The 135,741-nt window shown below is 49.2% G+C and overlaps 41 protein-coding genes across 41 annotated transcripts; 20 read left to right on the forward strand and 21 right to left on the reverse strand.

Moving 5' to 3' along the window:
- Positions 1-2,979: 2,979 nt before the first annotated feature.
- Positions 2,980-3,345, forward strand: TGAM01_v208859 (hypothetical protein; the record flags this gene model as incomplete). Its single annotated transcript, XM_018806994.1, has 1 exon — positions 2,980-3,345. The coding sequence occupies one exon, from the start codon at positions 2,980-2,982 to the stop codon at positions 3,343-3,345; it is 366 nt and encodes a 121-aa protein (XP_018659884.1).
- A 244-nt stretch (positions 3,346-3,589) lies between these two features.
- On the reverse strand, positions 3,590-5,910 carry TGAM01_v208860 (hypothetical protein; the record flags this gene model as incomplete). Its single annotated transcript, XM_018806993.1, has 3 exons — positions 3,590-5,104; positions 5,156-5,603; positions 5,882-5,910. 3 exons carry the CDS (start codon positions 5,908-5,910, stop codon positions 3,590-3,592), a joined length of 1,992 nt encoding a protein of 663 aa, XP_018659883.1.
- Positions 5,911-6,882: 972 nt separating this feature from the next.
- On the forward strand, positions 6,883-9,924 carry TGAM01_v208861 (hypothetical protein; the record flags this gene model as incomplete). The annotated part of the gene is made up of 5 exons (XM_018806992.1): positions 6,883-8,158; positions 8,542-8,928; positions 8,979-9,090; positions 9,476-9,856; positions 9,909-9,924. 5 exons carry the CDS (start codon positions 6,883-6,885, stop codon positions 9,922-9,924), a joined length of 2,172 nt encoding a protein of 723 aa, XP_018659882.1.
- Positions 9,925-12,116: 2,192 nt separating this feature from the next.
- On the forward strand, positions 12,117-13,392 carry TGAM01_v208862 (NADPH2:quinone reductase; the record flags this gene model as incomplete). The annotated part of the gene is made up of 2 exons (XM_018806991.2): positions 12,117-13,067; positions 13,138-13,392. The coding sequence occupies 2 exons, from the start codon at positions 12,117-12,119 to the stop codon at positions 13,390-13,392; spliced, it is 1,206 nt and encodes a 401-aa protein (XP_018659881.2).
- A 284-nt stretch (positions 13,393-13,676) lies between these two features.
- On the reverse strand, positions 13,677-15,188 carry TGAM01_v208863 (UDP-glucose 4-epimerase; the record flags this gene model as incomplete). The annotated part of the gene is made up of 4 exons (XM_024550427.1): positions 13,677-14,074; positions 14,150-14,600; positions 14,695-14,956; positions 15,160-15,188. 4 exons carry the CDS (start codon positions 15,186-15,188, stop codon positions 13,677-13,679), a joined length of 1,140 nt encoding a protein of 379 aa, XP_024404808.1.
- Positions 15,189-17,336: 2,148 nt separating this feature from the next.
- On the forward strand, positions 17,337-20,494 carry TGAM01_v208864 (hypothetical protein; the record flags this gene model as incomplete). The annotated part of the gene is made up of 2 exons (XM_018806989.2): positions 17,337-17,748; positions 17,811-20,494. 2 exons carry the CDS (start codon positions 17,337-17,339, stop codon positions 20,492-20,494), a joined length of 3,096 nt encoding a protein of 1,031 aa, XP_018659879.2.
- A 713-nt stretch (positions 20,495-21,207) lies between these two features.
- TGAM01_v208865 (ATP-dependent RNA helicase DBP4) lies at positions 21,208-23,704 on the reverse strand (the record flags this gene model as incomplete). The annotated part of the gene is made up of 2 exons (XM_018806988.1): positions 21,208-23,511; positions 23,579-23,704. 2 exons carry the CDS (start codon positions 23,702-23,704, stop codon positions 21,208-21,210), a joined length of 2,430 nt encoding a protein of 809 aa, XP_018659878.1.
- Positions 23,705-24,658: 954 nt separating this feature from the next.
- Positions 24,659-29,652, reverse strand: TGAM01_v208866 (hypothetical protein; the record flags this gene model as incomplete). Its single annotated transcript, XM_024550428.1, has 4 exons — positions 24,659-26,893; positions 26,941-28,537; positions 28,594-28,618; positions 28,668-29,652. 4 exons carry the CDS (start codon positions 29,650-29,652, stop codon positions 24,659-24,661), a joined length of 4,842 nt encoding a protein of 1,613 aa, XP_024404809.1.
- Positions 29,653-30,955: 1,303 nt separating this feature from the next.
- TGAM01_v208867 (glutathione S-transferase) lies at positions 30,956-31,989 on the forward strand (the record flags this gene model as incomplete). The annotated part of the gene is made up of 5 exons (XM_018806987.1): positions 30,956-31,168; positions 31,246-31,470; positions 31,534-31,591; positions 31,650-31,817; positions 31,886-31,989. The coding sequence occupies 5 exons, from the start codon at positions 30,956-30,958 to the stop codon at positions 31,987-31,989; spliced, it is 768 nt and encodes a 255-aa protein (XP_018659877.1).
- A 1,811-nt stretch (positions 31,990-33,800) lies between these two features.
- TGAM01_v208868 (hypothetical protein) lies at positions 33,801-34,766 on the forward strand (the record flags this gene model as incomplete). Its single annotated transcript, XM_018806986.1, has 1 exon — positions 33,801-34,766. One exon carries the CDS (start codon positions 33,801-33,803, stop codon positions 34,764-34,766), a length of 966 nt encoding a protein of 321 aa, XP_018659876.1.
- A 196-nt stretch (positions 34,767-34,962) lies between these two features.
- Positions 34,963-37,449, reverse strand: TGAM01_v208869 (hypothetical protein; the record flags this gene model as incomplete). Its single annotated transcript, XM_018806985.1, has 1 exon — positions 34,963-37,449. The coding sequence occupies one exon, from the start codon at positions 37,447-37,449 to the stop codon at positions 34,963-34,965; it is 2,487 nt and encodes an 828-aa protein (XP_018659875.1).
- A 682-nt stretch (positions 37,450-38,131) lies between these two features.
- On the forward strand, positions 38,132-39,454 carry TGAM01_v208870 (hypothetical protein; the record flags this gene model as incomplete). Its single annotated transcript, XM_018806984.2, has 1 exon — positions 38,132-39,454. The coding sequence occupies one exon, from the start codon at positions 38,132-38,134 to the stop codon at positions 39,452-39,454; it is 1,323 nt and encodes a 440-aa protein (XP_018659874.1).
- Positions 39,455-41,260: 1,806 nt separating this feature from the next.
- On the forward strand, positions 41,261-42,316 carry TGAM01_v208871 (hypothetical protein; the record flags this gene model as incomplete). Its single annotated transcript, XM_018806983.1, has 1 exon — positions 41,261-42,316. One exon carries the CDS (start codon positions 41,261-41,263, stop codon positions 42,314-42,316), a length of 1,056 nt encoding a protein of 351 aa, XP_018659873.1.
- A 263-nt stretch (positions 42,317-42,579) lies between these two features.
- On the reverse strand, positions 42,580-42,936 carry TGAM01_v208872 (hypothetical protein; the record flags this gene model as incomplete). Its single annotated transcript, XM_018806982.1, has 2 exons — positions 42,580-42,761; positions 42,822-42,936. The coding sequence occupies 2 exons, from the start codon at positions 42,934-42,936 to the stop codon at positions 42,580-42,582; spliced, it is 297 nt and encodes a 98-aa protein (XP_018659872.1).
- Positions 42,937-44,175: 1,239 nt separating this feature from the next.
- TGAM01_v208873 (hypothetical protein) lies at positions 44,176-45,460 on the reverse strand (the record flags this gene model as incomplete). The annotated part of the gene is made up of 2 exons (XM_018806981.1): positions 44,176-45,043; positions 45,111-45,460. The coding sequence occupies 2 exons, from the start codon at positions 45,458-45,460 to the stop codon at positions 44,176-44,178; spliced, it is 1,218 nt and encodes a 405-aa protein (XP_018659871.1).
- Positions 45,461-45,870: 410 nt separating this feature from the next.
- TGAM01_v208874 (glucose N-acetyltransferase) lies at positions 45,871-47,102 on the reverse strand (the record flags this gene model as incomplete). Its single annotated transcript, XM_018806980.1, has 3 exons — positions 45,871-46,617; positions 46,672-46,752; positions 46,809-47,102. 3 exons carry the CDS (start codon positions 47,100-47,102, stop codon positions 45,871-45,873), a joined length of 1,122 nt encoding a protein of 373 aa, XP_018659870.1.
- A 2,036-nt stretch (positions 47,103-49,138) lies between these two features.
- On the forward strand, positions 49,139-51,280 carry TGAM01_v208875 (hypothetical protein; the record flags this gene model as incomplete). The annotated part of the gene is made up of 1 exon (XM_018806979.1): positions 49,139-51,280. The coding sequence occupies one exon, from the start codon at positions 49,139-49,141 to the stop codon at positions 51,278-51,280; it is 2,142 nt and encodes a 713-aa protein (XP_018659869.1).
- A 422-nt stretch (positions 51,281-51,702) lies between these two features.
- TGAM01_v208876 (methyltransferase domain-containing protein) lies at positions 51,703-53,281 on the reverse strand (the record flags this gene model as incomplete). Its single annotated transcript, XM_018806978.2, has 5 exons — positions 51,703-51,910; positions 51,977-52,222; positions 52,292-52,493; positions 52,599-52,985; positions 53,176-53,281. 5 exons carry the CDS (start codon positions 53,279-53,281, stop codon positions 51,703-51,705), a joined length of 1,149 nt encoding a protein of 382 aa, XP_018659868.2.
- Positions 53,282-55,040: 1,759 nt separating this feature from the next.
- On the forward strand, positions 55,041-55,445 carry TGAM01_v208877 (hypothetical protein; the record flags this gene model as incomplete). Its single annotated transcript, XM_024550429.1, has 1 exon — positions 55,041-55,445. One exon carries the CDS (start codon positions 55,041-55,043, stop codon positions 55,443-55,445), a length of 405 nt encoding a protein of 134 aa, XP_024404810.1.
- A 3,830-nt stretch (positions 55,446-59,275) lies between these two features.
- On the forward strand, positions 59,276-61,061 carry TGAM01_v208878 (hypothetical protein; the record flags this gene model as incomplete). Its single annotated transcript, XM_018806977.1, has 4 exons — positions 59,276-59,755; positions 59,807-60,057; positions 60,110-60,193; positions 60,251-61,061. 4 exons carry the CDS (start codon positions 59,276-59,278, stop codon positions 61,059-61,061), a joined length of 1,626 nt encoding a protein of 541 aa, XP_018659867.1.
- Positions 61,062-62,253: 1,192 nt separating this feature from the next.
- TGAM01_v208879 (hypothetical protein) lies at positions 62,254-63,274 on the reverse strand (the record flags this gene model as incomplete). The annotated part of the gene is made up of 2 exons (XM_024550430.1): positions 62,254-62,903; positions 62,968-63,274. The coding sequence occupies 2 exons, from the start codon at positions 63,272-63,274 to the stop codon at positions 62,254-62,256; spliced, it is 957 nt and encodes a 318-aa protein (XP_024404811.1).
- A 337-nt stretch (positions 63,275-63,611) lies between these two features.
- TGAM01_v208880 (hypothetical protein) lies at positions 63,612-64,587 on the reverse strand (the record flags this gene model as incomplete). Its single annotated transcript, XM_024550431.1, has 3 exons — positions 63,612-64,164; positions 64,245-64,313; positions 64,394-64,587. 3 exons carry the CDS (start codon positions 64,585-64,587, stop codon positions 63,612-63,614), a joined length of 816 nt encoding a protein of 271 aa, XP_024404812.1.
- Positions 64,588-67,786: 3,199 nt separating this feature from the next.
- Positions 67,787-71,399, reverse strand: TGAM01_v208881 (hypothetical protein; the record flags this gene model as incomplete). Its single annotated transcript, XM_018806975.1, has 7 exons — positions 67,787-69,592; positions 69,691-69,784; positions 69,903-70,187; positions 70,262-70,365; positions 70,451-70,533; positions 70,618-70,752; positions 70,853-71,399. The coding sequence occupies 7 exons, from the start codon at positions 71,397-71,399 to the stop codon at positions 67,787-67,789; spliced, it is 3,054 nt and encodes a 1,017-aa protein (XP_018659865.1).
- Positions 71,400-74,868: 3,469 nt separating this feature from the next.
- Positions 74,869-76,374, forward strand: TGAM01_v208882 (enoyl-CoA hydratase; the record flags this gene model as incomplete). The annotated part of the gene is made up of 6 exons (XM_018806974.1): positions 74,869-75,076; positions 75,229-75,359; positions 75,423-75,452; positions 75,637-75,756; positions 75,995-76,172; positions 76,268-76,374. The coding sequence occupies 6 exons, from the start codon at positions 74,869-74,871 to the stop codon at positions 76,372-76,374; spliced, it is 774 nt and encodes a 257-aa protein (XP_018659864.1).
- A 3,982-nt stretch (positions 76,375-80,356) lies between these two features.
- On the forward strand, positions 80,357-81,024 carry TGAM01_v208883 (hypothetical protein; the record flags this gene model as incomplete). The annotated part of the gene is made up of 3 exons (XM_018806973.1): positions 80,357-80,429; positions 80,492-80,878; positions 80,945-81,024. The coding sequence occupies 3 exons, from the start codon at positions 80,357-80,359 to the stop codon at positions 81,022-81,024; spliced, it is 540 nt and encodes a 179-aa protein (XP_018659863.1).
- Positions 81,025-81,271: 247 nt separating this feature from the next.
- On the reverse strand, positions 81,272-82,190 carry TGAM01_v208884 (hypothetical protein; the record flags this gene model as incomplete). Its single annotated transcript, XM_018806972.1, has 2 exons — positions 81,272-82,010; positions 82,072-82,190. 2 exons carry the CDS (start codon positions 82,188-82,190, stop codon positions 81,272-81,274), a joined length of 858 nt encoding a protein of 285 aa, XP_018659862.1.
- Positions 82,191-82,687: 497 nt separating this feature from the next.
- TGAM01_v208885 (hypothetical protein) lies at positions 82,688-83,750 on the reverse strand (the record flags this gene model as incomplete). The annotated part of the gene is made up of 3 exons (XM_018806971.1): positions 82,688-83,148; positions 83,226-83,313; positions 83,379-83,750. The coding sequence occupies 3 exons, from the start codon at positions 83,748-83,750 to the stop codon at positions 82,688-82,690; spliced, it is 921 nt and encodes a 306-aa protein (XP_018659861.1).
- Positions 83,751-86,333: 2,583 nt separating this feature from the next.
- On the reverse strand, positions 86,334-90,705 carry TGAM01_v208886 (hypothetical protein; the record flags this gene model as incomplete). The annotated part of the gene is made up of 3 exons (XM_024550432.1): positions 86,334-87,041; positions 87,101-90,261; positions 90,336-90,705. 3 exons carry the CDS (start codon positions 90,703-90,705, stop codon positions 86,334-86,336), a joined length of 4,239 nt encoding a protein of 1,412 aa, XP_024404813.1.
- Positions 90,706-91,614: 909 nt separating this feature from the next.
- TGAM01_v208888 (hypothetical protein) lies at positions 91,615-93,018 on the forward strand (the record flags this gene model as incomplete). Its single annotated transcript, XM_018806969.1, has 1 exon — positions 91,615-93,018. The coding sequence occupies one exon, from the start codon at positions 91,615-91,617 to the stop codon at positions 93,016-93,018; it is 1,404 nt and encodes a 467-aa protein (XP_018659859.1).
- A 417-nt stretch (positions 93,019-93,435) lies between these two features.
- Positions 93,436-94,511, reverse strand: TGAM01_v208887 (3-ketoacyl-CoA reductase; the record flags this gene model as incomplete). Its single annotated transcript, XM_018806968.1, has 2 exons — positions 93,436-94,296; positions 94,368-94,511. 2 exons carry the CDS (start codon positions 94,509-94,511, stop codon positions 93,436-93,438), a joined length of 1,005 nt encoding a protein of 334 aa, XP_018659858.1.
- A 644-nt stretch (positions 94,512-95,155) lies between these two features.
- Positions 95,156-95,753, forward strand: TGAM01_v208890 (hypothetical protein; the record flags this gene model as incomplete). Its single annotated transcript, XM_018806967.1, has 2 exons — positions 95,156-95,218; positions 95,304-95,753. 2 exons carry the CDS (start codon positions 95,156-95,158, stop codon positions 95,751-95,753), a joined length of 513 nt encoding a protein of 170 aa, XP_018659857.1.
- A 164-nt stretch (positions 95,754-95,917) lies between these two features.
- On the reverse strand, positions 95,918-97,272 carry TGAM01_v208889 (galactose-1-phosphate uridylyltransferase; the record flags this gene model as incomplete). Its single annotated transcript, XM_018806966.1, has 4 exons — positions 95,918-96,777; positions 96,846-96,981; positions 97,043-97,094; positions 97,172-97,272. The coding sequence occupies 4 exons, from the start codon at positions 97,270-97,272 to the stop codon at positions 95,918-95,920; spliced, it is 1,149 nt and encodes a 382-aa protein (XP_018659856.1).
- Positions 97,273-98,412: 1,140 nt separating this feature from the next.
- Positions 98,413-100,068, forward strand: TGAM01_v208891 (transcriptional adapter 2-alpha; the record flags this gene model as incomplete). Its single annotated transcript, XM_018806965.2, has 2 exons — positions 98,413-98,505; positions 98,596-100,068. The coding sequence occupies 2 exons, from the start codon at positions 98,413-98,415 to the stop codon at positions 100,066-100,068; spliced, it is 1,566 nt and encodes a 521-aa protein (XP_018659855.2).
- A 3,495-nt stretch (positions 100,069-103,563) lies between these two features.
- TGAM01_v208892 (hydrolase-HD superfamily protein) lies at positions 103,564-104,522 on the forward strand (the record flags this gene model as incomplete). The annotated part of the gene is made up of 3 exons (XM_018806964.1): positions 103,564-103,618; positions 103,680-103,857; positions 103,940-104,522. 3 exons carry the CDS (start codon positions 103,564-103,566, stop codon positions 104,520-104,522), a joined length of 816 nt encoding a protein of 271 aa, XP_018659854.1.
- A 1,772-nt stretch (positions 104,523-106,294) lies between these two features.
- On the forward strand, positions 106,295-107,857 carry TGAM01_v208893 (hypothetical protein; the record flags this gene model as incomplete). Its single annotated transcript, XM_018806963.1, has 1 exon — positions 106,295-107,857. The coding sequence occupies one exon, from the start codon at positions 106,295-106,297 to the stop codon at positions 107,855-107,857; it is 1,563 nt and encodes a 520-aa protein (XP_018659853.1).
- Positions 107,858-110,040: 2,183 nt separating this feature from the next.
- On the forward strand, positions 110,041-110,323 carry TGAM01_v208894 (hypothetical protein; the record flags this gene model as incomplete). Its single annotated transcript, XM_024550433.1, has 2 exons — positions 110,041-110,046; positions 110,111-110,323. The coding sequence occupies 2 exons, from the start codon at positions 110,041-110,043 to the stop codon at positions 110,321-110,323; spliced, it is 219 nt and encodes a 72-aa protein (XP_024404814.1).
- A 383-nt stretch (positions 110,324-110,706) lies between these two features.
- TGAM01_v208895 (hypothetical protein) lies at positions 110,707-113,118 on the reverse strand (the record flags this gene model as incomplete). Its single annotated transcript, XM_018806962.2, has 4 exons — positions 110,707-111,435; positions 111,499-112,620; positions 112,689-112,943; positions 113,002-113,118. The coding sequence occupies 4 exons, from the start codon at positions 113,116-113,118 to the stop codon at positions 110,707-110,709; spliced, it is 2,223 nt and encodes a 740-aa protein (XP_018659852.2).
- Positions 113,119-115,440: 2,322 nt separating this feature from the next.
- TGAM01_v208896 (MFS transporter, PHS family, inorganic phosphate transporter) lies at positions 115,441-118,028 on the reverse strand (the record flags this gene model as incomplete). The annotated part of the gene is made up of 6 exons (XM_018806961.1): positions 115,441-116,553; positions 116,634-117,135; positions 117,194-117,243; positions 117,321-117,453; positions 117,527-117,758; positions 117,842-118,028. The coding sequence occupies 6 exons, from the start codon at positions 118,026-118,028 to the stop codon at positions 115,441-115,443; spliced, it is 2,217 nt and encodes a 738-aa protein (XP_018659851.1).
- Positions 118,029-120,171: 2,143 nt separating this feature from the next.
- On the reverse strand, positions 120,172-120,560 carry TGAM01_v208897 (hypothetical protein; the record flags this gene model as incomplete). The annotated part of the gene is made up of 2 exons (XM_018806960.1): positions 120,172-120,451; positions 120,496-120,560. The coding sequence occupies 2 exons, from the start codon at positions 120,558-120,560 to the stop codon at positions 120,172-120,174; spliced, it is 345 nt and encodes a 114-aa protein (XP_018659850.1).
- A 1,105-nt stretch (positions 120,561-121,665) lies between these two features.
- TGAM01_v208898 (homoserine O-acetyltransferase) lies at positions 121,666-123,388 on the reverse strand (the record flags this gene model as incomplete). Its single annotated transcript, XM_018806959.1, has 3 exons — positions 121,666-122,710; positions 122,783-123,191; positions 123,343-123,388. The coding sequence occupies 3 exons, from the start codon at positions 123,386-123,388 to the stop codon at positions 121,666-121,668; spliced, it is 1,500 nt and encodes a 499-aa protein (XP_018659849.1).
- A 903-nt stretch (positions 123,389-124,291) lies between these two features.
- On the forward strand, positions 124,292-131,854 carry TGAM01_v208899 (hypothetical protein; the record flags this gene model as incomplete). The annotated part of the gene is made up of 3 exons (XM_018806958.1): positions 124,292-129,124; positions 129,185-129,270; positions 129,340-131,854. The coding sequence occupies 3 exons, from the start codon at positions 124,292-124,294 to the stop codon at positions 131,852-131,854; spliced, it is 7,434 nt and encodes a 2,477-aa protein (XP_018659848.1).
- Between the last annotated feature and the right edge of the window lie 3,887 nt (positions 131,855-135,741).

The raw sequence follows: 135,741 nt of genomic DNA on the forward strand, positions 1-135,741 counted from the left end.
TAGCATCAGTAGCATCAGTAGCATCAGTAGCATCAGTAGCATCAGTAGCATCAGTAGCATCAGTAGCATCAGTAGCATCAGTAGCATCAGTAGCATCAGTAGCATCAGTAGCATCAGTAGCATCAGTTGCAGCAATAAAAACAGCAGTAGTAGCAGTTACAGCAATAGCAGCAATAATAACAGCAATAGCATAGATAGTAGTAGACGTTATAGCTCCGAAATCGGATAATAGAATTGGGTACCAGATTACTTTCTATAAATTTATGTAACGAGATCATAGGACGCTCATGATGTTTCATCTTCAACTGTTGAAACAAGTCCTGCGATAAAAAGGGCGGGGTCGTTTCCTTCGGGATCGATCTAAGGCTTATCTAGCCAAATGCCTCTCTGATCTACTCTATAAAGATTGCTCAATGAGACGAGCTGTGACGAAAATCCCACCACATCTATGAGCTGCAGTAGCACAAATATAAGTATAAAGCCAGAGATCGGCAAAAGTGGCAGGCTTCATCTTTCATATTATATGCGGACCCCGGACTCATCATATTGTTTAGATCAATTGACTCAGCAGCCGAAGGACACTCACTATTGCACACGGCCCTGAATTAGATCATATCTGGAAGCCGATATCACTTGAATCAATCGAGAATGGTACTCCTATAGTAGCTGGCGACATCAATGTACAACAGATCATGGAAGCGATTGACAATATAAGCCCAATGTTAGACCATATTGGCCTGGACTGTTCTGAATCCCAAGAACTTGAGAAGCCCCACGAGTCTCTCGAGCCTCACAAAGGCCCCATATTGACTATGATAAGGGAGCCAGAAGAGCCAGTTTCTAAAGCTTGTAATCTCTTGCCAATTGATTAAGTTTAACTTTCTGTATTTACACTCTTATTTAGACATTTTACTGGAATTTTGAAGGCTTATATTTGAGCTCGTAGTATTGTCCTTGTGATGATAGCCGGTACCGAAAATATTCCCCGTGTTAGGATTAAAATTTTCTGAGAAATTGGTAGTAAGCATGAATCATCGCTGTATAACATCTCTGCTAACTCATCTATATTACATTCCTTGTTCGTCATGGGCTCCCATGGAGCGAACTCTCATGGCCTTGCTCCAGCACAGAGCCAATTCTCATTTACACATTTTCATCCTTAGCTCCCAGCATTTCAGACTGTTGAGTTCTTAAAATGGCACAGATCCAGTGGTCTTCGTGTACTATATCTCAAGGGACGCAATGATAGCGAAGTCGCTAAGGTTGCAGAACAGACATTCTTCCACTGGGTTCTTGACCGAAAAGCTAAAGGCCTAGATGATTGCAAGTTGCTTTTTTCTTTCGTCTTTTCTTCTCGCGACCCCTTGAGCTGTTCAATGAAGGGTATGCTTACCACGCTATGACTTTCACATTTTACCCGTCAAGAGAATAGTAGGAGCTGGACAGGTCATGAGCTCATGATCGATCAGAATATCCTACACCATGTATGAACGGGAGTGGATCTTTTCAAACTGTTCACAGCTCGCTACATTAGATTGATGGGCCATAATATACTTATCTTAGTCCAAGATCTTCATGAATGTGATACGAAGAGTCAAAAAGAATTTTGGGCATTGCTCAAAGGCTTCACAGCTAAATCTGAAACATCGATTAAAATCGTGGTGACGGGAAAGCAACCTGCTGATCTTTTTTACAAGCTGCGTCAGTGTAAAGATACCTCTGTCGATATATGCAAGGTTGCCGCAAGGAATGGAACTATCGGAGAAGACCTAGATAGTTTAATTGCAAGCGGCTATCAATGCAAGCAACACAGCCGTTGGATCCGGGCCAAACTGGAAGAGCTTAAGGAAATGGGTGTAAAAAAGCTACATGCAATTCTGAGGCGAATATTGGACCTCACTGGCTGGCCTCAGGATTCGTCGGAGGAGCTTTTCACCATTTCTCCTCTCGCCTCGACTCAATTACGATTTCATCTACTAAAGGTGATATTTTGCGCAGACACTTACGAAGTATCCCCGACCAACAAGTCCTTCGATGGATATGGTGTTGGTATTATTATTGCACAGCGGCCGCTGAGTTACGAAGAGCTTGCAATGGCGCTCTGTTATCGCAACTATCAAAAAAGCGGTACATTCCATACCCCATGTCAAATGGAACTACGGGAAGCCTCACGCCAAATTTGCAGTTGTTTTCGCGGTCTCAAAGAGTTTTGCAGCGGCCCAGTTCATATTCGAAAGAGTGTACGACACTGCCTTGAAAAGAACTCAAAGATACATTTTTGGAGAGGCGGCACCCCCTTACAATATTTTGAAGTTTTTACTCAGTTATTTGGCTGCACCCGAAACTCGGAAACGGCTAGATCTCATATGCGACGAATATGAATCTCGACGTGAGCCTTACGGTTGTATCACGCCCCCGCTGATTATAGATGGTCACGATATCTTATTTTACGCATTTCAGCCTCTTCCATTCCACTTGTCAGAGAATTCCTTTTTCTTGAATGAAATAAGAGATGGATCAAAAGCCACCGGCCAGGGACTAGCGTCATGGTCCAGAGCGTACTAGGCCATGAGCAATCCGTTCTCGCGCCCAGAGTTCGGAACGCTCAAGTCTCCTTATGACACATTATTGAATTTAGGAGTCACCACCATCAGAGAGGGCAAGGAAGACGTGGCGTTGTCGCTTGCCAAGAATTTGATATCTTTGTCCAAAAAATACGGCAATTATGACGTTTCTAGTGGCTGTTGAAAGATCGCCTGCCCTCCATCATTTCTATGGCGAGCAACCTGGCTCAATATGGATCGCTTAGTGTCTTTACTTCTGAATGCGGTATGGATTCGAGTCCTGCAACTGGTGCTTTCCCAACGCTTGTTTCTCCGTTACGTGTGGCTAATCGTCTCTGTTATACTACTATCATGAACATCGTTTCCGCCGTGAAGCAAGACGCGGTCATGAAGGCCATACGGTTCAAAGGCTAAAATGTTGTCTGTTACAGCTGCGTGTGGTAACGTTTGCGCCGCCAAGTCTTTGGTAGGCAAAGATAAGTCGCTCTTGGACGAGAGAGTTTCAGCAGCAACGCCACTCGTTGTCGCATATAGCAATGTCAATCATGGCATGGTCGAGTTCCTCCTGGAACTTGGAGCAGATCCAATCTCTGGAGCAGAACCTACAACTCGTGGTTTGTGGGCTCCTCTCGCTATTGCAGCGACCTTCAAACATCGCAAGGCGATGGAGATTCTACTTGAACACAAGGCATCCGTGGATAGTCAAGGGTTGAAGGCAGGTACTACTCCTCTACTTTACGCTGTCGAGGAAATGAGTTTATCTCATACGTTCACTTCTTAATAATGGCAAGAGGAAAGTTGTCTCTTGACATTGTCAATCTGTTTCTTTCGCAGCCAGATATCCTTATAGACGAGAGGGGAAATCCCCTTGAGTACATGCATGATGGAATAGGCATTCTGCCTTCTTGAATCAATCTCTCGTAAAATTTAGTCATAATCAGGCCATAGAAGGGTTTTAGACCTTCTGGCGCTTTGTTTTGTATGAGGATTACATTCCGCTGAACCGTGACTTGCTGCATACCATTTTAAACAAGCCATAACTCCTCGCAATCCTGCCGTCTGAACTGCTCACCTTGCATCACACCGTCCATATAGCAATCGCCAATATATTCCCAAAAGCCAGAACCCTCGGCTCTCCGCAATATAAGCGGCACTCTGCAGCCCGCGACGACGAATATGTAATCTCCCTTCCGACACAATGGCGGGCCCAAGCCTATCTCTCCTTTGGCAGTACGGAACATGCGGCGTCCAAGGAGTAGAGTATTGAGAAGTGTCCATGTCCTCCAGTATGAGCCTATCGCATCCTGCGAGCTTGGAGAATCTGTCAGCCCCATTGTTTTCCAGCTCACCATCAGCATACGTAATGGAGACAACACGCTGAACGCCGGCAGATGGAGAAAGCGTTGCCGTAGTCTACACCACACGTCTAAATCGTGTCGCCTTGCCGCACAAATGCCACATGCGTCGTCGGCATGAACTAGAAGCTCTACAGTGAGAGCATTCCGCAGGATATCTACACTATCAGCTGGCTTCGCAGTGGTATCGGTCTCACACATCTTCATCCATTCGTTCAAGGCTGCGTGAAGCCTCTGGGGCACAAACAGGGCAGCCAGCCAGCCCTGTCCCCGAACATTCTCATAGATTGGTCCTGTGCGCGTTACCTGCGCAATCGGGTAGCCGAAGAGCCGTAGTCTCAGACCGTCTGGCGAGAGCACGGGCTTTTGCGCTTCCCCTGGTGAGTCGGATTCAGCAGCCGCTTTAAAGGTACTGCGAATCTGTTGATCATGCTCGTTGATATTCTGACTGGAAGAGACGTTTGAATTTATCAAGTCTGACACTGACATGGACTTTTGGCCCAGCGCCCAATCAGGGACCCACGATGGCAAGTTCGGCAAGGTCTGCTTCGAAGACTTCCGGCTCAGCCGCAAGAGCGTCATGTCTTGGTAGTTCTCGTAGTCGAATAGCAGGAGCTCAAAAGCTGTAGCAAGGAACACGTCCTGGGTAGACTTTGAGTAATCTGGATGCACATGCTGAGCAGCTGTATAATGATTGTTTGCAAGGCCTACCAAAGCGAAGACCTTGTCACGGGCATCAGTGGCATCAAATCGTTGGGCAAAGGACAGGAGCTCCAGTATATCTGGTGAGTCACCGGCTTGTATCTTGGTCCGTATATGATTGAGATCATAGGCCTGGTAAAGCCCGGCCAATAACACCAATGGGTCTGATATCTCTATTGCAAATTGCAGGACCTTGTCGAGGACCTCCCAGGGGAACCATTCCGTGCTGCACACCAACAGCGGGTTGAATGATACAGTCAGTTCCTGAATTATCCAGGTCCTCGTAAACCAACCTGTTCCCAGCAGAGACCGGAGGTCAGAACATCGATCATCAGCCAAGGAAGGCATTCCGTATCTGCTTGTGTCTTCATCCGACAGTTCGGCAAATGTGCGACGATCTCCTGCTTCCACGTACTTTAGCTGAGCGGCTGCCATGTCCGACAGAAGTGAGAAAGCCTTTGCCGTAGACTGATCCGAGCCGAGCTATATGTAAGTGCTTTGCGCTTTTTGGTAGAGCTGCCTCATGAGAAGTACTTGAGCCGCACGTTCGGCCAAATTAGATTGATCGATGCACATGGCATCGGCCCAGAGGTAGGTTAGAACTGATACCCTAAATGCAGAGGTGGACTGCTGCACCAGATGTTTCAGCGCATCGTAGAGATTGCCGAGAACGGATAATGCTTGATTCCCATCGCCACAAGGCACACTGACACTTGACTTGAGGCGAGGGTTGTACCAGACGTATGAGAGAGTTGCGAAGGGCGGTGCTTTGTTGATATCGAAGGTGCTCAGCTTGCACTTAAGAACATCACGTTGTCCAAGTCGGGGAAGCTGAGCAATCTGATTTCGGTGGCGCTGCTGAGAGGCGCAGTAGAATAGTCGAATATCTCGTGGGCGGCGGCTTCCTGTGTAGATGAATCCTCCGTCTTCCGCAACGACCGTACGATCTGTTGTATTCCAAATCGGGTCATTGCCGTAGATGCTGCCAGTTGAAATGAGATGCTGCTCTTGAGGCTAAGGGAGCAGGCGCTGAACGCATAGCAACATAGCAAGACGGATAAATGCTTTATTGAGGAGTTCGCCAAAATATCTACCCACCGTTGATCCTTCTCCCCTTTATATGACGGTCGCTTGGCCTCTTTAGAGGTTACCTGGCCTGGTTTTCGGCACTAGGACGGTGCAGCTGGTCATCGATTCAGCTCTCAATCTGGCTAACCTTCAATTGTCAACCACTGTGCCAACCCGACGATTGAACTTTACGAGGGATGCCTATGGAAAACGGCGGGCATAGCGATTGTAAAGATGCAAGGTAGGCCCGCTGCAAATTGGATATGTACGAAGTCAAGGTCGAAAACTGTATCGTAACACACAACGAAGAGCGTTGGCCCCTATCTCAACGGCTGCGATTTGATTGAAGTGAGAAAATTTTAGAGTAGTATTCTTTATTCTTACTTATTCTAAGACCACCCACAAAGATGTGTAGATAGGACGCCCAACTGTTAGCATAGGATTGCTCTACTGTTGTGGGCTATTATAGGAAGCGCTGAATGCTAGAGCCACGATGTTATGTTACACTCTACTGAAAACCTTTGGCGGTTTTGGAAAAAGCCAGTGCACGGGCCACTTAGTGCGGTCCACAGGTCACTACGGTTCAAATAGGAAATTCTCAACGGCGGCTTGGGCGGCTCTGCGGCGCCCCAACTTTCCTCGCTCCAACTCATGTTTCCTCGAGTCAGTCCTAGACCCCACTTTCAATTTAAATCACCAATGAGACGGACTTTTGAGGAACACTTCAAGTTTTTTGAACGTTGTCGAGCCCGGCTCTGTTAGGTCAGACTGAGCCGCCGCAAACCTGGGTGGCTTTGAGGCTGAATAAGTGATAGGTTGGAGCGTCAATCTGACGTTTTGTGAATATTGACGTTAGGAGAGTATTTGCGTGTTCAAAACAGACTTTCTAATCAGTGGGTGCCTACGCTTAGGGAAACGTCACCTTGTTAATGTCTTCCGATTTGGAAAATTGCGGTGTCGCGTTATGCTACAATAAGAATTAACCTTCAGTGGCCGATCAAATAGAGCTAGTATTCGTTCCAGTCCACGGTCCCTAATCTCATGGCCACATTCCGTCGACGATAGCTTACATACATGTACGTTTATAAAGAATCGTTACGCGCTCTTGCTGCTCTATTCTATAACTTTGTTGCCAATTTATAAATCCATTTTCAACCTAGTAATACATACATCCCGCACTGTTGTCCAATATAATGACTGTTTATTCCTTGGGGCTTCTGCTGGCCTCTTTGGCTGCCCTTGTTCAAGCGCAACGGCCCAATCGTCCGAACGACCTCAACATCACTCAGGCTCAAGGTAATGCGTACGGTTGTTCCTCTAAGGCCTGCCTAGAGAACCTACAAACATTCGAGGCTTTGGACCGTCCGATCTTTGGGGATGTTCCATTTAACTATGACTTCTACGCCACCGCAGATAACTTTACTAAATCTAAACCTGGAGACCTGTTGAAGCTTCAGCAGCAGAATTCCACTCTGTATGATATAACCCCTGGCAGCTCGTTATGGTTCATCCAATATACATCTGTCGGTGTTGGTGGACAGCCAGTCCCATCCACTGGATTTATCCTTCTTCCCTATTTGAGTGAGGCATCCAACAAAACACCGCTTATTTCATATGCGCATGGTACTATCGGAACTGTCACTGCTTGCGCCGCGTCGTCTTCTTATAACGGGTACGATTACGACAGCTGGAAGCTTCTCCCACCCCACGGATTCGCCGTGGTTGCTACAGACTTCGCGGGCTTGGGCAACAACTACACCACACACAAGTACGGAAACCCAGTCATTAACTCAGAAGACGTATATTTCGCTGTTGTTGCCGCCCGCAAAGCTTTCCCAAACGTCTTCACCACTAAATGGGCTTCTCTCGGTCATTCTCAAGGGGCTGGAGCCATATGGGGTCTCGAGGAGAATCCCCGTGTTGCTTCTAACCAGAGTGGCGAATACATGGGGGGAGTTGCCGTAGCTCCTAGTGCGAGACTGAATGATCTCCTGACCGCCGTTCCTCTTTCTGAGGGATATGGATTCGGCCCCCTGATTGTGAACGTCTTCCAGTCCCTGAATTTCTCCATACAGCCACCCGTCTTAACCCCGGAGGCCATGAAGCGTTACCCGCTGATGAATGCGCTTGGGCTCTGCGACAATTCATATGCGGGCCTCAACTTTGACCTCCCGAACCATGGCATATTGAAGCCTACTCCTGAGCAGAATAAGACGATTCATGAAGCTTACACCAAATTCCAAGACCAGTATGGCGCCGCGACCGGGAGAAAAGGATACAAGGATTTCCTTGTTGTACAGTCCCATGACGATGAGATTGTGAATTATACTGCTACGATTAAAGCATACGATTTCGCCTGCAAAAAAGGCAACATCGTTCACCTGAGCGTGTATCACAACCTCACTCATGACGAGTCAATGGCCGCTTCGGCGTCTGAGTGGCTCAAATGGCTTAGTGATAGAATTTCAGGTGTGCCACTTGCCAATGCAAACAAATGCACCATACAACAGAAGACGCCCTTATACGTCCCTTCGCGTTCTGGGTTTGGGCTGGCGTGATTATGGAAAATGCAAGGCCTCAGTTCCAGCCTTATTAAACGCTCTTATATCACTATCGATCCTGGGCTTATCCTTTCTTTCCTTGTTCTTCTGCAGCCATCCATTTTTCGGGAAAAAAAAAACCCAACCGGCTTTAATTTTCGCGTGCGTCCAAGGCTCACTGGTTGTTTCCTTGTCACGGACCTGGTGGTTGTAAATAAGAAATGCTAGGGACTAGTATAAAAACTCTAAGGGGCCAGTATTTTAAAACCTCCCTGTATACAGTGCACTTGGTGTAAGAAAAAAGGACAGCAGGCGGAGAGGCTATCTTGTCCAGCTCTCGTCTAGCCAAAGATCTCTTACAACTTGCTCTGAAGAGCCGCAAGACATTCATTGTTATTGACGGCATTGACGAGTGCCCACGAGATGATCGGCGTGAGATATGCACATTCTTTCGCAACGTAGTTGACTCCCTTCCCAGGAATACTATGGATGAGATACGCTGCCTTTTTGTCAGTCAAGATGATGGAATCGCTCGCAAGGATTTATCCATGCTTTCTACTATCAAGATCACCGCCGACTGCAATCGACAAGAACTCGCGGCCTTTGCCAAGATCTGGCAGATCAGAATTGAAGAGAAATTCGGCACGTTTAGCGAGCAGGAGCTAGACATCGCGGCTGTAGTCACAGCTAGATCTCAAGGTAATAAAGTCTATGACCGATACAGTATCTAGTTGTTAAACTGCAGATAGGAATGTTCATTTTTGCCAAATGCGTGCTCGAAGAGCTGTTTCAACAACCCTCCCGAGAGGCGTTGTTAGAAGAGTGGAAGGCTGATAGTTTTCCTAGCGAGCTAGACGATGTGTGAGTCAAAGCATCAGTCTTAACACTAGCATTATCCGACGAGATTGGTGATTGATGACTGCCACAGATATCGGCGCATCACTCGACGTATATTACAGAGCGGGCCGGAAGCAAACCGGCGTATTTCGAAAAAATTGATGTCTTGGATATCCTGTTCGAAGAGACCTCTCTATTGGCATGAAATCCAGGGTGCCATATCTGTGGATTTGGAAAACCAGAAGTTGAATGAAGATAAACGGCTCATAAATGACTCAAAGGGCTTTTGTGCTTCCATGATTGAAGTGCACACCGATTATGTGGTCGAGTTGGTACATCCAACCGCCAAAAAGTGAGAATGGTCCGAAAACTCTGTGCCTCCTTTGACTAACCATACTGGTCTCATCAGCTTTCTCATTCGCGAAGAGATTATTGATACCGGCGAAGCCAACCGAGAGCTCTTTGCACTCAGCATCGCATATCTTTGCTTCCCCGAGATTAACCCCAAGACAAACGCTTCCGAAATAGAGGCGGCATTGGTCACGGGCGTATTTGCATTCTACGAGTATGCGGTGGCAACTTGGACACTTCACCTCCTTGACTGGCTTCCGACGGCCAAGAAGGATCAAATTCTGGATCTAGGCGAAGACATTGAGGCTTTCATTGACCTACATACGACAGACATGCCTAGCGTTCAAGTGATATCGAAGCCAATGCAAGACAAGCTGAAGGCTCTGCAGATTCTCGAGGCGTACAGCTCTCTCGCCCAGGCCATTGTCTGGCAACGCAAGTGTCTAACTATAGACAGCAAGGAATTGCCTCTAGTGCTTGATTTTCCACAGGTCACCGCGAATATAAGAGCAGCTACTGAGCGGACGGTCAATTCCAACTGTGATGTAGAGACGCAGCGGAAAATTGAGTTGTACTATGGAACGAAGCATTTCAAGTGCTCTCGATTATACTGCCAATATTTTTACCAGGGATTTCAAACTCGTGAAGAAAGGAACAAGCATTGTGACCGGCATGACCGCGCATTCGTCTGCACATTTGAGGGCTGTCCTATAGCAATATTCGGGTGTGTATCCAAATCGGACCTTGCAAAGCACCTGCTGCGGTTTCACGGCATTCGGGATGGTAAAGACAAGTTCCCGAATCCTCCAGAACCAAAGCCAGAGGCAAACTCCGCGTCTTTGAAGGGCTACCAATGCAATCTCTGTCCAAAGAGATTCACCAGATCATACAATCTTCGTTCACATCTAAGGTCTCATACCGATGAGAGACCCTTCGTCTGTACCGTTTGTAAGAAATCTTTTGCTAGACAAAACGACCGAAAGAGACACGAAAGCCTCCATGACGGTGAGAAGAAATTCGTGTGCAAGGGAGATTTAAAAGCGGGAGGGCAGTGGGGTTGTGGCAGGAGTTTCTCACGGGCCGACGCGCTCGATGGCCATTTCGAGAGTGAAGTTGGACGCATATGCATCAAGCCGCTACGGGACGAGGAGGAGACCGGGCGGCAGGCGGCTTCGAATGAGCGGGCAACAGCGCACATCGCGGTATCTCATCCTGGGTATATGGAAAAATCCGATATAGGCGCCAGCGCAATCAGCAGCGATATGGCGTCAACAGATTCAGCGATAATGATCGCATGGACCCGCTGCTACATATAGCACAGCACCCGCGCTTCGATAAGAATGATATTGTACGGAAATGATATTGTAACTTTTGACAATCCTGACGCGCATTGTTGCTAGAGAGACATACTGATTGAGTATATTAAAAGAAACTGTAGGGCGAGTGATGCAGTCTCTTGCGATATTCTCGTGCGTTGGAGGTCCCCGAGATGCAAATGCTGCCGTGAATAGGTGAGGCTTTGGCTTGTAATAAGTTCATCTATTAATATAAACCTACTATATGGTCGATGAAAGCTCGCTTGCGAGTTCTCTGATGGGCTTCATAGCAAGGTCCTATAAAACCTCAAAATTTGCCATCTATAGATTGTTTTGTTCAACATACTGTCCAGGATAAAACAAAAGCTACTACTGTGAAAAAATCTTCAATCACATCGGTATTGCTGCTCCAGTCTTCTATGGCTTCTATGCTAATCACGCTTCATCAAAGTCTCCTCTATGGAGTTTATACATGATAATTTGTTACGCATGATTGCTTAATGGTTAGCTATGACAGGCAAACCAGTTGAGATCTTATCTTAGGTATTATCCATAGTGAAGGCTTTAAGAATTTGGAGCATTGATAATTTTACGCTTGACCCTTGGATGAGTTCGCAAAGCGGTATCGGCCATGATGGTTCCACGGCCGCTCTATGTCATGATCAATTGGAAAGCCGTAGCTCAAGCTAGTGAGTTTTGACATCTCCGCAAAGCACGCACCCGACTCAAAGTCTACATCGTTGTCTATTACTGCAAGCTATAGTTGATGCCCGAATATAGACAGTGAAGTGAAGCCACAAAAGTACATGTATGCACATATAGGTAGGTACACACGGGAATATATGCGTCGGCATTAGAGGCGACGAGCGCCATAATGAGCCCAATTTTATAACTTTTTGGTTGACTCTGACTACAGTATCTCTGAACCTGTCCACTATTTTGATTCATAAATGAGATGTGTTGGTACTAGTTACTCGGGTACTAGTACCTAGCTATGTGCATCACAACATGAAGACAGCTGATACTAACTAAGGATGAAACAGTAAAAACCTTGATAGCCGTGAACCTTGCACCAAATTCTGCAGTGCGCATCCCTATGTAGTTGTGCGTGTACATTAACTCTCGTTTCACCCTATTTGATATGATATTGAGGGCCAATGCACCCGTCAGCACTTTGAGGCAAAGGTGCTGTGCACCACTAAATGATCTCCAGTCACTAATACAGTGGACTCTTGCGCCCTGCATGTCAACTTACAAGCGTTGCAAGTAACATGGGCTCTCAAGCTATTATTAATAATACGCGGGGACTCCCTCCGCATTTCTAAATCAACCCGATATCTCCGAAAATAAATTGAATTATCAATCAAGAGCATCAATTTCCAAATGTCGAGATCAATTGCCATTGCGTCTCGTTCGCTCCAGAGACTTACTGCAAGGCCAATTGCGAGACAAGCAGCCTCTCGCCAGTTTCTCGGCGCTGCCCCTCATCGTCGACTTCATCTGCCCCTCTATCGCCCCTCCCCCTCATTATCTCTATCGCTGTCTCACTCAACTCCATCATCGTCATCAACAAGATCATTTTCCACCACCAAAATGGCTCCCGTCCCCGCAACCATGAAGGCCGTCCAAATCTCCAAGATTGGCGGCCCCGAGGTCCTCGAGTACACCGAGATCCCCGTGCCGGCCCTCGGCGCAGGCCAGGTGCTCGTCCGGAACCGCTTCGCCGGCATCAACTACATCGACACCTACTTCCGCTCCGGCCTGTACCCCGCGCCGTCGATGCCCCTGGTCATGGGCCGTGAGGCTTCAGGTGAAGTCGTCGCCGCGCACGCCTCTGTCTCGGGCTTCGCTCCAGGTACCCGCGTGGCGTACATGGCCGGCGCTCCCTCGGCCGCTTATGCAGAGTTCACGGCTGTGGACGCCGCAAAGGTGATTGCCATTCCCGACCAGCTGTCCAGCGAGGAGGCCGCGGCGATCTTCCTGCAGGGCTTGACGGCGTGGACGTTCATCCGCGAGGCGGGCGAGGTCAAGGCTGGCCAGTGGACGCTGGTGCATGCTGCGGCGGGTGGCGTGGGCACGCTGCTGGTGCAGATGCTGAAGAGCGTCGGGGCCAAGATCATTGCGACGGCGAGCACGGATGAGAAGCTGGCGCTGGCGAAGGGTTACGGCGCGGATTATCTGGTGAACTCGAATGACGACATTGTGAGCAAGGTCAAGGAGATTACGGGCGGGCATGGCGTTGATGCCATCTTTGACGGCGTTGGCAAGGCGACGTTTGATGCTGATTTGCAGATGATTGCCCTCAAGGGACATCTCATCTCATTCGGCAATGCAGTAAGTGATGGCCCTGTTCATATGAAACAAAGAAAATGAAAGAAAGAAACCAATGCTAATGAATATGCAGTCTGGAGCCGTTCCCCCCGTCAACATCCTGCAGCTCGGTCCCAAAAACGTCAAGCTGATGAGACCCATTGTCAACGGCTACGTCTCTGAAAGAGCAGACCTTGAAAAGTACACTTCCGAGCTCTTTGACCTTGTCATCTCCAAAAAGGTCGAGGTCAAGATCCACAACATCTACTCGCTCAAAGACGCTGCCCAGGCGCACATTGACCTCGAGAGCAGAGGAACAACCGGCAAGCTGCTACTTAAGATTGAGTAGTTTTGTAAAATTATTATCACGATTTAGAATAAATTAAAAATCACCAATGACCCATTGTGCCTGCTGATTGAGTAATGTCTTCATAATTAATTTTCTTGTTCTTTTATTCTATCGTGAAACAAGGGGGGAATTCTTTGTTCAAATCCAATTTTGTAAATAACGCTCATCTTGGCGACATTCCAAATCGATTACGTATGTCTATTTTTAGCTTTTCATCCAACTCTTCTTTTTCCTTTCTTTGTTTCGCTATAAGATTTCTTTTAATTTCTGATTCATATTCTTCTTCACGCCTTCTTGACAGCAGCCAACAACTCCGCGGGGGGCTCCTGTCGGTATCCCTGGGGGTTGTTGCTAACCCACCGCCAGAGGTCCTCACAGGCCTTCTCCATGGTGAGCTCAGTCTTCCAGTTCAGCTCGGTGTTGGCTAGAGTAGGGTTGGCAGTCAGATCCAAGACATCGCCGGCTCTGCGGGCAACGACTTCGTATTTTAAATCGCGACCAACGACGGCGCTAAATGCCTTGATGATCTCGAAGACGGTGCTGCCACGACCGGAACCCAGATTCCATGCCTTGACACCGGGCTGGTTGGCGCGAAGGTAGTTGAGAGCGACCAAGTGGCCTCGGGCAAGATCGACAACGTGAATGTAGTCTCGGATGGCGGTTCCGTCGCGAGAGGGGTAGTCTATAAAGAACGTATTAGTTTCGATATCGCGCAATGCGCTTCATAAGCGCAGTTCAAGGGAATGCCATCACTCACCCTCTCCATAGACCAGGAGCTTCTCGCGCTGGCCTGTGGCAACCTGTCCCAGCAGGGGAAGCAGGTTGAAAGGAATGCCCTGAGGATCCTCGCCCATGATGCCGCTGGGGTGGGCACCGCAGGGGTTGAAGTAGCGCAGCAGAGCGCCGTTCCACTGCTGGAAAGGCTTGCCCTCCTTCTCTAGGTTGTTGCGCTGAGCGTTGATGTAGTCGGAGATGACGTCCTCAATCATGGACTTGGTGCGGCCGTAGGTGTTGGTCGGGCCAATAGGGCAGTGCTCGGGGATGGGGATCATGTTGGGGAATCGAGTGGCATCGCCGTAGACGGTGGCGGAGGAGGAGAAGACGATGTTGGTGACATTGTTGCGGGACATGGACTGGAGGAGGGCAATGCTGCCGCCAACATTGACGCGGTAGTACTCGAGAGGGATCACGGAAGATTCTCCGACGGCCTGGAACACGGTTGAATCATGTTAACTTCTTGTTCTCTTTCTTTTTCTTCATTTTCGCGTCCATCTGCTATCGCTTGCTTGTCGCATCGCAAACCGAAAAGGAGTGCGGGGCGAAACTTGCCTTCAATGCGGCAAAGTGGATGACACTGTCGATGGCGGGGTGCTTGGCAAACACCTCGTCCAGGGCCTTCTCGTCGGTGATGTCAATTTGGTAGAAGTCGGGACGGCGGCCGGCCAGCAGCTCGATGCGGTCGAGGGCGACCTTGGAGGAGTTGTAGAGGCTGTCGACAATGACGACATCGTAGCCAGCGTCCAGCAGGGCCAGAGTCGTGAAGGAGCCGATGTAGCCCGTTCCACTGCGAATATCTGTCAGTCAACGAGCCAAATGGTGACGATCGCATCGCATCGCATTGTTTCGCATCGTATCGCGTCGCGTCGCAAATATTATGCCGACACAGCGCGCACAGCAGCGCAACAAATTTGGTAATAAGCGCGCAACCAAAAAGAAGCGGGATGGAGGGGAAGCCGCGAGATGCGAGATGGAAGAGAGGGGTCGTACCCGGTGACGAGGACAGTTCCGACAGGCATTGTGGTTGTGGTTGAAGAGCTCGAGAAGTAGCGTCTAGAGAGTTTGAGGTGAGGAGTCGCGGGATTGGTGAACACAGAGCCGGTTCGAGGTAAGAGGGGGGAGCGCAATTTATTGCTGCGAGACGACGATGGAGTTGCAGCTTGTGATGGCGCTTGTGCTATGCGGATGGGGTGGGATGCGGATACGGCTGATATTAGCGGTTTTGATAGGCGCGGATCGACAGCGCGCTGGCGCTGGTAGCGGCGCTGGGGGCAGTGCCTGTAGTAGTCGCTATAGCGGTGCAGCCGCTGGGGCGCTGGCTGGAGCCGGTGACGATCTTGAGCTCCGACCACCGCAAATCCCAAACGTGGCGGCGGCGACGGCGACAACGGCAGAGACAGGGATGTGGATGGACGTGAAGACAGAGATGCAAATGCAGAAAATGAGATGCTGCTGCTCGTTATGGAGAGCCTCACTTGGCTGCCGATCCAGCTGAACCCTCTGTTCTGAGTGCGGATCTGAGCCCGCAACGACATGTTTCAGAAGGCTCGATTCATGCTCGTAACACCCGTGGACAACTGGACGATACTACTAGGTAGTCAATTGAGCAAAGCATGGAGGCGACTTAGTGAACGGCATTGCAGACGGATGGATGTTACGGGGATCACGGAGGAACCCACATTTTCGTTTCAGTTTCAATCTGCTCGTGCTGCCACGATTTCTAGCGGGGAGTTATTATTCGACGAACACGCCAGAAGGAAAAGCCAAATGGGGCATCATTATTCATTGTCACAGTCTAACACACGTTGCAACCCGTTATCACGAGCTAGTCGTATAAGCTCAAATTACTGTTACAACCTCTAAATATTGAACACTACTGTAATCTGATGCTGCCCTGTCAAAGCCCTTGCTGCATCACGATTGTGCCCCGTTCTACTTGTAAGCATTTGCGATGACGCATTTGCTTGGATGTCAAGCTTTAATTTCATGCCAAAAAAAAAAAAAAGCATTGCCCCTTGATTCTATTCTGCAATGTTTCAATAACTATCTCATAAAATAGGAGATGCGAAGCTTGCATTTGCTGCAGATCATTTGCGTTGTTGATGCTCGTCTGTAAGATGAGACGCACATCATCATATCTGACATGCCCCTGTCCGCCTTGTTTTCTTGATAGACTCGATTCTGACAATGCGCAAAGTTGGCAAGATCCGCGCTGGCGGAACACGCTTATGCTTGTATCATTTAGACCGATATATCGTCTCATCTATGTGAAACTTGATTTTGTAATCTCACGAGATTCATATCCGTCGATGGCTATAAGCCACTATTTCCTGTTGTGCTTCCTTGCTCTTTGATCAAGCCCACCGCAGCTGCAGGGCAATGCGCCGAAAGACCCTCGCCGAGGCGCCGTGCACTAACTGTCGGGGACCGCTGGCCACTGCAAGTGCATTTCCATCAATCATAGAAGGAAATATTAGGACAGTACCATATATTCAGGAAAACAAAAATTCCTGCACCATGTTAAAAACGCTGAACACTGGCAGTACTTCATGACAGACCATCTCCGGACGCGCACGTGACCGTGATGAATCGTGCCTGATGTTTCGCCCAAAATGCGCCGCTTAAGCCTCGGCGCGTCACGCTACCTGCGCGCCTCAGTGAAGTTGTCCGCGCAAAGCACTAAGGCTCAAAGGCATCTCATTGGGAAAAGGGAAGACAACAAAAGCAGCTCTGCATTTCCGAAAACGAATCTCTCACGGCCTCAATCCCGATTTGCTCAAAGGTTCTCATTGTTCGGCGTAGATACAATCAAGCGAGCGGCTTTACATCGCCCTACCGCCGGCTCAGGTGCCATGCGTCGTGCCCAAAGTCAATAAAGATGCTCTTTGTTGATCGCAGCTCTCGCCCAGTAAGGATTCATCTTGGCAAGGACACAAAGAATCCGGGGCCCAGCCACCAACGAACTCGGATTTTGAGCTGCAGACAAATTTAGATCACGGCCGCCTTTGTTCTGTCAATCCCAAATCTAGACTCGCTGCTATTTGAAGATATCAGTCCTCAAGCATTCCCATCTTCGATACCCACCAAATTCCATATCTTTTTCAACACAACGACTGCTCCCTCATCTCTTTATACGCCGCTGCTTAAGAAGCTTTCACTTTGCTATCATGACGAATGGAGGAGGCCGAGGAGGGAGACTACGGTCGAGGGATCGCGGACATGCTGAGCGAGGGCCTACGCGGACGGAAGTCGAAGATTTTAAAAAACCTAATCTTCCTACTTTGAAGGGTGCGCCCAGTGCAAGACGCCAATATGCGTATGGCGCCGCGACTGAACCTTCTGCCCCTCGACGCCTCAGCAGTGACGGCATGCCACTGAGCCTCGAGGAAGCGATGAACGATGTTCTTCAGAGACAAGAACTTCAGGAGGCCGAGGAAGAGAGAGAGCTGCGGCGACTTCACTCCAATTCACAAACGGCTCATCGATATGATCTCACAAGGGAACCTACTTCAAGCGACCATGATTCAGAATTGGGCTCAGACGATGAGACGAATCAACAGCCGCATTCATCAAAGTTGGGTATGTGTTTCGTTTGAAGGGTCTGCTTTAGTGGTGAATTTGACAACTAATTAGTCTTTTAGCGAGAACAGATGCCACTGCAAAACTGGCCTTCGACAGATCGTTCCACCAAGATGAAGATGGAGAGGTAACCGAAGGAGACGATGAGGACGGAGAACTCACTCCCACCGAAAGCGACGACTCTGACTTGCGCAGCTTCGACGCTGAAGGCGATTATTTTGGTAACGCCTCATTAAGACTTTCACCGATGCCGCAACTAAAACCAGCCCACCAACCTGTTCCGCTAAATAGAAAGGCAAATCACCGCCGGCCACTGGTTTCGTCTCTGGGGACAACACAAGACCAGTATGATCGGACCACCCCAGATCGAGTCAATCCGACTCCAAACAGAGCTTGGAGCGCTGTCAAGAGCCTTTTAGGGGGAAGGATTCTTGGGCCTGTCAGTCCTCCCGAGTCTGACTCTCAATTAAGCCAGACGGCTGGCACGAGTAGACCAACCGAACAGAATCAAGCGAGGACACGCGTTCAGAAACCACCCGCCACTACAAATGGAGCAAGTCAATCGCAGGACAAAGATCAACGGGCGGTTCTTACTCGAAGAAATGTCGGCAGCTCTGCTCCTTTTCCTCCAACCATCGCTGCCAGGCAACCTCGCTCTCGCTTTGCATCGGATCACAGCGAATTGGATGATGCCGTGCAGAATAACATCCGAGAGGCGGAAAGTTACGCTCTGCATATGCGTCAAGGCACCTTGCGACGAATCCTCGCGTCTCTATTTCCCTGGGGCTTTAGGCTACAATTTCCACCCAGAGACACACAATACAGAGACGGAGACAATGATTCTACCACATCCTCCGATATTGGCTCTGACTTTGATTCAGAAGTCGATTCCGCAGCCACCGACGATTCCATAAACTGGCAGCAGCTGTTTAATCCACTCACATATTTACGGGCCATCTACTGGGTGTTCAGCTCCATGATAGACAGCATCACCAGCTTTGTCTCTGAATTTTCCTCTGGCTTTTTCTCAGAGACTGTCCGGCGGCGGCTCTCGGTTATTGGCGAGGCGATAGTATACACCGTCAGTGGCTTTTCCATCCTTATGCTGGCCGTTGTCCTATCCAGCATTGCCATTGCCAATTTACCAAGCTTGGATGAGCTACCTGTTATTTCTGTTCCATCAGTGTCAATACCAACGCCACCTGGCTTTGGAGACCTTGCTTCTCGAATTGGAAACTTCATTCCGTCCATTTCCTGGCCTTCACGAAGCGCGTGGGATGAGTTTCCAGAACTGGATGACCTGCGAGGTGACAAGTATGCTGAATTTGAGGGTCTAATCAACCAGGTATTACGAGATCTCCGCCTGATGAAGGGTGCTGGGAAGCTTCACGAGTCATCAATCGAGAAGCTAAACACAGTCGTCCCCAAGATGGTACACATGACGCTCAAGGACGGAAAACCAGTCATTACACAAGAGTTTTGGCATGCCATGCGAGATTTGATTGAGAAAGACGGCAGCTTCCCGATGCTAAACAAGAAGGGCAATAATTACGAACCATCAACGGAGAAGCAATGGAAGGACATTGCCGCGTGGGTGGCAGGACGTCCTGAAATCGCCTCCAAAATCACTGAAGGGAACGACGCGATTGCCAAAAAGCTACCGCACATGTGGGAAGCATGGGCAGGTGATAATCAGCGCAGAGTTGAGCAAACACTCCGTCCCATCCTTGACAAGATGAAAATCACCGGATCTCTCTCGGATAAAGATCTTGATAAGCGCCTTGATCAGATAATCAAGAAGCATGTTGAGAGCACCAAAAGCGATAGCACTGTCGTCACTCGCGAATATTTCCTGCAGTACTTGAAGAACGAGTTTGCTGCTCACTGGTCTGAGATGAAGGCCGAAATCAACGAGCTGCAACCCAGACTAGAACAGCAGATACGTGACTCTCTCGAGCTGGCCAAGAAGGATGATTCTTCGAGCCTAACGCGCACAGAAGTTACCAAACTTGTTGACAGATCAATACGTAACGCTATTGCTGATCTCAACCTGGAGGCTATGGCCAAGGGCCAGATTCGTGCGCACTGGGATACCGATCTAAAGAACCAAGTCAACTACTTTGGAGTCGGCGCAGGAGCTATTGTGGACGTCAAACAGACATCTACAACATTCAAGCCAGACGCGAAATATCTCAACGACAAGGGTCTCAAGGGTGCCCAACCATATCCACCTATAGAAGCTCTGCTCCCTTGGCATGACGACGGTGATTGCTGGTGTGCTGCGCGCGAGGTCAACAAGCGCGGTAACCCACATGGTGCTAAGCTGAGCGTCCTCATGGGTCATTCCATCATCCCTCAGCACCTTGTGATTGAACACATCTTGCCCGGCGCGACGACGAACCCCGGAGCCCGACCTCGCCAAATCGAAGTATACATTAAGATTGAGGACAGAGCTGTGCGAGAGCGCCTCCTGGACTTTGCGGCGGCACATTACCCCGAAGATCAATTCGACTGGAACTATACGCCGGCTGATTTGCCTTTTCAGTTTGTGAAAGTCTCGCAATTTGTATACGAGGGCGCAGAGTTGCATGATGGCGTCCATGTCCATCGCCTCAGCAGCGAACTCGTCGCTCTTAACGCGGAGACGGACCAAGTGATTGTTCGGGCCGTGAGCAATTACGGTGCTCCGAATCACACGTGTTTCTACCGCATTCGTCTCTACGGGTACAAAGAAGATGATATATAATAGTAGAAAAGGGTGAGGGAAGGAAAAAGGGGAATACAACAAAAACAATGCATTCGGCGGCGTCATAGGAGCGGCTTTTATTTTGATCTCTTCTTGAATTTTGTTCTCTTTTTCCCTTTTATTAGTGGGTAAGCATCTTATGTGCTCTCTTTTTTTTTGCTTTGTGGTAGCCAGGCGCACGCAGAATAGGGTCGGAATTACAAATAGGCAGATGAGAGAGAGATGCATTAGTATTATATAGGAAGAATACCCCATATAGAGAAATGCCTTTTTCGACTCTTGTATGGATGAGCATGTGGCTTATTCTTAGGTATTTGAATGAAACAATAGAGATTTATATTCAGTTCTGGGGCTACTCGTCAGTATGCTGTCGGTGTTATTACTGATGTTTTGCATGTGCTACACTGTTCTTACAATTCTCTATTCCAGTGAGGAAGACTCTGGGAGGGTAGCTTAGGTTCTTGATTCCGTGACAATTTGTTCTTGTCGTGGGTCTAGATATACAACGTAACAGAGTGTTGAGAGTACCAGTGTGTGAAAGGTGGGTTGAAAATGATGAATATGTCACTATTGCGAACTCATCTTTCCTTTGTGATGAAAATTGCCAATGTGTTTACATCTAAAAATGACATTATGCTCTGAATTACATCCCCTCCATATAACCACCAATATCAACAACCACATCAAGCAAGGGTATAACACAAAGCTCCCTTTTAAGAATCCAACAAGCCCGCAGCCAAAGCCTCCAAATCCTCTAGAGTCTCAGGCTCTTGATCCACCTCAAAGACCTTCTTCCTCTTTCCACTCTTCTTCTTCTTGGCATCCTCGTCTTCAGAGTCATCTTGGAACCATTTCTTGGCCTTCTTCTTTGGCGGCTCGGCGTCAGAAGCACCATCATCGCTGCGATCCTCGCCAGCCATGGGCAGAGAACGCAGCAGCGCCAGCGGATCTTCTCCGTCCTCAGGACCTTCCAGTCTCGGGTCAACTCCTCCCGCCATCTCCATCGCCTCTCTTTCTTTCTTCTTGTACTTCTTCTCCCGCTTCTTCTGTTTCGCGAGCAGCTTATCGTCCACATCGGCTTCCTTGACACGAACCGTTTCGCTCTCGACGAATTTCTGTCGCTGTTCGTCCGCGGGGCCCTGTTGCTTGAAGTCATCTTCATCTTGGAGCTCGTAGACTTCGTGCGCGTTGCCATCCTCGTCAAAGACCAGTTTAGAGGAGTTGCCTCGGAATTTAGCCATCTTCTTCTTGGATTGGAGAGCCTTCTCGCGACGTTTTGAGTCGACAACGTAGAGGTCGTCGCCGCCTAGCTGTATGACCTTGGCGCCACTCACAGGTGCTTTCCCGGAGACTGCATCAAGATCATCGTCATTTAATCGCCTCTTTACAGCCAAGAAATCGTCGTCGTCATCGTCATCGTCTCCACTCTCTTCAGCCGCTTTGCCTCCATCCAACACAAGTTTAGAGTAATGGCTCGACAAAACGTCCTGATTGGTTCGCTCAAACATCTTGTCGTACTTCGTCCGCACTTCTTGCTTCTTCTTGTCCTTCTTCTTCTTATCATACGCTCCATCCAGATCCATGTCAGACTCTGAATCGCTCGACATGCCTTGGCGGGGCGCGTTCTTTATCCTCTTGATATCTTCACCCTTCTGGAATTTGATTTGTGGTGTTCCGGGCAGACCTAAGCTCGCAGCATAGGCATCCCAATCATGGGCATCAAACTTGAACACCTCTTTGTCCTTTTGCAGATGAATTGATCGGGTATAACTGATAAAGGCCTTCTGGCCGAGGTATTTCAAATCGGGATTCTTGAAACACATATCTTGTAAATTATTCCTGATGGTCTTCTTCTTCTTGTCCTTGACGTGTACTTTCTGTATAGGGATTTTCCTCTGCTCCAGCTTCTTAATCATTCCCTCCTCTTCGCTAGGGTCGAGGAAGAGAACAGCACGGCCATTGCTCTCATATCTGGCCGTCCGTCCGACTCGGTGGATGTATGTATCGGTGTCTTCGGGGCAGTCTGCTTGGATGACCCAATCGACAGCCGGGAAATCGATGCCTCGCGCAACCACGTCAGTTGCAAACAGACATGACGTCTTTGCAGCTGTGAATCTGTTTGTAATTTCCAATCGTGCGATTTGCTTTTGGCGACCGTGGAGATGGAGAAGCGGGATACCAGGTTGAAGATGACGCAAACTTTCGTAGACGAAGCGGACCTGTTTACCGGAGCTAAGGAAAACGATGATTTTGCTCTTGACATTTGCCTTGATAAATCCATACAAAGTATCGATTTTCTCGGGGAGGGGCGTGACGATGTAGTGTTGTTGAAGAGTGGAGGGAGTGGCTGTTGTTGCATCTTGATGCACAGAGACGTATTCGGGGTCTTTGAGGCTGAGTCGGGCAAGATCTGAGACTTTCTTGCTCTGTGTGGCACTGAACATGAGGGTCTGGCGAGATTTGGGCAAATGCTCAACCAGCGCATCGACCGCAGATTGAAACCCTAGGTCCATGATGCGATCCGCCTCGTCCAGCACCAGAATCTGCAGGTTGTTTGCATCGAAGCCAGCCGTTTGGTCCAGGTGCTGCAGCATTCGTCCTGGCGTACAAACAAGGATGTTCATTCGGACTAATCGCTCAGCTTCTTCCTTCAAACTCTTTCCACCAATAACAAGACCAGCGGAGAAGGCGTGATGTCGACCGATCTTTCGCAGGACTTCGAAAATCTGAACTGCCAGCTCGCGAGTCGGGGAGAGGATGAGCGCACCGAGGCCGTCGAATTCTGTCCATTGCGCACGATAGAGCTTCTCCAGCACTGGGACCAAGAAAGCCAACGTCTTGCCGCTACCTGTCTTTGCTGCGCCGAGGATATCTTTTCCTTTCAAACCCAACGGGATCGCTTGTTCTTGGATATCGGTCATATTCGTGAAATGCGATGAATGCAGGCCGGATGCTGTTGCGGGCGAGATTGCTGAGGATAGGTCGGCGAAAGTCTTTATCTTGCCAGACTTCGGGTCCTGTACATAGTCAAAGTCAGCGACAGAGAAAGGCATACCAAATTTTGCTTGCGCTTCTGCAACCCACCAGCTCTTGGATGGCCTTCTCAATCTTCTGTAGGTCTTCATGATCGCGCTTCCTCTTTTGCCTTTTGATCTCTGTTTTGTTGGGCTTGTGTTTCGGCGGCTGCCGCACAGCAGCTCGTGAAGGCATTGTGACGATAAAAGCAAATGCTATGGCGAATTAAGAATTTTCATCAACGTCGAGATCCAAAGCGCTGCCACTGGAACCTCGCCATGCTTACATAGAGAGATGGCGGAAACTTTTTTGTCGGGTCGGTTTATCTTATCGCTATCGATAAGGATACCAGGAGCTATTACAGGGTAGGCTAGGTATGTAGCGCTCTAAGCGCGCTACGCCTTCACAAGTGACGTTGGATTTTCAAAGTAGGTACAAATAGAATGCAAATAAAGGCAATGCAATTCTCCTGATTCAAATAACAAAAGGCTTGCATAATTGTAGTCTACGTCATTGAAGCAGCGTAAGCGGCATAACGATGATTACGGAGCGAAAAGAATGCACTTTTCTACAACACTACGCATCTAACACTGGGCTAAAGAAGCTTTTCATGTCTGAGAATTAAAATAGGACAATGGAAGTTAGTGTTAGGAAATAAGAGGGAGGGAGGGAGGGGTCAAAAATCACACTGATTAAACGTTCTATTCTTTCCTCCTCTTCCACTTTCTCTATGCCTGTGTTCATGCAGACATCCGCGGCTCTATAGCTGAGTCCAGATGTAAAAACGGCAGCTCCTTTATACAGCTGCCGCTTATTAGAGAAAGAGAGAAGTAACATCATACGCAGCGACGAAACCAAGACGGAGAAAAGCTGACCAAAGCTGAAATCAATACTTTACGCTTTCTTTGATGTACTATCACCAGAAAGTTTACACTTACAGGAGCTGCTCTTGTTGCGATCTAATTTGGTAGCGTATAATACGGATCCTTTTAAAACAGCTGGTGCTATTAAGATGACTGCTGTTGCTACCTATTCAATGCTCTTTTGCTTTGGTGATCTAATGATATCACAGATTACAGTAACCTCTTTCTCGTCTTGTGTATAATGATTTCGATGTTCTGGCGTCAAATTGCAGTAATAATCATCAATTCATACGAGTCTCTGGCGTTTAAGCTTGGGTTCTTCGGCTGAAAGATTGGCGGCAGGACTTAATACGTCAAGCTCCTTTATATCAAAGCGGATCAGAAGCACTCTCCCCGACCGGCATCCTAATATAATTATTGATCCGCGGACAGCTGCTTTCCCTCCACGGCATTCAGTTGGAAGCCACAAGATCCTCTTTTGGCGCCAACTAATCCAAGTCAAGCCTTCATCGATGGAGAGATCTGTTATTGCAGATGAGCCTGCCATAGAAGGTGGATCAGATGCTGTAGTACTAGGCTGGAGATTCAAGGGCACAGTTCCAGCATCTGTGGCAATGGATGTGTCGTCGGCGTTGAAGCATAGCTTTCCGTCACGCCATGGTACTTGGATCACTTGTATGCACTCGCCCGTGTCGACGCTCCGGATCCAGACTTTACCAGCAGGCAAAGCCAATGCCACTAACTTAGAGCTATGTGAAAATGCCACCGATTCGATGCCAGAGTCATGCTCTTTGACAAGAATGCACTGGCCTGTTTTAGTGCACCAGATCCGGACTGATTTATCGTATGAGCCCGATGCCACGAGCGCGGAGTCATGTGAGAACGTCACAGAACGGACCATATGGCTATGGCCTTGCAGTATAGTGCAATCGCCTGTATCTGTACTCCAGATCCGGACTGTTGTATCCTGCGAGGCTGATGCTATAAGCTTTGAATCATGCGAGAATACCACAGAAAACACAGTATTACTATGGCCTTTTAGAACCCTGCACTCGCCTGTTTCAGTGCACCAGACCCTGATTGTATAATCGTGCGAGAATGATAATACAAGCTTCGAATCATGCGAGAACTCCACAGAAGTGACATGATCGCTATGGCCTTTCAGAATCCTATAATTGCCTGTATCAGTGCACCAGATCCGGACTGTATGATCCTCTGAGCCCGATGCCCCTAGCTTAGCATCAGGCGACAATGCCACTGACCGGACTCTATCGCTATGGCCAACAGGAACTCTGCAATCGCCCGAACTGGAGTCCCAAATCCTGACTGTGCCGTCGGCGGAGGATGATGCCACAAGCTTAGAGTTGTGAGAAAACATGACTGACGCGACCCAACGGTTATGGCCTTCTAGAGTTTGCTTACACTCGCCTGTACAAGTGCTCCAGATCTGGACTTTATACCCACTTGAGGCTATTGTGACTAGCTTGGAGTCATGTGAAAATGCTATTGACTCGACCCATTCGTCAAAACCCTCCAGGGCTTTGCCTTCGCCTGTGTTGATATTCCAAATCCGGGCTCCGGCACCTCTGTCTCCAGAAAAGGCCACTAGTTTGGAGTCATTTGAGAACTCCATGAACTTGATATGGCTACCATGACCCTTTATGATATGCTTGCACTCATCTGTATCAGTGCTCCGGATCTGGACTGTGTCATCTTCACAGGCTAATGCCACCAGGCTAAAGTTTGGAGACAGCGCTACTGGCAAGGGGGGATTGCCTTGCCCCCTCTGAACCAGCTTGTCTTCTCCAGTGCGGGTGCTCCAGATCCGAACCGTTGAATCATATGAAGTTGTTGCCACTAGCTCAGAGTTGTGCGAGAACATTACAGAGTTAAATGAGTTGCTATGACCTTCCAAGATTTGCTTGCATTCGCCTGTTTCGGTGCTCCAGATCCGAACTGTTGAATCATATGAAGTTGTTGCCACTAGCTCAGAGTTGTGTGAGAAGATCACGTTGATGACTGGTTTGCTATGACCCTCCAAGATTTGCTTGCATTCGCCCGTTTCGGTGCTCCAGATCCGAGCTGTGTTATCAGTTGAGGCTGCTGCTACTAGCTCGGAGTTGTGGGAGAAGGCTGACTTGCCTGGCCTTCTATCGCCAACTAAGATGTGCCTGCACTCTCCTGTTTCGGTGCTCCAGATGCGGACTGTTTCATCCTGTGAAGCTGATACCACAAGTTTAGAGTCATGAGAGAAGACAACTGAGCCGACTCGGTTGCTATGGCCCTCTAGTATCAACAGACATGGATCCCAGTTGTCTCCTACCATTGGCCTGAGGGAAATCCATTCTGGTATCGTATCAGCATATTGCATTCTGACGTGGCTTTTTCCAGGTGTATAAAGCAATGCAGAGGAATATATCTGCAACGGTGCTTCATTGATAACGGCAAAGTTCAAGCGCAGGAAACGTATTGCATCCGTGATAAAATCGGCCAGGGGTTGATTCAGGTGCTCCTCTGCTCTCTATATAGCGTTAGTAGGCTCTTAGCTACCTCGAAAGCGTTGCTTACCTGCACACAGTCTTGTAATTTTGTGAGTAAAGGAACACCCTCCGTAAACCTTCCAACGAGGGTTATTAGTTCGATCCAATGCAGAAAATGTTGCCGCAGAAAGCTATGAATCTCCTCAGTAGTATCTGACTCAAGGCTCTCTGCTGCTACATGCTGTATCCAGTAAAGACAAGCATACTCAAGTTCTATCGGAACATTCAATCTGACTTGTTCAATTTTGATATCGGATCGACGTGAGCCTGGATGCTGTAGGCCGCATATATCTTCTCGTAGATGAAGCCTCATAATACGTAGGCAATGCCTTGCTAGATTCTGGTGCACCAGCCTTTCATCTATCCAAAAGTACTTCTCTTTCATAATTTGAGGATTGATGAGATAATCTCGAAACGATAGATGCAGTAGTCGTATAGGGCGTTCGGGATCCGTTGGAATATCCAAGACCGAGTGGAGCAATCTCAGTCTAGCAGACACGGCCCCCTCGGAAATTCCAAGGAGTCCAGACAGTGAGACCGTAGATAAAGGCTGAAAAAGTGTCACAATAGTGCCTACAACTAGGCGGAAACTTTCGACGACTTTTCTACGCCTGTCGATTTCATGCTCTTGCAAGCTAGCGAATTGCTGCTTCAACGCTGGATAATAAGTCATGTGCAGCTGAGAGGCGCCATCGCCGTTTTCTTGGCTGAGAACTTCGTCCAGCAGACCCTGTGGATTGCCCAGTCTATAGTCACCGATCAGTCGGCAAATAGTTGATGCGAAGATGAACAACGGGATGGCCATTGTAACAAGCTTCTGCATAGCTGCTTCACCGGGCCAGTTTTCAGGCAATTTTCGTTCTTCTTGATACTGATCAGCTTCTTTTTTAATCAGGTTCAGTTTGTGTCGGAGAAAGACTGTGATGTCATGTTCAATCGTCGGCGCAGGAATTTCATGGAGAACTAAGTCTTCGTAGGTCCCTTGGATGTTATTGAACCCAAGGCGGATAGGAAGTTCTGGTCGGCTGGTTATGAAGACTCGAAGTCGGGAGCTTAGACTCTGCGCGGCTGAGAAGAGTCGGATGAGCAGCGCCACATCACTGTCTAGCTCACACTCATCCAAGGCATCAATGACAAAGACAAGTGACGATTGGGTCTGGGGAATTTTCAAGAGTGGCTCAACGACGAGTCTCTTGAATTGTTCTTGTACTTGTTTATCAACAATGGTTGAGTCGACGTCGATCGCAGCCTTAATATGCACGTCGAGCCCTGGAACGTTTCTAGCCAACTGACGAGCAAGCGTCGATACAAAATTCTTGAGGTTTGTTCGATCATACTCTCCTCTCTTGAAGAAGAAGGTAGCGCCGAGGCCCTTTGACCTGGCTTGTGCTTCAGCCAAAGTACGAGCTATGGTTGATTTGCCCGTCCCTGCCATACCGTTCAGCCAAAATATTGGCTTGGAGCTTGGTTCAGCAATCCATGCAGATAACTTCTCAAGTAATTCGACCCTAGTGTTGGGTAGACATGGCTCGTTTCGTTCCTCTGCTCGAGAGTCAAACGAAGCCCCTTGAGCAATCGAAAGTTGGTTAAGAGATGTTGTTGTACCAAAGGAAGTCATAGCATTCCTTACAAGACATCATTAGCTAATTTCATTTCTCAATTGTCATGGGCTTATACCTACTTGATCGTCTGTGTATCCTCGTGCACTACTTAACTTTAGTTCTCAGTCGTCCTATGATGGCGAATAAAACCAACCCATATTCAGCTTATCTATAGCCCTCTGCTCTTCTTCGACCTTGCCAGGAGCAACTCGGAGCAATAGATCCTTTGCGTAGGCGGCTGCTGCCATGGCTGCAAAGCCCTGCCACTCCTTGTTCTTGTGAGAATCCGAGTAGTCGCATATGCCACGGATCACAATACATGGGAAATGGTTCATCAGGCCGGCTGCTTCCATTTCGAAACAGAGGACTCCCTTTTCTGCCGCCAATTTGTCTCGAGTAATTGCATCTTTCATCACCTGATTTGCGCTGGCAATCAATCCATAGTGAATAGCAGGATAATCATCTTCCTCGTCGCGTTCGTCTCGGGTTACTAGGCGAGAAGGATCATCTCCGCATCCTTCGTTGCAGTTGTCCACCGACGACAGGTGCTCAAAGTCAGATCGATAAAGCACGTCGGTAGCTGGCAATGGACGCGAATACTTCTTGCGCCTTTTTATCCTCTTTAGCGCTGATTCAATGCTGGCTTCGAGATTATGGCCATTCATTTCATATTGGGCTTCGAGCACACCAACTGCAGTCCGTAACACCGTCGGCGATTGGTTGAGGAAGCCAGTTTCTTGGAAAACCTGGCTCTGTATGGTCTTGCCAAAATCATATTGAAATACGCCGCCTTTGTCGCCACTGCGGCTGCTAACCACGACATCGCCTAGGCGTATATCGTGCTTTGGACTTGGCGCACCGCCTCCGATGCCGACCATCAATCCGATACGCACATTGGGGAAGCTGCGTAGCATATCCCGCGCAACGATAGCCGCAGAGGCCGTGCCGTATTCTCCATGGGGCAAAAGAGCAATAACGACGTTGTGGGACCCGATTTTGCCCCGGACATAGGTGTTGTTGTCGTTTGTGGCAGCTGACTGAGCATCGTCGTGTTCTTCGTCAAGGAAGGATTGCGCAGCCACAAGCTCGGTAGTGATGGCACAGATCCAGCCGACGGTATAAATTTGACAGTCTGGCATGATTGCGAAGCCTAGACAAGAAAAAAATGATGCTTAGAATATCGACCAAGACATGGTTGCAACAGGGTTCGAGGGAAGAAGGGGAGAAGCGGCAGTAGGAACCAGCAGACGATATGCAAGGGATATTTTGCGCCCAACAATGATTCTGGAGCCTGATATAAGATGGGTAGATGTATGTACCGCATACAGTCAATTTACAGTCTCCAGATGATTCGTTACAAGGATGCTGGATGCGCTGGCACTGCATGATGGGTTCACACCGTGCAGGGGGCTGTGTGGCTGCTATTCATTTCTGAAGTGGCTAGGTACATAGATAATATTGCTGAGAGCGATTATAGTACTTAAATTACTTATATACCCTTGACTATATTAAACCTCTAGATCCGGACTAACTTATTATATAAGCCCGATGCCACAAGCGCAGTCATATTTTTGAATATACCTGCACTCATCTATATCAGTGCTCTAGATCTAGACTATATTATCTAGAGGCTAGTGCTACTAGACTAAAGTTTAGAGACAGCGTTATTAATTAGGGCAGATTGCCTTGCCCCTTTAGAACCAGCTTCTCTTCTCCAGTGCGGATGTTCTAGATCTGGACTGTTCTATATAAGGTTATTGCCACTAGCTTAGGGTTGTGTGAGAATATTACGGAGTTGAACCCTTTAAGACTTGCTTGCATTCGCCCGTTTTGGTGCTCTGAAACAGAAGAATGCAGGCAGATCTTAGATGATTATAATAATTTAGTCAAGTTAGTGATCCTCTCACACAACCCTGAGCTCGGATCTGGAGGCTTATTTAATTTATACTACACTGGCTTATTGCTGTACACTATGCATAAAGGTATTATATAAAATATTGGATATAAAACGCAGAGTTATCTAATAATCTAATGATTTATATTTATAACTCAATTAGATAAGAAATAGCTTATTCCAGTTATAGTGTAAAAATTTATAGCAGTAAAAACAAAGTGGTATCTTCACACTTTTGGCCACCAACTGTAGCTCCCGGCAAGTGCGCTTAGGATAGAGTCACTGAGTCACAATAGTTGACCAATTTCCCTGTAATATTGAAATAAGCTAAATCGTCAAATTACTAATTCTTTCATCATTACGTATTTACTTAGTAATAGAGAGATCCGTTGGAGCTAGCTGGTTGTATTTGTCGGCAGGGCGAGGCGGACGATTTCGGACTAACATTGGAATTCTTGGCCGCTCGTCACCGTGCATGGCCTGCGCCACTTACAAGCTTAAAATCACGACTCAATCTCTAGTTTCAAACGTCTCAGCTCTGTAACGCAATGCAATCTCTTTTAAAACGTACACTTATCTACCATTCATTACAACTGAAGCCTCGCGAATTTACCTTCGGTACAAGAACACTTTACACTGCACAGCGACAAGTCTCATCTATGAACATGGGTCTCAAGACTGATTTCACGCTTTACACCGCATTAACACCAAATGGTATCAAGGTTCCAATCTTGCTTGAAGAGCTTGGACTCGAATACAAGGTTTGAAAGACCACGCACCTCATATCAAGTGGACGCGGGATATCAAGTTGCTGACATATACATTTTCCGCTTATCAGTTGTACCATGTGAAGCTCAGAGAGAATGAGCAGAAACTGCCCTGGTTTCTGGACATTAATCCCAATGGCCGGATCCCCGCCTTGACCGATACGTGGCCGAGCGGGAAAGAGCAACGTATTTTTGAAAGTGGTGCAATCCTTGAGTACATTGTTGAGCGCTACGATACGAACAACAAATTCTCGTACCCAAAGGACTCCCCTGAGTATTGGGAGGTAAAGAGTTGGGTACGTTCACAAAAATTTCGGGACTCTATGCCTTTAACTTCAACAATTAACAGAACTGTTTAGCTCTCTTGGCAAATAGGCGGTTTAGGCCCTATGCAAGGACAGCTAGAGCATTTTAGGAGTGGGTAGATTGAATATATGATTCCTTCTCCGGGCAGATGCTGACTAGAGATCCACAGGATATGCCGCCGAGAAAATAGAGTACGGTATTAGCCGCTATGACAATGAAACTCACCGCCTGTATAACACTATGGAAACTCACCTGGCTAAGTCCCCTCATGGACTGCTTGTCGGTGACCGCATTACCATAGCCGATATAGCCTGCCTAGGCTGGGTCGCTAATCACGGTAAGACTTTCTTGTCCATATTATATAAGTTATTATGTGTAACTAATTGCAGATGCAATTGCCTCTAGAACTAGATGGTGTGTCTCTCGACAAGTACCCTTATCTAGAAAAATGGCTGAAGAAGCTTTTGGCGCGCCCAAGCTACGAAAAAGCCCAAAAGATGCTATCATAGGCCGCGTGCTAGTGTCAGAAACGGCACCGAAGCACTTTGTTTAGTAGAAGTCAATGTTTGTCGCAGGACAAAACTTTGAGCGAATGCAGTCTCGCTGGTTACCTAGTCTAGCAGATGATATTACGGGAAAATGCGTCACATGTCTCTCATGTAATGTATTAAAACCCCTTTATCGAGATTTTCAATGAGTTGTACCAAAAAATGTAGAAGGGCTTCATATCTCTGTAATGAGTTTGAGCCATCTTCAACTTTGCCCCAGGCAATGATAACATGGTTTTTCATCGCCTTGTTGCCCCCTCTACGATACACGCACGCTCGCAGTATTTTACTTCTCTCATTATAGTTTTTTTTGCAATTATGACTTGCATTACAGAGAAAAACTGGAATGAAAGCTTGTGCATATGTTTATGGCTTAACATGTATTGTACTTCCCATTTTCGATATTTGTTTTCCTGTTGGTAGCCACAACCTCGCAATTCTTGGTCAAAAGTTAAGAATTATTGTGTTGTCTGCGTTGAACTCAGATGAAGAGAACTTTTGTTAACGACCTTAGCTTTTAGCCGGTTTCACGCGGCTTGGATTCAACTGTGAGGTCAACACTAATCATTGGTCACCTAAAGTAGAGAAAATGGGTAGATAGTGCAAGTGGATAAGCTGAAGAAGATAAATCTCCTTGGAGGTGTAAATTGATTAGTCTACGACAGTTTTTGAAGAGGCCTCCAGCAGGCCCATTGTCCCAATTATAAAGAGGGGGCGATTACCACAGATTCAACGAGTAGATCATATTGTGATTGGTTGGATGAAAATCATCAGCATCTATATATATCACTGAAACTCGAGATATTTCTAAAAGAGTAATAGAATATGTGCTATTTTAGAAACTGTCCGGTTTGCAGAACAGTGAAAATAGTGCCGGTATTACAGTCCGCCCTTATTAATGCATCCAAGATCGCGCTTCATAGCTTTCAGTCCCGCAGGATAATACTAAACAACACCATTGATATCTAGATATTGAGCGTTTGAAGTATGTTGATTGATGACGAATACTATCAGTTTCGCGGAAAGCTTGTTAGTGAGACACCTGCATTGATATAAGCCACAGCTATCATCACAAATACATCACGTCTTTTGATTCCCCTAAACAACAAGTACAAGAGGCAAGTCTTTCCGCTTGATTACTACTACAAGCGCTAGGAAGCGTTCTAGAAACTCTGGAACTCGTATTAGCCGAAGGAAAATTCTCTTAATTCCCCGATGACTTTCGTATCCCGATTTTCGTGACCTGATTCATGTACGGCCGGCGGACAAAGTTTATGACAGCTGATAAAGTCACCATGATAAGCGCTAAAGGCTTTGCCGAAGGACCCTTATTGTCACATTATCCGGCCGAACCAATCTGATGTCTTTGAACATGCACTTCCCCGTTATAACAGACTATGCTTTCAGGCACCGTTGTCGGGAAGACCATTATCGGGGGCTCTCTTCTCCATTTTCGGAGACGCCATTGTTGACGCACTGTTCTCATTGCGGGACTGCACGTATCTGGCTTGAACTTATTAGTGGATACTCGGCTTGCTCGTACTTCGTATTCACAACCGGGAACGGTCGACAACATGGACCATCGTGGGGTCAACGTTACAGCAAAGATAGATACGTAGTATAATGAGCTATCTCAATTTCGCATATAAATTCTAATGTTCTGGACAACTTTCATCACCCTTTTTGTGCCCTAAAATCCCCAGTAACACTTTGATTGAATCAGACATCTTTTAGCAGTCAGCACCGCCTTTCATATACTATCACTGGTCATAATGCGCTTCTATTACTTGGCTCTCTCAGCCCTGGCTGGACAGGCGCTCGCTGCCCCTTCACCAGCAGCCGATAACCATCCATTGCCGCAAAATTGGCTGTACAGTCCTCAAATTGACGACGTGGCCTTGAACCTGTTGGATCGACCCGATATCGTTGGAGTTCAAGCTCAGTATACTTGGAAGTCTCTTGAGCCAACTCAAGGTCACTATAATTTTTCCAGAATTAGGTGCGATTACAAAAATGTACTCGCCAAAGGCAAGAAGCTCTGGGTTCAGGTTCAGGACAGAAGCTTTGATGTCTCTAATGATCCTGTCCCTAAATACTTGCATACACCGTACTACAACAATGGAAGTGCACCTTCTTGTGATGGAGATTCCTGCGATGGCAACTTCAATATCACTGGCTATGTAGCGCAGCAATGGAATGCACGAGTTCGCTCTCGCTACCAGGCACTCTTAAAGGAGTTGGCTCTGAATTTTGATGGTAAAATTACTGGACTCAACCTACCAGAGACGTCCATCGCTGTGGACGTAACTGCGAACAACTACACCGACGAGGGCTACTTCCTGGGTGAACTGGAGAACGCCGGCTACGCAGCCAGTGTTTTCAAGAAGAGCTATGCTGTGCAGTATGTCAACTTCTGGCCTGATGGATGGAACAACACGAACAACCGTTTCACCGACTCCTTCAACTATTACGCAAAGCATGGCGTCGGTGTTGGCGGACCAGACTTGATCCCGAACAAGCCAGGGCAAATGGCAAACTCATACGTGTATATTCCGGAGTATCACAACAAGGTACCGATTAGTGTTATAGCTGTTCAGCAGCCTGACGTGCTGAATGAGACCAATGCGGCTACCGGAAAGCCGTTTACGAAGCAGGAATTTGTTGATTTCGCGGTTAACGATCTCAAAGTTGATATCATCTTTTGGACAACAATTGTACCTTGGCTGCAAGGCAACTAATGTATAGGAGATTGTAGCAGTTGGCTATTTCTTCCACTAGATCGAGTATATTTGTCTATATGAACTGGCAAATATATCTTGATAGATAATATCTTTCTTTCATAGACGCAAAATGGTCGCATCGAAGACTCTTCCATAGACTATATATCTTAATTGACGTGTAATGCAAGCTGCCTTCCTGACTTTCACTCTCTCTTCACGCAACGCACCAATTAACAGCTGTGGATGGCGTCGGCGAAGATGATTCGAGCGTGTTGAAAAAGCCTGCTTTGATCAGCCACCTCTTACCAGGTTTTGGAATTCTCGTCCTGGGCGCCTGAAGCAAGATACCCGACTTCTTTCCATAGTCTTCCTGCAGTACAACCGCATAAAATACCATTGTATCCCCAGCCAACTCCCGAAGCGAAGCATGTAAGTCATTGTGGGCCGTTTTATTTTGCACAATTGTCAACCTTTCGCGTCCTTCCATGGTGGCGACAAAGGATTTGATTGGGGGCTTGTTGGCGGAATTGCTTGAGCAGGAGACTATGCCTGCAGATCGTATTCTCACGCTCCCATTTTCGTTAATGTGCCAGCTAGCAACTGCTTCATGGTCCTTCTTCTGTATTGTTGGCACTGTCACAGCATTCATCACGGATGTATACCATCCGTGGGTTTCGGAAAAAGGCATCATGCTTCCAATATGAACATCTGGAAACCCCCAGAGCCCTTCGTGTGTCTTAACTCTGTAAGAGTTTACGGATTTGACTGCCGTGTAGAACACAGCTCCGTATTTGCGTGCGGCTTCCCTGACAAACTCAATGGGAAATGTATCCAAAACAAGGTTCTCTTCCTTGCCGCCCGTACCAAGTTTGCCGCCCTCAGGGTCTGTCTTGTACCAGTCCAAAACACCAAGAGCATTCATGATTGCAACGGCTCGAGAACGTTTGCAAGTGCGCGTGTTCGATGTGACCATGATATCCATCGGCGTTAAATGTTCCAGCAGCCACTCCAATTTTGTCATCTTTCCCAAGAGAAAAAGCTTTGACACGCACTCAGGAACGATATCAAAAGGTGGATCGGAAGGAAACTCTGCCATTTTGCTCCTGTTCGGAGCCCTGAGGAGAGAGAGAATGGCCATCAAAGTTGAAAGACTTATTGGAGTGCCAGTGTTATCCAACAGCAGTTCCATGCTTCTCGTGCAAAGTTGTAAGTCAGGGCACAAGGCAGCTTCTTGAAGGGTCCATAAAGACGAGAACCAAGTCGAAGGCTCGTCACTTGCCTTCATCAGTTCCAAATGCTTGTCCGCCGCCGTGGCAATACTAGACTTCAAGCGCTTATCACTGACTGCGAGCTCTGGGTCAGTGGCTGATGTGCGCAAATACTTCATACCCAAGTAATCTATGGCAGCCTTCGTTCCATCCCAGGTCTCTACATCGTTGAGCCAAGCGATACACTTCTTTGCTCGATGAAATATGGCTGTTTGATTGGCAACTTCCGCTCGATGCTCGGGCGAATCGTCCTGCGGTAGGCAAAAAAGATCAAGCCAGATGAAGTCGTGGTTCAATTTGAGGAGCATGTTGGGTAGATCTTGGATATCATACAAAGTGTTCTCGAGGACTTTCCAAGGTACTCCTGGGATACTGATATGAGAAGGCGGCTTGACAGTCCATCGGCCCCAAGTGTGGCTGATGCAGACATACTCAGGATGATGCTGATCAACTCGGATCGTCTTTTTGGCCTTTACGTCCCAGAGGTATCTTGGGTCGGGCGAATTCTGATCAACCAGTTTCCAAATTTCTCTTGCTATGCCATCTTTCGCAGGTTCGTTAAAATATTCGTTCTCACGCCAGAGCTGTTTGTCTCTCGCGTATCGTGGGTATACAGGAAAGGAGCCAGAGTGGCTTGGTTCCAACTTTTCCTGCAAAGCAAAATACGCAAAACGCATTGATATGGCCTCTTTAGTAGCCTTCTTCCGAGAGCTCATCAGACCAGCCAGGAAACTGTGTGGGTTGAATGGCTCCCATTCCATGGGGTGGAACTCCCTCATAAACAGCTCGAGACACAACTTATGATACAGCGAGTTATACTTCCAAGTGTATGGAAAGCTCGTACTTGTCGGCGGTGACGTGGAAGTTATGGAAAATAGCTCATCAAGCGAGTTTTTGAAAGAAGCCATGTCTCCAGTGCTGCAGTATCGAGAATGCCACCAGTCGTCCAGCAAAAAGTAAGAGGCACGTTGTGCATCGGAAAGATACAGGCGAAAACTTTTATCATCTGAGTTGTATTTCTCGCGAAACAGCCTCCAGCTCGATATGGCCGTCTTCCAGCCTTGGAGCCTATTGATCGTCGGTGCCTCGCCATACTGTTCCATACTAAAAGCGAATAAATAGCTGATCAAGGAATTTTTGCTTCTCGAGTCGATCGAATCATCCGAACTAGTCTCGCGCCTCTCTGTTTGAGCGCTGTCTCTGTATTCATCAAGCTCATTTTGCCATTCCAGCCTCTCAATGCCACAGTCTTTGCGAGCCTTCTCTAGTTTGTCGTATTTGGCCCATTCGCTGTTCCAGACTTGATCGTAGTCGGGGGAGAACTGAAATTCAGCGCTCAAAGCCATGGAAAAGCCTGAACCTTTAAGAAATTCGATCGTCTTTCTAAGCTCAGCTTCAACCGCCATCGGATCTGTGAAATCTAGCGACTCCATGTTTTCGGCAACAAGCTTGGGTTCGCAAAGAGTTGGTTGAAAGTGTCAGTACGTATCAATGTGTTGGGATATAGCTGTTAATTCTTGAAGTATCCGACAGCGACAATATGGCTTGCGACTCGTAACCGTCTCTTATCTTATACATAACAAGCCTAGATGATATGAGGGTTTCATACCCTATCGTCCCAGGAGATACGAGGCGACCCCATGTCTCGTAGGATCTTGTGCAGGCGTGCTAGTACAGTTTGATGCTTAATATAGACATCTGCCAGTTAAACAGACGGTCAGGGCTTGTATTACCTGTAATGGTGTGAGCTAAATGCTTCGAGGATTTCAGGTAAACAGGCCACTTTAGCAAACGAGCGAATCACTGGCTGGCTGCCTGAAACTGTATACCACATGGATCCCCGCCTTTGGACAATATGCAGGGTTACGGGGTATTTGCAGCACCAGACCCGTCAGCAGGTTTTCGAAGGATCAAGAATGCAGCCTTACGTCTCCGCCGCTTTCTGCGTGAGGCGGCGAATGACTAAAACTAGCAATCGCTTCAAACTTCTAGCCACGGAGATTCTGGTATCAATAACACTTTCTGTGGTATTGTAAAAAAATTTCCAACTGGGTGTCGTAAGAGGAGTGAACGATACGCAGCCGCAGATCCAACTCAGCGCACGACAGGGATAAAATGTCCGGCGATAACAATGTTTTAGGCGGCTTCAACGCTGTTTTGGGCTATCTCGGCGGTGAGGCTGCCACAAAAACCATCTTCGAGCGCCTATTATGGCCTCAGCGCTATCTGTCAAGCCCCCAACCAGAGAGCCTCATCAAGCTCGCAGCGCTCTATTCCATGGGTGGACCACTGAGTGCCACAGCCCTTGAGGTTATCGACAGCGCCTACAAGAATGGCATTCTGGCGGGCCGTCAACAGGGTCATATGCTGGGCTCGGCATTCTATCCCGATATTGGATGGACGATACAATTACACGCGTCAAACAATGAGCCTAGCCGAAGCTCACAGGCCAGAAGCTGCATTTGGGTGCGCGCGTTACTCAACCTACAGCTCCCAGATGTATCTTCTGTGCGCACATCGAGTGGCTCTCTAACTTGCGCTGCAGAGGAAGGCAAAGTTGGGGAGAAGAAAACCCCAGTGCGAGCAAGAATTGCAGTGACACACCTCGTTCTGACAAAGGCCATGGTTGAAGACTTGTCTAACCACAGTATGCCATTCGTTCAAGAGCATACAGGCAATGTGTCTCTCTACGGCTTCATAACCAGCATCATAAGCGAGATAAGCGGCATCGGAATTGCGATTGGACTTGGCGTTGTGAAACGAACATCGTGGGCCGTCTTATTCCTGATACCATTCGCCCTGCGCATCCTCGCCGTCGTTTTTGCAGTTCATCGAGAGCCGCTCGACAACCTCTCAAGCTCAGATGAAGGAGAGCAGCATCGAAACTGGGAAATCGATTGCCCTCCCATTGAGGGCCGGTTGATGATGATCACTGGGCCTCCAAGCGTAGTGAACCAATTCTTTCGGCATTATGGCCACCCAGTGCGAAATCGGATCCGCGAAGTTATCCAGATCGCAATTGTAGTTGCATTCGGCCTCTATTTCCCCGTCGCGCTGCTATGCTCGGTCTTGTGGATGCCCCTGCTCATCCAATACGTCTGGACTATTTGGGAGGTGTGTCTCGTTCTTGCTATGCATATCGATAGATACACTATCAAAGGCCCAATGAGCGCAACGACAGAGACGCACATTGCAAGAGAGTTTGCTTGGCGTCAAGAGGCAGAGATTGAGCCGCGTTGCTGGAAGTCGACGATTTTGTTTGGGCAAACCCGCGAGATGGGTGCTGGAGTAGTCAAGGCGCAGTTGACCACAAGAATAGTGGATAGCTATGGCGAGGGCAAAGAGGAGATGAAACGACTTGTTACTCGGCAACAGATGCATGAGTCAACCCAGATTATGCAAGACAAGACGAGAGTTGCCATCACTCTCGATGTATGAATTCTCAAGTTTAGTCGGTAAGAAGCTTCCGTATAAGCGTCTGTTGAGTGTTAGACTTTGCAGTGATATAGATGATTTAGTTGACTTAAAAGCGAAGAGCATAATTGTAGTTTTAATTGAACATAGAAGAGCTATACTGGTAACAATATGATCAACTTAAAGACATATAATAACACTTCATTATAACCTTGGGCATTGAGACTAACTAAGCAGCTAGCGTGAACTTACTCCTAGGTATAGATGATTGTATAAAGTTCTTGGCCGCATACGGTCAAATAACCAAGCCCTCTAGATATAGTTACATATAGTGTTTCCATATTCAGCTTTATACGATAGAGACTCCGTGTTGTCTTCTTTATGCATAGGTGAACCACCAGCTATAAAATGCAACGATAATGCCAAACAGCGACGTTGGGGGAGAAGCTGATGGAGCCTTCTTATAATTGAATTCGTTCGGTGGTCTCCAACAAAGACGCTAAGGCGAGTTGGTGGAGTGGTCTAACACGTGCGACTCAAGATAATATCTTGATCCTTAAACAGGATTTCGCATCTCGCAAGAGGCGTGGGTTCGAATCCCACACTCGTCAGTCTATGTTATTTTTTGTCTTTTTCTCAGATACTTTCTTTTTTTTTCTTCTCCATCATATATCTGTCGCTACTAATAAGGGCTGTCTTTGCGCGTGGCCCATGCGATCAAAATGGCATTCATTTTCTCCAGATGCACTTCAATTACAGACGCCACGCGCAGGGTAAACAAAATGGATGCAACTTAGAATCAAGAAGCAGCCCAGAACTTGCTAGTGAGGATGTCACTGGGAGCCTAGGGAGCATGGAAACACTTAATGTTATTCAGTAAAAGCTCGACGATTTATGCCTACATGGGCAGAAGCAATAGGTGCTTGGAGGATGCGTAGGAGATGATGCAGCGATGCCCTCGGAGAGGAATCTTTTCATGATGACGAGACCATTCGCTCAATTTCAAGCTTTGGAACATTCAATGCACAATCAAAGTCGTTTTGCCCATGTATTTGTATACAATGTTTGTTCATTTGCCAACTTGAGCCTTTCTGCTGTCGGAGTTAAATGCAGATATCCAGCAGGATCATTCGGACTTTAACTTATAGAAACGGGTTAACGCCTCGTCTATGAACAAAGACGTTACATCGCTGCGCTTATGCCCATTGAGCCAACGCTGAACGCAGGCCTGGCTCACTGCATAGCTATGTGCATGCATCATTATATACCTGATTTACCACGTACATGACTGAACAGTTGATCTACAAGTTAAAAGCGGAAGAGGAATTCGCATTGCTTACAAGTGCAGCTACCAACATGCTGCATACTTCTCTGGTGTCATGCAGCATATAGTCATGTTCCAATGGAAAACAGGAAACATACCTATGCAGAAGACGCTTGGACCAATAGTATTACACCTTTTCTCACAGGGCAAGGCAGCTCCGATGAGGCGCATATCGAAAGCCGAAAGCTATCGCCGCCGGAGACGCGAGCGCATTAACAGAAATAAACCCACAGCGATCGGCACCCCTTTCCTTTAATACTGTTCTTTCAAAAAGCCCCCTGGCGAATCCTGACAAATTTTGGGTAGTTGATTAGTAGTAATAGTAGTTGCAAGTATTTTGACCCCAACCTCCACGAACGGACTTGGGGTAGATTGAATATACCCCAACAACGGGGGTATTGAAGAATTATAAATTATGTGAGACTCTATTGGTATCTAAACCAGCGAAAGTAGCAATAATCATAAATCCTCTCTCCTGAAACTCTTTTACTTTTGTCACTGTCACCATGGCCATACGATTCGCGGTCTCTTTACTCGCTCTCTGTGGCACTTCCATAGCTACAGCGCCATCTCTTGACTCGGTCCGCACTCTCTATGAGTTCCCTAAAAACTCGTATATTGAGAATATAGGTGTGCGAAGCAATGGCCAGATTCTCATGACGGATCTAAGCAAATCGGAGCTTTTTCTCTTTGATCCTTCAGTGGCCGGACCAAACACACCTATCCTCCTCCATGATTTTGATGAATCTCTTGGGTTGGCGGGCATTGCAGAGTACCAGCCTGATGTATTTGCTGTCATCTCCGGCAATTACTCATTCACAAGCACAGTTCAAGTCGTCGGCACTTGGAAGGTTTGGAGCGTTGATCTGCGAGGTGTTAAAATTACCACTGAAAATGGCCAAGCAAAACTCTCCGCGCCGCCTGTGGTGAAGAAGATTGCACACGTCAAACCGGCTCATTTTCTCAACGGCTTGACAGTGCTATCCGAACGCGACCAAACACTTCTTATAAGCGATGTCAATGGAGGCCTTATCTGGAGTCTGGACATCAAGACTGGAAATTACGAGGTCGCTATTAACAATACTTTCACTGCGCTTTACTCGTCGCCTCCATTTTCAGCCTCTGGTGTCGATGGTGTCCATGTCCGCGGCGATTTCGCTTACTTTACAAATTTTGGAAATGGTACTTTTAACAAGGTGCTTATCAACGAGAATGGAACGCCCGCAGGACCCGTCACCACAATTGCAAATACCAAGGGGCCACTGGACCAATATGATGATTTTACCTTTGATTGCGACGGCAATGCATTTGTGGTCACAGGAGGTGGAAACACCATTGAGATGATTTCGGCTGACGGCAAAACTCAAGTTTATATCGCTGGTAACCTTAATTCTACTGCCATTGCAGAGCCAACGTCTTGTGCGTTTGGCAGAGGCCCACATGACAAGCATGTCCTCTATGTTGTCACTGCTGGTGGGATGGAAACCCCGGTGAATGGAAATACCGTCATTGGTGGACAGCTCGTTGCAGTCAAAACGAATTCTAAGGGGTCTGCCTGCTGAGCCGGGCAGCGTCTCGTTTGATGAGCGTAGATAAGATACAGAGATATAGATAGATGCATACACAGTTGGATAACTTGCAGAATAGTTTGTTTGCGATTGGCTTCAGTTAGTTAAAATGAAAAGAGAAGCTGTTAACAAACTTTGATCTGATTGCTCATGCCACAATAAAGTAACTAAAACCTAGAAATAGTTTTGTAGTTGAACGGGTGGCTGCGGTTAAGTACAGAGCCGCCAAGAGAGAGCCTTTAATAAACAAAGCTTTATCAATAGCAGTAGTCGTTGTGGTTCGCACCGCCATCGACACATCGGTTGCCACAAAATTGAAGGTATTCAATCTCCCCGTTAGGACCCCCAGAGCAAAAGAACAGGGACCTTTCAATATGGTCACCGTTTGTTGACTGGTGCGCGGCTCTAAGTGCCTCACGAATCTGTTCATCATAATTTCCTATTCATTCTTTAGTAAAGAATATTTAGCTTAAGAGTTATCACCTTTGTAGTTACACACCAATACGTAGGAGAGTAGCTCCGCAATATTTGAGGTTGACCTTGCAGTTATTCGCAGCAGCGAAAGAAGAAAGGCCGGCGAGAATCGCAAGAGGGAGAATCGTAAGTCGCACCATGGTGAATAACTTGATGAATCTTGTAAAAAAAAAAGTAGAAAATTGGAGTTGGAATATCAGTGAAGGAAGAATGGACTGGATTTGTGCTGATGATTTCTTTCATTTTCCTGGGAGATTGGCTGCTTTATATATTTCAATTCCACAGGCATCGACCCAGACATGTTTCGGCCTGATGGTTGTAACACATGCATTACATAAAAGGGGGAAACGAAATGTCTAATCCTAATGATTCTCAAAATTTTGGTAATGTGAATCTTTCCAACCGATCGAGACTCCGGTCATCCAGTCAGCCATCAAGTCATCGCTTCATTTAACCCCACATGTCTCAGCCAATATAGATCCCACCTTGAGTTTCGGAGATGCAGCCGTCAGTAGAAGGATTCATAGGATCTTCGGCCATTCCATCCGTCGATCCACCGGAAGATCGGCTTATGCTTATTTCAAAGGCTTTTTCATGGACCCAAAAAAAAAAAAAAAAGGAATAAAGAAGGAAAAAAAGAAAAGTAAAAGATCGCCTATTGTGAGTGGTGACTTGCTACTTGGCAACTCAACGCCAGCTTTACAGATTGGGGATATAGACTCACGATGTTCGATATTTCATAATTGCCAAATTTGTGGCTATCTTTTCTTTTTTCTGTTTCTTTTCTTTTTTGGGTTGGACCTCAAGGTATGTTTTACAGACAAGACTAATGCGAGGTCAGCCAGACACAGTCTGATGTCTTGAATCCTGGTGGCTGAAACGGCTCCTTACATGAAAGTGCCGACAACATACAGGAGTCAAGACGAACATACAGAACCTTTTGTCTTACCGCTACAGGTGGCCATTGATGATTCGGCAGTGCTACTTGAAATCATGGGTACTCTGTAATAGCAGCGAGACGTGGGATGATTGTAGTGGTACTAGTGCAACACGCACGGGTGCTTGTGAGACATCACAACGCAGTATCCGCCTCCTCATTTGATCTTCTTGCATATCGTTCATCTTATTGGTGATGATTGGATCCAAACCTCGTGCCGATCATGTCACAAAGGGATAACAAGACGTAATACGTATTCACATAAAGGCAGTTGATTACATTTGCGTCTCTCGCTAGTCGTGAGCTACACACATTGACTAGAATAGATGGATATTATGACAGGGCGATGGATAGAAGAAAAATACATTGTGTGACTATGATCCACTAATTGACCTTGACCTACTGCCTACATCTTTCATCGGAAAGATTGCGCGTTTCTTCATCATGGCAGAAGAGGCATGCCCATTCGCGCCCTTCTCAGATTAACTCGTCTTTTCTGGAATACCGTCAACGGAAATCGTGCATCACGGCCCGAATAGACTGGCTTCAACTGTTCGCAGACGTGCCATATGCGTCGACGATTGGCAATGCTCATAAATGGACCGCGCATCCAATGTCGTGGGGTCGACTCTTGGTCCACCCACCGGACGAGAGACTTGAAGTCTGCATTCTGGAAAGAGGTTTGCGACTCGTCATCGAGTAATGACAGTAGCTCATAGCTCCAGGGCATATGAATTGAGAGATACTGTCCCCAGAACGGCTTGTCTCCCAACAAAGCATCGACGGTCGGTGATGCCAAGGCCAGTTGGTATAGAGATTGGGGACCCAACATGTTGCATGTCTTGAGCAACAACTCCAGCGGGAGTTTCTGAAAACTATCTGCACTGATGCGACGCACGCGATCAGAAGGACTCACCACTTGAGTACTCCTCATCCATCGCTCTCGTATCAATGCAGTAGTTTTCTCCAGTGAAATCGTTGGATGAACGACGAGAAATTCTGTCCCCGGTTCATATGCCCACCACTGTTCATTATGTGGGCCAGGGTCGCCGTAATCGAGACTTTCTAGGCGACTACAACACACACCGCTGGCATGCAACATAGTGTTATAGAGATTCAATTTGTTCAAGCCAGCGATTCCAGCTTTGCCCTCGAGAACCGTGCCGAGAATCTCATAACAGGGCCAGTGGAACGGAAAGCTACCGTCATAGAGGACTATCTCAGCCTCTGGGTCCCAGTTGGGGTCGTCGCCGTCATCGACGCTGGCCTGGGTGTTATCGTGGAATTCGCCGACGCCTGAAACACAGGCACTGCAAAGGTCAGCCTTTCTTGGAGATTCAGAGATTAAGATGGGTAGACATTTGCGCTTCTACTTACACCCTTTCTCCTGTGTCTAGATTCTCATTGGTCATTAAGATGTGAAGATCTCTCACCCAGGCAACCTCTCTTGAGGTTACAACATCGCAGTCGTATGAGCCATCTTCCCTCGCATCCTCCTGTGTCATCGTTCCAAGGGGTGCTTCACCAGCCGCCTCATCATCGCTTGTCTCGGCTGTTGTATCTTCATTGCCGTCTTCCGTAGAGTGATTTGCTTGCGCTGAGCTGGACGACTGCGATTGGCTAAGACCGTGACGGCGAAGGAATCGCTCGCTGCGTGGCTTTTGCGCCACAGTCAATCTATCAAACGGTCCACCACATATGGCACAATAGCTATCCCAAGAGCCCATGGCGTCTGTATAGCTCTGTTATTGGCAAAACGGGATGTGAAGGTTCACGTTCATTCACCTTGCCGAATTCACGCAGGAAAGGTATGATTAATTTGTCGCCGGCTGCTTACATTAGCGGCCTGAAACGGCTTAAGCGACGACAAGTAAGGTACATAGGTAATCAATAAATCCACGACTCTAAAAATAGACAATGCCTTTTTGGGCTAAACTTTGAGAATCTATTCAACTGTTATTGGTGACTACACACCATGTTTTAATAAAAGAACTTGAAAGTACTGAAGAGAATTCAATTAGTTTTAACATTAATATGTACTTAACTGTCATCGATATACAAGAGGACATGCAATTATATCTAATTAGCCCTGTGGCTAGAACCCATGCTCTGCTTAATCTTATTCGACCGTAAGCATTTATACGCCGAGAATCTGACAGTATGCTGCTTTATCGCGGTCGTAGTCTGAATATACTCCGGTCCATACCACCCGGTCGGCACATCGCGGTAGACCCGGCATGCCTTTGTCGTTGTCCAGACATTCAGGCAACGCTGCCTCCCATTGCGCCTCGGAGTGGGACTTCCATGGCTTTGGTAAGGGCCAGTCACTAAAGTGCACGAGAAAGGCCATCTTTAGTTCATTAATCGGATTCCATTCTTCATCTTCATCAGGGGCGAGGTATTTGCGATGCTCTTTTGCTCGGAACTCGCCTGTTAGCAGAGCTATGCGTCGATGGGGAAGTATCATGGCAGAGTCTTTGAACAGCTCATTCATTACTTCCATATCGAACTCGCCACTCCGCGTAGCCTCGCCAACAATTTTCTCGTACAGGTGAGTATTAGGCTCGATTAGCATGAGGTGCGATCCTAGGATCTGCGTTACAGTTCCGTTATGCCTTTCTGTAAGCCAATACGCGCGCGGTAAGGCGACAGGCGAATCAGGGGCAAGAAAGAGAGAGTCCATATTGTTGAGAACGAGAGAGTCTGAATCAAATGCCAGGACTCTGGTATAATCAGTTAAAGCAAAGGCGTGGAATTTAGTGAGGCTATCGCGCCAAGTCGAGTCTCCCTTTTCTGTAGAGAGGACATTAAAGGGACGAAGAACGATATCGGGATGGCTGGATCGAAGGCTTCGAATAGCCTTGGCTTCTCGACTTTTTGCTTTCTAAATGATGACTAGTTAGCAGCCAAGTTTAACTCTTCACCATAGATACCCTACCTCATCATCCCAAGTTTGCGGATAGATAAGGACCATGTCATGCTGGATACCGTACCCCTTCAGGCGATTGAAGTTGATAACCTATGACCCAATTTTTAGTTCTTGGCATTGCAATTTACGCTGACGCAGGTACACACGGTATTGCATAGATAGTCTAAATTAGTAGCGTATTGTGCGTAGGCAAATCGTGAGGCCTTCTGCTCCGTTGTCAAATCCGTTGTCGAAGGTAATGGAGAGTCTGTGGCCGGTACAACGGATACAGGCGATTTTATACCCGGAGAGTCACTGTGGAAGGTCGAGTTACTGAAAGCATTTAGAAAGCTGGTAGGGAAAGCACCACGCTTTTCCCAGAAAACTTCGTATGTTGTAATAACAATAAGAATAATAACGGCGTACGTAACAAGCGCAACTCTTCGCAAGGAGACTAACATAGTCGTAGCATGTAGTATACCGATCGTTTAACAAAGATAGTTGTAATAAAGAACGCAGACAATTCTTTTCAAGAGGAAAACATCGTCAACAGAATAATAGAGTCACTTACTCCGTGACTAGTTGTCATATTCGGAAGCACGAGGCTGCTCAGCTCTATGCCCAGTCTATTTTTAGCTTACAATCTCTTCATGGTGATGACGCGTACAACACGCTCTTTATGACAGGAATTGGTAATAGAAGGGGATACGCTGCATTGGCGCTAATTGATACGAGGCTTCAAAAAATGCTCCAGCCAATGCCAGCATGTCTTCAGAATCTTTGTCCCCTCTTTCAAAGGAGTGAAGTTTTCAAAAGGGGCACCTCTGGTGATGATCTGACGCAACGTTTTCGGCCAAATATGACCCAAAGTTGATGGGTATTGGGAGATTTTGCACTCAACATGTTTTGTTGTTTGCTCTATTCTCTACTGGTAGACTATCATTTAATTTTGTTTGCTATGATCTATTCTTTGTTACACAGGTTAGCTGAGAATTTTCAAAGTTGTTCTTCTATGTTAATCCTCGCCACTACCCATAATTTACTCTCAATACAGCTTGTCAGTTATACAAAGAACTTGCATCTCCTCTCATGATTATTAGACACGCATGTCATTCATACACTACCTTTCCTTGCAATTGGATGCTATTAGACCTTGCATATGAGGCTGTGATGTTTCAGATGGATATAGTCACGGATTTTATCATGGGACGCAGGCCCAGCCCGCTGTGAGAATATTTTCCATGCCCGCAACAAGCAGGGCGCATATTGTTGCGGACTCCCACCAATTGGAAGCTGAATTCAATGAACGGACCAATAGGTCATGCCTTCATTGGCCCCATCAGCTAAAGCAGCAGAGAATTTGCGTACGTATACACCTAGACCTAAAAGGATTCGATCCGAAATCTCCTGCCCGCAAAGCTTGGCCGCGGGAGAATTTAGCATACTGCCTAAGCAGGGATGCATTACGTAGCCCTTGGCATTGATTCTGGGGCTCTTGGGGGTTATGTGCAGGGGCTGTCTAGAATGCTACAACAGACATGCCATGTTGGGTAGAAAAGCTTTGTTTCTATTTTGCAAGGCTCAACTTACACCTAGTTGTTGGGTTTTTGCCTCGTTTGACGCTGTTTCTGTGTGTCTTGCACTTGGCTTTTTCTTGCAACAAGGGGGATATGGAGATGGGGTCTGTTTGAGTTTCAGCATCTAAGAAGCAGTAGAACATACTATCATTGGCTGACAAAGCCAAATACGGGGGAAAGTTTATTTCATTTCTATTGTTATGTTTATTTTAAAGAGGCTGAAAAGACAAAACAGTCTTCCATTGGCATCGAGTCTACGCGACGTTGGTGGGGCGCCGTAGAAACTCGCCTAAACGTGTAAGTCGTTTAGCGCACATACAAGTAGTTCGGCCGCCCATATAAGGCCGCGCGCGTACTCCTTTCAAAGAGGAGGTCCGAAGTCCATAGTTTGGGTTTCTGCTTTCGGAGCAGTTCCGAATTTTTTCTGAAGTGCGTTTTGTTTCTGCGTTGGTGGTGCTGAGCATAGAGAACGAGTTGATCTTGAGCCCCTGACAGTTGTTGACTGAAACAGCCCGCTACTCAGACGTCTAAGAATTGCATCTCGCTGAATACAGAAATGAAAAATATTAGACGCTCTCATTAAAGATCTATCAATTAATATTATATAGCTATCACAAGCGAAAACAACTTTGAATCTATACATCTTTAGGTACTCTACCAATTGAGTTGATTTGTTTGCTTCTTCTTTGAAGAAAATGTGCCCTGCCCAATGACTGTTTAGCATTGGTGGCCATGCCCCATTTTTCTTTGGTAAAGCCAAATTGGGTTAACGCGACTTGATTGGTCTAAATGCGATAAGCTGATAACCATATCCCTGCCAAAAAGTTTCAATTCAAGAAAAAGTTGCGATAGGCATCACCAGTACTTCAACTGCGATTCAGAGAAGTAATCATCTTATACACAGCGCCAACACCGCCAATATGGACAAGCGAAAAGACAAAAAGAAAAATGGAGGCGCAGCTCCTCAGGCGAAAATCGCTGACGAGCGATTCGCCAGCTTCCAGACTGATCCTCGATTCCGGCTGCCGTCGAGAAAGCACATGAAGACGACCGTCGACAAGCGATTTGCGGGCATGCTCAAGGACAATGACTTCACGGCCACTGCGCGAGTAGATAAATACGGACGAAAAATCAAATCCGACGCCAAGAAGAAGGCCCTGCAGAGACTTTATCAGCTGGATGACGATGAGGAGAAGGAGAAGGAAGGCAGCTCTGACGAAGAAGAAGCTGACAAGTCAAAGAAAGACGACGAAGACAACGAAGATGATAGCGAAGAGGACGAGGAAGAGGATATTGAAGTTGAAGATGATGACGTTGTGCAAAGAGAGCTGCAAGCTGCGGGGAGACCTCGCAGATATGATCCTGCTCGAGAGGGAGGTTTTTCATCTTCTGAAGAGGACTCAGACTCCGATGAAGAGTCCGATGAAGAGCTGGATCTTGCTACTGGTGGCGATATGCAGCGATTAGAACGAGAGGAAGTCGAAACCGGCGATGTCACGAACCGGATAGCCATTGTCAACCTCGACTGGGACCACGTCAAATCAACCGATCTGATGGCTTTGTTCACCAGCTTCATTCCCGCCAACGAGAGCGGCAAAGTTCTAAACGTATCAATATACCCAAGTGAATTTGGAAAGGAGCGCATGCAAAGAGAAGAGCTCGAGGGACCGGCCAGGGAAATCTTCAAGAAGGGGAAGAAAAAGGAAGAAGTAGAGGACGAAAGTGCGTCTGACAGCGAGGCCGAAGAGGCTGCAATCAAGAAGCAGCTGCTCCAAGAGGGTGACGATCAAGATTTCGATAGTGATGCTTTGAGAGCATATCAGCTTGACAGGTTACGATACTACTATGCTGTCATGACTTGCTCAAGTAAAAGCGCTGCACAAGCCATCTACGAGGCAACCGATGGAACCGAGTATCAGTCTTCTTCCAACTTCATCGACCTACGATTTGTTCCAGACGATGTCACATTTGACGATGAACCCAGAGATCAATGCGACAAGGTCCCCGAGTCGTATAAGCCCATTGAGTTTGTCACCAATGCGCTGCAAAGCTCAAAGGTAAAGCTCACTTGGGACACGCGACCCGAGGACATGAACCGCAAAGAATCCATCAAGAGAGCGTTCAAAGGGAGCCGAGCCGAGATTGACGAGCAAGATTTGAAAGCTTATCTCGCTGGAGACAGCGATAGCGAGGAGGATGAAGATGATGCCGATGGTATCACCGAGCCCGCTGATGGTGAGCCCAAGTTGACCAAAAAGGAGCTGGCTCGACAAAAGATGCGCGAAGCTCTCGGTCTTGCATCTGAGCCAGAGTCCAAAAAGTCCAATGATGGCCCCGTCGGCGGGATGGAAGTTACCTTCACGCCAGCTCTATCAGGTGAGAAGACTAAAAAGGATGAGAAAGAAGAAACAACAATCGAAAAGTACGCCCGCAAAGAGCGAGAGAGGAAAGAGAAGAAGCGACAAGCCGCCAAGGCCAAGCGCGAGGCTCTTGATGAGGATGATGAGGACGACGATGATGGTGGCGTCCAAATTGCTCAGGGCGACGACGAGGATGACGATGAAGATCTTGGCTTCAACGACCCCTTCTTCACCACCGACGACCCCGCGCCTGCATCCAAGACCTCTATTCGCAAGGAAGAGCGCTTGAAGAAGCGCAAGGCTCGTGAAGCTGCCGAAGCGCGCGACGCCGAAGAAAAGGCCCATCTCACCAAGGTCATGGCTGAAGACGCACAGGAAAACCAGGTGGATCATCTCGATCACTTCGACATGAATGAGATTGTGAAGGCGGAGAAGCAGAAGGGCAAGAAGAAGAAGTATCAGAAGAAGACCAAGGTGGAGGTGGGACTGCAGGAAGACTTCAAGATGGACGTCAAGGACGATCGTTTCAAGGCTGTGTTTGACAGCCATGAGTTTGCTATTGATCCTTCGAACCCCAAGTTCAAGGCTACTGAGGGGATGAAGAAGCTGCTGGAGGAGGGTAGGAAGAAGAGGAAGATGGCTGTTGGCGGAGAGGAGGAGGATAGACCAAGTGGGAAGAAGAATAAGAAGGGACGACGGTAAAGCGCTTTGCGGTTACATGTATATGGGAGCCATATTCTCATGAAAATAGAGTAGGGGGGAACTGCCGTCTGTTTCAAGATGGCGTCCCACTAATTTTTGCATTAAGTCATGTCGTATAGCTATGTCTGTATCAAATATAGGTTGGCAAGAAAAAAGAACATTACCAAGCCCCAAAGCTTTCCGCGGCATGATTATTTTACTATATAGTCTAACATTACCCATAAACGCTCTCCCAATACTAACCTTCCCTACACAAGCTCATTCCAAAGGGCCAATCTAAACGATACCCAAACAAAACATCACTCTCTCATATGAATTCGCTTCTCTATAATTTCTATGGGTATCCCTATGCTTGTGTATCCGCAGTGACGCTGTCAATCTAATCGCACCATGATATCGTATTCAATCGAGCCGAGTCGGCATCACGCATTAAGAGGTTTTTGACCGCTCCAAAAATGCATCTTGCCGTACGCGTGGACTTTGGGATCTCGCATAGCCTGGCGACACTGCATGAAGAAGATTTCCATTTCGTCCTTTTCCCATCCGAGCATGGGGAAATGGATGGCGCCGACGGCGGGGAAGAATTCCTCGCAGGCGATGCGGTAGTACATGCCAACTAGGCGCATGACCCTAGAAGAGAGTAATTCGTTAGGCCAAGCTAATATACAGAATGCAGTAAACAGGTTGTAAACTCACTTGTCTTTTGGCCATGTGCCGTATGGCAGCTTGATATAGTTGTGCTGGATATTAACAAAGCCTGCCTCTTCCAAGTACTGCCCTCCAAAAACAGCTGCATGAGCATTCGTGCCAAACTTTGCGAATCCCTCAAGCAGAATCTCGGTAAATCGCTTCAGCGGCCAGTCATCCGGAACTGTATTATCGTCGGAATGAACATCTCCGTCTACGTCTTGTAGCTCGACCCAACCGCCGGGCTTCATATGGCTAAAATACATATAATCAGCATTATTTCACAGCAAATCTCTTTTTATCATAAAAGAGCAAACTACTTACTCGTATGCTTGTTTGAGAAGATCAACTGGTGATTTCATAACGGGTATCATGTTGCGTAGGTGAACGAAGTCCCAGTTATCGCCATTGAGCCACTCGGCCTCCACATCGTCGATGATGAATGTGACGTTCGCAGGGACCCATTGGGGCTGGATGGGACTCAGATCGATTCCTAGGATTTCGGCGCCTCGAAACTTGTCCCCCACTGTCATCTGGAGTCACTATTTGTTTTTAATGCATCATGCTGTTGCTCCAATCCGTGGCGACATAGTCAAGAGCAGACAGCGATACATGTTTCAGTAAAACTTACTGTCCATTGCCCATAAGCCCGTCCCAGTGCCCAAGTCGATAATCTTCTGGATATGATCCCCGATTGGAGCATAATACAGCTTGCCGTCTGTCGCCTCCAACATCATCGTATGCAGCATATCCTCCCGATTCTGCTCGGTATCATCATTCGGGATCGGATATCTGCCATGTCGATAGCGATGGTATCGTCGACCATTCACAAAACTATGCTGCAGGATGCTGGAATTCAGCGAAGTGGAATCTGAAACGTTGCTGAGTGATTCGGCATCGAATTCACTGGGCGAGAACTCGCCATCCTCGTCGCTGCCACCAGGCTCGATGACGGCATCCCCATGTAAGAGGCCCAGATTCTCAGCCGTCAGCTCCTCGTCCAGGTGTCTCTGATCGTCTAACAGGCCTTTTTGTCAATCACTCAGTCACCCCAACCACAGTACGAATACGATGGGCGAGGAATCCCCCGCAGAAGGTTTCACAGCGTCAAATAGGAACAGACGACGCATAAACGCCGAGCCGGCGCACTCATCCAGCCGATGACTTCAAAACAAGCGGCTACGCTATAAAAAAAGAGACTCTCTCACCTAAGTGTCCCGGCGGACTTGATTTGTGAACGGGGCTTGACCTGGGAGCAGCCCCGGCCTCAGAGTCGCTTCGGCTGGATCTCTTGCTCCCTGTCGGACTGCCCATGGCCGCTCTAGCAACAGTGGCGTCGTAGAATCGTTTAATGTGCGCCCGCAGCGCAGCCAGAATGATGGAGAGCGAGGACTCCAGAGCGACGCCAATCACGCGATCTGCGAAAGTGACAGGTAAGTAGCGGGGCCTGGGGAATTTGACAGCGGCGATCGCGAAATTGGCTGTGGGAAAAAGCACAGGCCCTTTCAAGATCGATGTTAGCCAGATAGATTCACAGTGCCAACGGAGGCTCGTTTGCGGACGCCGGATATGGCCGCCGGGTCCAAGAAGCCGAAGTCGGTTCCCGGTGATGGCAACGAAAACGAAGCTGCTGATGGAGTCTCGAGTTGGTGGCTTGAGGGCCACAAGAGGGAGTGATGGATGTATGAAAGGGAAAAAGAAGAGAGGAGGAGGAGGGCCTGGTCCTCCCAGAGCTGAGACCAGGGCTACAGCCTTTGCCCAGGGCTTTGGACCATCTTATTGGGCTTGAGCTGGCCAACCCTGCATATCCCATGCGTATTGCATGCATATGAGGTGGTATGGCGGGCGCCAGCTCATTGATTGCTACGCTGCTGCGTGCACTATACAGTACACAAAGTGCGGAGATGGATCAGATAGGTTCAACTCACAATGGCCTGCCTACGACGGGCTCCTCCGGGGAATGCCAGATTGCATTTGAGCGGATTGCAGCTAGAGTGAGAATCAATCAATCAATGAATCGCAGCTTACTCGGGATTGCTTTTCCGAATCTGACGCATGCAACCAACAGGATATGCCACGGCTCCTAGCGTCCCGAAGGGGTGGTGTTTGCATCTCGCTTATTATAGGTACTCAGTTTGTATGCTGCTAGTAGGAAGTATTGGCAAGCAGACCGGGCTCTGGAAAGGGGATATTCCCTTGCGTATCTATACTATAATGAATACTCTATGGCCCTATCTATATTAGTTCATTTGTTACTCGAAGATGTTGGCAATGATGCGCAACGTTGTGGTGTAATTGACACACCCATATAACTCGCAGTACATGTTTACAGTAGAAAGCGGCAAATGCAGCAATTTGCAGTGGATGAAGGCAATCGGATTCATAAGCGAAATTAGATTTCGGATAGACTATTCCATCCATGTACATGATTTGGACTATTCGAGCCGTCATAGTCGCCGTGCTTATTTTATACTTACCCCATGTTTTCAATATAGCGCCAACTTCCCAGCTACCCTGGATGGCATGCTACCAGCATAATTTTTGACATCTGATCGAAGGTAGATAATTCCTAATAGCAAGTTGATGAGTGCCGCACGGTAGGCTTAGTTTTATCTTCGACGTGTAAAATAGGAACGCTGGGCGCATCTTTGATGTCTATCACTACGATGGGAGTATAATCCAAGGTTCAAGTAGTGAAGTGAAAGATGCGGAGTAGCGCGCTTCTCCGCAATATGCTTACCGAGAACATTTATTCGGCTTTGTCAAGGACCAATAATCCCTTCTTTTCTTCTTCTCTCGTTCTTCTCTTTCTCTACGTTTTTCGCTGTTATCCCAATCAGCTTCACATTGGAATGCTGACCATCAATCCACTTCGCCACCAACTAGACTGGCCATGAACAATATCAATTAAACATCAATTGAAGCCTGAACCTGACTGTGAGAAAAGCTTTCCACTAGAACCCCAACTATTTTCCAAAATCTGACTTGGTTGGCCCACCTCTTTTTCGTTAGCATCAATCCATTACCTACTACGTCAAAATCTGCCGCAAACACCTCATTGTGAACAGTGAGCATGGCTGATGTTGGCCAGGAGGCATTCCAACAACATCTTCTACTCCACCTCGGATTTTCGATTTGCACGCTCGAACAGGTTCTTGGGTTATCCCAGCGGTATAGCCGAGACAGTCCACCCTTGTGTAGCCTTGGATTTACCGGCTTGTTGGACGACGTTGGTCTCGAAAGCTTCTCGTGCCTAAGATTGCATTCTTTGGATGAAGTTGATTGGCAAGCAGCAGTCGAGATCATTGTATCTTTCTTTTCCTTTTCTTCTGCTGGTCAAGGGCACCGCATTGCAAGCGCAGCCTATACCTCTCAGCAGTATATTACACCGCTGAGCGGTATTTGCAAACGCAAGCATATTGGATATGTGCGGCGTTTATTTGTCTGTAAGTACCATCTGTATATATGTATTCTATAAGTATTTATATCGGCCAATGGTGGAGAATTGAAGTGCCACTAGTTACGGGTTGAGCTCTCATGATGGAATATGCTGGCTCCGTACACGCCCAAGGAAGGCAAAGTATACCAAAGCGCTCAAGTGATACTCGGGATCGGGTAGTACAAGCTCCTCAGCTTCATACATGTCACTGTATCCCTACGATATTCGGACGCAATTGTCAGGAGCTTGTGACGACCATGCGTTGGCAGTAATGCAATTAACGAGCTTCTGGTTAGGCATGGCGCTAATTTATCACTGGCCTATTCCGCGTTGTCACACAAGACATTCTACAAGTCAGGTCTGCTAGAACGAGTGTGAAGTACAAGTAGTTCCATATATCCGACTTGCTCCCTTACATATTGTCCCGTGTCATTCAGTGACGATGCCCTATCAATGAGCTTTCGAGAGCAGCTGAAACTGAGACGGATGGCATCCAAGTCATAGGCCTAGGAAGCTGCATTCAAGTTGATAAATGATGTATCCTAAAAGCCAGCACATATGACGGCGTTATTGGCTCCCTTTAAACAGCATGCATGCACACCGGCTGTGCCTCTTTGCACGGGCATGGAGCGCACTTTGCTTTTGTCTGTAGCGCAAATTGACGCAGCTCCTTTTGGAAGAGCCTCCAAGCACGATTCCCGATACGATTGAGCATCTGTGCGCTGTGTTGGTGCTAGTATTGAATGAAGGTGGATATTGTTAGGCTTCCATTAAGCTGTTAGTGAATATTTGCAGATGGAGGTTTAAATGAGAACATCCAGCATCATTGAGGTCTGGTAGCACAGACTAACCGCGAATTCTGCCATGTTGTTGTTGCCAGGGGCGCTATCCGCGTGCATACGGCTGAGATCTCTGCCGTGGCCCCCAACATGACTTATCGTGAAGTGGCTGTCGTTGCCACCAAGCAGCAGCAGCGTCCAAGCGTCACGATTAATTTTTTGAGGTTGCGTGGAAGACGGTCTCAGTTGGCAAGCCACGTAGCCTATTGATCGCACCAACTTGCCCTCTCGTTGTTGGTAGAAGCACTTGGTTGCACAGCAAAACGGTTTTGTAAAAGGGGGTATGACCATGGGAAACAAAATGTTCATTTCAGTATACAGTCGTCACCGTGCAACTATGAACTGTAACCTTGGCTACTGCGAGCACTACTAGTAGAGCCTTGAGTTGTCATTGAATGGCGAAGCTGTAAAGAGCTGCTGAGAACCTCTGACACCATCGGCATCCCGACGGAAAATTACATCTACGGGTAGTATCTATCGCAAATCGATGCCGAGACAGATTATTCCCCGCCAACAGTTTAATGGCTTGTATCCGCAAAGTTCATGCCAACTGCTAATATCTACTAAGCCTCGACAAGGCCTATGCGGCAACCACAGCCACCCGATGATCAAGGGTCACGACCTCGGCTCGGATACTGCTTGAATGAGATGAAAATGGAGCCAGCAACGCCTCCACAACAGTTCCCCACCAGCGTTCAGCAGCTTCTGGTCGGCCGGCCCACCATGCCAATCGCCGCCGTCATGTCCAAATCACGGGGGCATTGATTAGGCGTTGCGGGCGACGCCCTGCTTGGATTACCATCGCAGACGCCAAAAACATGACAAGCTCATTAAGAAGATAATGAGCAAAAAGGTGACAGACCCAGTTTGCTCATCTGAGAGACCCTGGGGGAGGAGCAAATGATTGGGCATCCACTTGTGGTTGAGCATCACCGGCGAATGCAGGGCGGTACAGGGTCCCATCAGAAGTAGGGAGATGAGTGAGCACAAAGTAGAGAGGAGCACAACGTAAACAAAACACGCGGTGTTCTCCGTGTTCAGTTTAAAAAAACAACAGAAGAGAAGAGACACACTTGGATGTCTCCAAACGGGAAGGAAATTGAGTCAGAGTGAGTGATACAGTCTATCAGCCACCCATTATGTATATGTTTGCCAACGAACAAACAGCTTGGCAAACCAAAGAAGAACAAGATGTCATATAATTTAACTTGTATTAGAGAGAAGAGTAAAAGCCTAGCTTCATCCGCTAAACGCCGCCGCGATCAGGGGCACCAGACGCCATTCATCGCTGCAATACCAGGATAAAATCGGATGAACACAGGCAAGCATGCTAATACGAGTGAGGCTGAAGAGGCCCTGTCCTTTATCCTGGACGTGATCCCAGAAAAGTGATCGATCTCATTTATTACCATCATCTATTGCCTCTGATCAAATGACCGTGATCAACCTTGTCGCCCTGCTGGCTACATAGATGCCATGCAGCCAGGCTTGATGCCCAGCCCATCTAAAAGCGATGATACCATGATGAACCAGCATCACCACTTCATGCGGCATAGCTCCAGCGTGCTCGAGCTGGACAACCGACAAGGGTTCTTAGCAGACACACGGCCCGCTCTGTCGCACCGCCGCCATCGCATTTGCTTGGCTGCTCACAGCTTTCCGCCCCTGCGCTAAGATGGAGATCCCTGCTTAGTGGCGTCTTCTAGCAGGCCAGGCACAGCAGTTGAGTTAGTCTCTTTTACGCTGGGCCTGGGATCTGAGTTCCGCCGGGCTTTCAGCTTTCATCTACGTTGCTGGAGCACGCTACAAGAGTGGGTTGTCCAAGCCGTCGTGACGATCAAATCTTAAATTGCCAACTTGAAGGCCGTAGTGCAAACTCGAGTGCCATCTACGTAGTGATTCTCAACTGGACGGATAGGATGGTTTCCGTGCGAGCTAGCGTACTGTTTGCCTTGTAAACGTCTAAACGTCCTTTGACAAGCGAGGGCGTGGCAGCGTGACACAGAGGGCCACCCTTGTATGTCTCACAGTTCCCACAACCGGTGGCTGATCGATATCTTGCCCTCGTTGAGACTCGACCAGCAAAGTCAAACCAGCGAGGAACCGTAACAACCGATTCATGAGTTTTGACCAAACAGAAGGAAATCACCAATGGTGTTCCTAACGATCGTCGTTGGCAATGCTGTTTCTTCATAGACACGCATTGTACCTCGCGCAAAGGTCACCAAAAGATCACAACAACACTCTCAAACGCAGGGAGCAACTCTACAACTGTGCGGTCTCCGAGACCTCCCTCGAATAGTAGTGCTGCCCTAGACCTTGCGATAGACCCTATCCACCACCCTTGCAAAGGGAAACCCGCTTTAACTCGGCAGCCCATGGAAGTAAAAGAGAAAAAAAGAGGCGTTCACAACGGCATATGGCCTTTTTTTCACTATACCTCTTGGTGTGTCCTGGGGGAAGATGGATCCTAGCCCAACTTGGCTCCTTTTTTTTCTTCCCAGCAATTCTTAGCCGCTATACCCCATCCTCATCGTGATCGGCATGAAAAAAGCAACATACAGGACGGGCGTTTGTTAGACGCCACTTTAGTTCAGAAAAGGTCCTATTCCCACCCACACGTGTCGGAGCTTTTCTTGCCCAGGAACACACACAAGGAGAGACAAGGAGTTCTGTATCTCGATACGGGTCCTTTTTTTCCCTTTCGTTTCTTTTCCCTATTTATGACTTACCTCCTCTCCACCTGCCACGAGGTTTTCATGTTGCCTCCCTTCACATTGGCAGCCCTCGTCGGTTTATCGAGTACATAAATCCCCCGTTGGCTTTCCTTGTCACACAGGTCTGTTTTGTTGGACAGCCGTTCGCTCCTTTTACTCTAAGCATCTATTATTCTTTCTCAGCGGATTCTTTTTTTTTTTTTTTACCAATATTTCTCATTGTCCCATTACTACTCGTCAATCTTTTCTTGTCTCATATACCTCTGATTCATGTTTCTCTCCTTGTCAATATAACGAAGAAAACTTCATAGCAATGGGTTCAGAGTTTGGTATTACGAAAGATACCAAGCCCGAGCTTCGGCTCGGCGCTGTGGGCATCTTCTGGATAGTCTTTGCCGTCACTTGGACCGTCATCCTCTTCAGTGGCATGGGCTTCCTCTGGGTTCGACGTGAGATGCCCATTCTGAGGATCAGAGGTTTGCCGCTATCCTTTGCAGCAATAACCCTGATGCATGCCTACTGGCTTGCCGTTCAACTTGGCTACTGGTATGGCGCGTTGATGCCTGAAGTCGCCGAGTTTTGGATCATGGGCCTCTGGTTCCCCTTTGGCATTGCTCTATTTCACGCCGCCAACAGCAGATTCCTTTACGTCGCCGATGCTCAGAAAAGGTTCATTCAGAAGACTCAAACTCCGGTAGTACCGGTTGCCCGTGGAAACCTTCTGGGCCGATGGAAGCAGCTGGACTATAACCGACGAACACTCATCCTGGTAGCAACCGGCATGGCTCTTCATGTAAGCAGATCTACTTCAATTCTCAGAACAATTGACTAACCAGGCATACAGACCATCCTCACCATCTTCATGTTTCTCATCTCCCGCAAATTCCACGACTCCTTCGGCATCGCTGGAACTGAAGTCACCGGCAACAACATGGAGCGAAAGGCAGAGCAGGGCCGTGGCTGGGAGTGGTGGCCCTCTATCTTTTGGCAAATGTTCTGGGCTTGGGTCTTTGCTCCTTACATCCTCTTTCGTGCGCGTAAACTCCGCGACACGCAAGGATGGAGGTTCCAAACAATTGCCTGCTGTATCTCCAAGTATGTTGATCTTGACAAGCAATGCTACGCCAATTACTAACATCCTTGACAGTCTTCACTCTGCTCCCATGTGGCTGATAGCTTTGTATGTTCCTGCAATGGAGCCTGTCAACAACTACTTCATTCCTCCGCAATGGTAAGCCGAAGTTCTTCAAGATTCATGCGTTAACACGTACCTAACTTGATTCAATAGGATCGCCGTCTCCATTATGCTGCTCGAGATTTTCACCGTCTTTGTACCCGTCATTGAAGTTGTGAAGCAACAGGGCCTGACTCAAGAAACCCTCAACTCCATCGCCCGCTGGGAGTCACGAAAGAAGGGATTCAGCGGCGCCGACAAATCCATCAACTCAGACTCAACAAGGACTTCATGGCGAATGGGCGGAGCAGCCTCTGTTCTCACCACCAGCAGCTCCAGCGGAAGCATCTTAACCATGGAGGCCCTCGAGCACACTCTGGCCAAGAATCCTGAGCCGCTGCAGCAATTCTCAGCGCTTCGAGACTTTTCGGGAGAGAACATTGCTTTCCTCACAAGCGTCAAGGAATGGAAGACCACCTACTTCCCAGCAAGCAAATCATCATCAGAAAAGGACGAGGGTCTTGTCAAGGAGCTGCCCCGCGAGTGCTTCGAAAGCGCGCTCAAGATCTACGTCGAGTTCATCAGCGCAACCCACGCCGAGTTCCAGATCAACCTCTCTTCCACAGACTTCAAGAGCCTTCAAACCGTGTTTGAACACGCCGCACGAGTCATCTGCGGCAGCGAGCGCTGCAACAGCACCGATCCCTGCACTCCTTTCGATGACACTCCCCATCGCGTTGATTCTGAGAGCACCCTCAACATTGTCCGTTACTGGGGCGAAGTCCCGGACGAGTTCAGCGAAAACGTGTTTGACGATGCCGAGCTTAGCATCAAGTACCTGGTTCTGACAAACACATGGCCCAAGTTCATCAAGGAGAGGCGGTCCTTTGACATGGCCAGCACTATTGAGGCCGGCAGCAACTAAGCACGCAAGCACATACCTCGGACACAAAATTTCAATATTCAGTCTAGGACTATATATCGCATCTTCTAAAGCGAAAATAATTATTTTATTGTGGGACAAGCATACAGGTTAGGAAATGGTTGTTCTTTCACTCTTCCCTTCTTTTTCTTCTTCGTTTTAATACGCAAGAAGACTACTTTTTATCTTATTACTTTTTCAATCCTATCATCAGACGTGGGCGCTGCGAGTGTGAATTTATTATTATGTGGTTATGACCGGGGGTCGGTTTTGAGCGTTTGAGACAATGCTATGAATACCTCTAGCAAATGATATCCGCTTCTCAGAGCAAAAATAAAACGAAATTAATTGATACCTTCCTCACCGCTATTCATCATTGTGACGACGACGACTTTAGCTGATTGTTTCTATCCTGGAAGTCCCGGAAATACTTCTTTCAAGGGTACCTTGTTACTTCCCAGGGCACAAGCAACTCACTATTTCGCTTGACCATGTGGAGTGGAGAAGAGGATCCGCAGCACGAAACGCGCTCAATTGACCGTCTCGTCTAGGTTGGGCTGAATCTCCTTTTGCGGAAGGAGATTGGCAAAGTCCATGCCTTTCGTGGCTGATGTGATTTTGTGAATATCGATTCGCCGATCGATGAAGATTTCGATATGTGATGAGTGATTCTGTCGCCACGATCGCGAGATAGGGGTCGATCGCCGATTTGCAAAGATGACAAGATTTGTTTTGTAGAATGTTGGGGTTATGTCGGGCAATAAAAAGCACATGCTTCAAGTCATCGAGTCATCATTCAAGGAGCGAAAAACGTTGTTCTTAACAGAATAGACACTTCTAATAAGGTATACACGTGTGCGCGAATCAGAATACTAATAATGGACACTCCTTTGTTTGGATCGGTAAATACTTACTATAACAGCGATTTTATTTATGAAGACAATTACTTTATTCATACGTTTATAATGATTCGACATGAGCCGCAAATATAGTGCATTGAAGGACTGTACTCAACTCCAGGTTCCCAGGTTCAGTACCCAGTAGAGTGTGACAATTGTCCATTTACATGAATGTCAAGACCTAGTATTAGACTTAGATGAATCGTAGTCTATGGGCCTTTTACAAAATATGTCCAGGTATCTGTATAATAACAACAACCACCTATCTCCCTCATCTCGTAGTGCCTCTAAAACAATTAAGTCTCGGTCATAGGTACTGCCGCGAAATTTGTATTAAAAGTCGTCATAAATTCCGGCCAAAGCGCATCCTCAAACTCATACTCCTGCCAAAACACAGCATCCGAATCCTGGAGCAAATCGCCCGCAGGCTGTTGTTGCACCTCAGACATTGACGGCTGCTGCTCCAAGGGTATTCGCGATAGATACCACTGTCGTATCCACCGAAGCTTGAAACTCAGCCTGCAAAACTGGGCATCGCCTCCGTCTAATAGGCGTCGCCTGCGCCCAGCTTCTTTGGCCCAGGTGTCTGCTTCTTCAAACCGCTCGCTGAGACGCTTCGTCACGTCCGCAAAATCGAGCTTTCTGCGCGCCATTATGGGTTGCCAGTCTATAGATGGATCCAAGAGGAGCAGGCGAGAGCTGGTTACAATAGCAAAGGCTAGTAGTCCTGTAACTGAGGCAGGCAGACCGGGTAACTCGTTGGGGTGAATTGCGAAAAGGGCATCGAAGAAGTCGACACCGGCGAGCAGGCATTTCCAAATGGTATCAAAGCGTTGTAATGGCTCTGGATGCACAGAGCCCATTTCAACAGTAACAGGAGATTGCGTGGGGATGGCTGGTTCGGCGAGGCGCATTAGAGTAACATGATAATACGCCTTGAATAAGTCTTTTATGATAGCTAGTCAGCAACAGACATCAAAACATGACTTCAGATATTAAATCAGACTCACGTCTATTCTTAACACTTTCAGGTTGCATGCAGAAGAATTCGTAAAGCTCTCGGCGAACGTTGTTGATGACCATGTCCAAAGGCGACAAGTAGGCACTGGATCCAGTATCAACCACATCAAATCCAGGCAGCATGCTATAGGCACGATCCGCAACGCGCTGCATCCTGACCAGTGCCACCAGAAACATATCCGAGTCTAAAGGAGACTCAGCTATTGACTCGCAGCATTGTGAAAGATAGTTATTCCAAGGAAAGGTAGTTCCCCGTTTGAACAAAGCGGAGATGCTGTAACTTGTTAGTATAAACATCAGCCAGCAAAGAAGAGTAGAAATGGGCACAACGAAGTTCCATACAGTGACGTAGCATGGTAAAGTCCCAAAACAGCCCGTTTCTCATTGGCTGTATGGCATTTAACTTTGGGTGCATATTTGTCGAGTGTCGCCCAGGCTTCTCCTAATAGAGATTTGGGATGCAATCTGGTAGTCTCCGGTGACTTGTCTAGCTTCAGGTCCATAGCCAGCGCAGTGGCCAAATGCATAAAGTTTGTCGCTTCTGTCCTCATGTAGAAGTGGAAATCGGCCCTATCATTATCCAGATTCTTAGCATTGCCGACTCAGCATAGGAACAGTTCACGCTTCCAGGGCCTTACCAAGCCAGGTGAATAAGAATAGCTTGCAAAAGTGCCAAGTTCTTCTCTTGCTTCACAACCATCCTGTCGGCAATGTATTGGCGGAACCAATTCTCAACACCCTGCTGAGTCGCCGATGATTGAGGAGCCACTGCGGCCATGATAGTCCAAAAGAGACATCGCGATGTTGCGTATAATTGGCGTGGATCCATATCTTCCGGAATGATGACGAAGGGATAGTTGGGCATGAATTCACGCCGATAGATATTAAAGTATGATTGAGCCTCCTCTAAGGTGAAGCTGAACCCCGGGATCAACTGAAACGTTGTCGAAGAGTCAGAGGGAATAGCGAGTGGGAAATGGGGAACTTTGGGGGCAGCTTGGGTTGACTGTGGTTTCTGCGCTGCATCTTGCAGCGGCTGTGATACAGGTATGGTTGATGGATCATTCACTACAATTGTATCGTGGCTTTCAGGAGTCAAGGGGGGTGTTCCAGAGGTCTGTAATTGCTGAGTAGACGCAATCATAGACACCAAGCTGTCAATCTTCCTCTCAAGCTGAGCCACGCGCCTGTATACGGCAAGTACCTGTAAGCAAAATACCAAGAAGAAAGGGAAAGGGGTTCAAAAGGCAATATGACAATGACATACGTCGACTTCCCCCTCTTCTTACGCTGCACCGGCGCCGGCACATGGCAGGGAATCTTCATGCGGCCGCATCTACATAAGCGCAGGCCAAGTCAGCATCGTCCCATCCATACCTCCATCCATATACATTCGTTTCTCCCACGACCACATACCGGATGCAGCTGGTGTCCTGCAAGTGGCCCGCGCCGGATACCGGCCATCGACATTTCATCTTTAACCGGGCACAGTTGGCACAGGCCCGGGTTTTCGGCGGCTCCGCAACTGCCGGACGGCTTCCGGAGCCGATTGCAGACGGCTGAGTCGCGATGCCGATGTCATTGGCCTGAACTGCTGAATTACCATCCATTACGGCACAAGGATCTGTCAAATGCTGATGTCGTGATTAATTGACTACAAGCTCAATTAATTCAGTGTAGAGAAAAAAAAAAACAGCAGCCTTGCTCATCCATCCACAGCCACGCCCGAGAAGGAGGAAGTTTACGGTAATTCGGGTGTCATTATAATGTCCGTAGTCCGAACCAGCAGCGCCGCTCAATCACGTGTTTATGACATTACGGTTACGGGAGTTATCTAAAGTGCCGGCTCCGTAAACTCCAGCTAATTGCCTTGTTTGGATTATCATGCTATTCTGGTGGCTTCTCTTCCAATGTCTCTTAAAAAGCACGGCAACTACCCTCTTACGCTAACATACTCTCAAACAAGCAGACTCAAGTCTATCTCATCACCATCAGCTGCTTCACGTCACGCACTTGAGCCTCATGTCTTAGCGCATCGTGATGGATTATTATCTAAGACAGTCTCAGTTCACGGCGACTTTTTGGAGTAGCATCGAGATGTCAACCAATCGAGCTATACTTGATACTAATCAACTACCATATCACGTCGCTCTTAGAAAAACAAGTCAAGTCTTGTGACGATAAAAAAAATGCGCCTTTATACAGATGCCCCAGCTCAACAACCTTGACCAGCTGGCCTACAATCACCATCATTGTCTCAGCTTCACTGCCTAACGCCAGCCTGCTTTCCCACTTGGGCTATTCCTCGTCTTCAATCTAGCTCTCAGCTTATGCCATGCTACTCTGCATGTCGCCTTGCTCACGATGAGGCACAGTCCCCTGTTTAGTGCGAAAGGCAGCGAGCCCATGCAACCTGGGCACATGTTGGCGTGCCTGTATCAGCTGCAACCTCTCTAAGAACCTGTCGCTACACACCACTGCTTAACTCGCTCAACATCTCCTTGTCGCCGATATTGGCCCCCAAACCTCTTCCAAAACTGCCGGGATTAATCTACTGCTACTTGGATGGTGGGCACATATTAGACTCGACACATGTGGGCGCTAAGGCGCGGAGAAACGTGCTCTGCCACTGCCCTTGCTCGCTTCCCACGTGTAGTAGATTTTTTAGTTACAACTAGGTGGCAGTAGACGAGAGCCGAATTAGTCCGTTCCTCTTTGTTAATGCCGATAAAGTGACGAGATCCAAGCCTGACCGGGATCGTCACCATCAGGTGAGTGTCCAGTACTCCCCTGGCATCTTGCAGGCATCCCTTGTCCACCAGCGCTAGTATACGAAATACCACAGAGCGTGACCTATTAGAGAAACATTCAGCTGTCAATTGAATCATCGATAAAGTGAAATTACGATCTAGAGACGCCTTCTGCATGATGTTGATTCACCTTTGTCTCTCAACATGCCGCCAGTTCCGACGCAATAGGGCCCAATTCAACAATGGATGCTAACATATTATGGGATCCGAATAGCTAGAGGAGTGAAAATAAAAGCCATTAGTGTGCAGCTCGGCTTTCATGCGATCTCCCAACATCGCCCCAGGGATCTACAACGCTTAAATTACCTAGCCATATAATCCTTGTTGAGCGTGGACCCCCACAAGCGGTGGGTAGCTGAGTTGCATTGTTGGCAAATGACAAGGCACCAGGCGAGCAACAAGCTCACATTTTGTGACAGTTGCTGCGCTATTTCATCCAATTCACCGGAATTTACTAAGAAAATCGCAAAGCCCTGCTTCCCCTCTCCAACATGATCACCACGGCTGAGATTCCCAAGTGGATTTTGCTGTAAGCAATGTTTCCGCAGGGCCCATGACAAGTGCATGAATCGCGAACGGCAGCCAACAAGGATTCTCTCTTGTAAACTAATTTTAAGCGCCCGTAAAGGCTAAGAAAAGTGAATAACGTCACAGGTAAGACATTACAGTCTTTAGAGCCGACTGAGGATCTGTTTCTGGCTTCCCCTCTTCTGTTTCCGATCAGTCATACCTGCAATCTTGACGGCTAGTAATCCAGATGATAGTGGGCTATTCCATACCCTTGCTTTTCTTATTGCGGTCGAAAACCCGATAAACATGCGATGTTAACGTATTGAAAGCTGGTGTTGCAGGAATAGTGTACTAGATTTACTCGTAACTTGGTAGACTTCAGAACTACTACCTAATGAAATGTCCTCAGCCAAACTAACGAACAATTCAAAACTTTTTGCTTGCAAAAAGTACTGCTAGAGTGCGGAAAAGACCAATTGCAATACTAAAGCCAAAAGCGCATACAAGTTACCATCATCCAGAGTCCAGAGTTCAAATAGCCTCTTCATCATAGCTGAAAAGAACAATGAAACAAATTAACGAATAAAAACCCCCAAAAGACATGGTATCCCCTGCTCGCAAGAAAGAGAGGGGAAGCACATGTTAGCTACCCATCATATTCTGCACTCACGCGCCTCCATCTCCATAGCGGGCTTTGGCAATTCTGTTATTCAGACCGCAACTTTGACACTTGCTCTAGCTCAGCATCCTAAAAGCTCTCATGCTCCATCATCTAATGCTTGTATTTAAAAACCCGCAACATTGACGATCAGACACGCCCCCCCTAGAACCTATCATATCATCATCTTTCATTAGGTTTCGGATCAGGAACCCACGTGTGGGGGCTTTATCAGCTACATATTTTTTTGTTTTCCCCTCTTCCGGATAGATGGGGGCGGGAACCAAGCCTTTGTCTGCGGGGCGGCCCTTCGGGAAAAGAGACTTTGCAGCACAGTGCCGATGACAAGTCTATTATACTGGGCGACTGGAGACTCGCCTTATATGCGATCTTGCATCTTGATACGGCAGGCAGCCCCAACGTCACGCCAGACACCAGGATATACAGGAACACCACGTCATTGTTGAGCTGAGCTGAATATATTGAAGCTTTCGATTGGAGCGAGACTTTTAAAGATACCAACAACTAATTTTTGTACAACGTAAACCACATAATCAGCAAAATCAAGCCTGAAAAAACGAAGAACAATGACCTCCACTACATACGTATAAACGATTGCGCACTCCAATATAGACAAGGAAAAAAGAAAAAGAAAAGAAAAACACTGCTTTGCCACTCCTTCAAAACACCAAATCCAGATGGTACAAGACACATGCAAAATATTGTGCAGAGAATGTAAGAATGATAATGTCAATAGCGGGGGATATCCATATCCCCCATGCTCCTTCAAACCACTGACTGAGACATGCATTAGACCAGCGCTGTCATCACTCAGCTGTCCCAAATGGCGCCAAAGGCGGGAACACCTCGAGTCTCTAGGCCATATACCACTTTTTTAGTGATTTTCTCGTTGGCAATGATGATAACGGCTTCGGCGTTAAACTCCTTGACCATGTTGTAACCCATGCGAACAAGGTCGGGCCGGCCCTGGGTTCGGGTGTCGTGGATGACGGCGCCAGGGATGGACCCTTTGATGGTATCGATGATCTTCTTCCCAAATGTTTTCTCGGGAGACGGGGTTGACCAGATGAGCTGAGTGGGACAGCTTGGGTGTCCGATATGACCTAGCATGGGGCCAATACCAGATCCCGTGGCAATCACGACAACGCGGTTAAACAGCGTGGCAATGCGCATGACTCCGCATGCCGGAAGGCCACGGACCCAGATACTAGTGGGAGGATTCCGAATGCACCGCTTGGTCCAATCGCCAGCGTTCGATACCACCAGAGAATAACCTGCCGAAATGCCCGCCTCGAGGTCCGGCTGCGGGGTTGGGATCGTCGCAAAAGAGTGCCACTCAAAGAGCGGACGATAGGAGATTCGCGTAAAGCTGCCATTCACAGGAACTGTATAGTCAAAGTGCAAGCGGACAGCATGCTCCGACAGCGGCTCAGCATTGACCTTGACCTTGCGGAGGAAGAACCAAGAGAAGGCAACGCTAAAGGTGGCCACGCTGAGCATCCAAAGGGCTGGAGTCTTGGCCAAGGCATGCCCGAAATTCTCACCAGCTGGTGTTGAGTCGTAAACAGAGACAACTGTCTTGGCCCAGAAAAGCGCAAGTGCAGACCAACCGAGAAAGCGGTGCATCTTCTCAAACAGGTCGTGATTAGCCTTCCTAAAGGGAGGCCAGGCAGCCGCGACAATAAAGCAGCAGAGACCACAAAGCAGCCAAGAGACGACTAGGTTGGCTAGAGAGGCTCTAGATGGCGGTCCGTCTAGTTGGAAGCGAGCAACAGTAGCTTGAATGGTAGATGCGACGAGCCATGCTGTGGCGCAGATACCAGCACCGGAGTGGACTCCGCCGAGGTGGTAGATCTTTGCGCAGCGCTGGCGAATCCAAAGTGGGAACGATTTGGGGACAGAGCAGAACGTGGTGTAGAGCATATTGATGACGACATCTTGGCGGATGAGTACGCCGGAGACAAGGTTCGCAGCTGTGATGGTTGCGAGCCATTCCACTCTAGGGTGAAGAACAAGAACGGCAATGAGCACTCCGATATTGATGAAGCCAACAAAGCTGAATAGAAATCGATAAGGAATGAGAATTCGTTTTCTGAGGCCTCTCCAGGGTTTAGGCCACTTCTTATCGGGGACGTCGCGGGAGAGGTCAATCTCTTCCTCAACCTTGTCTTCTTTCTCTTTTTCAGTGGAAGCGGCAGTAAGAGACGAAGAAGAAGACACAGATCGAAAGCCAACCAAGGGACTCGATTTGCCGCTGAGTGCTTTTGACAGAGTTGCTGACTGGACTGTTGTGCTGAAAACAGTTGATGATTCTGAAATGGTAGGAGACGCTGGTCCAATGGTAGGAGAAGCTGGTCCACTGGCCAGTATGCGGAGAGATTTCTTGTCAATCTTGCCATTGGCGGTTGTAGGGAACTCATCTAACAAGTGAACATTAGACGGCACGGCATAGTATGGCTGAAGTCTACGAGTGTGCTCTAGGATGGCTCCGGGATCCTGGTTGGACGGGACCACGAAACCATGAATCTCTCCATCGATGAGAAGGGCACATGCACGGGTGACGCCTGGCGCAGAGGCCATTGATGAGGAAACGCCATCCAGCTCGACACGGAAGCCCTATTTGCCGCGATACATTAGACTCCGTCCCTCGATAAAGTGCCGTGGCAACAAGCATAGGAAAGCAGACATGCTTATCAATGGAAGACTAGACTCACTTTGACTTTGACCTGGTCGTCAGCTCGACCCAAGATTTCGATGGAGCCATCAGGCCGCCACTGGCCCAAGTCGCCGGTACAATACATTTTGGATCTATTATTGTGAGACAAAATAGTTGAGTCAGTCATTTGTGCTGTGCTTCTCGGAGGTCTGAGCAAACAGATCCCGGACAGAAAGGAAGCCCCAAGAGCACTCCCTTGAGAAAACTCACCCGTCATTGGTAAAGGGATCTGGAATGTAAGACTCCTTTGTCTTGGCCTCGAGGCCAACGTAGCCGCGAGACACACCATACCCGCCGGCCCACATAGTACCAGGTTCGCCTACCGGCACAGGATTCCCATTGTCATCGAGGATGTAGACGTTGTTATTGGGGGTAGGGCGACCGATGGACAAGCCATCCCCAACAATGTGCTTCTGCATGGTGTTGACAATGGTCGTTTCCGTAGGGCCGCAGCAGTTCCAGTAAATTGCATGTTTGGCCCATAGATCAGCAAGACTGAGATACGGTGTTAGAATAAAGAATTGCGAATGAGATGGCGCCGAAGGATGGCTGTTTGAGGGCCGACTTACTCTTGAGATGTGGGCTCGCCAGCTGTCGCGGCGACTTTGATGTTGGGGTACTTGGTGGGAGGGTACTTGGACAAGATTGTTGGTGTGCAAATCAGAGCATCGAGCTAAGTTGAGATTTCCCAGTGTTAGTCCAAATTTCACGTAAACTTTCATCAATTCATCGCGATCCAGTCTCCCTTTGATACTCACCAGCTCAATAGCGGGTTCCCATTTAGAACCTCGAATGACGAGGGTACCTCCATTGCACAGGCATGCAAAGATCTCCCAGGCGGCTGCACTCCATTGTTAGCAAAATGAATGTTGACCCACAGTGGCAATTGGAGGGCAGATGAAAATGACCCCAGGGAGCAACATACCCATGTCAAAGCTAATGTTGAGGACTTGTCCCACCCGATTACCTGGTCGAATACCCAAGTTACCGGGAGACATACAAACAAGATTGGAAACATTTTTATGTGTCACGTCAACCCCTTTGGGCTTGCCAGTTGTACCTAATTTTTAAAATGTTAGTTTTCAGCTGCTGCTAGCAGATGGGAGAAGAAGAGCGCATAGAGATGCGCTCTAGCGAATCCCCCGCGGGAAGTGCCGTACCAGATGTGTAAATGATGTAGCATCCGCTGTCTGAAGTGGCCAAATCCACCCATTTCTCACCATGCGGCATACTGTCAAGCTCTTGCTGATCAATAATGACTGGAGTGGCGCTAGGGCAGAGATCTCGAATCCGGTCAACGGTAGACGTTAAACAGCAGATAACATCGCCACCAGCTTGTTCAAAAACGTGCCGGATGGTCGAGTCAGGAACGACACCTCCATCGAGAGGAACATACTGGGCACCACATGAGAGAATAGCCCAGATGCCTACCACCATCTCAGAGCTCCTCTTAACAACGAGAGGAATCCTCTGGTGGGGGCGAACACCAAGACTTCGGAGCTTTGTGGCAAGGGCCTGAGCCCGAATGGCGAGTTGGCGGTATGTGGTCTGCTGAGTGGTTGCACCAGACAGATCGTGAAGGGCAATATTCTCAGGATAAGACGTAACAAAGTGGTAGAATGCGGAAGTAACTGTTGAAAAGGGGCATGCGATCTCGGGACCATACTGCATGGCAGTATAGTCTGCGCGAAGACTTGAAGCCTCCATGACTCCAGCTGAGCAGACACGGATAGTTCTATGTAGATGTGAACTGATGTGTGTATATGGGTTTGTGTATGTGTTTGTGTATGTGGTTGTGAATCTAGCCTGTACTGAGAGTGCAGAGGAGAATTCGTCTAGTGATGGAGAAATAGATGGTGGACAGAGAGGAGCAGTGATGTAAGAAGAAAGTTAGAAAAAACAAGGCGCTGGGCTTGGAGCGTGCTGTTGAGGATATCTGCTTGTCCAACCCGAGGAAGGGACCGAGTGCACCACCATTTATATAAGTGAGAGGAGGATCGGTCTTTGTTCCCTTTTTCCCCTCTTCGAACGGCAATGGTCTCGCAGGGCCCAGTATGGGAAGGGCCTGGTCCGTGGTGGATAGCGAGCCATCCATCGTAACCCTGGATATCATATCGACTATAACGAATGAGAAGTATTGAATGCAGAGACGAGCGACTTAATTGCACGGTCCTTGCCGTTCTTGGGCGAATATGAAAGTGTGTGAGTGGTCTCGGTAGAAGACCCATCGAGCCGCTGATGCCCAATACAAAGACACCGGCGCTCACACGCGTGGAGGCTGAGACCATCCAGGGTCAAGGGCAGAAACTGCAACATCGAGAGATACAGAAGAAGTGGAGGCAGAGCAGGGACGGACAGGGCTTGGAGGAGGTTGAGGACGCAGGTGATGCCGTGTGGGATGCCAGGGTGTGTCTATCGTAAGAATATATGTATGCTTGTATAAGCGCGAATGGCGATTATACAGATGACCTTGAAGAGGATTGGCCTGCCATGTCCGCAAACTAATGCAGCTGGAAGAGGATGCCCACTGGGACAGTATCCGACTGCGTTTATTACTAGACGCAGAGCCGCTACTAAAGCTACTCCCGTTGACATAGTTTATTTCCCCGTTTCTCCTGTTCCTTCTCCCCTCCCATCTTCATCACGAGGTGTAGAAATGTGATAAAGAGGAAAAGAGGCATTATCCGCTACTTTATTTAGAAAGGAGACAATGCAGGGCCAAGCAGTTTTTTCCGTCACATTCCCGTAAAAGAAGAGTGCATGCAGAGTAGTAAGCCGCAGCGGTGTAAGGCTAGCCTATATGTTGAAGGGGGGGGGGGGAGATGACATGGTGAGGGATAGAGGGATGAGCAGAGGGATATGAACCAGATCAAGCTGATACCTGTTCACAATGCCACTAGATATTGGCCATGCCAGCTGTGGAGAGGGACTGAGGACCGGGTAGAAAGAGTGAGAGACGGGTCAGCAAATGAGATGCGTAGAAAATGACAGCGGAAAAAGAGGGACGGGGGCTGAAGGCAAGCAGAGGAGAGACAGCCATAAACGAAGGAATGCCGGCTGGTTACAGCGGACCAAAGGGAACCGAGCAGTACTTTGATGGCCGAATTGGGAGACGTCAAGATGGCTGAGGACCCGGGCTTGGCTAAAACAATCTGTCCGTCAATGGGTGAGCGTGCGGTGTTTCGGCGCTTGGGTAATACAAGCAGCAGTCGAGAGATGTCGTCGGCGGGTGGGACTCGTATCGTGTGTAGGTACTTGGATGGTGCAGATCTGCTGCCATGCAGCCGCTGTCGACAAGACAGACACGCCTGTTAGTCCTTCTGCTAGTCCTAGCTGTTAGCCGCCCTTGGACGCACCCCATATTCAGACTGCGTCAACCGAGACACCGTCCAGGCCCATCTGCTAGAGCCTATCCCCGTGCCATGCCGTCCCATGCCATTGGGAAGGGGTCGAACAAAATACTCCAGCAAGGTATACTTGTACACCTGAGGGTGCCACGGGAAAAGGTACCGCCCCACATTCGTACGCTGACGCCCCGGCCTCAGCGTGTGCGAGGCGGACTGTGAGGAGAAGTACTTCGGCGGTGCAGCATTCAGAGCCGGGCGCTGGGATGGCAGATCCACTACCCCGGTAACCCATGGCGGCCGATGCAGATGAAAGTGGTAGGTGGTGCACGAGGCGGCCACGGCGAGGATGAGGCTGCTGGCGATGATGATGGCGAAAGCAGAGCGCGATGCGGCAGAATTGATATCGTCGATGGTGCTGGAAACGGAAATGCGAGGGTGCTCAAGGGAACTTTGTGTTAGTCTTAGCTTTTAATCTTGTTTCTTACCATTAATATAGAGATATATTGGACGTTACCCCATTAATATATTATGCTATCATTATGTTATCCGATCAATATAGGCTCAATTACGATTCCGTGAGCAAAGTGCAGCCCAAACAGGCAATAATTGGGCAATTTCCGTTGCATCTTACGGGACCCGTGCGGTGGGAGCAACAGCCTATCCGCGACTGCCTACCTATGTTACGCACTTGACGCTATTGACTCAACTGCTATTATCCAGGTACCTGCTTGTGCCTGAACCTACTAGTAGGTATTCTTGCCTTGCAATTGCCCTGTTTCCCCTGCAAACCTTCTTTTCAACGCACCTGCCACCTTGTCTCTGACTGATTTCAACTGTGCTGTCCTGGGCACTAGAAGGAACGCCTAGGCCTTAAGCGAGGAAGGAAACATGAAGTAACGCGGCAGGCACCAGGCCCTATTTCCATGTACCTGGCATACTCCGTCCGTGCTGGAAAATAGTAGACTGCTACCTCGCCTACCTACCTTATCTACATCGCGTGAAGCAAACTTGCCTCTTTTACTCCAACGCCACAACGACTTCTCCCGCTGCTAAGCTCGGCACTTGATTCGCAATACACTCGCGCACTCGCACACACCCAAATACTATGCCCGCTACGCTGATCCTAGTCTTTTTCTCTCCGTTTGGGGTGCATTTGACACCTCGTCCGTGCCTACAGGGGGAGCGTGAGTAGGACGATAACACAGAGGAAATTAATCACCAGGTCCTGGCGAGCGTGGCCGCCCTTTGCCGGATGCTGAATGTGACATGTTATGGGCATTGTGGAGGACGAGCAGAGTACGAGCAGAGTACGCCAGAGGCTCGCCATCTCACGCCAGCGCGGCTGGGATTGCGCCTGCATAGTGCAATCGATCACGATATCCTCGCCTGCAGCCCGTCCATGGCGTCACTGGACGCCTCAACTGTCCAACCACCCTCCATCAGTCCGACCTGTCATTCTTGGACAGCTCCCGATTGGCAAGGCGTTGTTTACCGCGTCCGTTATCCCACCGGAATAAAGCAGACCGAGCGCGAAACGGGCTATGAGCAGAGCTTGGGAGCTCGAGCTAGAGCTGCTGCCGACCTATCAGTGGAGTTCGCGCGTGATATAGTCGGAATGCTACCGTGCCATTCGTTTCGCATGGCCCTATATAGGACGTCCCCGCCAACCTGGCCTCTGCAGCCCAATAACCGTACCCCAATCTGCTATCATATTCCTTCCAATCGCCTTTTCCCTCCAACAGTTTCGCCAGCTACCCAAGTCGCATCCCATATACGTGTCAACGTGCAAGGTTCTTGGCTATAGCGGATTGATCGGCGATCTCGTCACCATGTCCGCATCTGAATCTTCCCTTGGAAAGCTCATACACACTTCCTCTCTTGTGGAGGGTGTTAGAGTCATTGCTTTCAATCGTCCTCAGAAGCGGAATGCCCTATCTACAGAGCTCTTGAATGAATTTCTTGATGCGCTGTCCACGGCTTCTAAAGATCCGGCAGTCAAAGTCATTGTGCTTACTGGCACTGGAGGCTTTTTTTCAGGTAAGTTTGGGCGCTGACTTACACGAAGTTCTGACTTTTATACGAGTCGTCTCTTGCCTTCCACCCACTTGTTCCCATTTCACGTGTTTCCAAGACCTGCTGGAGATGAACCCCCAACTAATCATGACCGGGACCCCGGCCCTGCATAACAGCTGGAGCCGATCTGCAGGATATCGCAGCGCTCGACGCGGCTGGCGCTAGATCATGTCGATATCTTGAGAACCTTTGCAACGGCATGGCGGCAGTTCGGAAGCCTCTTCTGGCAGCTGTCGAAGGACCTGCAGTACGCATGACACCCTGGCACTCTGCATGCTTGATATATTGACGTGGGGTTGCCGTTTTACAGCTTGGGGGTGGATTCGAGGTTGCCCTTATGGTGAGTGCTCCTGATTTTCACGTGAAAATCTGCATCTTTGAATGTTCTCTCGTCCTTCCTAACTGGGCATTTTCGGCCGGCATTCCTTCGCCTCTTCGTATCGCCCGATAAACATACAGATATGCATAGCCCAACCAATTTTGAAGACTATGAATAGCGTGCGCTGACAAATTTGCAATCACAGTGCGATATGATATTTGCATCTCAAACTCGAACCTACTTTGCGCTGCCAGAAGTCAAACGAGGCCTGATTCCCGGCGCCGGAGGCACTCAGCGCCTCACAGCTGCGCTCGGAAAATTCAAGGTACGCTTTCAACAACAGCTTCTAGAAAATTTCCGAAGTTTTGTTCTTATCTTGGTATTTGTGTTTTGTTTTGGTTCCATTTTGCACTCTGGTGTGGCTGTTGTTCCATTGCAGCACTCGCGGTACTTTTGCTACTTTCCGAAGACAGGTGTGGATGCGGGAGCCATTGCTACTGGCCCAAGGTCTCATTGGACAAACATATCTGGAATACTTTTGTTAACCCTAACCACCTGTTCAGGCAATGCGTACAATTCTCTTGGGCAAACCTATCTCTGCCGAGGAAGGACTTTCACATGGCCTCGTTTGTGAACTCTTCGAAGACGGCACGGTGCTTGAAAATACTGTCAAGGTGGCCGCCGATCTAGCCGCCAATGCGACCGAAGCTATGCAGCTTGCCAAAGATGCCATCTGCCGTGGTAAGAACACCTTGATCCCTCCTTTGAACTTTTGTCACCATCACCATTTTCGTAATCACTGACGCAAAACTTGTCTTTTCTCTTGCCATCGATAGCCGACAGCCTTGGGCGTGATGACGAATACGAGAGGACCCTCTACTACATCACAATGGGCACCGAAGAAAAGGTTAGGGGTGTCAACGGATTCCTCAAGAAGAAATGAAAGAGTGGTGTCTTTTTGCCTCATTCAGTAAATGAGGCCTTTAATACCACATCGGCCTTGAGGAGGAGAAAAGAATTATCATGATCCATGCCGTACACGCCGGGTGCATAGCAAATTGACCCCTTTCGTTCGTTATCTCAGAAATATCGCTTTGCGAGAAGAGCTCATTCACGTTTAATGGATTGTTATCTTTCAGGAATGATCTTTCGGCATCACAGGCAGAGTCACATATCCACTTGAAGTAACATGCTATCATCATCTGGTCTTTACACTCATAACACCTGCCCTAATGGTGGCTGTGGGATCGCAATGCTCTCTTGATGTGAACGTATCACTTTTTTTCTCTTTCGGCTCATTTGACGCTGCTATTACGCGATTGTATAAAAGCACACGTAGTATAGTTCCATGTAGGAAGAAACACTCCGACTACCAAGACATGCTGATGCAAAGGCGATTCAACGACGGACGTTTTCGGTTTTCGGTCTTTAGTATTGTGTATCAAGTATCCCACAGAAAGTAAGACCTCTCGTATACCAGCAAATAATAGTCGCTGTTTTGTACATGAGTGCTAAAATGTTTCAGTCCTGCTTTTCGAGTACAGCCATATCCAGGCCGATCTACACTACAAACGACGATTTCACGTATACCTATGATGATACCAACAAAACGAATGAAACTTGAACACACGTGAGCACTGACCATTAAAAACGTGTAAGTGTGGGTAGCTAGTCACTGCGGCGGCGGCTTTAACATGCCAATTTGTATAGCCAGCAGCGGCAAATCGGACATTAAATTGTTTTGCTCAAGTCCTGAATTACACGCCGCACTACTGTTCCTAGCTACGCATTACATGTGGCGGCACATGGAAGCTAAAGGCGTTAGGCACTCCTTGAACGGCGATATAGGAGCGAGAATGAGGGGAGAAAGCTGAGGGGCTTGCCCCTTGGTGCGCAGATTGGGCTTGATTGAGATTGTGCCACCATCCATCTCAACTCTCGGGGCCATGCTGGGCCCGAGCCGGTATAACAATCATTGAATCGACTTGTTATATTGGACGGGACATCGAGCTCTGCCGATCACATGACGGTGCGACACCCCGTTTGTGTCTCAGTCACGTTAAAGTAGATGCATAAGATCGCCGCATCTGTATCGATCCAGGCTGAACAGGCTAATGGCTGGTTCTATATTTACTGATTTATTAAACCTGTCGCCGCAGGTCGCATCCGATCTGGGATGAAGAGACAGATTGAAGCAAAGTCTTTCCCGAAAGAGCGTCCTAGAGTGAGACACAGTCACATTTTGCTGCATTCCACCATCATATCCATCTGAGACTCACTCGGCCTCAGACACCAGCTCCCGGCTGTGAGCTCAGCGCAGATGCTGCCCCTCTCTGCTGTTTTTTGTGTCTCTCTCTTCCCCTTTCTTCCCTTGCCACTATGGTCCACTTCGGTTCAGCAGATTCTGGTGGGCAGAAGGTTCCCCTTCTTCCCCTCCCTCCCATCTCATTCACGCACCATAAATGCTTTATCCCCGAGACAGATCGGCGAAGCATATGCGCCCCAGACATGTCACATTCCCACACCACTCTTTGAGACACTCGAAATTAACCTTGCGTATATTGGGGGCCAGTGTTACCACCCACCCGGAGGACAGTGTACGGAGGCAAATCTCAGAGTGGTGCTCCGTAACACAACCACTACCAGGAACTTGGGAGCATTTTCCTTTTTGTATCTATGTACTTGGCCTGCCATGACCTGTGTCCACTCGAACCACGCGGCCGAGATGATCCCACCCACCGGGTATGGGGATCGCTTATGACAGCAGCAGCCCTTTAATCGCGCGCAAATTATTCGACGATGCACCCTATTTTTTCAAAAGATAGCTATGACCCATGATAACAATCATAATAAAGAACGAGACATAAAGATTAGATGGGGGGCTAGCACTAAAAGCTATTGGCTTTATTGGCATAATTTGCCTACGGTCAACTAGTAGTAAAGTAGCAGAAGCGAGATTTTTCTTGCTTTTCTCCTTTTTATTCCCTCCGCCTCTCCCTTCATTCTTCAGGTGAGCTTCAGGTGAGAAAACATTTCCACCGGAAGAGAAGAAAGGCCGTCCGCGGCTTCTGCAGGATCAACAACAGTCGGAGTTTTCTGTTTTGACTCTTCTACTGTATCTGATTGAGACAGCGCCATGGACGACGGGCGGTTCCGGGGAGGCGAGCCGCATTCTTTTGGCTGCGTACTAGCGCGTACATCAATACATGTTAATCCAGGTAGGTGATACACGTTACATGTCTAGGTGAAGTATAATAGAGAGGCCGCCGCCTAAGTGAGAGAACCTACTGACGTAGCCAATCATTTTCCACTATCATAGATGTGTTTTTCTTTCTGAGATGATTGGGCTTATATCCTCTCATCGTCGTATCGACTAACCACTCTTCGATATCCGCACTTTCTGGTATTGTAGGAGACCATAAGAGAAAAAGAAGAGAAAAGAAGCCTAGGGCCTACCGGAACGACGGCCGGGACGGCATGACAACGCTAAGACTAGGGGTTCTCAGGCAAGATCAGACCGGTGTTGCCTCATCTAAGATGTTTCGATTGCATAGTGCAGTGTCACATTGCCTTGAACACTTTGCTTGACGCGGATATTGCTCCCTTCACCCCCCTTGGTATCAAGGTATAGAGGTGAGAGGTGATATGGACGGTATATAGGAAGTAGTACTTGGTGCTTGTAGCACCGCTGTTCAGCTCGGCTGGTAGCTTCTAGTCTTCTTCTTGATGTTCATCCCTTGACAAGACAGGGGCATCGTTTAGCGTCGTTGGAACTAGAGTTTTTTAGAGTTCCGCCTAATCTTGTTTCTTGGCGATGCTAGTGAGCTTCGAGGAATCTCAAGCTGTTTCGTCCAAACAAGTTGCCTGAGAATGTAGCTCGGCTGACTTGTCACATTTGTGTTGGAAGAGCCAGGGCGTCATTTTAATGAAGGCGTGAACCCAAGAAAGAGAGCACGGACGGACACACATTAGAATGTTTCTGGGGAAATCAAGATTGGCCTCGACTCTTTTTTCGTGTGATGTAGTTTGCTCCCTCATCTTCTTCCTTTTGTTTGTGTCGATCACTTTTTTCCGCGGAATATCGGGACCCAGAGCCGCGGCACGGGTAGAAATGTCACTTTGAGAAAGTCTGGGGGGGAAGGGTCTACATATTAAAGACCGATGAACCCGACATGTCATTTTTCGGCTTTTTTTTGCTTTTTGTGTTTCTAGGGAGGAGGGATCTTGCTTTTTTTTTTTTCTTCTGGAGTCGGACGAGGGATCGTATTTGGTGGCGAGATGTTAAATGAGTGTTTTATTTGGGGCGATGGTGAGGTTGTACGCCGGAGATGAGGAGCCGCGTTGGGATGGTTTTGGGGTTTGGGGATGGGGGAGTTACCCTGGAATTGGGATGCTTTTGGCTGTCTTGAATGTGAGAAGTTTGGGTTGAATATATCTGAAAATTGTGGACTAAAGATGTATAACGATTAAGGCATTGGTAAGAATTTGACGCTCATGCTTTGAATCGGTTGTTGTTACTGTTACATATTCCTTGATGAACGATCACGCCTTTTAATTGGATGCCTTTTATAATTTCAAGCAGGCACCATACATCTGACCATCCATATCACCTGGAAAAAAATCAATTAACATGTTTTCAATTGATTCTGATGTAAATATCCATATCTTTCGCCATACCATGTTCATGAATGGACATTTGTATAGTTCGATGCAGTCGCTGGCCAAAAACTCATCCCGTTGGCGTTTCTCTGGCTGGCCAATCCGCTAACAGGGATAGCTCCAAAAGCTCTCCCCACGTTTTCAACGCCAGCTCAACATTCTCACCACATCGCCGCCACGCAAAAAATTCACGAATCATAAGATTCAGCATATCAACGCCTTTTTAATTATTCAGAATACAAAAACTACTGTGTTCACCTTCCACAATGGCGCAGCAAAAAGCCTTGCGTGATTGGCTGTACCTCTTCATCATTGGGACTCAGCTCTTTGGCATGCTCGGTAAGAATCTCATTCTCCCTGCCTACTGAACATATATCAGTCGCTCACAATTCAATGCTCAGCTCTCGACCTCGTCGCCTTCTACCCCAAATCCCTCTATCAATCTCCCTCTGCTCCCCTGCACTTCCTCCTCTCTCTTCGCAAATTCTACGTCTCTTCCACCGGCGATCCCTTCTTCGCCCACGACTCTCACCAGCCCTGGTTCCAAATCTTCCTGTACATCGAGGGCCTCGTCCAACTCCCGCTGGCAGCGTATCTCGTCTCTCAACTGGCCTCTAAAAGAGGCACGTCGGGACCTGCTGAGCTGGCTGGACTGGCATTTGGATCGGTCACTTTTATGGGGGCTGCGGCGTGCTGTTTTGAGTTGCTCCATATGGGCGTCGATATGGTGAGCGAGGATAAGAAGGCGTCGCTGCTGTATGGGACATATCTACCATTTGCTGTTATCCGTAAGTTTTGCATGTCTTAATTCTTCTTCTGCTTGGAATATGCTTCACATTTGCTGACGGGTGTAGCTGCGCTGTTGGCTGTGGACATGTATCTGCGGCTCTTGCCTCGGGTTCGAGAGCCTGGTGCAAAGGCAAAGACTCAGTAAAAGTGGTCTTGAAAAGAAGAAGCTAAATACATCATTTTGGATCTTGTCTCGTCCGAGTTTGAATAAAGAATTGCATTGTCGTAGTATAAGAATATTACAATGTATAGAACCAACCGCCCAGGAGCTCAGCATAGATAGATGCCCCCTTTTTAATACATGATCGCCACCCAAACTCCAAGCCCCATCATACAAAACAGTTTAAATGCATCCATTTGCATTTATCCACCGTCCCAAGCAAAGCAACCACCTAATCCTTTCTTTTCGAGTATCCCCATCCATTACCCACCCCGTATCCCAGCGGCGTAGCTCCGCCCATAGACCTCCCCTTGAGTCTGCGCGGCAGAATCACTCCCAGAGTATACATACCGGCCACCAAAAGGCCAGCAATAAACGACACGAGGCTGTAAAACACGGTGCTCGCATAGATATGCCCGCCTAGGCCCTGCCACTCCACCCGCCCCTCCGTCTTGGGCAGCATCGGGGTCGGGAACCAGCGCACGGAGAAGCTAAACGGCAAGGGGTCGCCAATGACGAGCTTCTTGGTGAAGGACCCCGTCATGTGGCTCAGCGGGCTGGTGCTGTAGGAGACGGCCGAGTCGAGCACGCCGCTGTCGTGGTTGTGCATGTGGTGCTTGGGCATGCTGTGCAGCAGCACGTTCATGTGCGTGCTGATGTGCATGTGGCTCAGCTGCAGCGTGCCGGCCAGGGCGAAGATGAGCGGGATGTACTCCTGGTCGGGCAGCTTCTCGCCAATGACCTCGACGTGCGGCGCCGGGCGCGCGGGCAGGCGGCATGAGAGCGGCGCATCGTTGTGGATGTAGAACTCGAGCAGGTGGAAGAAGGGGTCGGTGATGAGGGGGATGGTGCAGTTGACCTCGCCCTCGACGCCGTAGTGGAACTGCAGCGGCTCGCCGGTTTCGTTGCAGGTCGGGAAGGGGATCCATTGCAGCTGATGGTTGTCCAGTTCGATGTGCTCGCCGGTGTCACTGGTCTTTAGGTTAGCACCTGGCTTCTTCTTCAGCTTCAGCTTCTTCTTCTACAACTCACGAGCTTCGGTTCATGCATTCCACGTGGATGGGCGCGCCGTAGTGGTACGACGGCAGAGGCACGTTGGCGGCTGCAAACGACGCCAGGCCGCCCAGCGCTGCGACGACGGCAAACAGCATTGATGGCGATGTGGTGATGGAAGCTTATCGTGGTTGGAGATTGGAGATTGGAGATTGGAGATTGGAGATGTTGGCTGCTGCTCGGCGCTGCTGCTTCTTCTGTTTCTTCTTCGTCTGCGTCGCTACCGCCAGGTTCAATTTCAGGATATGTGGCGATCCATCTGCTGGTTTTCGCTGCGGCAATGGTCAAGCAGATCCCTTTTCTTGTCCGCGGCGTGTCATGAGCTCGAGATCTGGTCCCATATTGGAGGGACATGCCAAAGATGCGCGCAGGGGGCAAGGGAGCTAATTTCACAGCCCTGCGCCACAAGCGTGGGAGGCTGTGGCTGGGCGACTACAGTGCATGTGGACTTGGTTCAACCAACTACAGCGGTGATTTAACACTTCATGTTGTGCATCAAATTGACATGGACAACTCTTGTTATGGCATCTACGCCTTTTCAATTGTCACACTTGTATAATTGTACCTACAATAAAGACTCAACACTGCCAGCCATTCATTTATCCACTGTTCCAGACATGGTAATCACCAGCCACTCAATATCCCATCCCTCGCCGTTGTACTTCTTCTCCAGATGCTGCCTGATCATCTCCCTCACATCCCCCACCGAATGCGCCTCTTTCACCTCCTCGCTCCAAAAAGTGTTCATCACCCACGGCAGCATCATTCCAAAGCACTTTATAAAGTCTGCTGCGTTCTCAACCCTGTACGTGCCCCGGTTCTCCTTGACGGTCACGTTGGTAAGCCCCAGCTCTTTCAGATGCCCCTCGATCCAAGCTGCGTCGTCCCAGTGGCCGGACTTGTGCATTTGCATGGGCATTGGATCTGGGATGGGCGCATCGAAGGGGAGGGATCCTATTGCCTCGCGCATGTCTGGGATCCAAAACATGGTGCTGTTGCTCTTGGGCCATGTGGAAGCGCCGAATCTGCCGCCTGGCTTGAGCAGTCTCATGCAGTCTAGGGGAATAATGTAAGTGAGTGCATATACTAAGGTTGAAGCTGATTGAATAGCCACAGTGCTTCATCAGTCTTACCTCTCACAGCGGCATCTGGGTCTGGGATGATGTGAAGTCCCAGAGCAATCGCCACATGGGTGAATGAGCTCTCCGGAAGGCCAGTGTCCTACGAAGCATATATAAGATTAGCCGCATAAACCATATATCAAGACAAACACGCATATTACTCACCATGGCATCCAGCACCTTGGCCTCTGCATTCACCCACTTCTCATTCACAATCCTCTTCTTCACCACATCCACCATGGCCGGAGAGCTGTCCGAGCAGGTAAACGAGCTCAACCGAAGAATCTCATCAGGCAGCGCAGCTTGCACCTCCTGCGTCACCACGCCAGCTCCACACGCACTGTCCAGCAGCTTCACAGGCTCGGTGACTTTGCCCTTGAGGCCAATGTCATTGACCAGCGGCTCGGCAATCAGTCTCATGACTCCTCGCGAGACGTCTATGAAGTCTTTTTCGAACGTGGGTGTCTGCTGCGGCAGCGTTTTGAAGTGCGCAGACATGGACTTTGCCATGGTTTCAATGTCGTCTGTGGCAGCCATTGTAAGTTTCAGAAACGTAGATTGTTTGTTCAGATATCGAATAAATCGTGCCATTCAAGAAGCAGATACCATTCGAAGAGGAACATTTGATGATCATTCTTTATCGGTCTCTTTATACTTGCAAGACCCATGTAACTTTCTGTTGTTGAAGAGGCGCAAGTATCCGAGAAGTCACCGTGCGCTACCCCGGCCACCAAAACTCTAATATCAATGTTTCCGCATTGTTTGCGAGTCCGTTTATGGTTACACTTTATCAGTGAGCGTATTTCAAACTTTTCTACGTGAGATTTTGCGTATTGAGAATGTAAGCCGGCAATTGGTATCAAGGTTGGATTGAGTGGCTTAACTGTCAATGACACTTAACCGCTTGACGTAGGCGGCCATCCTAGCTAGCATAAGCTACATGCAATCCAAGAAACAAAAGCACAACCATTGCTGCCAATTCCAATTTTTTTTTAATTATAGAAACAATTTCCGGCTTCCTCTCTCTTCTTCTTTTTCCTTCCTCTTCATTGAAGAACTCTGTGTGTTCCTGCCTACGGGAGACCTGGCGGACACTTCCTAGAGCTCCTAATCCGGCTCTTCACTTTGGCAAACTGCCCTTGAGGCTGGGCTTCTTGCCCGCTCCCTGAATCTCGCAAGTCTTCTTGTTGACGAGCGCTGATCCAGAAAGTAAGAGCCGTAATATTTTGTTCAAAAACGTGGGTGATCGGTCGATCCGGTGCTGAACGGTCTTTGTCGAATCGGAGCCGAAAAGTGGGGGCTGGCGTACAGAGGGTTTCCGGCCAGAAAAAAACGTATTTAGTTAAGAACGGTACGGAGTCGTGCAATTGATGACTCCGACGCTGTGGTACTCGCTATCGCATCAGGTGTTATTCATGTTTGAGGTATAGCGTAGAGTAGGGTTTTCATATTGGCGAGAGTAGAAGGGTTCAATCGTCTTATGGAGCAAATGATAAGAGTATAAAATCCTTTCAAAGGAATAAATGTCAGGACTCAGTCCTTATGGAAACAAATGAAACATTGTGCAAGTAGGTTGCTTAAAGAATGAATGAAACGAGTTAATGCCAGAACCAGCTGGCAGACTCTCACCCCAGAGCCTGGATCACCAGCTCCGTAACTCTCCTCCTCCTCTTCTCTAAAAGATTGAATGTTGATAAAGTCGAAAACAAAGCAGCGACCAACTCACTCTTATATACCCGTAACATAACCTCGCCTCTTCTCCACAACAGCATAACATCAAGACCCTCCTCGCTTCACTTCCGAAATACCCAGTCCAAAAGGCACACAGCACTACACAGAAACAGCAGACCACGCGAACCAACAGGCAAAGACCCCAAAAAGGTACCTGCAGCTTCTCACCACCGACTCAAGCCATGCCACGTAAACGCCCATGCCCGGCCCTGCATCCCCAAACGGGAAGCGCATGCTTACAACTGGCATATCTGCCCGGTCTCCGTGCATGCCTCCACGCCCAAATAGGCCCAAACATGCAGCATCACCTACAAGTATGTAGCTAAGAAGCAGGAAAAAAAAAGTGATAGAAGCTTGACGAAAGCTGGGAGGAACAGGGGGTTCTATTGGCGGCAGCTCTGAGAGCTATTTCTAGATACCTGTTATTTGCTAGAACAAAAAGTGAGGCGGTCAGGCTCGTAAATGTATGCAACGCAGAACAACGCAACGCCAACCTATCAAATCCGCAGATCCGCTCGCCTTGCCGTAAACAAAGCCTTTTGACTGGCTTATACTATCTCAAGAGTCTGGGATCCAATTGATGCGTTTTCACTCGCTTATGCAGCTTCCTACTGGTCAATATTCACCGCAACACTTTCTTCTTTTGGGCGACACTTTTGTTTAACTGGATGAAAACGCTTTTGGGCATCCATGAGACATAAATTCAAGGCAAACCAGCAGCAACCCAGCCCACTTACAACGCAATCATAACAAACAGGAAAAAACACAAGGCTTCACATTAGACACTAACAAGGGGAAAGAATGATGGAAAAAGTGGTAAAACACGCTTCTCCGATCTCTTCTATAACCATCGCATAACAATACTATGCGACTAATACTCCATACATACATATCTTGAAAGAAAACTAAAACCTAGTCTGCGTTTCTACTTTATACACGCGCATATACATACCTACTATGATATGCCCCGTGTGTGCGTGTGTTCGCCCTCTTGTGTATCTCGTGTTATGCGTCATCTCTGTCTCTGTCTTTGTCTCCTTCTTGCTTATACAATAATCTTTTCAAATTTAAGAATCTTGACCCTTTGTTTAACCCCCTCCATTTGGCGCCCCATTTCACAATAAAACCAGAGATTACATGTCCGTCTTTCCTTTTTTCCTTCTTTCGCTTCCTCTTCTTTGCTTCCCTTCCTTATTCTTTTCTCTCTTCATTTCAAATCAAGTAAACAAAGCGAGAAAGGAATAAAAAGATGAATAACAAGCCGGACAAATGATTACCACCATCCTCCTCCTCCCCCTCCCCCAAATGCAGCTACCGCATACATAGACAAAATAAAGGCAAAGGTAACAAAAAAGAGTCCACTCCAGGGATCCGCTCACATCTCACATCTCACATAAATCTCGTGCTCGCTGCTGGCAGCCGCTCCACCAGCCCGGCCACCTCTCTCCGCAGCATCCTCAGCACGCGTCGGATGTCCGCCAGGTTTGCACCGCCGTCGTTGTGGCCCTGGCCTGCCGGCGGCAGGGCAGCCTCGCAACGTTGCAGGAGGTCGCTGATGGAAGGCCCAAGCAAGCCTCCCTTGGCTGCGCCGCCACGTCGCCGTACCTCAGCCACCCAATCGTTCACCACGAAGACGATGATCTCGATGATGCGGTTGCGCACCATGCCGCTAAAGCCATAGTCTTGCGTGTCAAAGATGTTCTCGAGCACGCGCACAATCATGTCGTGGGACACGCCCAGGGACAGGAATAGCTGCACCGGCCACGTAGGATCGGCACCAATGGTGGCATCCTGCTGGTAGGTGACGGCATACCGACATAACTGCGGCAGGAGGGTCTGGATCGGGAAGATGAAGCTGTCCAATGATGTGTGGTGAGCAATATTTTGAATCTTGCTCGTCACGGCTTCGTACGGCAAGGGAGGCAGTGACATGCCGGCCGCCGTCGCCTCATGTTTCGCCATGATTTCGGCGTGAGTCTGCTGGATCAGGCTATCCCATGTTGATGCAATGGTCGTAGGGTTGCGGTAGTTGGCAGTGTGGTAGATCAGCAGGCACAAATCATAGTATCCGGCCTGATCGGCGTAATCGTTGAAAAGCTGCACAAAATAATATTAGCTCCATAAAATGATTAATGCTTAGTGAGAAATGTTCTTACATCTGAAAGGCTAATGATCCTTCCATCGAGTGCCTTTTCAATCTCAGTCTTTCTTTCAGCATCGATTCTATCGTCCGCTAACAGGCGGCCCAAAAGATCATCCTGGATGTTGGCAACTTCCAGCAGATCCGTCACCTCGTGGTTCAGTCGCTGCTGCTGCTGTCGACTGATGCCAACAGTTGCCACATTGGCATTGGCCTTTGCCAAGCTGAGGAGCCTGAGCCGGTCCTTGATGTTCAGCGGAAAGTCGGAGCTGGCCAGCTCGGCCTGTACCTCAGCTGCATCGAAGAAGCGGCTTCGGTTAGTGTAGAAGCGGCAGAGGAGGTCGGCATGCTCCACGTTGGTGCCCGCCAGCCGCTGCAGGAAGGTAATGACGTGTGGAGAATCGATGCCCAGTATCCGTTCGGTCCAACCCTGCTCAATGTACCATTCGTACAGGTCAAAGTGGAAGACTTCATCGTCTGACCCGTTGACCACCTCGTACGCCTCGTTTCTCTTAGTAGCGATAAGTGTTGGCCGGCCGTCAATCGTCAGCGGTTCCATACTTGAGGCGGCATCAAGGTGTCGCAGAACCTCGTGGATGAGATCATAAACTCTTCTCCTCTCATTGAAGGCGTTGGCGCGAGGATCAGCCGCAGGCTTGCCGTCGTTGATCCACATCAAGGCCGTGTTTCCTCTATCTTGCTCTCGGGCAACGTAGAGACACAGCTGCACAGCGCCGGCGTAGTACTTCATGTCAATGTACTGCGCGATGGCAACCTGTAGGTTACCGAATGTCAGGCTGCGAGCTACTTTCTGAAACAGGGATAAGCTCTCATTGAGGAGGATCCTGGACTGGTTGGTGTTGGGCGGCTGCTCAGACGCTCGCTTCAGCGACTCCTGGGCCTTGAAGATGACTACATCATCAGGGCTGCAGAAGCTGCCGCATCTCCGCCTTAGCGCGTCTGCTACCGTCTCAACGTTTGAGCCACTCTCAATGTTGCGGTTGACGATGGCCTTGACCAACAGCTTGGCAAGATCCTTGCCATCTGTTTGTGAGAAGAGCTTCTCATATGTCAAATCCCTGAGTTGCTGCCGAGAGGTATCGTCCAGTCTGGCATAGATGTCTGACACACGTTCGTCAAAGAGCATAAGCACAAATGAAATGCCTTCTGATATGCTTTCCATCAGTTTTGAGAGCGCATGCAGTGCCTGGTGCTCTGCCTGCAGCGCCACCTCCTCCTGTCGGCTGGCAACTCTTTGTAAGTCAGAAGGGCCTGACATCCCCTGAATGAGGCCCTTGTTAGACTCAATGAATTTCCTTAGCCGCTCAAGGTTCTCCTGGGTGGAGATGAGCTTAGCAGGAGGAATCGATGAAGACACGGAAATAGTCCCGTTGGGAGCAACGCTTGCGTTGATGACGGGAGCTTTCCAGAGCTTCCTGATCAATCTTGACAAATACATGGCCAATGCGTCATGCCGGGATGACAGCTTAACCGAGTCTGTTGTGAGAGATGATCCATCAGTTTCTACAATCGTAGGTTGACCACCAAAGTCGACAAAGAGAGCTCTTGCTCGGTCCTCGGTTACTTGATCAATCGCCTTCACAGAGCCTCGCCGGGAGTCTCCATGACCGCAGGCGACAGCCAAAGCCGTTGAGACCGTCTCTACACGGCCATAGAGGAATATGAGACGACGGCACATGAGATCTAGTGCCTCGTCTCCGGGAGAATCTCGAATAGCAGCCGCAAAAGTATCCACCAATCGTCGTCGCCGGATAACGTGAATTCCCGTATTAGTAAGAACAGCAAATTCGCTAGGAGGCTCGTCAAACTGGACAGCCAGCTCATTGCCAAATCCGACGGGCTGGCTAGCGGCCGCAAAGGGTTTCGTGATTAAGCCGACAGCCTCAGCTCGGCTGCCAATATCAATCCAGCTTGCCTGCTCAAAGTATCTTAGGGGGGTAGTAGGAGACGTCCGCTTTATTCTTCCCGTTTCAGGGCCGGCCACAAACAGCAAGTCGGAATTGGGGTCATCCTTCTTGCTCACAAAGTCCAAGAAAAATCCGGGCGGGAATCGAGCGCCCTGTCTGCTTGCTACCAACAGAGTCGAATCAAGATCAACCACCGTCTCCCCTGAAGGCTGAGAGCCCACTCCAAACTGAGTTGATCGTCGGGCAGCCGCCGAGGGAGGGAATTTAATGAATTGAACCTGCATGCTCTGGGGGGCTAGGTTGGCCTGAGATCCGTATAGGTAAGATGAAGCATTAGTAGCGCTGAAGAAAAGACGGCAGCCAGTATCGGTTAGCGCCATGAGATGAAGTTTCGAAGCCTCTTGCTTCGAGATGGGGCTGATGGAGACAAAGTTGGTCCGATCAGTCAAGAGTTTTGACTGTGTAATCATGTGTGCAATGTCTCGAAGGCAGTGTAGCTTCGTCTTCTCAATCACCTTATTTAGCCGTTCAGGGGATTCCATGTGATAGACTCGAATGGTCGACGTGCTTGAAAGAGTGTAAACCAGCTTCCTCGTATCGTCAATCACAATGTCCACCAAGTGTTCCGGGTCGTTGTGACCCCATAAGCTGGATTGCAAGCTGACAACGGAGGACCAGCCAGGGTTCGAATGGTTGATCTTACCACACCGATTCGAAAACCACTTTTCCTCGGATTGATAGTAAAGCTCGTTAATGTCCACATCGCTGCATCCGCCAAAGAAAATACGACCGTCGGCAGAGCCACTGATGATGCGGATGTCGTTGCCACGGATGGGCAGGACCATCTTCGTCTGGTACAGGGTGACGTTCTTGGTACCGGCAGACGTGTCTGTGGCAGACACGCCGAGCAGGATAATCTCGGAGGATGTCGCCACAACCAGGATATGTGAGATTGTGCCTACAAAGATGCCAGGCTTGGGGGGAACCAGGGCAACAGCGTGGATCGTGTGCGGTTGGTCTTCGAAGCCAATAAGCTCGGGGTCGGAGTGGGTATAGTCCCAGAGGAAAAGCGAATTATCAATGACGACCCAAGCATGATTGATCTCAGCGAAAAGTCCCATGAGGGTTTGGAGCTGGCCCGCGTTGTAGTGGTCGAAGACTTGGTTCGGGATCGGGTACATGTTCGTCTTCTGGAAGGGAGCCCAGGCGGAATCGGCGCCGGGAAGCTCATAGTCGGAAGATGCCCCCTCTTTCAACAGTCTCTTGTTAGCCCGCGTCGTCTTTTCTGTCTTCCCATCGAGTGAGAACAGCATGTCAACTTACGTCTGCAGTAGGAATCTAGATCTGGAAAGCTCTCGTCCTGTTGTAGGAAAGCATTAATGGCCTTGGCCGCCTTGAGGACTGGGGGAATGTTTTCGACGCGTGGAGGCGCCAGCGGCGTCAGAGAAGACAATCCAGAGCCCTCGACATTTCCTGACGTCGTCGTCATCGCCGTCGAGCTCGATGGTGCCGTGCCTAGAGGCGCTGTGGTGGTGGTCGCCGCAGATGAAGTCTGGGCATTCTGGCCCTCGCTGACGGGGAAGAGTGTCCGGCGGACAGGGTCGTGCGAGGTCTGGTAACGCGCGACAATGGCCGGCGTGTTCACAAAGGCACCCGGCACAGGGCGCATCGGCGTGGCGGGAGGATACGACATGTTGGCGGCAGATCGTGGCGTTGATGCTGCTTCACCTGGACCAGAGCCGCGGATGGAGGAAACGCGCTGGTCAGACCATCAAGGACCAGCTGCACGTGCCGTGGGTGGCGCAATCTGGAGCTTCGCGTCCAAATCCGAAGCTGGCCCCCGCGATCGCGAATTGAGTGGTGGGTGCGCGGCGAAGAGCAGGGAGGCGATGGCGATGGCAGCGCCGCGAGCAAAAGATTCGATGTCGTAGATTATTTTGGTGTACACTCTGGGAGGTTGGTAGAGCTCTGCTTTTTTCCGTCCTGGGCGCCGAATTGCGCTAGTCCGTATTAGGGCTGTTGTTCTCGCGGTACGTACCTCCGCTTGTTTGCTCTTGAAGCCCCATCATGTATCTTAGCCCGACTCGTCGAAAGCTGTCAGAGAATGAATACATGACCTACTACATCCTGCAGGAATAAAAGCAGATCCTGTTGCTCCTCGCCCCAGTCCTCCCACGGATATAAATCACTCTCAAATAACCTTTATTTGAACTGATTTTTCCTCTTCAACTTACTTTTTGATCACCTAGTGAATGTCAAAGATGCTCCAGTCCATCCGACTGAGAGATACTCTTCATTGAGCTCTTTCACCCAAATCAATATATTGGAACTATCAGGCTATAAGGCCCCTCTTGTCTTGATCTTGAAACACTTATTTATTCTCGTCCAATTGTGCACACCTTTAAGTCATTGAGAGATAATCACGCTCGAATATCAGCAAATTCAGCCATCGTATCGGCCTATTGGAGTCTTGTCTTACAGGCATTCACCCTATATCTTGCCTAAGTAGACAGCGAAGGATCAAAAGATCAGAAGGCGCTCCCCAAGTCATTAACACGAAGTCATGGAAGCCTCTCTCAAAAGACTTTGCGTTTCTTCAAACATGGACAGCAAACAAGACCCAGAAATGGAGGTTCAGTCTCGTATTTCGCTAGAAGACCTAGCACCCGAAACTCTACTCGCAATCATGACTCAGTTAACTGATCTCGATTCGTTATATACTTTGATCATGGCATCGCCAAAAGCATGGCGCTTGTTCAACGAATACGCCTGTCTCATCACCGAATCTGTCCTGTCTTCTCCAGACTCTCTCCTAGCTCCTGGTATCCAACAATTTATACGTGCCCTCATCCTGATGCGCAATTCTCAAGAACTGTTCGCGTGTCCAGACGACTTTGTCTATTTTATTCATAAACACATGGCAAAGAATACCGATAACGGCCTTAAATACGATGACTTAGACAATCTCACGGCTAAAATTACTGCTTCTCTCGCAACTGCCATCACAGTCGACAAGCCGCCTAGTGACATACTCTGGTCTGTTGTGGCAACAGCCCGACACATCTCAGTCCTCACACATGGCTGCTTGGAGTTTTATCTCGCCCGCATACGAAGTCCTTCGTTTACACCCAAATATCTCGACAGTACTCGCAATTGCATCGACCCCGGTGACCCAACGCCTCCTTGTATGCTTGACTTTGAGGGTACTCCGTTAGTAACAGCAGACATCGGGCAGCCCAGCTGGGTCGAAGAAACGCGAGTTTCACGAGCTCTGTGGTTCGTTCAACTCGCCCATGAGATGATTCTGTCAGCTCCTCAATGGAGAAACCCTAAGAATGGAGCCGAATTCAAGAAGCCGCAAGACTTTATCCGTGAAAACGTAAATCATTCGGTCATAAATGGCCCGGCTGAAGAGGCAAAAACCGTCATAGTATATCTTGAAAGCCTCAAAACGCAGCCAGAAACGAAGCAAAAGGGACCTTACTACCGCCTCCCTCGGCCACTAAAGGGCTATAGTGATGCGGGCTGGGTAACGCCTCTTCCCGAGCTTCAGCAGCAAGAATGGGAAGATGGCCATTGCTATAGGTTGGTTTATCCCAATAAAGTGATTGAACTCGATTTGCCGCCTGAAATGGAGGGTATGAAAGGCGAACCGTCGAGAGCGACAGTCGCCCGCTGGGATCAGACATGTGCTGCCATCGATGGGCCTTCCACCAACATAGAATACTGGGCAGGCCTCTCGAGCGACATGCTTTCATCGCCCATAATAGGCGTCACCTTCACTTCTTATCGCCGACTGGGATTCGCATTGTGGGACAGGAAGCGGATGTTTTTCCTGGGCTTCATTCCAGGGCTATACGAAACTTGGTCCTTTGAGAAGATAGCCCAGTACAACTTCGCTTGGGAAAGCATTCTTCCCGCCGAAGAAGCACGGGGCTTGAAAGAGGCGCAACGAGCAAGAGCAAGGTTTAATGAGTACCTATGGCCCAATGAGATTATGTGGTAGGTGGAGGGCTAACAACCAGTTTGTGAATGTTCAGGTGGTGATACTCTCTTCCTCTTTGTTTCCGTTTTTGCCAATTTGCGATCAATGATGTCACTTATGAGTGAGTCTACACATTTGGGCTAGGACTGCTGGACGCCTTGAACTTTGTTATGTAGGTCGATGTAATGGTGAAATTCGTCATATTATTCCTGGAAAGTAAGTAGTTGTTATATATTTATTTCTTCATCTCCTTTAGCTAGCTGCACGTACTCTCTTGCTAGCTCGAGTCAAACCACCGTGGCTCAGTTTGTTCAAGCATTTCAACTGCCGATTCCCCATTTGACCTTGCCTCACAATACATTTAATGATATGATACTCCATTATCCCAAATTTTCAATCGGATAGCACCAAAGCAAAGCAAGCGGATTCCAAGACCAATTACTGCTTCTTTGCCTCGCGAGCCGCCTTGCGAAGAGCCCGGCGGCGGATATCAATGTGCATCTTCTTATTGTACCAGATTGTCAAGGGGCTGTTGACGCCCACCACATTCTCAACCACCCATAGCATAAAAGCGTGGCTCCACCAGGGGGTATAAGTGTTTGGCGCAGTCTGGTAGCTGCCGGTTCCGACCTTGCCCAGCGCAGCCTTGACGAAGCCGCGAGGGTTGGGGATAAGCAAGCTGGTGCGGCGGATCTTGCTCATGGCGGTCGTGACCAGGTGGCTGAGGACCAAGTAGACATCGACGTTGTAATCAGACAGTTCAGCGGACAAGGCGTTGCTCCACTGCTGGAGGAAAGCCTTGCTGCCGGAATAGGTGGCCAGGTAAGGAGTGGGCGTCCAGCCACCGAACGAGCCCATGGTCAGGATCAAACCGCGCTTGCGCTTCTGGAGAATGGGAGCAACGACCTGAGTGGTCTTCAATGTTCCGAGGCAGTTGATGGTGACAATGTTCTGCAGCTCCTCCTTGGGAGTCTCCAAGAAGGGAACAGGGATGCTGTGGCTCTGGCCGACGTTGTTGATCAGAATGCCAATATCCAGATCCTGCACAAGCTCTCGCAGCCTATCGTAGTCCGAGTCGTTGTCCTGGGCAAAGTCCATAGCAAACGTCTTGACCTGAAGACCCTTGCCGGTGTACTTTTGTTCAAGCTCCTTCGCCAGAGTATCAAGCTTCGACTGGGTTCGAGAAACGAGCACGAGGTTGAAGCCCTTGGCAGCGAGCTGCGAGGCGTACTCTTTGCCTAGGCCATCGGAGGCACCGGTAACAACAGCCCAGGTGCCAGGCTTTCCATACTTGCGGAGCTATCTCGCAGTCAGCAACAAGAAAATTCCAATTCCACGCCGTAAATAGTAGGAGGGGCTATCGCTCTTACATTGGTGCCCGGCAGCAGGAATGAGTTGAGGACAAGCTGGAGGTAGCCAAAGAACTTGGATCCCAGGTACAGCGCACCAATTCCAGCCAACGCCCATTGGACGGGCTGAGGCACGTTTTCGAGGAAGCTCGTGACGGACGCCATGATTGCGCAGAGTGACAACAGTGGCAAGTTGGAGGTAAACAGAGGGAGAAGATTTTGGTGGGATGGGAGCTTTAGTGGGAGCTCAACTTTCAATCCCGTTGGGCTGCCGGCGGGCCAATTAAAGCGTGCAGAAGCTCTGGGTCCAGCCGCGGCGTTGGATTAGATCAAGGTACCGGCAGCAGCAGCTTGGGATAGTAATCAGAGATTGGATACTACCTATATTCTCATCTAATATTATAGTGTTGCAAATTTCAAAGTTTCTTTTTCTTTTCTCCTTTCTAATCAAAATCAGTTAGGCGTGAGTACTGTCATACGTGGTACGGCATGTGAACAAACTGTTCATCACTTGTGATCCTGTAAAACTGCGGGCGGACTAGATATCCCAACCAGCAGTAGCACATTAAGTGCAAAGGGAAAGGGAGTTTAAAGGATGAAAATCAAGGGAAACAATATACCGTTTCGATTGGGTTGCATCATCATCAAGATTTTATCAGTTGATGCAATGTGCTTGCAAAGATGTGATTGTGGCTGCTTTCTGTTAGTGCTCTAAGCAAGGGTACCCGCAGCTTAATGCAAGTGTCCCGAATCTTTCGATCTTCCAACTCCAATTTCCTTACAACACAACACCAACCACACCTTCAGCCATGGATCTGCTCAAGTCAATCCTGCCGGAAGCCAACGGCATTCTCCCCTACTACATGCTCATTGTACGCATCAATCCCAATCCTTTGCTTCCCACCAAACACCCCGCTTCGTCTCCCGTCCCCAGCTAACACCAAATCTCTACCGCAGCTCTCCGTCGTATCCATCGGCAACTCCCTCCAAGCCTACACGACCCTGCACTTCTCACGGCGCGTCTACAACGGCCGCTTCATCCGAAATCCCAAGCTGCCTCCCGCGTCCGCAAACTTCAACCCAGAAGACTCAGCCGACAAGCTGGTCCATGCCCAGAACGACCCCAAGGCTGCGGACCAGCTGACGCCCCTCGCCGGAAGGCTGTTCGGGACGTGGACAATCATCACCGCCATCGTTCGATGCTATGCGGCGTACCACCTGAACAGCGGTCCGATGTACAATATTGCCATCTGGACGTACGTGGTGGCGCTGGGCCATTTCGCCAGCGAGCTGTTTGTGTTTAAGAGTATGACCTTTGGGCTCCCCCAGATCTTTCCCTTTACGCTAGCTACGACGGCGCTCATCTGGATGCCCATGGTGCGAAGCTACTATGTCGAGTTTGAGTAAAGCAAGACGTGTGTGCTGGTTCATTAGGGGGAACGAAAATAAAAGTGTAGGAATAACGAGTTGGAGAAATTATATATGTTGAAAGGAAAACCTTTATCTTGTTTATCTACTTAATTATACCTACCTATACAACATTTTATCTGGTTCAGCTTGGGTTAGCTAGCTCAGCCCAGCTGATTCCGATACAGCGGTCCATCCAAAGCTCGAAGGCGAGCAGCTGCCTGCTCAGGAGTGATATCTCGCTGCGGCTCCGCCATCAGCTCGAAGCCAACTAAAAACTTCTTGACCGTTGCAGACCGTAGCAGTGGCGGGTAAAAGTGCATGTGGAGATAGGCGTTCTCGATTTCCTCTGGCGTTCCGTCCAGGGGCGCCTGGTGAATGCCTGAGCTGTACGGGAAGTGGCACTCAAACAGGTTGTCGTATCGTCGAGCAACTTCCTGGATGGCCTCTGCGAATTGCAGCCGCTCGTCGGCGGTGAAGTCGACGAGTGCGCGGACGTGTCGCTTGGGGAGAATAATGACCTCGAATGGCCAGACTGCCCACCAGGGGCAAACCACAGCGAAAGAGGCATTCTGCCACACGAGGCGCTCCTCCTTTGCCAGCTCCAGCTTGATGTAGTCTGCCAGCAGATGCCTTCCGTGCTGCTGACGGTATTTTGTCATTTGTGTGAGCTCCTTGCCTGGCTCTTCGGGCAAGGTAGATGTTGTCCAGGCCTGGCAGTGGGGATGCGGGTTGGAGCAGCCCATAGTCGCGCCCTTGTTCTCAAAGATTTGCATGTAGCGATAGTTGTCCTTGGGGCTGGGGGCCTCGTCCTTTGTGATGGATAGCTGGAGCTGTGCGGCAACTGCTGAGAGAGGGTTTGACGGGGAGAGGTGGTTGGCATAAAGCCGGGTCCAGTGGTCAACAACTGGGAGGATTTCGGCTGGAGGCATGTCGGCGAGAGTGACATTGTGCGTTGGTGAGAATGTCATGACGTAGCACACGCCCTTGACGCTCTGAGCTCGCAGCAGGAGTGACTCCAAGTCTGTATATCTGAATCAGCATGGTGTTTACTCGCTATGAAAGGTCAAAAAGAAGGGCTGTTAGATTTACCATCTGCGGACTGGCTGCCATCGTAGTCGGGCTGCTGCTCCTTGACAGCGCTGTAGTCATTTACAAAGGCAAATGTCTTTTCATACTTTGGGTTGCTATCGCCGGCAGCGCGAGCGTTTCCAGGACAGAGGTAGCACTGTTTGACATGTTAGATGAGTGATGAATGAACCAAGTATGAAACATAAGATGAGATATACCTTGGGATCATACGCGGGCAGAGTGGTAGCTGCGGCACCTTCTTGCTGGCCTCTATGAGCAGAGAAGCAAAGTCAGTACATCACGCACTTTTATTACTTCTCTCAAAGCTTATTTCATCTTCTACTTACTGCCAGGGACGCTTCGTCCGGTGAGGAGAGACAAGCAACCAACTGTCTGTTAGTGGGTTGTACCTCCGGTGGGAGATGTCATCGAGGATCTGGTCCGGCATGGCTGCAGAAGAGAAAAAATTAAGGCTATTGACAGCGGAATATGCCGACGGAAAGACGCAATATATCACAGAGACGATCTCGGGTGAATAATAAAGTTGTGAGATACGAACAAAAGATCAAATTATATTGCTTCGGAGAATAAACTTGGAGCCAAGGCCGGGGGCATCTTTTGCGGCAAGGACCAAAACTCGGGCCAATACGTCAGGCTCCGTGCTCCGTCTTAAAATTTAGAGCGCCGGGACTATGCCGAGCGGGTCGAGGCATATAAGCGCGCCAACAGAGAGCATCGTTTGCCAATCCTTTTGCGAGTCGTGAATGCAAGGCTGCTGCTACACTATGACGCATTCCCGCAAGCTTGGTTCAACGTTGGACTGCGCAAGAGTTGGGGTGCGCCATTTAGAGCTTGATGCATCGTGTCTGGGTGGGACAGTGGAAGGGAAAAGGGCCGTCTAGATTTTCACATGCGTATTGCTGATAAGAGCTGTAGCATGCATATGACATTTGATTGAGCTCTATGGGGCATCTATGATATTGATATTAGTAGTAAAATCACTTTATTTTTACGTGTAAGAGAAGAAGCATCTGAGTAGAGTTGCATCTTGTTGATCTCGCCAAGTCGATGCAGGCTTCAGTGGGGTTTTCAGCGGTTCAACAGGGACAAGCGCGATAGTAGTACTCTATACCTAAGATTCTAGGAGATTCGCAGAGAAATAAGGCGAAAAGAAGTAGTCGAAACTTATAATGATTTTATATCACGTGACGGTATTCAGCCGCATCTGGCTAGCACCGCACCTGTGCCTGCTCGCCTCCTTCTGCAGCCGCCCAGCGAATTCCATGGGCCGCATCAGCGCATCCCTGGCTCCACCGGATCGCGACATCCAACATCATCTGGCCGCCGAGTCCTGGGCGGCGCCCGTCCTCATTTCCATCAACCGCCGCCGCAAACCCGCGAATTCCATCAAAACAACCGTTGCAGCAGCGTCTCTGCGCCGCGCGCTTTCTCCAGACACTCTTTTCAGGCCCCAGTCACGTCCGTGGCCCGCGCCGTGGCTGCCGCTGTTTTTCCGACCAGCTCCACCAATCATTTCTAGGGTGGCAGCATCGCGCCAGACGCCTGTCCGGCTGCAGCGCTCGGCGAAATGGGCGTCATCCGCAAGAAGACGGCGACGAGGGGAGGTGAGGGTGGCGTCAAGTACGTATGCGACGTCTGCTCGTGCGACATCACTTCGACGGTAAGTCAATCGACACTCTATCTGCAACTCTATCTTGTATAGCCCACATATGCTTTGAATGGTTGCTGACTCACGTCTGTTGGCTTATAGGTCCGCATTAGATGTGCCGACCCTGCATGCTCTGATTTCGACCTCTGCGTGCCGTGCTTTGGCAAGGGCGAGTCGCGCAACACCCACGATCCCGCAACGCACTCGTTCCGTGTAATTGAGCAGAATTCGTTTCCCATCTTTGAGCGAGAATGGGGTGCCGACGAGGAATTGCTGCTGCTCGAGGGCGCCGAGATATATGGCCTCGGGTCATGGGCGGATATCGCTGACCACATTGGCGGCTTTCGCGAAAAGGACGAAGTGCGCGACCACTACCTCAGTACATTTGTCGACTCGCCCAAATTTCCGCTCCCCAAAAGATGTAGTCCTCATGACTGCGAGCTCGCAAATGAAATCCCACGAGAAGAGTTCCAGTCGCGCAAGAAGCGGCGCATCGAAGAGCGAAGAGAGGCGTCGAAGAATGCACCGGCCTTGCAACCAAAAACAAAACCCACGGCCAGTGTTCCTAGTTGCCACGAGATCCAAGGTTACATGCCTGGACGTCTCGAGTTTGAAACCGAGTATGCCAATGAGGCAGAAGAGGCAGTGCAGCTGATGCAGTTCGACCCTGGTGACGGACTCAATCCAAGAACTGGAGAACTGGAGCCCGAGATGGAGCTCAAGTTGACGGTGATGGAAATCTACAACTGTCGACTAACACAGCGTGTAGAGCGCAAAAAGGTTGTTTTCGAGCATAATCTGTTAGATTATCGAGAAAACACAAAGATAGAAAAGAGGAAGACCAAAGAGGAGAGAGACTTGCTCCAGAGGGCAAAGCCATTTGGCCGCATCATGAACCATAGAGACTTTGAAGATTTCACACAAGGCTTGCAGGATGAGCTGAATCTAAGACAAGCCATTGCTCAGCTCCAGGAGTGGCGCAGCCTTCGCATTGGAGATCTCCGAAGCGGCGAAAAGTACGAGACGGAAAAGGCTTCTCGGATACAAAAGTCTATACCTATGGGGTCTATGGATAGGGAGAGGCTGGCATCATCTCAGCGTTCAAAGGCGGCCCCTCCTCCAGAACCTCCAAGCGGAGCTGCTCTCCTCATTGCCCCTGAGCTGCCAATCCGTCAGCGGGACGGAGAGACAAATGGCGATGATGCCAAACCTCTGACAAATGGCCATACCAATGGCGTAAACGGCGTCAATGGAGTCAACGGCATCAACGGCCACAGTCCCACCAAACAAAAGTATATCCCGCAGCCCATCTCTGGCGTGCAGCCATTACAGTTGACGCAGGAGAACGCTCCCGACTTGCACCTTCTCACAGCAGAGGAAGCGAAGCTTTGTGAGGTGGTGCGCCTTCAGCCGAAGCCATACTTGATGATCAAGGAGCAAATCCTCAAGGAAGCCATCAGGGGCAATGGGACGCTTAAGAAAAAACAAGCCAAAGAAATCTGCCGGCTTGACACTCAGAAGGGGGCGAGAATATTTGATTTTTTCAGCAACGCAGGATGGGTCGGTAAGGCATGAGCTGATGCGGTATTCGGGAGTATCCAGGCGTAAAACAGGGGTGGAAGTATTATACACTATATTGTTCCATGCAGAAGTCGCGGTTTTGCTGCTTCTTTTTTTATTTGCTTCATTGAATTTTTGGCAGTGGGACTGGCAACTAAACTATGATATTGTCAATGATATATGACGGGGGAGGAGAGAAGAAAGGGGAGGCAGCCTTTGATTCAGTTATTCATACTTTTCTGCCATTGTTTATACGAAGGAGTTGAGGGGATGCATGCAAGAAATAATACCCTTAAATTCGATACAATAATCAAAGTCATCAAACGCCATGTCCATTCGTCGCTCTCCTCGTCCAAACTCTACTGCAGCTGCTTGTGAAGCAAAGTCGCAGATACCCCTCTGTAAGTCAATTTGACAAGCGGTCACTCGGCCCGCCAAATAACCGCCCAGGATCAGAGCGTTCTGGACACGGGAACATTCCACAAACACAAAACCCCTTGTTTGTTACAGAATCTCTGTGGCCAGACAGTCATGTGCCCATCAAAGCAAAAGGCAGCCCTGTACGCCGTATCGCATGGCCGGGAGGGAGCCAGGAGCTATTTAATGGTCGTGGCGGTGACTTTTGGCGGGGAGGCGCCTTAGCTTAGTTGCGCCCAGGCACGCCTTTTCGGCACTTTCATCTTAAACCTGTTTAGCACTGCCGAGCTCCATCTTGGATTCAACAATACAAAAGGCGAGAACCAACGGGTATCCTTTTTATATGAACCTCTTTCGACCCTTTGCAGTAAAGAGTTCTTTTCCAGTTGCTAGAGGCATGTCGAATTACACGGTTGCGTCGCTGAAGAGGGTGTCTGCGAAGACGCTTTCCGAGAAGATTCTGGAGGAGCAGGAAAAGGCAGAGCCAAGCTTTGCGGTGATTGATGTTCGCGATGTTGGTATGTATGATGCACATGATTTTAGTGACATTTTTTCATTTGTTTGCGAGATTAGATGTGCAAGTGAATAGACCTTATTGAGACGCTTTATAAACATGGGGAAATGAATGTCATGATATTAGGCATCAGTGTATATGAACCCTAGACTAACGCTGAGCAGACTACATAGGCGGCCACATCAAAGGCTCAACCAACATCCCCTGCAACCAGCTCGACGCCCTCATGCCCACCCTCATCCGCAAAGTCAAGGACAAAAAGACGGTCATCTTCCACTGCGCGCTCAGCCAGCAGCGGGGGCCCTTCTCAGCGCTCAAGTATCTCCGCGAGAGGGACGCTCTGCTGGCGTCGCTGGGCGAGGAGCCTCCCAAGGAGCAGGAGGTTTGCCTGCTGGAGCAGGGGTTTACGGGGTGGCAGGAGGTTTATGGGGAGGATGAGAGGCTGACGGAGGGGTTTCGGAAGGAGATTTGGAGGTGAGGGATGTTTGTGTCTGAGCGGTGCTGTTGATGGAGAGGTTCTTGCTGCTGATGGTTAACTAGATGATGGATGGGGTCAATACATGACGAGTTATATTCTGGTTTTCGGTTTCTGTTCTTCTTTTCTTCCAATCAGTATACTATTCGGATGCACACTTGAGCGACGCTGATGTAGAAAGAGCATATCTCCAAGATCAAACTTTCAACCTTCATATGGTTCCAACAAGCTCCTTCCATGTTGACTACTCTAGAATAACATGGGCTCGTACCTGAACGTTGTCGCTGCCAATTGTAAATGCAAACTCCATGTCTAACAATAACAACCTTTTCTTTCTGTTATCTTTGATATTCTCAATATTGCAGCGATAGACCTTTTGGATGATTATCTACACGACTCTTTACGATTAACCACTGTTCACTTCACAGTGATCGTTTCACTTTTTATACTTACTTCCCATACAATCGTTCAGTAGCCGACTTTACACCTAGCAACAACGAAAATGGCTCTGTATGTTCCTCGCTCTCCCGAGTGTTTCATGACCGATACCTGCCTACCTAGCTAACATACCCATCTCTCAGCTATCCGCCACCCAACTGGCAACCACCCTCCTGGGACCCTGAAGATGTCGGTCGCAAAAGACCAGACATCGAAACTGACCAATACACGGAACGTCTCATGATGATCCTGCTGATAACCTCTGTTATCCTCTCTGTTATGCTTATACTGGCCGTGTGTATAGCAACTCGCACAGATCCCGTCGATGTGGTTTGTTATATTGTCCGCGAGTCATGGAACAGTTTGGTCGAAGCCGCTTGTTGGTACTGGATGTTGTTGGTCAAACTCGTTCGCTGGATATGCTGTGTGAAGACAGAGCGTCCTGCTCCACATCAGCCGCAAGAGTCGGGAATTGAACTACGGGCTTCATGTCCACCACCAAATGATGATTCAACCCGCCCGCCAGAGAATGCTTCATTCTCACGGCAAAGGGAGGGCTCAATCCATTACCAATCGTCAGACTCTGGTTTAACCACGCTGAGAGAGGAAAGTTCAGCTTCATCTGCACATACAGTAGTAGGGATATCTGCAGATACGGCAATAGATTCATCCGCACAGACGGTGGTAGCCTCGGCTTGACTTTATATACTTGGTTGAGAGCTGGTTGACTCGCTGAGGACTGGAGATGTTTATTTTCTGTATGGTGGCTACGGTTGCGAGATGAAGAAGCGAGCTGCAAGCGGTTTGATACAGCTATGCCGATCATGGGGGATGGAATATCATGTTCTTGTATAACTATGGATTAGGCACTTTAGCGTTTGTGTGTTAAAGGAAAGATTGCTTCTTGTCTTTAACCAATACCTGTGCTTATATCGGCTGTGCACAGATGGATATTCTACGTTTTAACATCTTATGCAAATAGTCACAGCGTCATCAGCTTCCCCATCAGGTTTCTTTGGAGTAGCAAACATCTTGTCACGAATCATGCGTGAAAGAATTCACGATTGTTACAACATTTCTAGGGTAAGGTGGACGAATTCCATCACTCATATGCACGCTGCAGCAGTATTTGGTGCTAAACTCCAAACACAAATACTGCAGCAGGTTGTCTCAACTGCGGTGATCGAGATCGATGGCCGTGCTTTGTGCATAAATGGCAGCTTTTATTGCAATCATATTCCCAAGCGTGGCACGATTCCTAACCCCCATCTGCAGTGTTTGTTTGGCCATTGTGTATCCGCCCTTCACCATTCGCCAATTCAGCGATGCAGAGACCCGCCCACAGCGCACTAGCAGCCCGCTATGAGTTTTATGGGGCGCCGAGCCATGTGGCAGGAATTTGGCAGCTTGGATAGAACAACATTTGGGCTTTCTCCTTTCTTCTATAAACTTGCCCTCAAAAACATCTGCTCTAGAGCTGGGATTGTTAAAGAAAGACTCTAATCTTTTCTTCTTCTATTTCTTCACCTACTCATTCCACCCGCCGTCTTCTCATCTTTCTCGCATCTCCTCGCCTTGCCCCGCCACCGAGAACCCCGCGACAAAGATTGCCGATAACAAGCGATAAACACCAGAACCGAGCCAGACCGCATCGCGAGTATATACCATGGGAGCGCAGGAAGAGGTCACAAATGGCGCAAATGCGCCCGAAGTTGTTGCGAGTACGGCTTCCCCGTGGCATCTTTCTAAACTTCCATCGAGTCACTACTAACGGCGGCACAGACTTGGGATTTGCGCCTGCGGTAAAGCTGTCTGGAGAATGGTCTGTCAAGAGAGTGCTGGAAGAGATTCCCAGCGAGGCACCTGCCGAGGGCTCGAGCTCACCGATTCCGTTCTTCCACATGCTTTCCCGGCTCAAGACTACAAAGCGTGAGGGATGGCGACGGTTTGGAATCGAAAGGTCAGTCTGTGGCTGAACATGTCGAACAATGGCGACGCAAAAAGTCAAGATTGCTAACGAAAGGTGTTTTTCTCTGTTGCAGAGGCGAGTCGATTTCAGATCACATGTACCGCATGTCTCTCATCACCATGTTTGCGCCACCGACCCTGGCCAAGAAGCTGGATCTACAAAAGTGCATGAAGATGGCCTTGGTCCACGACATGGCCGAGCTCCTGGTCGGAGACATCACCCCGGTCGACGGCGTCGCCAAGCCCGAGAAGAATCGACGAGAGGCCGAGACAATGGACTTTCTGACCAAGAATCTGTTGCGCAGTGTTGCAGGTGGCGACGTTGGCACCGAGATTCGAGCGATATGGCAGGAATACGAAGATTCGGAAACGCTGGATAGTCATTTCGTGCACGACGTGGATAAGATTGAGCTGCTCCTGCAGATGGTTGAATATGAGAAGCAGGGTAAGGGGCACGTGGACTTGGGTGAGTTTGCATACGTTTCACGCAAGGTCACTCTGCCTGAGATGAAGGAGTGGGCAGAGGAGCTGCTGCGCGAGAGAGAGGCGTTCTGGCAGACGAAAGAGCATGTTCACGGCGAGAAGGGCCTGGAGGGAGGAGTGTCTGAGGAGACGAGACGTGGACAAGAAGACTACTATGAGCGAAATGATGCGTGAACTTTTGAGCTTTTTCTTTGTTGAGGAATTTGGTCTCTTTTTTTTTTCTGGTGGGCATTGTAAAAGTAGAAGCGAATTCACATTCGATGGGCGATATCATAGAGAGTATAGACTTTTCTGTGCATGCTGCGCAGAGGGCTTGATGTATTTGTACCTAGCGCAGCCTTGACCAACAGCAGCAGCATCAGCAAGACAATACTACTAGTAATTAGATGCACCGACTGTTCTACTACATGCACCTTTGCTATCTCTACTGCGCATACAGCTGTACTGCAGCCATCTCGCGATTGCCCCTGGCAACAGGCTTGCTCTAGCCGGCCACAGCTGGTCACCAGCCACCAGTCACTGGAGCTGATCCCTGGAACTATAGTGCGTGTGGAGCGATGTTTTCTCCGCTACCGCTAACAAAACAATCCATCGCATATGCACGCGGGCCTTGACGCCCTGGACCGGACGAACCGGATTGCTTCCTTTGCTTCTGTGCCCAGCAGGCTATACTGTAAAGCATCACCTCTTGCCAATTGCATACATACAGACTCCGCCGCTCTCAAAAAGAGCAGAGCTCGGCTAAAGAAGAAGAGGTTGTTGGCCCAAAGCAGGGCTTGTATGAGCAGCTGCGGAGGCTGGGGGGCCAAAGCCACCACCAGTTGTGCGCAAAAAAAGCCCACTCGCTCATTCGGACCTCCACCATCGTCGGCTCACTTTCTCACCGCTGCCCTGACATATTGAAAGAGGAGAGGAGAAAAACAGTGACTGCAGAAGAGGAGCACCTAATCGATAGTCTTCAGTCTTCCCACCGCCTTCAACTACCCCCCCTTTTTTTTCCTGCAGGAACTCGTCCACTTAGATACTCGGTAGTTCACTTTGGATTCTGCCACTGACTTGCCTGACCGCAGCTTTAGCTGGGCCTGCGAAGTACTTCACACTTACAAGCCACCTCCGCCGAGTCCTCTTCCTGGAGACGGCCGATCAGCCTCTCTCTGTCTCGCTCTCTATCCTGGTTCCCTGTCTCGCTTGATTGCCACCCGCTGCGGTGCTTATCACAAAAAAAAAGAGGCACCACCTCTCCGCATTCCAGGCTGCAGCGGCAAAGAGGGTGTGACAAAGAAAAAAAAGGTTGACCTTGATTGCGACTCGGTCACGAGGAGACGATAAGTTCGGAGGAAAAAAAAAAAGCAAGACATCCCGGGAGGATCCCAGGCCTAGGCGGCACAGACAGGTTTTTGGAGAAGCAAGGGCTGCGACGGAACAGCACACCACCAGAAATAACGGCTAGGGAGAGGCGGCGTGTCAGCAGGGCAGACGCCATTCACTCATTCAGTTGCCTGCTCGCCTGTCTTTTCTGCAGTGAAGCGCAGCCTGTGTAGCCTGCTCCAGCTCGGCTTGGATTCAGCTCCAGCTCGAAAGCGCTGCTGTCTGTGAACGGCGGAGACATCCGAGTCCTGCGGCGCTTTGCAGTGACGAGAGGTATCGCCGTGCGTCATCCAAGTATACCACGTACTTGCGGTGAGGTGCCACCTATCATTGGGTAGAGGCCGTCCCGAGCGTACACGAGGCAGGGGAAGTTCCAGCGTTGCAGTCGAGCCCAGCGTCCAGTCATTCATTCATTTCAGCAAGCCTGCGTCACAGTACAGCTCTCAGCGGTGGACGATACGATAGCGAAACCGATATCGATATCGAGATTCACCGAAGAAGTAAGAAGGAAGAGGCGACGACGACGGAGACTTACGACGAGATCGACAACGAATATATAAAGAGAGACAGCAGCGGCCATGACGTTCGCTGCGCACTACCACATGTCGGCGCCGACACACGACGGCGTCCATCCCGGCCTGTTCCGGCCGCCAGCGTCGCCCAGCTCCAGCTTCTCCTCCTCGACCTTTGCGACCGAGCACTCTTCGAAGCGGAAATGGAGTCGCAGCAGCATGCCCCGGATGCACCAGGGAGGTGCCCACGGTGGCCTCTATGACGAAGGAGAGGTGTATATGGATGCCGCGGTACCGCCCTCGAGAACCTATGCGCTGGCTGGCCAACTCCACACGCCGCTGGTGGGTGAAGATGCCGACATGGCCATGGCCGAGAGTATGGGGGACAGCATGGGAGACAGCATGTACTCCGACTCCGACTACAGGCGGGCCCTTGGCACCAAGCGATCGCGCGATGAGATGGACCAAGACTCTTCCAGCGGGCCGCCCACGCAGCTGTTTAGCCAACCCGAGCCTGAAGAGTCTGCAAATGCCAGTGGCTGGGGCTCTTTTGCTTTCGCCACCATTGGGGGAGTTGTTGGCCGAGTATGGGAGTTTTGCAAGACTGGTGCGTTCAAGGGCTTTTACGCAGGGGGCGGCGCATCATACAAGGTGACGTCTACGGGTGTTAGTGTTGATGAAGATGCTGGTCCCGGCCTAGACCAGCCTTTTCATTTCCAAGGCCACAACCAGCAACAGCAAAGCCATGACTTTGTTCGCAGAGATAGGGCGCGGCATGTACAACAGCTCCCAAAAAGGAGTCACCATCACTACAGCAGCAACAGCAACAGTCAAAGTTCTGGCTACGATGATCCATATGACAGCCGCGCTTCCACGCCCACTGGGCCGGCACCCAAGAGACGTAGACAAACAGATAGCGGCAATGACCTGGGCCAGAACTGGGTTATGATCCGGGAGCCCAACCGTGATAGCGAGCTGAGGACGCCCCGGAAGATGGCTACGCCGAGCCGCACATCCCCTCGCCATCACGCTCAGCAAACTCCCCTGGCAGATCACCGCATGGGCCCTCCAAGCAGCTTTTCTACTCCTGCATCCTCTGACCCTGCTCCTCTTCGCCCCGCGAGTCGCGCTGCCAGCCGTCCAGGCAGTCGAATGTCGGATGTCAACGCCTTTAGGTCTGCACGGCCTGCAACATCAGCTTCGGCTGCGTCGTTTAAAGCCAGTGTTCCCAAGCCGCCTGCACAGAGCAGGATTCCTGTCAAGGCGAATACTTCAGCAACGTTGGCATCGCCAGCTCCACTTGCAAACTTTGAGCCCGGCCGGAGGCGCAGACACACCGTCGTGCCGTCGTCTTCCGATCCCTCTGCCTGGCGGACTCCAGGTCATCAGCGCGCTGAAAGTGCGGCCTCAGTGGCTACTAGCAGGGCTACCGAGATTGATGCCAGCCCGCGACTGGATGCCGAGGCCAGGCGATTGACCTCCCGTCGCCAGATGGAAGAGCGCAATGCCGATGCGCGCATGGCGGCGTTCAACAAACAGCTGCAAGACATGATTCGCCAGGGCCGAGAAGCTCTAGGATCGACTATCGACGTCGATATTGGCGATGCAGGCTGGGAAGACACGCTCTAAGTGAGACAGCGGAGCTGCAGTCTCATCTTTGACCAATCCTTACCATTCCTTTACATGAACATAGTTTCCTTTTTATCTTTTCTTTATTTTCTATTGATGGATTGATGACTTTTTCTATTCTTACTCTCTTTTGTTGCCCGACATGGGTACTTATGACATTATGAGATTAGTAGATACGAAAACAACGTACCGACGAGCTACACAGAATCTGCTGATTGATTTGCTTGGCTTGTTACTTTTGAAAGCCTTACTGGATTTTTTACCCTTTTTTATTGAACCTGAATGGCCGAGTATCTATTCTGCAAGTGAACAACGCGACAGGAATAGATATTACAAGAGGCAGACGCTATTTGCTATAGCCTGTCGACGATATCGCCATCTCCGAGCCCTTTGGGGACTGCTATTTAGCTACCTGCTCATGACGTTGTATGCGGAGGCAATTGTGTATTTTATGGATTTCACCTCGTTGAGGATGGCGTATTAATGATTGATATGAGAACGAGGGAAATGAAGTGGGAGGGCAGCACTGATTTGATCTGATTTTTAGCCTCGTCTTAGCTTAAGCAAAATGAATCAAAGATACAATCACACATGGAATGAATGTATTTGTCGTGATATCAGTGGCAATAGTAGCACTAGTAGCTTTAAAAGAGCTTTGGAGGGAGCTTTGACAGCACCAGCCGGATGTTTGCACCCGGAAGAAGCCACTAATAAACAAGGGCAGCTTTTTATTTGACTGTTGGTCGATGTGATTCGCGCTCGTATAAATGAGAGAAAAAAACGGAAGAAGATGGGAAGCCATTTTGCCTACTGCATACGCGAAATGAAGTGTCATTTCAGGTGCCCAGGCATGTGTGCCTTTTTGAGCCTCCCTCTCCAAGCCACGCCGCTGGAGGTTCATTTTGATAAGAAGAGGCGGAAAGATATTTATAGCAGTATTTTTCTTGGATGGATGGGAGGTTTAATAATAGAAATTTGACTGAGACCTGCATATATAGTAGTACTACTAGTACTAGCAGTATTGCGAGGATGTGCGCTGCTTGTGCTCTCTGTTTTTTGCCTTGCTTTTGGTAAGAGATGAGGTTCATTCTGGAGGCTGTGGGCACGACGTGCTCTGTGTGTATTTCTCGTAAACTCTGCCTCCTTTCATCATCTTGTTGCCTTGTATTACTGCTTGATTGATATTTTTCGATACGTAGTATGACTGATGGGGGGGCAAATGGCCAGTTTCACTTCATTTACCGATCCATCGGTGATGGTGTTTATAATTAGAAACATCATCGCTCCCACTTACACGGAAAGCTCCTCGTGCCACCATCAAATCAAACTCCCCAAACCAATCAAAACACCCAATTGCAAGACATCTTAGGAAGAAGAAGAAAAAAAGCCACGCCCCAAAACCCGAGAAAGAAAAAGCAAAGAAAAGAGGCGCCACCGAATACAGCCTAGCCAAAAGCACTTTTTTCTTTTCCTTGTCTCCCTTGCGTCTCACCGTAGCTTAGCATCACCAGCAATACTAGTAGTTTCTTGGTCTCAGCTCGCTCCCCGTGACTCTCTCCCTTCGTAAAAAGCCCGCAGGAATGAGAGAAAAAGAGGAGCTAAACAAAGGGAAAAAAAAAATCAGGCGAGAGTCCAGATCTTTCCCAGCTGAAACTTGTTTGTTCCCCCTCCCCCCCATGTCACCAAAAGAAAAGAACCAGGTTCAACACGGACGGGTTGCTAGTTTTATACCTATACCGGCTGAAAGCTTTGTCGGAACAAAAGGAGAGAGGCCGGGGGATGGGGTGCTTCTTGGTGGCGCTGTGAGACATTCCGAGGCTTTGCTCATCTTTGAAGGAAGATGCTAGCAGGAAGTTTCGTACCATCTTTCTTTACCTAGGTATGCACATACATAGGTTGGTCGGTGGCAGTCAAAGAGAGAAATGCTACGGCGCATGGGGTACTTAAAGGGGTTCAGCTGCCCAGCCTCTTTTTCTGTCGATCCGATCCCACTGTCTACTAAAAAAGACAGGAGAACGTGTGATTCACCCTCTCATTACCTTCGTTTCTACTATTTCGGTGTCCGAGCTTTTGCACAGGAAGAGCTTTTTTGTCGATCTTCACGCTATACTGTACGCCGTATTACACGAAGCATACACATACATACACACATTAGCACGTACCTGAATCACAAACTCTCCATCATGAAGGTAAGAACGAAAGATACCAATCCTCGATATATCCCATAGTTCAGGACAGCTAATTGAAAATCAGTTCGCATCTCTCTTCGTCCTCCTCCCCGCCCTCGCCCTGGCCTTCCCAGCACAGCAGCCGCAAGCCAGAGACATCGACAACAATCTTCAGCGCAGATTCACATGCCCTCCCAACGTGCAGGATTTCTGCTCCGCTTCCAACATTCACTCGGGTTGTGAGAATGGCAAGTTTTACTCGGGGGCTATGGATACGTGCCGAGAATGCCGCTGTTAATTGGGAGGAGGATGAAAAAGCACACATGAGATAATGGATGAAAGAAAGAAAGAAGAAGTAGGAGAGAACGTGCAGCAGTAATAATGATGATACACGAGCAAGTTTGTCGTTGATATTTAGTATACAGAAGATTTTGATCTATTGCTGCGTCTCTTTTTCCATATTACTTTCTAAACAGTGGAGTTCTTGTCAGCCACACCTTTAATTCAGTCAATATAAAAATGTAAACTAGGCGTCAAGTCTATCGAGTCCATCTAAATCCGTGGCATCCATACAAAGACGTAACCTGGTCCAAGTATCCCAAGATCAACCCTGTGCTTTATTCGCTCCGTTCAACAGTATTTCCCATTTCTTCGCAAGCGAGCCTCATATTATTACTTCTATTAGCTTCTGAGGATCCGGAGAGCATTGGTGAGAGCCTCAATCTCCTTGTTCAACGTATCTCTCTTCTCCTTCACAGCCTGATCCTCTGCAGCAATCGAATTCAGCTGATCCGCCGACATGCCAAGGGTAACCTTGTCCGACAGGACTTCTAGCGGTCCGTCTTTTGCGTGGAGCAAGTAGCGATCAATCACCTGCTGGCAAACTACGTCAACAAAGCGGCTCAGCGCAATATCGTAGTAAGATTTTAAAGCGTTATGGATCGACTCTCGTGTCTCTTCGAGCGACGACTTGGATTTCCTTGGCGACGGCTTGGGTTCTGTTGACGACTCCTCGCCGAAAAGTTCGTATCCAGCATCAATTTTTGCTGTTTTGGCTGTTTTGGTGGACTTGGCAGACTTGGCGAATTCGCCCTCCTTTAGCTTGTCCATCTGTGCTTCAAAACGAGGATCATAAGTGAGAGTTTTGACTTCGAATTCAACAGAGAGTAGAAACTCAGCATGGTCCATTGCCCGCTCATATCGCTTTAATAGGCCGTCATGGCCGTCATGGCCATACAAGAGATAGTTCCAAAGCCCGTCGCGGACAACATCATCGGGACAGGAGCTTTCCAGGACTCGTTGTATGAAGTGGTGAACTATCAATATCGCGTTCGAGGCGTGCGCAAGTGTAATAGATCGCCACTTGCTTCCCTGCTCCTTAAATGTGCACGGCAGCATTTCGCTACTAAACTGAAGCATCATGTCAGAAATGAACAGATAACTGGGACGAAACGATTGACTTTAAGAACTTACAGTGCCTAGCTCGTATCCTCGAGATTTGAGGTACTGCCCCTGGATATGTTGCAGCATGTCGTCCGTCTCTGGGGCGGGGCACCAGTAGGGATCAGACAGGACGTCACCCAAATCTTCCTCGCCGAGGCGTGGAATGTCGAAAGAAAATTCGTTGTTATACAGCGATGATCGGCCAATTTCATCTGGCTCAGACGAAGTGACACGAGGTGAGCCGCTACCACTTTCTACGCCATCTTCATCGTCTTGGTGAAACTCTTTGGTGTGGCCTTTACTATACATGGTATGGGCGAAAGCTTCATTGATGGCTCGGATTCGGGTGATGAGTCTCATCTCATCGTCCTCGAAGAGGCGATGTCGCGTATAGTAGGCATCCAAGCCGTAATTCTTGATTCTCGTGAATTCTGAGGCAATCTTGCCTACATACGCCCTCTGCTGGTCAGTGGTACTTCGAGACTCGCCCATATCGTAAAGGAGGTCTTGACTCTTTTTGAGATTTGCCATAATCTCAGCTTTGACCAAGGGAAATTCTGCACGGGTGCGATCCATTAAGAGACTCCCGATACGAGAACGAAGAGCCGGTACGCCCAGCCTATCAGCAGGCAGAGTATTCCACGGTGCTTGTCCAAATAGGGCTTGCTCCTGGGCATGGCGGGTATCCATGGTACCAGACTTGTCGTCAGCACCAAGGTTTTTGACAACACAGTATCCCAAATGCAAATCTCGTCTTTTGCCCCTTACGAGATCACAAACGACGGCTTTCGTGGCATTCTCAATGGCAAGATCAGGCTTGGTGAGCACTCCCAAGGTTCGCTTTCCTTTAGGATCAGCTTCAGCAGCAAGCCGAAGGATTTTTTGGTTGGCAATATCGCCATTGCAAGGGACAACGGCGAGAATGATGGTTCTTGTCTCTTGGATGTATCGCTTCACCATGTTCTTCACCAGGTCGATATCAGATTCGGTCGTAAGTCCGGGGGTGACTGTCTCAAACATGCCTGGGACATCGATGACTGTAAGGTGATCAGCATTGGGGTAGCTGATTTCAACCTTGAGGATGTCGAGGCTGAATGCACTGCCTCCGTTGCCATCCTCATCTGAGATTCTGATGCCCATAACTTTGGCGGCCTAAGAACTTTACGTTAGTTATTCCAAAGTTTCCTGGTGATGGAAGATGTGGCATTAAAACTACTTACGTCCTCAAAGATTTTAGGAAAGTCATCTGAAGTGATTTTATCCGTCGATCGGCGAAATTCTCTGACAAGCTTCTCCCGCTCAGGAGATGGATTGTGCGGGATGATGGATACCACGACACTCTCGGTAGGCTCTCGTCGGCAAATAATCTCAGTGGCATGTCGAGTACACAGAGTAGCGGAGCGAGGAAATTGGAATCCTGTCAAAGATTCGAGAACGCTAGATTTTCCTGCACTCTGGTCTCCAACCACAACCATCTGTAGCGCAGTCAGTAAATACTCAGCTGCGTTTGGGGATGGTCTCTTGGCATCTCACCTGAGGCAGAGGCACGAGGTGGGATATTCCCAACTCGCGAAGCTTGTCCACCTTGTCCAAAAGAGCACGGGATCCAAGTCCCTGGCTCGGCTTGTCTTTATCAGAAGAGGCATCCATCTTTGAGGCGAAGGTCATCAAGAACGCAGAACTAGGTTTTCGCCTGCTCAGATCTTGAGTACTCCACACGAAGAGAGAGAATAGGAAAAGAAGAGAAGCAGAGGAAAGGCAGAAATTTTATGTGACCAATAGACAGGTCCTTGTGCTTCTGCATTCACTGGCAGCTGCTGGAATCGTCTGCTGAAAACGCATAGAATTTTGCAGGCTTCCGGGGAACAAGTGAATGCACTGTCCAATCTTCACCTTGATAAGCCAAGAGATATGCAGCTGCATGCCAGCTGCCGATGTAGCTTGCCAGCCGTAGGCTGAGTGAGGGATACTTACCTTTTGAAAGGCATTACCTAGATTGTTAACCAATACTCCAGTTCCGTTATACTCGTGGCGATGGATTGGCTTACCAGATAGTATGGAGTTCCAGGATGACAAGTAAAGCATTACATGAGATACCTGGCCATAACATCTACTATCCAACACTCGGTAAATAGCATGCCCCTCTGCCTCCCAATCCGCATCTACACTCAATAAATAGATATGCGAAGGCTCATATACAAGGTACCGTATTATTACACTATCATGCAGTAGGCGCTCGTCTTCTAAGTCATTCATTAGAACTAGTTGACACCATGAAGCAAACACTTACATGGAGTTGACTCGTTGTGAAACTTGAAAGAGTAGAGTAGGCGATCGATGGCAGCCGCAGCTGATCTTGCACTGCTGACCACACATACCTAGTCAGCTTCATTAGACATTTCCATTGCAATGACTGTTGTGTGGAATTATGTAGAGACTGAAAGAAATCGAAGAATAAAAAGAAGAAGCCTCTCATTTTGCTGTGCGTTGCGTGCTCGCCTGACCACGTGGATCGCGAATATGGGAAGGAGCAACATTGGCAGCAATATTTTCGTCGGGATACGTTCAACTGAGTGCCTAAACCCCAAAAATTCACTCACAAAGATCTAAATCAGGAAGTAGCATAAGAAGAGAAGGATATAAACTTACATATATAAGCAAGAAACAAGATATAAATCTCAAAGGGCGCCTAAGATCAGAAGACTGGCACGTAACACTTTCAGTCCTCAAACGTCGCTACCAGATAAAAATATCTAATGCTGCAGTTCAAATAGCATAACCATTGCCCTTGATTGATCAATCATTGCTCGTGTAATTTTCCTAAGAAAAAAAAAAAAAAAGGCTTTCATCTTTTGTGGCAATGTTTTCGAAGCGTAGAGGGATATACAACAGGCTTCTATTTCCCTTTCTCTTCCCTTTTCCCTTTTCCTAGCAAAACCAGGTAGTTGTAGCTACACTACAATATATGGTATCCTTGCTCCATTATGCTCTCGTGACAACTATACCATGCAGGAAATGCGCATCTCAATTTTCCGATATCGCACCGGTAAAACAGAGGCGATCTTCCAGTGTTTACAGTCATCAGCATGCCATAAGCTATCAAAGGAGTACTAGACTTGTTTATCAATTACCACATAAGGAATTGTTCATCCAGAGACGAGTCTTTACATATCAAAGCGTGCACACGATTTTTAGGCATACTCCTCCCAATCTACGAATCGAATACCTACTTCATCAACAAAAGTCATGAACAATGGACTCGCCCTACTTTGTAAAGTTCACAGTCTTGTCTTTTCCGTACAAATGTTTCCTTATCTTCACTATCAAAAAAGACCTCCGGTTCAGTAGTCCTGACTCGCCGATACATCTCAGCATCCCCGGCAGTTGAAACGAGCAACCCATACATACACAATGTACAAAGTAGACAGTATAAACACCCAAGGAGGTTTAATTCGCTTTATCCCACGAAACACTCCATCGCAAGTGGAGTAGGCCCAGAAAAAGAAAATTCTATTAAACATGCCAGAAAGCGAAAAACCAGCCCACAAGGAAGCCAAGCCAAGCCATCTGGCCATTATTCCCACTTCCCGCCCGTGGCAAAATGATTGACAAATGACAGGAGGCTTTCTCCCCATAATCTCTTAGTGACCCATTACCTAACAAAGTGTAATTACATACGTCTCTTCAAGTGGTATATCCTATCCAATCAACGACAACCAAAACTGTCCCTGTATTCTGAGAGCATGAAAAAAAAAAAAAAATAGAGAATGTATGACAAAACAAAACAAACCAAATCTCATCAAATCGTACATCCTCGTCCCATCCAGGAAGTAAAGTAAAAAGAAAACGCCCATCGCTTTGGTGTATGTAGATGTATATATATGAATGGTATATGTCCCATGAGAAGAGCCTTACCTCTCTCTCTCTCTCGTCTTTCTAGTAATGATACAACAACATGAGAAAAGAACTCTATCAGTCTTTCAAAAGTGACCCAACATCTTGCAACTGCATTGAGGTCGCCAAGGGAGGGGGTCCACCCCTATCTATTCTACCCCACCCGGCTCCCCAGGCTGGCAGTTCTTGCTGCATATAGGGTGCACGATGTCGCGACGAGCTCGCTCCTCCAGGCATCATGAAGCCATCTGTCAGTGTAATTTCGTCTGAGCCAGCGTTTTCATGGAAGCTGCCTGGGTGTTGGCTCAAAGCAATCTCGTCAGTTCTGTCGCTCCGAGCCTGAGACTTTCGGTTTCTTCTTTGCCAAAATCGTGTCCTCTGCCTAGTTTCATCGTGCTGGGCGAATATCTCTGGTGATTCCATAATGCCAGCTCGAGGAGATCGTCGACCATTTGCAAATGAGCTGCCATGTGCCCGCGGGTAGAAGAATCCGGCGGGCCGTCCGCCCTTGAAGGGATTCCAGGGGCGTAGTCGAGGTGATGTGATATTAATGCTGCCGTTACATCCAGCATTATAGCTGGTACGCGCTTCGCCCGATAGTTCTTCTAGGGTCAGTCCCTTGGTCTCCGGGACCAATAGCGTAACTATCGTACCCAGAAGCATGAAAAGAGCAAAAAGCTGTAAAAGGCGGTTCAAGTGCGGCGAGCACTGCATGCCTTGGCAATTGGGAGGGGAGTCTTGGTTCAGTATCGGGATACTAATAACCTGGGCGATGATGGCGCCAATCTTGCCACTGGCGGCAGAGACACCATGGCCAGTAGATCTGTACCGCGTAGGATAACATTCTCCAGGGATAATAAAGGTGGTTGTGTTGGGGCCAAAGTTGAATAGAAACTGGGCAATAATGTAAAGAGCAAGCATTGCTCCTTCAGTCAAGCTGTGGAAGGCAAAGCCAAGAATACAGAAGATGACGGTGAGGAGAAGAAAGCCAATAAACTGAAGAGGCTTCCGACCGACGCTATCGATTGTGAAGACGGCGGCCCAGTATCCTGGGATAGACCCGGCACAGGCAAGTATAATCATCCCCACGGCTTGGTTATATAGTTTATGGTACAATGTGCGTCCATTAGCATATCCAATGGCATTAAGAACCATGGATTGGTTTAATCCCAGGCCATAATATGCAAGATCCTATTGTCAAGAGTAAGCAATGTAGGCAACAGAAAGAGGGAGGCCAAGACAGCGATATGTGTGTGTGTGTGGAGACGCACCAGAAAGAACCATGACGCGGTTGTACCAACTAGGATTTTCAGGTTCTTGATCTTGCTGAAGTAGCTCACAATATCGGGCCACGAGGCTGGGGGCACATCGAGCGGCGACTGCTCGGTAACGGTTGCCGTACGGGATCGTTTCATGGTCATGGAGCCTTGGTCGCTCCGTCGCCTGCTCGACACGTATGCGCGGATGTCGGCATCGGCCTTTTCCACGTCGTTTTGTATATCGAAGGTGTAGCGAGGTGTCTCAGGGATGGTGATACGATAGTACAGGGCCATGCATGCAGGGATGGCACCAACGCCAACGATGATTCGCCACGATCGATCAGCGGCCTCCCTGCACGATAGATCGCAGGCGCCTTCTGCAGTCATGTCGAGATACGACTTCTTGAACGCCACGGTCGTGATAAGCGCAACGATTGCGGCTAAAAGCTGACCCAGGCCCTGCATAGAGAAAACAGCAGCCATCATGGCCCCACGCCAGCGTGTCGGCGCAAACCTAGACGCAAGTTAGTGATTATGCCGACAGACGCAAGACTTTCGGATAATGCCCGTACTCTGAAGTGATGACGCTGGAAAGTGGATAATCGCCACCAATACCGACTCCCTGGAGCCGCGTTAGTCGCTGTCATCCCACGAAAGACTGGGGTAGAAGGGTAGAGAGAAGGGGGTTCGCTTCCATACCATCATGACGCGCCAGAAGATCAATAAGCCGGCGGCACTAATCGTGGGACTCGGAGACGCAAGCGCGCAGCCAAATGTACCAATGGTGATGATAATGAGCTCGATGCCGTACATACGACGTCGGCCAAATGCACTAAGCCGCAAATCACTGTCAGCACGAGCCGCTCTTCCAAGCTTGATGCAAGCGGTTTTGAGTTGCCACTTACTCGGCAAGCCAGCCAAAGAAGAACATTCCCAACACAATGCCTCCGCTGGTGGAGGCCTTGAGGGCCTGGTTGATAGAGTCGGGGAGAATGCCGCCATTGCCTCCGTAGCCGTTGACAGAGGTGTCGCCGCTGTAAAAGACTAATCCGAGAAGACTGACAATGAGGTTGATGGCGAAGATGTCGTAGGAATCGATAAAAAATCCAGCTCCAGCGACCAGTACGGCTCGAACATCTAGATATCCACAGTCAGACAAACCTGGCTCACAACTTCCATCATCTAGCCAGTCGGGGGTGCGTTGGAGAGCTGAAACGTACGATAAAATCCAAAAGGTACCTTGTCAATCTCGGACAAGGCCAGCCGCCGTCGTAGGTTGGAGTCGGTAATGTGCGAATAGTCGTTGTAAAAGTTGTGAAAAGCATTGTTGCCGCCGTATGTGTGGTCGCGGCCACGCATTGATGCTGCCGGCGGCGGCAGCATCTCGCCATCGAAAGGAGCCGCCATTGTAGATGGACGATGAAAGATGGACGATGTTTGATGTCAAGGACGAGCCCTGTTTGTCGCTACCGGGAATACATGGGTGACTTTGCCGAATCAAAAAGAGGAAATTTGGCGAGGATAGCTTTGCGAGTTTAACAGCAGAACTGCGACGTCGGTTTCGTTTTCGGTATCAATTTCAATTTCAGTAATTTTCGATGTTGCTGGTGGCCTCTTGTCGTCGTGTATGGCTCAAGGCAGGCAACCGCTTGATGCAATTTGCGATCCGGCGTCCAGTGAGATATGGCGAACGGGAGCAGAGCGAGAAGGATCCTGGCAGGTGGTATCGTAGATGCGTCGGTGTTCAAGGCTGTACGACCTGCGCTATATCGGGGCAGTTTGGCATGAGGCTGAGAGGATGGACAAGCTTCGCAGGCTGCTGGATCAGGGCGATGCCGTGTACAAGTATGACACTGGATGGCACAGAGATTTTGGAGGATGCCAAGGTGAAAGGAAAAGCAGGTGCTAGCAGATCCAACCAGGGCGCTAGTCACCGAAATAAGAACCGCCTAGCCAGTAGACGGAGGCGCGGGATGAGGATTCGGGAGGGTGAGACGAGGCAAAACACACGTCGAAAAGAGGGACGGCCTGGTCTTTTGTTCTGGATGGATGGATGGGACCTTCGTACATGCGGCCGAGTGGATGGATGGAGCCACGAACCGCCACCAGCCCCAGGCGAGGCTTTATGCTGCTGCCAAGGTTCGACAGCTGAGAATTTTCTTTTCTTCTTCTTCGCCTCGCACGATTGTGCAAGGGGGGGCCAACAGCGTTACGTAGGAGTAAAGCAGGGAGATGGAGAGCGAGTGAATGAAAGAAGCCGAGTCCTGGATCCAAGGTCAGCCAAGTCAGCAGCAGCGCAACGCCAGACTGGTACCAGTAGCAACACTCACTGGGCCGTACCAGCAACCCCCTCTTTTTGCAAAGCCATCACTCATCAATCAAATCCTTAGCACAGCTTCCGCACCACCCCGGCTACGGGCCCCGAGTGCTCGAAACACACATTGGCGATGCTTCCATGGCGCCAAGGGCTGTGGATCGGCTTAGACTACTGCACGTGCTGGCGCCGCGCCCTTTGCCAGGCCTCAGCCAATGCCCGCGCGCAGCGACTTTCTGCCGAACCAGTTGCTGCTGGAGGACGCTCAGGCCAACTGCCCTACGCCGCCTAGCGCTACGCCCCTGTGGATTCTGCAGCGGCGTCGAGTCAGTGCCCTGAAGGCTGCCCATCGTTCTGAAGCCTTTCCAGAACGCTCGTGCCTGAAGAGCCGATTGCAGCAGCGACTCCGAGACCCCGAGCAGGAGGGGCGGGTCGCTGACAGGCACTAGGCGACCGCCCTCGGTGCCTTACCAGTTGCAACGGAGCTTTTCCAGTGCACAGTAGCGCTGCTACCGATTGACGCTGCTGCACGGTATTACTAAAGTCTGCAGCGCACCCACGCTTTTCGGCAGAAGAGCTGAAAGCGGCGTGGCAAGCCCAGTTTTTTTTATCTTTCCTTTCCATGTTTCTAGCAGGCTTCTTTCTATGCCTGTTTTCCCACTGTATTCCCGTCGCATCACCGCGGAGCTTCGGTGTCAAACACGCCACTATTGACTCGCGCACGCCTGGGAGGGAGCAGGCAACACGTCAAGTGGAGTGGCAACATGAATGCGATAATAATGCGAAGAGTCGGCTTCGCTACTCGTACGAGTAGCATTACTCAACCCTTTCCCCATTCCCCATACTGTCAATACTATAGAAACCCAAATCCACCGCAGCGTTTGGGATACGGCACTGGAGCATGATGTTATCACTACCCCGTACTCCACTGGCAATCAATGTGTTTCGTACCTAAGTACCTCTGTACTCGATGTACCACCGACTGCCGTAGCGACTGTCTGCCGCAGGTACTACTTCGCAGTAAAAAACCCGATAACCAGCATACTGTACAGCTCCTTAGCCCGATCAAGCAGCATCTTTCATGGTGTTGACTCAACGCGGACTAATGCGGAATATTGCCTAAAGGGTTCATGCATCTCCTCTCGCTCTATTACAAGTGCTGCTAGTAGTCTACTACTTACTACTCTACATCTGACGCCTGGCTCTACAAGGATCGCCCCCCTTGCTAGCCACGCCCTACGCCCGCTGTAGGCCCTGTGGAACTTCTCGCAGCAGTCTGTGCTCATTCAGCTCCTCATCTTCAACAGCAACGCGGGAAGAAAAGCCAGTTCGCTCGCTAAATCGCACGTTGCACCCCACGTGGGAAAAGCAAACTGTGACGGCCATCATCGTGCTTCGCGCACTGCCTAAAAGGATTGACACGACAATAACAGGAGCCGGTACACCCCCCTCTTCGAAGCGAGAGGCTGCGTGGGGTGGTGAATCGCGATTCGAGCTACCAAAGCCAGATTGCCGTCTGTACGGCCATCGCACAGCGTAATCGTCCTACCTCAAACGTACAAGCACTGCATTTCGGAGCTGCATTCTGATCTGGGGTTCCGGCCGGTCTCGTCGCTGGGTCGCATGGCCCGTCAGCACCTTGATAGAGCATCGGAAACCTGCATTGCATCAGGGGGGCTCCCAGTCCCAGATCTTTTTCAGGCCGCTCGCTGCACTGGGCATTGGTTTCCAGCTGTCCGGCCGTTCGGGGCCAGCCCTGGCCATGCAGTGGAATTCTGCTCGCTGACCGGACATGGTCCCCCGTCTATAGGTAATTTCTCAGGTGCCCGCAAGAAGCAAAATTGGCAACATTGAAGCTTTGACGCCTTCATACGCCTTACCCTACTTGCCTACTGTGTTCTGTAAGCTGAGCTGGAGAGAGGAGAAATAGAAATGGCAAAACGGCTTGCATCATCGCCGGCGACGCTGATTGGCAGAGCAGCTCGGCTTAGAGATCGTTCTAGACTGATGCGAACGGCTCTCGCGCGTTTTACAAGCCAGGCCGCAAGTCGTACTAAAAGCGTCCAAAGGGTCCTGTCTCCTTGTTTGACCTTTTTACTCCGGCATAACATTGCGAGCCTAATTATACCTACTACTACTCATCGTGTAGATAATACTATTGCATGCGTTACTTCGTGATCGCCGTACCTATTCAATACAATGACAAGCCGTAGCAGCTGCAACTGGGTATCGTCGGATAAAAGGGAGTACGCCGGCAGCACAGGATCCAGATCCCAGCACCTGTGCCATGGTTATCACTACAAGTAGTACAAAAACATACCTGGCGATACCGAGTACATGCCGTGGGCCTGCTTCGTATTGCTCTATCGGAGCTTAGCCGACTGAGCGGTAACTGAGTCGCTTGTATAAAACAGCTTAATCAGTAACCGATAGACAGATATCCATCCAATAGCTCACTTGTCCCCCTTACTTTGTTGCGAATCCTACAGTACCAACCCTGAAATCTCGACCGCCAAACTTTTCCACATGTGGCTACGTTATATGCAGATTGTGGCTCCAAGTCTGAGCAAATATAGAATGCCATCTCTAGCCAGTTTTTCTTCACGTCCATCCCTTTGTGTGAGCCAACGTCTATACTGAGAACTGTGTACAAGGCATGGGACGGTGAGACCAGGCGCCATAGATTAATCCAAAATAGTAGTTCCTTACGCTGCATACTACCGTCCAGGGCTACCACGCAGTAATGTCATCCACCTCAGCTTCGCCAAACGTGCTCGATTTTGTCAGCTGCCCCACGCCCTCTTCTTCCTGGGCGCCACCCTCGACCGACATGATGTCGGGTAGAATCTCCTTCAAAAAGCCCAGCACGTAGCGGTTGACCTGCTCAAACTGCAGGAGAAAAGCGTCGTGTCCCTCGGAGCTGTCGATACGCTCCAGCCGCGCATTCTTGACGTACTGAGCAATCTCCTCCTGTTCGGCAAAGGTAAATAGTCCGTCGCTTTCAATGCCAAGCACGAGCAGGGGCTGTTCGATTAGTGCAAGGGCCTCAGCGATCGACGATGCGCGGTCCCTAGATACATCATGAGTATCGAGTTTTCGCGTCATGGCAATGTAGCAGTTGCTGTCGAAGCGCTTGACGAATTTCTTTCCCTGATAGCGCAGATAGGACTGTGCCGAAAAGTATGTCGACGTAGGTAGTTTATCCCCTCCAGTCAAGCTTTCTCCTTGATCGCGGTCATTCCCGGGGCCATGGAACTGCGGGTCAGCGTTTTCTGCCGATCGTGGTCCCGGACTACTGGTTCCGGACCCAGCCTGGCTATTCTTGCGCGAGACTGACGCTCGCTTCACATTGTGGCCATCATTATGGATGTGAAAGTGCGCTTCCGACGGTGTGCTGGGGCTGGGCCGCTCTCGGATGGACTGAATCTTGGAAGGGTCGGGAATGTTGCGGCCAAACCGTGATTCGAACGAGTTGCGACTGCGGTAAGTGAGCAGCGCAGACATGCGAGCCGCACCGAGCCCAGTCACAGGCGGATCATCAAACGGATAGTATCCGTCGTCATACTTTGGGTCGGCATAGATGCTCTGGCGTTGAGCCTCGCCCCAGCTAATGCCCCATGCGCTGTGCCGGCTGGACGTGGCAATCGGCACCACGCAGCGAACATAGTCCTTGCCAAAGTACGCCCACTCCAAAACAAACATGCCCCCGAGGGAACCGCCGATTACAGCAGCCACTTGCTTCACTCCTAGGTCATCCAAGATGAGTTTGTGTAGACTGATTGGCATTTTGTTAGTCATGTCTTCAGTGCCAGGCCGGCAGCAAGGGAACCACAGAGGGGCGTCTTACTTCACGTCATCTCGGATAGTCGTGAGAGGAAACTCGGGTCCATAATAGCCATTTTTGGCATCGCCATCCTTGGCCGTCACGGGGCTTGCTGAGCCGTACGGGCTGCCCAGGCTGTTCATACATACGATGAAGAATCTTGATGTATCGAAAGCCCTACCCGGACCACCAAGCAGAGGACCCCACCAGTCGCTCACATCAGCGCTGCCGGTTAGGGCATGGCATATCACCATGGCGTTGTCGCCAGAGGCCGACAGCTTGCCCCGGGTAGTGTAGGCCACAGGGACATTATAGAGCGTAACACCAGACTCGAGAGTGAACTCCGGCACAATGGCTATTTGCTGGTCCGGGATGAGAGCCGCAAAGGGGTTCTCAGGTTGCGACTGGGTTCTTTCTTGCAGGTATTCAGCCACTATTCTCCTCGCAATCTCACGTAGAGGGACATATCAAGCCAGTCTGCGGCGCATTGAGCCACTTGACCGATGCTCACACAGGGTGAAGATGCCAAAAAGAGCCGCAGTTGGGATGGAATTTGAATAAAAAAAATTATAGATTGTACTGACCGTATATCATTTTGGCATCACCATTGATACCGTTTTGCTCACTCATCTTGCCGACTGCAAGGTGTAGTCAATGACTCGACCTCCGAGAACGGAGAAGAGGCTTGCTAGTACTTTGAGACAACCAAGACGCAGCGCCAACTCAAAGCCAAACAATGCTGAGAAACAATCGAACTGCGTGTAGGACGCCTTGAAGTATGAGAGGGGTAAAAGAAAACGATTACTGAAATGAAGGAAGATGTATAAGTTTTGTGCCAAGTGCAGGTATTTGTGGAGGTGGAAAATGCAAATAGCAAGCATGGCGCAATCCAGATATGACCTTTTGGCCGGGGTAAGCCACAATTGGGGCAAATCGCAGGCCTATAGCATTTTCTTTTTGGCTTAGTAATCTCAAACAGTCATGCTAGTGACTTGCCACGTGACGCTGCTCAGCGCGCAGCTGCTCACAATGCCACCCGTGCTTTGTACCTCTGATGTCTGCTACCTTAGTCGCAAGGCTGCGAATGGTCCGTGCGCGCCTGCTTGGAGCGCATCTTCACGACTTCACGCGAGGCTTCTTCAAACCTGATTTGGATAGCGCAGCCGCTTTTCAACTCCAAAATCCTGTCTCGGGACGTAGCCTTGCAAAGGCATCAATTATAGCTGCGGAAAGCCGAACCAGCGCCATTTTCACTGGTCGAATTAGTGTCCAGCCATTCTGGCAGCTGCCTAGGCATCTTTTTTGGCTCATTTTCCTTAGTTTGCTAAGCTCATCACTATTTTTTTCACCAGCATTTCACCACAGGATTAGCTGCAACGCAGAGACCGGCCATTTCCGATCACGCACATCTCACCGCGCCGTCACTCTGTTGTTTCTCCCTCAGAAGCCAACTAGATCTATCCGCGGATGGTCTAGGAAGTCTGCCGCTGATGGTATAACACGCGCCGATTCCTCGCTGCATCTTCGAGCGTCATGCCCCCGAAGCGAAAGCGATTCGAACGACCACCAGGCGACGGAGGCAGACCATCACCACACAATCCAGGCGACTCGGAAATCGCGCATCACGAACGAGACATCAGCATGAACCACATGAACCAGGGCCAGGGCCAGGGCCAAGGCCGGGGCCGAGGCCGAGGCAGACATCAAAACGCTGGTCGACGAGACTCGTCGCGTGGCCACAACATACGCGGTAACTATCAACAGCAACAGCAGAACCAGCAGAACCAGCAGAGTCCAAATCAGCAGAACCCTCAGAACCAGCCTCAAGCTGCGCGAAGGCCCAGCACCTCTTCCTCTCAGCAGACGCTGCAACAGTCTCCAGCAGCTCCAAAAGCATCGAGCCCTCCTGTATCAAAGCAACCACCGCCGCCACCTACCTTTGCGAAGCCTTCTCCTGCTCCGCTCCCGCCGACCAATAACCCTGCCGAGCCTGTATCGGAAAACGGCACGCCAACTGGATCAAATTATCGCTATGATAATCTCACAGAGGAAAAGATCCGATCATGGGCAGAGCGCGGACGAGAGGAAATCGTACAACACGGTGTGCAATCACGGGAAGACGTTGACATCACAGAACTGTCTAGCTTGTTCCAGGAATTCATTCACGCCGTTGTTGAGGGCAGACTGGATGCAACTGATGCTGGAAAATGTGTCAAGGAGATCTTGGGAGATGAAGCGACAGAGGTAAATAAGGATTCCTACGTCGCCCCCCATACGCTACTTCTCGACTCGCTGGCCATTGTTATGGATAATGAGCCTGATATATATCGCCCTTCTCTTCGCGACTTTCTCGTTGCCACCGAGGTGTCTCCTACGCTTATGCGGCAAGTGCTCGATGCGCCTTTGCTTCAGCAGCTTGGACTTATTCGGGACACGTTTGCCAGGCTTGGTGTAAGGCAGGCGACAAACCTGCTCTACCGGCAAGCAAACTATAACCTCTTACGCGAAGAGACAGAGGGCTACTCGAAGCTTGTCACTGAGCTCTTCACAACGAGCAGTATACCGTCACCCGCTCCGGAACTCGCAGAACAAACCTTTGAGAGGGTAAAGGCTCTGATCGGAACCTTTGACTTGGACGTTGGGCGAGTGCTTGACGTCACTCTTGACGTCGCTGCCGCCGTTCTGATCAAGCAATTCAAATTCTTCGTCAAATTTCTGCGCATCAGCTCTTGGTGGCCGCGCTCGCATCTCACACTTGGCTCCTCGGTCTATACGGGTGGCCTACCAACCTGGGCTCAGCCGGATTATCTCTACTGGAACACTACTGAGGAAGACGAGGAACTCAATGCACAACAGAGACTGGCTCGAGATACTGCCTTCTGGGCCCGAGCACGCGAAGTCCACTTGGCAGCATTTTTTGAACTGGGTGGCAGGGAGCCATCAAACTTGGCTTCCAGCCGACCAAAGCTCACCAACGGCAACAGCAGCGAATCAACTACCGACATCGAGCGCCAGTGGATAGAAGAGACAAAGACTCTCCCACCCCCAGGCAATAGGGTTGCTGCGCAGCTCTTGGGATTCAAATTGCTCTTCTACAACAGTGAGCTTCGAGATAAACTCGATGTGCTTCCTGCCAATCTGCTCTATTTGGCTGCGCTTCTTATCAAAGTCGGCTTCATCTCACTCACCGACATCTACCCTCATCTCTCACCCTCTGACGAAAACATGGAGCATGTCCGCGAAGAGCAAACCAAAGTAATAGAGCAGGAAGAGAAGGAGTCGCGTGGTGGTCCGATGAATGCTTTACTCATGGCGGGTGTTCTTCCTCAGGGCGACGACGATAATCCCACGCCAACCAGCGCTACCAGGCGAGAGCCGCTGAAGAAAGCGGACCCTGAGCAGAAGACATCTGGTAATGCAGAAGCTACTGAGGACTCCAAGAAGCTTCCGGAGCCATTGGAACAAAAAGTGAGGCTACTTGTTCAACTTTTGACAATCGGCGCCATTCCAGAGTCGCTCTTCATTCTTGGAAAATTCCCGTGGATTCCAGAGCTGTTCCCAGAAGTCCTTTCTCGAATTCACCGCATATTGCATGTCTCTTTGAAAAAAGTCTTCAACGATAGCCGCCCAAAACCCTTCAACAGAGGAACCGAAGTCGACTGCCCAACCAAAGAAATCTTCTCCGCAGACCAGAGCGGCGTTGCAAAGGGGAGTGTTCGGCTTACCCGACTACCAGTAAAGAAGATCTGGCGATGGCCATATCCGGACAAATGGGATACTAACGAGAGCCAAAATTACCGATTCTACTGGGATGAATGGGCCGATAACATTCCGGTCTGTCAAACTGTGGATGACGTCTTCACTTTGTGCAACACCTTTCTCAACATTTCTGGTGTTAGCATTGGCAAGGACGAGACTCTTCTCTCTAAACTGGCTAGCATTGGAAACAAAAGTCTGAGTGAGGATACGTCTGAGTCGAACTATGCTCGATGGCATGACCTTCTTCGCAGGCTCCTTGTGCCGGCCCTCAGCCATACAAAAGCGAATGTAGCCGTCGTCAACGCTGTTTGGGACATGCTCCGCAGATATCCACTGACTACACGATACTCTATTTACGCAGAATGGTTTGAGGGCCAGATATCTCGCTTGTCCACCATGCGTGCAGCGTTTGCTCGTGCTACTGCAGAGACACGAGGAACTATGAAGCGTGTGTCGCTTACAAACATCAGTGAGATGGCCAAGCAATTAGCCAAAACAAGTTATTCTTCTCCTGGAGTCGTTTTTCGGGTTGCATTCGAACAGCTTGAGTCTTACCCTAATCTGATTGAAGGCTTTGTCGAATGTGCCAAATATTTTACCGACCTTTCCTACGACGTCCTCGTCTGGTCTTTGATGAACTCTCTTGGCAAATCTCGAAGTCGCACTCAAGCCGACCATGCGCTTACAACCAGCAAATGGCTTCAAGCTCTGTCAAGGTTCTCGGGTAAAATTTTCAAGCGCTACTCGGCCATCAATCCCATTCCTGTCCTTCAATACGTCAACGATCAGCTTCAACGAGGTAATTCAACCGATTTAATCATCTTGAAGGAATTCATCACATCTATGGGCGGCATTGTCGACTCTGTGGACTTTACCGATGCTCAGGTCCGGTCCATGGCTGGTGGAGAACGATTACGTCGCCACACATTGATTCGAGGTCAGGACAAGCGTTTCGACAATGTTAAGAGCTCCAAGAGGCTTATACTGGCCCTCACCGATTCAAAACTCGCGGCCCGTGTGCTTCTTAATCTCGCACAGTATCGCCAGTCAGCCATATATCAAGTCCCCGAAGACGAAGCCCACATCAAATACCTGTCCACCATCATAGACGACTCTCACCAAATCCTCATACAGTATCTTGATTTTATCTGGAGCAACCTTGATCCTTCGGCGTTTGATGCTTTGGTTCCCTCAATCAACGAATTGATTAGTTCATATGGATTGGATACAAGCATTGCCTTCTTGATTGGCAGATCTAGCCTCTCGCACCGGCTTTATCCTTGGGGCCAGAGGGAAGCGGAAAGTACAAAGGAGAACTCACAGGCTGCACAGGAAGCTACCGACAAGGAGGGAGATGTTTCTATGACCGACGAACCGAAAGACAAGTCGGGTCTAGCAGCTTCCGCAAATGATGAACAGGTGGGAAATAACGACGCCTCCCTTGGCTCACGTTCGACGACTGATGTAAAATACAAGCAGAAATTCGACGAATCATTGACACTTGCTCCTCTGCAGCCTATAGTCGAAGCCGTCAAAGAAGCCGTGCGTCCCGAAGTCTGGCAAAAGATGAACCCAGAAGTCTATTCTGTCTTCTGGGCCCTGCAGCTCGGCGACCTCTTTTGTCCTGAAGACATGTACAAAGAAGAGAAAGATCGACTTGAGAGTGAAGGCCAAGCTATTCTTAGAGATCGTTCGGACATGTCTCGCAGAGGCCAAGAGCGAAAGAATGAAAAGAGACAGGAACTCTTGAAACAGCAGCTCAGCCTCTCCATGGAGCTTAAGGAACACCGCCAACGAAAAACCAAATGGATGGAATGCTTGGCCGAGCAGTTCCAGTCTATATGCCCTGATGCTAAAATCAAGACTGACAGCCTCTCTGACATTCTATTGGAACAATGTTTCCTCCCCAGAGCTCTTTTGTCCCCGGCAGATACCGAGTATACCTACAGATTTATCATTGCACTACACGAACTGAGAGCGCCAAACTTCAAGCTAATGTCACTTTATGATCGACTCTTTAACGCCAACCGGTTGCGATCATTAATCTTCACTAGCTCGGTCAGAGAAGCCGAATATCTTGGAAGATTCATCAACTTGATACTCCGAGACCTATCCAGATGGCACAAGAACGAGACGACGGAGAAAGGTAGGCATAACAAAGATCAGCCTCGTTTAGGCGCATATGATAAGGAAGGCAAGGGGCCTAGCGACCGGCCATATCTTGGATTCGCTGTCAGTCTCAAGGAGGACGGGGAACCGGATACTTTGATGGAGCATGCTCAGTTCAAAGATCTCTTGTTCCGTTGGCATAAGAACTTGAATACAGCACTGAAAAGTTGTTTGGCCGGGACGGAGTGGATGCACATCAGAAATGCCATTACCGTTCTCAAAGCTGTTTTGGATTACTTCCCTGCCATCGATTTCATGGCCACCCAATTTACGACGCAGCTCCAAAAGATTACCAAACAGGAAGCTGCACCCAAGACATCGGCCGACAGCGAGGAAGGCCACAGAGTGGATTTATCAGTTGCCGCTCAAGGTGCCATGTCCGAGCTACAAAAGAGAAAATCGAGATGGGTTATGGTTCAAGCTTTCAGGCCCAATGCGGTGAGTAATTCTCGGTGTATGACTGCTATATGTGCAGATTACTGATACTCCAAACAACAGGGCGGCGGCTCTCAATCGGAAGTTGATAAATTGGCATCATCGAATCTACGTGCTACGGCTACAGACTTTCAGCCACAAACCGCGAGGTATGTGAATCGTTTTACCTCTAACCGAGAATATCTTATTGAATCCGACTCTAACTCCCTAAATTACAGATCACCAGCAAATAGGCCATCGACGGCTGAAAGAGAAGATGGAGAAGTCCAGGACGGGAAATTCCAGTCCAATCCCGCCATGCAGAAGGATTCTCTACCTACCAAACCGTCTGGCTCCAAGAGAGATGTATCAATGACTCGGGAGGACGCATCTGGGCTTCCTCGGTCGTCTACTCCACTGGCCGCCGGTCATGGTGGCGCGGGCTCGTTTGGGCCTAGAAACGATCCTCGCTCCCATACGCTACCTGACAGGCCGGCACATACTCTTCCTAGTAGACCAGATGTTCCGATACCGAGTCATTTCACCCAAGAACGATATGCTCAGAACCGCGGACATGATCGCCGGGATATGAGGGACTCGAGAGATAATCACAGGCAGCGCGATGGGCGGGAGCCGCGAGAAACTTGGGATGGCCGTGATAGCAGAGAGGGCAAAGAACATCGTGACGCAAGGGAACCTCGAGAACCCCGAAATCTCGAATCAGATCGACCGGACCGTTCTCGCGAATACCTAGATCGGCGCGGAAACGAAACGGCGCCTCGGGATGCCGGCCCAACAGACTTGCCACCTCGCCCAAGGCAACAAGACCGCGAGTGGGGGGCAAGAGACTCCTGGGCCAACAGGTCTCAAGATCGAAACGACATGTCTTCTCAGCTACCTACGGCTCCTTCTGGCCCGGCAGAGGCATCTGAGCCAGCCATGAACCCACAGAGGGCGGCACTATTTGCTCAAGATGATGGAGATCGAACTCGACGAGGTCCGGAGCAGGACCGAGGCCCTCGTTCTCGAAGACCAGGGCCACAGGATTCGGCCGAATCGATCAACCCTGAGCGAGCTGCATTGATCGATGATCGCGACGATGGTGCGCACGGGCGTGATGGACGAGAAAGAGGCCCTCGGATTCAGTCGCCTCGACGAGGTGGACGATACGGACACGAACACGGTCCTCCATCTGGTCCATACGAAGATAGACATGGGCACAACTTTCAGCAAGATAATCGACAAGCTGGAAGAAGTGCTCGTGGTCGCTCACCAGGTGGTGGTGGCGGTGGTGAAAATTATCGTAGTACTAAGGGGACGGATCGCGACGGAGATCGAGCCCACATGGACAAGACGCGAGATGCGTCGTCTTCAGGATTCCAAAGATCAGCGCTCGGACAGGAGCCTGATCATCGGCCGCCACCCTATCAAGATCAAAATTACGGACGGCTGAACCCGGTACCCACAACTACCCCGGATATCCCTCTGGGACCGCGAGGACGAGGACGAGGTGCTTCCAGAAATAATCAACAAGGCGGGCCGCCGGTGATGTCAAACCGACCCGACAATCGATATAGTGCCCCCGACGCGCCTAGAGCACCTTCACAAGAACGACATCCTCCTTCAGGTCCTGCATCCGGACGCAATCGCCGTGGCGGCTATGAGCACAATAACACTGGACCATCTGCTCCTTCGGGCACTCCTGCCGGGCCACATGCTGATAGAATGAGAAATTTTGGCGGCAGCGGTGGTGCACCGGAGAATCCACCTTCTTCCCAAGGTAGTGGTGCAGGCGCATCATCTGGAGTGCACCCCGATCGGCTTGCTCAAATGGGCAGCAACTCCTTACCCAACGCCCCCCCTCCACCACCTCCTCCTCCAGGGCCTCCTCCATTCGGCCATGGACAGCATGGACAACATGGACACAGCCATAACCGCCATTCAATGTCTTCCTCCGGAAACGCCGAGAGGTCAGGACCTAGGATGTCCACCAACACTCTTCCGCTGGAGCCTAACGTGCCCACGGGTCCTGCCTCTGGTGGCGACAGACCGTCCAGGTCGGGTGGTGGACGAAGACAGCTAGCAGGCATAAACAATATGCTCCAGCAAGCCCAGGCTTCCATGCCAAACGAAGGACGGCCCACTGGCCCTCGCTCTAACCCTCCCCGACAAATGCTTGGTCATTCTGATATTCAAGTGTTGGCCGGAGGAGACATGGCTCCTCCGACGCCGGATCGCCCCGAAGCACAATGGCACGACTCGTCTGCCCGAGGTGGCACTATGAACGGCGAAGAGGCATCAGGACGTGGCGAGCATGAACGGGCCCGACGAGACCGGGATGGCCGAAACGATCGCTCCAAGCGGCCGTCTCGCCGGAGCAGCCGAGAGCGAGAGAGAGGCGATGGCAAAGAACACAGCGAACACCGAGAAAGGCGATCGGCTGGCGGCGCTGAAGGGGGGGCTCGCGAGGATAGAGACAATCGTAGGTCGACTCGAGACGGCAGCTCTCGGGATACAGCAGCAGCAACGCCGAGCAGTGGCCGAGAGTCACGGCATAGGAACGATGGCGGGGCAGGAAATAGGGGCGGTGATGATAGAAGCGGCAATAGAGCCAACCGCGGAAATCAAAGAGACGGAACCCAGCGTACTGAGGAGCAGCGGAGGGAACATAGGGATGACCGAGGCCGCAAAAGGAGAGGTGACGAAGCCGACGGGGCCTTGTTGAGCGACCGCGAGAAGAGAGTGCGACGATAGCCCAAGAAAGAGAGAGTTCGATTTATGTCAAGCGTTGGTACGATGGCTCTAGCCGACTTCATTACCTATTTTGATTAATCGGAGCCTTCTACTATCATACCGTGCTACAGAACATTTTTACCACTTTTGTCAGGCGCGAAACTTTGATATCGTTCTGTACACTACTATTTTGTTTTTGTCTTTTTTCTTTCTCTACTTATTCATGGTTTTTTTTTTTTTTTCCCTTCCTTTTACGGCGGTCTCTACGACCACGAGATCGATTCAGACGAAAGAAATAATGCAACTTTACATATCTACATTTTTACCTCTTTGCTCACCTACATACTTGCCATCTTGTGTGTTTTATCTGTTTACCTATCAAAGAAACGGATAATCCACACTTCTTCAAATCTATCAACGTATAAAAAAAAGAACCTGGTTTTCCTTTCTATCAAAACAAGCAAGCAAAAATTTTATGGCATTGCATTTCAGGGTCTAGTTATGAGGGTTGGACGGTTAGACGGGAAAAGGGGATTTGTATAACGACGATATCGCATCTTTTTTTTTTTTACTTACTTATACTTTGCAATCTGCCTGATTGATTGCTTGATCGTAGTGTGGCTTAGGGATGTTTGGAAGGATTTATGACGCTGGCCATTTTTGTATGATATGTGAAGAATTAAAATGGGGAAAGGGCATTCGAGGTGTAGGGTTACCCTGACACTAGGATGAGAGCTGTACGATTATTCTTCATGAGACAAAGGGAGATGCCAAGAGAGTCTTTACGCGCCGCTATCTTCATGCAACACGCATGCTACGGTTAAGTCGGCAATTGAATGAGGGAAATAAGAAATTGAATGAATGAATGAATTTCTTGGCGTAGGGGCTATGGCCAGCAAGCTTGCGTAATCTGGTGGCTTAGGTATGAGAGGAATATGTGTCAATCCAACTTTATTTTTGAGGGAGACTTATTGTCACATAGGAAAAAGAGAGAGATAGAGAGACAAGGGTTGAACGGTAGTAGCAGGAGGAATTACTATGTGGCTGTATTCCTGCAGTGTCTCATGTCGAGATGGGAGGGGCGTCGTGAATGTTGCTTGATATCGCAAGTGACGAGCGTAGTCTAAGGGATGTTCAGGCTATGCTGTGTTTGTGGGTTTTGATAAAGGCTATGGTAGCTCTGGTAATACATACTAGATTTGCGGTCTATTGTTGTGTTACATCTGACGATTGTTTTGTACTCCGTGTATGGAGTTGTTGAGAGGCGGTGCTTGATGTACTACACAGTGCATGGGGTTTTGATGTCTGATTTGTTCATGTATGGGCATGAATGGGGTTGAGAAGAGCGGGATGATGTGAGAAGGGTGAGTATCGTTGGCGGGCAAGCTTTGGACTATTTCATGGAGTCTCAAACGAGCATTCTTTTCCACCATCGACTACTATCTCGATAGAGAAGAGGGCCGTGTAAGTGTGGGGTTTCTTGTTTTATATGGGATCGTGGCGGAGGCTGCGTTGGTGTAAGTTTGTGCGGCGGTGTTACTATTTACAGTATTACTCTATGGCAAGGATTACTATTCATTACTTTTCCAGGCCAGATTTGCAGTGTAGCGAGCTGATGATCTGTGGGGGGGCCGGTGAGGATTGACTGGCTTAGTCGAGATGAGATGAGGTGAGGCGAGATATAGAGTGTATGTGCGTATGTGCGTATGCATTCCCAAAGAATGATAAAGTAGGTTGCGGGTAGGTTGTTTGCTGCAGTTTGGTAGTTCACGATGTGGCAGCAGAAGAGAAGACATAATATTGGATGCGGAATTTGTGATGGTTACAAATACGGAGTTCGGGGCCGGGGATTAGCTGTGCGGAGAGCAGGTAATTCGGCAATTTGGGAGATTGAAGGCTTCCATTATACAATCTCTGCAGGCTTGGCGCTGGAGGGATTGTGCCAAGTTTCGTTACAAGCTGTCAATGTTTTATAACGTGCATGCTTGCTTCTATCATATATGGACATTGGATACTTTGATACGGCATCAACGGGAGAGTGGGATGTGCAGAATCCTGCAGCAAAACAGCATCGAGGGGCAGCCCACAGTGACGTGACGTGCTGCGGGAGCGACGCGCATCCTTATAAGGAGCCCCTGAAAGAGGGAAAAATAGGGAGCCAGCCCAGCGTTTGGCGGGCAAAGCGGGAGCGACGCTGTAAGTGTGATGTGGGCTAAAGTGGGTGCCTGGGGCGGCGTCTGGTGCTCTCTATAGGGGGCTGAGGCAGGGCTTGGCGGGATTTTGATGAGGAGGATCAGGATGATGTGCGTTTTGCTGATGATCTGCAAGGCGGTTTTGGTGCACTGACTGCGTTTTTGGATCAAATGCTGGATGTATCGCTGTGATGAGAGGATCTATTAATTCTCTCTATTTCTCTAAATTATGTTGCATCTTGCATCACTCAGTCTGCATGTCTTCATATGCACATGTAAGCGAAAGCGCAAGCACATGCTAAAAAGGGCCAAACGAGATTCGCATTTACAAGTACATGTACAGGTACGTTGAAAACTCCGTCTTGGCAGGAACAGGCGTTGCGTAATAGAGTACCTGCAGCCATTATTAGTTGCTCCGCAGTCCCGATCTCCGGCCACGGGCTTGAAACTCGTATTAGGGGGGCAATAGCAGCGGAAACAAGAGAATCGAGAATCAAGTAGACCAATCGCTTCATGCGAGCTAGCTTGAAAAGGAAAAATAACACGATCAAAAAGAACAAGCCGGTAGACGAAATAAAATAAAGTATCGATATTACAAAAGAAGAATAAATGCAGCGGGAGGCCGCCTTTGCGGTGGATCGGCGGGTTCTTGGTAGGACTCCGGGAAGGAGCAGCAGTAATAGGCGCTGCAGTAATAGGCGCTGCAGTTAATCAGCGAACAGCCCATTGAACAGCTCAAGTCCATTGAGTTCGTTCAATACCATGCACGATGATGACGAAGCTGCAGCTTGTACCGGTACTGCGCTGCTGCCGCCTGCCATGTTTCAACCGTCTTTGGAACCGCAAAAATCGCCGGATCTCTGAAACAGCAAAACCGCGCGACTGCTCCAAGTGACCTCCCACCACAGCGGCTCAGCCTCCCCCTGCCACACCAAATCCGCAGCACTAGCGGCGACACGCGCACGCAGCATGCAAGGCGTCAATGTGACTTTTTTTTTGGTTTCTCTGCTGCATGGGAGGGGCTTGGACGGGGTTTCTGCTTTGGGCGTGCTGTGAGCTTTTGAGTGGCGGGCTTGTTTGGCTGTGGCTGAATCAATACGGGCTGCAGAATAGGAAAGACGAAGACGAGCATGAGATGGAGGAGCATGGGTCGTCTGCAGTGAACAGCCAATGCATGAGGACTGAACCCCTACGCACTATAACCCGGGGTGCCTGTGCCTGCGTCTGAACCACTCAACTGCCTGTAGCTGCTGTACGTGTACGTGTACCGGTACCTGGTCCAGCGCCGGTGCCTCGTGCTGTGGCGCCGTCTCCCGCTGGCAAACGCAGCCACCAGCACCGCCCACGAGCCGATGTCGAAACGATTCACCTGCCGCAGCGGCTACCCAGACAGCCCATTCCTCTCACGTACCGACTCTCCGTCTTAGCGCCCGGCCAGCTCTCGTACCGGTACATGTACTTATACAAGCCCGCTTCATGCTTTCTGCACCCCCCCTGCCCGGATTTACAAGTCTCCTCTCCCTCTCGCTTTTTCCTCCCAGACGTCTCTTGTTCCCGGATCCCTGTCGTGCATACTCTTGTCTGATTTCTTATTTCTCTAGGCCAGTCGATCGCTCTTCATTCTTGCTTTATCCACAGCCAAACATTCCTTTTTTTTTCTTTTCTCCTCTTCTTCTTTCTTCTCCTTTCGCTATCCGCTCGTTCCACCTCGTCATC

Source organism: Trichoderma gamsii, assembly GCF_001481775.2.
Source record: "Trichoderma gamsii strain T6085 chromosome Unknown Scaffold_40.2, whole genome shotgun sequence".
In the NCBI taxonomy this organism is placed as follows: Eukaryota; Fungi; Ascomycota; class Sordariomycetes; order Hypocreales; family Hypocreaceae; genus Trichoderma; species Trichoderma gamsii.